The 142,987-nt window shown below is 51.9% G+C and overlaps 2 protein-coding genes and 1 pseudogene across 3 annotated transcripts; 1 reads left to right on the plus strand and 2 right to left on the minus strand.

Moving 5' to 3' along the window:
* Window positions 1–8,543: 8,543 nt before the first annotated feature.
* MINDY4 (MINDY lysine 48 deubiquitinase 4) lies at window positions 8,544–121,225 on the minus strand (the record flags this gene model as incomplete). Its single annotated transcript, XM_082661752.1, has 18 exons — window positions 8,544–8,637; window positions 18,770–18,842; window positions 19,420–19,600; window positions 25,882–26,043; window positions 29,078–29,141; window positions 40,416–40,483; window positions 45,887–45,952; window positions 47,104–47,167; window positions 48,883–48,984; window positions 58,122–58,210; window positions 59,441–59,557; window positions 62,277–62,383; window positions 67,439–67,497; window positions 101,064–101,497; window positions 107,014–107,260; window positions 111,324–111,559; window positions 114,703–114,822; window positions 121,070–121,225. The coding sequence occupies 18 exons, from the start codon at window positions 121,223–121,225 to the stop codon at window positions 8,589–8,591; spliced, it is 2,394 nt and encodes a 797-aa protein (XP_082517878.1). The 3' UTR covers window positions 8,544–8,588.
* On the minus strand, window positions 10,248–16,528 carry LOC309827675 (oxysterol-binding protein-related protein 9-like; annotated as a pseudogene). Its single transcript has 4 exons — window positions 16,487–16,528; window positions 16,291–16,391; window positions 16,069–16,171; window positions 10,248–11,490 (listed from the first exon to the last, which is right to left on the minus strand). The product of its transcript is annotated as an oxysterol-binding protein-related protein 9-like (transcript).
* Window positions 121,226–129,209: 7,984 nt separating the features above from the next.
* Window positions 129,210–133,547, plus strand: INMT (indolethylamine N-methyltransferase; the record flags this gene model as incomplete). Its single annotated transcript, XM_082662033.1, is given in 6 exon segments — window positions 129,210–129,244; window positions 129,246–129,361; window positions 130,895–131,076; window positions 131,080–131,102; window positions 133,120–133,168; window positions 133,170–133,547. Coding segments are annotated over 6 exon segments (783 nt in total).
* Window positions 133,548–142,987: the final 9,440 nt, after the last annotated feature.

A 142,987-nucleotide genomic window follows, 5' to 3' on the forward strand; every position in this document is an offset into this window, starting at 1 on the left:
TCCCCAGTGTTCCCCACTTGCTCTTCCCAGGGTGACACAGGACACACCCTCTCTTCCCAGCCTCCTTTGTGATGAAAGGGACGTGTAGGACCCTGATGACTTCCCAGAAAAGGAAATGGAAAACCTTTAGATAAATAAAGCCAGAGTCTGTCTGCGTTAGCAGGGGTTGGGGCAAGAGGAAGTGGGGTTTGCCGGAGACGCTGGAGCTGGACGGCTGCTCCTGCCTTGGCCAGCCGGGCTTCCTTCTGGTCTGGGCCAAAACGGGGGCTCTGAACCATCCTTCCCTCCAGTTTGCTCCAGGGGAGAAGTCTGGAGCCTGAATTGAAGGAAAGGCTGGGCTCCCACACAATCGCTTGCCGGTGTAGAAACCAGGACACTTGCAGATGTTTCCAGAGCCCCCAGAATTTCAGGCCTGGGCTGGCGACTGGGGAGGAAGTAAGGGAAGATAGGAGAGGAGGGGTTCCAGGAAGCCCCACCCTCTCTTCCTCCCTGCTTAACCTTCCAGGAAGCAGGAGAGCAAATAGGAAGGCTTGGCACCTGCCATCAGTCTGCCTGGGGCCCTGGCCAAGTGCGTTGGTGCCCTGAGACTCAGTTTTCTCACCTGGAAGCGGGAGGTTTGAGGGACATGATCAGGTGCTGCCCACGGTGCCTGCCACTGGAGCCCTCGACTCAGGAGTGGTCCCTGCTGAGAGTGTGGGCCCAGCTGCCTAGGGCCACATCACCCAGCTGCCTCATTTCACAAACAGGGGACCAAAGCCTAGAGTGGGGAGGGAGGGCCTTACGGGGGCAACCAGAGAGGAAGACATTTCTCCATCTAACTCAGGAGCAGCTATGGGGCCTGGTAAGAGCTGGGGAAAGGAGAGGAGGGACAGCCACTTGGGGGTGGGTTTGGAAAGGTAGGGGGAGAGGGACTGACCTCCAGCGGTCAGTGGACAGGCTAAGGTCCAGTGGGCCTCGAGTCAGACCCACCCCAATTCCCGTGGCCTCCCATCCAGCTCCCAGTCAAAGAGCCAGCATCTCCTGGGCCCAGACTGGGTGCTAGGCCCTGTTCCAAGCATTGTACACTTACTCCTCACACCAACCTTCAGAGGCACGGGGTATGATTATTACCATTTTACAGGTAGGGAATCTGGGGTTCAGACAAGTTTTAATTTTGTCTGCTCGTTTTGTAACTTAGGTGACGCAACTGAGACGTTGGAGCTAAGATCTAAACCCAAATAGTCAAGCTGTCCAGGCCCCTTTCTCACAGCTCACACCTCATGGTGGGTGCAGCAAGGATCCCCCAAACCTGGAGAGAGAACAGTAGGGGCATAGACTGGGGTCTTCTGACCTACAGGTCCAGGAGAGCCAGGGCCCCGACAGCAGCAGATGTGGAGGAAGCATGAACCTGGGACCAGGGACTGGGAGCTCTCTTTGCCTTCCTGTCTGAGAAATTCCTGGTCCTCAAGAGATGAGCAGTTTCCAGAAAATCCACCGACACCCCAGATGGCCAGAGCTGGGGCTTTCAGACTCTGAGAACACAAATGGGGCCCCGAGGCACCCCACGGCAGAAGCCCTCCCCAAGGCCACCGAGGGGCTGAGAACCATCTTGCCAGACTGGCTGTCTTCCATGTGCACTTGGAGGTGGCCAGGCCCAAGGGAGCCAGCTGGTCCCAAGGTCACCAACAGTTTTATAAACAATGGGCAGTGGGTCTAGCCGCGGCTGGGGCCAGAACAAAGGCTCGGGCACTTCCTCGCACTGAGGCCCCCTCCTTCACGGTTTGCCAAGGCAGGAGACTGAGGAAGCCTTCATCAGGAGCTAGGGATGTTTTGCAAAGACTGTTCCCGGGAGAGCTGCAGCCGCCACTGACGACGGGGGAGCACACAGAGGGAATGGTTACTCAGGGCCGAGATCTGCCTTCCAGGAAGCAGGGGAGAGAGGGGCCTTGACTCCAGGCCCACGGGGTCCCACCTTGCTCCCCAGGCTGAATCACTAAAACACAGGGCATCGCCCACCTACTCCTCCTCTCCATGGCCCTAGCTCGGAAGTTGGCATCTTTTCTCTGAGCCGCTCTCCACGCTGTTGCAGTCTGAGTCTTCTAAAACAGCCCTGCTCTGAAAGCCCCCATGGCTCCCCAGGGCTCACAGAGGCAGCTCAATCTCCTTTGCTTGACATGCAAAGCCCTTCGGGATCCAGCCCTAATATGCTCCATCTTCCTGGCACCCCACACTCCCCAGGCCCCTTCCCCTGGCAGCTCTGTCCCCGCCCATCCCGCCTGGAGTGCCTCTGCCCCTCCTGCTTCCCTACCCTCTTTCAGGGTCAGGGTTCAATCCTCCCTCTCCAAGAAGCCTGCCTAACTGCTCCCATCCATACAAGTTCCCTCCTCTGAGCCCTATGTCCCCAGTAAAATCCAAGAAGGATCTGAGCCCAGGAGTTCGGAGAACAGGGTGCCAGGAGGTCGATCAATAATGGAACAATCCTTCCTTAGACTAAGGTTCCCACACACAGCGCAGTCGGTTGACACAATTGTCCTCATGTAATTATTAATAGCACCCCCTCAGTTTCGGCCCCTGTGCTAGGGCAGGGGAGGGGTGGGGCAGAGGGGGCAGGGCCCAGTGTCCCCAGTGCTCTGAGAGTGCCTACCCTGGGTGGCCCAGCAGGGCACAAGGAGATGGGGGAGGGGAGGTTGGCGCTTATCCCCCAGGGCTCCACTCCACAGGGAGGTGGACTTTGCTGAGCCTCGCAGATGTCAGCAGGCCTTAAAACAGAACTTGCGAGATAAGCACCCAGGATCACCCTTATCAGAGGCCACAGGAAAGGCGCCAGGTTTAATCTCAAAACCACAGCCAACTCAACGGTTTAGAGACCTCAGGCAGCACCTCCCCAGTCAGACGCCCAGCGACTGGGGCTTTACGCCCGGAGGTGGGGCAGGGGGTGAAGGGAGGGGGCAGATGTAGGCCTGAAGGGGCTTCTTCAAAGAGGGGAATGAACCTTGAGTTTCATCTCCCCATGATGGGACTGGTACCGGTTGGTGGCGGGGACGAGGGAGAGAGGGAAGACCAGGTGGCCCCTGCCACACACACACACACACACACACACACACACACACACACACAGTAAAGGGGGAAACCGGTAGCTGTGTGACCGGCACCCACTCACTGGGAGCTGGGCTTGTGAGAGAGGAGCTGATCAAGGGCACTCAGCCAGGTAATCTAGGAGGGCTTCCTAGAGGAGGGCCCTTAGAGACAGACCTTGAGGGATAGGTAGTATTTGACAGATGGACACGAGGAGCTGGAGGGCAGGGACCCAGGTGCAGCAAAGAGCACCTGTGAAGGCCTCGGGCAGTGAGGGGCTCACCAGGGAAGCAGCTGCTATGGTCTGGAGTGGGGAGTGCATGGAGCTGGAGAAGGGAGAGGCGGAGACGGGATTAGAGGCGGATTAGAATCATCCCCCCACCGTACAGCCTCCCCATCAGCTGTGTTCCCTTCCATCCAAAGACCACGCTGGTGGTCTGGTCTCCAGGAGACCCCCGTGAAGGAGAAACGTCCTAGGAGGGCTCTTAACTACAGACTGCTGTCTGGTCAGTTTCCCCATCCGTAAAGAGAGGGCTTTCAGTGACTTCCTGGGGAACAGGATGTGGGAATGTGGGCCGGACAGTGGGACGAAGCAACACGACACTGAAGTGGCCTGGAAGGAGGGGCGGGAAGGCAGACCGAGCGCCCAGCCAGGGGGGTACTGCTGCCTGTGTCACGCAGAGCGGGCCTGCCGGAGCAGCCACGTGTGGACGCTGGAGGGGCACGCCACAAACCCAGGGCAGCCTGCCTGCCACCCGCCCCCCCACCGCCAGCCCACCCCTCGTCCTGCATTAAGCCATCCCCATTATCGCAAATGCCTGGCATTTTTGCCTGGTAATTCCAGCTCCCACAGCCCCGTGAGGATTAGGGTGTGACTAGGGAGTGAGGAGGACTCTGGCGGGTGGAGAGAAATACCTGCAAAAGGGCACAGCAGCCTCCTTGCCTCCTGCAAGGGTCAGGATCCCGAAAGGAATCAGCGGCCAGTGAGGATGGTCCATGGGGCCTCTGGTAGCAAAGGCCATCAGCATGCGTTGCCTCCATCCCCTCCTTGCCTCTCCACTAGTCCTGTCCTCCCTGGGAGCACCACAGTAGCCCCTCGATGTGCCCCCTGCCTCTGCTGCACACCCACTCCCCTGCCCAGGAGAGAGGTCTGAAGGAAAGCTCTGAGCAGTCCTTGTCTCCGGAGAAAATGTCCCAGCCTCAGGGCCCACCGTCAAAGTCCTTCACCGACTCTGCCTCCTGTCCTAACCCTCCCACTCTCGGGTCGCCCCCGATGAGACAAAAAGACATCCTGGACTCTGATAGTCTCTTGGCTCTCACCGTTCCTTTCAGCTGGAATGAACTTCCATCCAATTCTCCACTGTCGAAACCCTTCAAGGTCCAGGTTAGACGCTGCACCGTGGAGTCCCTTCCAGCCCACGCTGGAAATATTAAGAGCGAACACTTACCAAGACCTTGTGATGTGCAGGCCCTATTCCCCGTGCTCACACCCTATGGACTCACCTCATCCTCATTACGGACGTATTGCGGGGGAGGAAGTGGGGGATTTCATTTTGCCGATGAGGAAACTGAGGTCCAGAGAGCTTATGTCACGTGCTCACGGCTACACAGGCAGGAAGTGGTGAGTCGGGACTAAACTCAGGCCCTCTGGTCCCGATGCAGCTTCTTCCCTTGTGTCTACACGGCACTCCTCTTGCTTGTTCCTTCGGTACCTCTTCATCATGGGGAAGACTTCTGAGTTTCCAAACTGTCACCCCACAAAATCGCAAGCTCCAGGGCAGAGCTCCCAAGACTTGCCCCTCACCGCTCCCGGCCCTCCCAGAAGCCTGGGCCCACTGCTGCCCCCTCTTCCACCAGCAGTGCCTCTGATGGGTTAGGCCCCAGCCCCGGCCCCTGACTTCCCTGCCGGCTCAGACACAGAGACCCTGGGGAGCAGTCAGGTGGAATCTGGACGCAACCCTACCTTAGGATTTCCCCAAATGCCCCTCCGAGCCCTGTCCCAGCTCTGGCCCCCAGGGCATTCTCGCAGCTCTACTGGAAACTCTTCTTACCTGTGCTGCAACCATGAGGAACTTACAGAGAAGGGTGGAAATGGTCCTGCCGAGGTTGGCGCACCCATCACGCCCTCTAGCCACGCGAGAAGGTGAGGAAGCGCTGGGCTGGCAGTGGAAGAGGCCAGCAGCTGGTGAGGGCTTCCCTGGAGAGAGGCATCCGTGTGCTGGGATCCCCGTCCCCACTGCCTCCTAGAGGAGCATCTCCTCTCCTTAAGCCAAGCGAGGGAGGCTTCAAGAAAACTCCTCGAAAGCCTGCCATGTGTGCCCTGCAGTGTGGGCCGATCCCTGACGCCCACCTGGGGACGAGGACATGTCACTGCTCCCAGGTGGCTGGGCAGACAGGCGGCCTGAGCTGGGAAGGTCTGACTTCCAGAATTGGGGAGGCAAAGACGTGTCGGTGCTTTGCTTGGTTCAAATGTGGATCCTGTGGAAGGAAGACCCCCGTCTTTTTAAAAGGGGAAGAGAGAGGTTGACTCCACCGGAAGCTGGATGGGGGCAGGTGCTGGAAGCCCCCATGAGCACCAGCTTGAGGACGAGTCACCTGACTCAGGAGAGACCCCTATGGGTGGGAGGTCCCCCACAAGAACAGGGGGAGGAGGATCTTTCCAGTGACGAGAGTGGAGTTAGGTGTTTGCCATCAGCAACTTCCGTTCACACCGCCGGAAGGGCAGTGGAATTGGCTTCCTCTCTCATCCAGAGACAAAGAAATGAACCATCTAGAGAAAGAGAATCCACGGGGAAATACAGACGTCCTTGGTCTCCAAGGGGGATTGGTTCCAGGAGGCACCAAGGATACCAAATTCCGAGGATGCTCAAATCCCATCGTTAGGCCCTCAGTATCCGCCGATGCAGAACCCACGGATACAGCGAGCCAACGGCAATAAGAAAGAATAAAGCTGCTTCCTGCTCACATCCCACTGAGGTCTGCGTGTTCAAGAAACCGGCTCCCTCGTGCATGAGGCGGCCAGAGAGAGACAACAGTCAAGCCCAGGGTCAGCCTTTGAGAGGCCACTCGACCCTAGGATATGGTTCTTAACCTTCTGGGGGAAAAGAGAGGGGTGTTGTTCCAAGATCAAGGCCATGAGGTAGGCTGTAGACTCTCTCCCCAGAAAATTACACAACTGTACACGTACACAAAGATCTTAATTTAATTTGGTGGCCGGGTGGGGCGGGGCGGGGCGGGGCGGGCTATGGGCCCTCTGAAGACCACCCACAGTCTCCTTAGAAAACCACGCAGCCCAGGAGCACCACGTGTGGGCAAGCAGGGCCTGCATCTCATTCTGGCAGGTTTGGCAGCGGCACCGTGGGCTCATTCTGACTTGTGGACCTGGGAGAGGGCGGTGCTGGGCTTCGCTCATCTTCCTTTCTATGTCTTGGCTTCTAGAACAGTGCTTTGTAATTTGTTGCAACTGGTCTTCCCAAGCAACGCTGGGAATATTTTGATTTCTCCAGCTCCGCCCATGGCACCCTGGTCAGGAGGTTAAGTGTTTTATTGAAAAGACACACTTTTCCTTCCCAGGCTGATAAACAAGGCCACTGCAGGGAAACCGACTTCCTCCACCCGGTCGCTCAGCTGGAGAGGCCCGATCCTGGCCAAGGAAAACAAACGCATAAACATTTCAGGGACATATAGGAAGCGTTTCTGCTGGATGCCTGCTGTGAATGGCCACTGGAGTTCACGCAGCAAACTCCACGGGGGCCCGGACAAAGCGCTCTCTGCCAGCTCTTCCCTGCCGCTCCCCAAAGACCCACAGTCCGGCCACTGCTCTTCTCACCCAGCTCACGAGAGCACAAAACAGGCTCTTTAGTTGTCACCACCAAATACCAGCTTTGCCCCCTCCATGCCTGGCCCTTAAAGAGGAGGAGGTCTCCCTTTAGCCAGCACTGCTGGGGAGAACAGCCCCCGAGCTGCTTGTGTCCCGAGCCCAAGGGGGTGCACGGAGGCTGGGGACTGGCTGCCGTGCAGTGTCTACGATTCTCCCTGGGTCAGGGCACATGAGGGAGAGTGCGTGCCCAGGTCGCCACGTGTAAACACCCACCTCTGCGGGCCCCACTCAGCGTCCCAGCCAAGCACCCACGGGGCACAGCAGGGTGGGCCCTGGACGTGGCTCTGCCATGATGTGACTCCCATGTGGACAGACAGGTGACAGAGGTTCCTGGAGGCCGTGCCCTCCCACTGGGTGCCCTCGCTCAGTCCATCGCTGGGAGCCACTGCAGAGGGGCCCCAGCTTCTGTTTTTGACAAAACTCTCTCTCTGGTCTTTCTTCTTCACCAGCCTCCCATTGTGTTTCTACACTTGCTCATATTCCTTTTTGGAATCCGTTGGATATAAATTGTTGGAACGAAGGAGGCTCCGAGTACAATTTTCCCTTCACAAGTTATTATGGAGTTCTCCCCCTTCCCACCTATCCTACCCTCAGTCTGGAATGCGAGGGTCTCCACAGGCTCTGCCCCTGGGAGCAGCTCAGCCAGTTCTCTCCGCACACGCCCCGCTGCAGCCACACTCAGTGTGGGGGCCCACACTCAGTCCCTCTTGTCATCCTCACCTCGTTGCTCTCCCTGGCCAGGAGGTCCCTCCCTGACGGGAGCAGCTCAGCCAGTTCTCTCCGCACACGCCCCACTGCAGCCACACAGGGGCCCACACTCAGTCCCTCTTCTCATCCTCACCTCGTTGCTCTCCCTGGCCAGGAGGTCCCTCCCTGAAAGGTTCTTTTCCCTGTATCTGCTTGGCCAGGTGTAGCCTGCCCTCCAGGTCCAGGCGCCCGTCCTCGTGGGGCCTCGCAGAGATCCAGGTCGGCCCCGAGATGGGCTCCCAGGGAGCCTGAGTGTCTCCAGCTTGGCCCAGCTTTCGCAGCCTGGTGTCTTAGACCTGGGGCTGACCCACAGAAGCCAGGCCAAACCAGAAGCCCAGCCAGGGGCACCAGTGGGCCAGAGGGCATGGTTGGCCCGCAGAGACCCTCGTGAGGTGACGACTTAGCCCACAGGTCTCCGGGGCTCTGGGGCCCCTCCACCCATCACCATCCCCGCCCCAGACATGAGCCGGCCAGACCTCACGCTTCCTTTGCGGCAACAGAACAAATGAGGTTCGGCCCTCAGCATGGGTTTGACTCCTGTTTTATAGAAAGCCAACCATCAGAAATAACGAGTGCCCAGGGTCCCGGGCCGACCATATCAGAGGCTTGGCGAGGGGCCGGCCCCGCAGGGAGCGAGGGAGGGATGCAGAGAAAAGGCAGCAGAGGCCCCACCAGCCTCCTTCCAGGCCTTGGCAGTCACCGCTCAGCTGGGAGGGGCTGCACAGCAGCACTCAGGGTCCACAGCACAGTCCTGAACAGGCCCTTCATGGAAGAGGCAGGGAGGTTCTGGACGATTGTGCAGCAGTGCTGGCCCAGGTGCTGGCCCAGACTTGTCCCTGAGGCCCAGGGCTCAGCCGTCATCCCCAGTGATGTGCGCTGGAGCCATGGGGCTCACCCACATGGAGGGTCACAGGATGGGGTCTGAGCCGTTCCAGTTCACCGATGCCCCCTTCCACCTAAGAGCAGAGGAACAGAGAAAGAGTTAGAGCTGCAGGGGCCCACACAGGAGCCAGCTCTTGTCCTCACTCACCGGAATTCCTCTCTCTGGGCCTTCGAGGATTTCAGGTTCCAACATGCCCACCTCACCCCTCCACACTCACAGACAGGCCTACACACCAGGCCCCTACAAAACAAATGCACCTAAACCCCTCAAATGAGGTGCGCGGTCTACACGCATCTGAATCCAGCCACTTTCCAGGGGTGCCTGATGGTGGCGCTTTTAAAGGCACATGGGGAGACCTAGATATGGAGACATCCTGGAGGGTTCAAGGCACGGAAGGAGGTCCAGCTGCTGGAGCCCAGAAAGGTAGGCATAGGGCATAGGGAGCCAGCGGGAATGGTACCACACAGGACCCAGGAGGCCTTGCTAGGATTCTGGGCTTTGCTCTAAGAACCGCTAGTGAAGGGCTGTGAGCGGTTCAGTAAGGCACTTATGTGCCTTTTTTAAAAATTTATGAAGCCTTAAGAAGCACTGAGTATAATTAAACTGGAGTCCAGGGTTAGACACAATTTAATAATAGTCCAATTCCAAAATTAAAGTTATTACAGGTGAGACCAGCAGCACTTGATTTTAATACATGGAACTAGTTTTCTAAAAACAACTCAGAGGAATCATTTATAGCAGATGGAATATTTCTGAAAAATCTGGCATTAGGCGTATTATACATAGACGTACATCCTAAGATTATACAAACTAGGAAACAGCTGTTGCACGCCTCAACAGCAGTACTGGAGCACGGACTTTGAGACTGGGGTTTAGAAACGCTTCCCAGGGTGTGGGGTTTGGGGAGGGAGCAGACATTTTCAAAACCTGAAGTTTTTCTGCAGGACTGAAGTCAAACTTGTAACTGCCACAGCGGAGGAAAACAGGGATGCTTTCACTTTACTTGTACATCTGCGCTGGCAAGTCCAGTACAGGCAGACCTCATGTTATCGGGCTCCACTTTATCGCGCTTCACAGATACTGTGGTTTTGTTTTAATACAAATTGAAGGTTTGTGGCAACCCTGTGTCAAGCAAGTCTATGGGTGCCATTTTTCCAACAGCATTTGTTCTCTCTGTGTCTCTGTGTCCCATGTGAGTAATTCTCGAAGCAGTTCAACTTTTCCATTATTATTAAATTTGTTATGGTGATCTGTGATCAGTGATCTTTGATGTTATTATCGCAGACAGAATACAACTCACTGAAGGTTCAGATGACAGCATTTTTAGCAATAAAGTATTTTCTAATTAAGACGTGTACATTGCTTTTTAGACATAATGCTACTGCATGCTTGACAGACTACAGGATAGGGTAAACATAACTCTCACATGCATTGGGAAACCAAAAATTTGTACGACTCGCTTTACTGCACTGGTCTGGAACGAACCCACAATATCTCTGAGGTCTGCCTGTATCCCTGAGATTGGACCTGCTGCAAGAAGGGAGTGAACAGGTTCTCCCAAAGTAAGGCTGTTGCATCTCCCAATCTAATGCTTAGAAGCATCATGAAGTTTCAGTAGTGGTTCGCCAAAAAGCCAACGCTCTCCATCTTCGTGAATAACCTAGACCCCCACTGAACTTCTCTCTATTCCTTCCTCAGGCTTCTGCTCTTTGTCTTTCTTCTCGCCTTGTGCCTTGCTTCAATGGCCGCATCAACGTCTCTGATGTTTAGGTCGAGAGAGACAGCCTTGCAGAGGCAGTGGGATTCATGCTCTGTTCTGTTCTTCCAACCTACTTTCCTCCTGATTACCAGCATCTTCTTGGTCTCTGTAAAGACTGTATGACCCCCTGTCGAGTATTTTGCATATTTTACACCATTCCATTTCCCTTCAAGTGAGCAGAAAGATCTGTCATTTGGAGAAGAAAAAAATCTTAGTGGTAATTCTGTGCAGGAGTAGCATGGGAGACGATATTTGCATATAGCTCGTTTTGGAACAATTGATATGTGCATTCTCTTCCTAGCTCCACCCACGGCGCTGTAAGGACAAGCCTTCCATAACCACTGGGGAATGTGAGAATGTTAACAGTTGTCATAGTCTAGACACAAGGCACAGCCCTGCCCTATGTTGTGCACACCAATCAACGTCCCAAGAAACTTTCATCTGGTCCATGTATGAATGCTGGATTGCATCTTCTCGTTAAAACACTCAGCAAAAAAGGCTGAGATGGGTGGATGATGGAAAAGTTGCTCAGCCACGAATGTTATACTGTTTCAAGAAACTAGCGCCTCTAAAACTAGCTCTCTGTTCTCTCCAGTGTCCTTTGGCGGTGCCTCATGAGGCTGCAAGGTCTCACCCAAAATGCAGTCGTGTGGCTTTCTGGCAACGGATCCTTTGCTTCCTGCATGAAAGTCTGAGAGCTACCATTTGACCACCTGAACCATTTGGTCCCTGGGATCCTTCTGGTCACAGATACTCAGAGGCAGGTCTGGATGTGCAAAAAGTTTGCATATATTTCTAGAAGAGGGCTTCTCTCAAGAGTAATTGTTGGAAGAACTACCTTAGTACGATCCATTCCAAGCCTAACCTGTGATAAGAAATGTGTGGCCACCTCTCGTGCTCGTCCATGGACCTGCCTCTGCTTTATCGTCAGTCATATCACGTGCGTCGACGTGGGCAGCGTCACTTGTTCCACTGGATGTGGAAGAATTAAGTGGTTCTTTGGAACCTGGGTGCTTTAGACTGTTTCCTATGTGTCAGCACTGAGGCAGATCTAGAGGAATCGATTAGACGCTTTGGGGTTGAGCCACTTTGATGGAATCCATCAGCATCACGGCATTCCTCACTGCTCGAAGGAGAGACACTGGAATGGTAGGTATCTGGAGACAACTTGGCAACCCCGGGAGAAGTCAGGCTGCTCCTTGGTGAGTGCCCACTGCCTGCACCGCTGCTCCTTGGTGAGCGCCCACTGTCTGCACCGCTGCTCCTTGGTGAGCGCCCACTGCCTGCACCGCCGCTCCCTGGTGAGCGCCCACTGCCTGCACCGCTGCTCCTTGGTGAGCGCCCACTGCCTGCACCGCTGCTCCTTGGTGAGTGCCCACTGCCTGCACTTTTGGTGCTGGACCCTAATGATGTCTCAGGGTAGCCAATATAGGTTCGGCCGGTGGGGAAGACACATGCAGCTCTGACTTGCACAACTGAGCAGGTTCGGGAGGTCAGGCGAGCTGGGCAGGCACTGAGATAACCACAGGTTCCAAGGGAGTAGGTGGACCTACAGCATCTACTGGGTTAACAGCACTTTAGCAACCTGTAGCAACATAAGACAAAGCCTTAGTGATTCCACCGTGCAATCCGAGGTTTTCAGTTTTCTTGCTCTGTTCATCACTGTTGCAGTTTTGAAACACATCACTGAAAAGCTTTTACAGTAAGTCCCCTACATACGAACCTTCAAGTTGCGAACTTTCCAAGATGCAAATGTGCGTTCCATCCACGTCAGGCATGAATGCAGTTGCAGCTTGCCCTCCGTCTCCTGTTGCTGACGATCCTTCAGCTCTACCATCTCCCACCTCCTCTCCCTCCTCCAGTCAGTAACTCGTCTTGCCTGTTCACTCGACGCCAGCCCGTGTGCCAGCTGTTGTACTGTACTACTGTACTTTTCAAGGTACTGTACTATAAGATTTAAAATGTTTTATTTTTGTATTTTTTTATGTATTATTTGTATGAAAAGTATTATAAACCTATTACAGTACAGTACTATATAGTCGACTGCGTTAGTTGGGTACCTAGGCTAACTTTGTTGGACTTAACGAATGAGCTCTTGGAATGGAACTCGTTCGTATGTAGGGGACTCACTGTCCTGTTAAGATCTGTAGAGGAGTATCAGCCTCTGTAAGTTTCCTATCAAAATCTTAGACACTAGGGACACATCCTGAATCCAGACATCCAGGGGTGGCAGATGGAAGGAAGAGAGGGGAGTAACATTCCCACCCACAGCCTGGCTCCAGACAGGCACCAGGGACGCAGGTTTGCAAAGACCAAACTACTGCCCAGACCAGTTTGGATTCTTGCCCCCGGTCATGGAGAGAAGAAGGGGGAAGAGTCAGAAATAGACCAGACTTCCTGTATCCCTATAAGATCCGCCCTCAGCCTGGCCCCCAAGGCCCTTCCCTTATCGTTCTCCTCTGCCCATACTGACAGGCAGACAGAAGTTCCTCCTGTGAGCTCCCAATGTGACAAAATTGGGTTTGGCTTCAGTGCAGGGGTGAGTCATATTCATCTGCTGCTAGACGCCCCGGTCACACCAACAGTCACCGCGTCCTAAGGTCAGGCTGGGAGGTTTATGCCACCTGTGAGGCTTTTCACAGAGGTACCTAACCTACCCAATCCTGGACTACAGGTGCCGAGGCAGGGAGAGTATTAGAAACACAGAAAGAAGCAGTTCACAACTACAAGAGGAAACCAAAGCAGAGCCGTTCTGAAAGGGCTGAAATGCTGGGATACTGTGCTTATTTAGGGGATGAATGGTTCCCCCGTAGGAACGGTTCTGAAAGTCTATGCATCAGTTACAAGGATGAAAAAGAAGAACTCTGCATATGCAATTAGGGGCTGACAGAGAAAGGGGAGGGACGGAATGGACCGGTTTCTGAGTGCAGAGGCGCCGTCAAGGCTCACTCAGCTATGCTGATGTAGAGGAGGCTGAGGGTGTGAGAGTTTAGAGCAGCGCTCCTCAACCTGGGCACAGCGGGCATTGTGGTCGGGATAATTCTGTTGGGGGGGAGAGGAGGGTTGTCTTGTGCTTTGTAGGACATCTGGCACCCTCCCGCAAACTAGTGACAACTAAAAATGTCCCCAGACTTGGCCAGATATCCCCCGGGGTGCAAAAATGCCCCCGGTTGAGGACCACTGGCTTCGGGGTTGAGCTCAGCGAAGATGCCGTGGTCCCCAGAGCTGAGGTCAGCTCAGCGTCACGGGCGGGCCCATCTCTTGCCCACGACTGAATCCCTTGCTTCCCCAGCAGCCGTCACTGCATCAGAGCAGCAGTTACCTGACTTCACAGATTTTCAACACGACGTCTTGCTGTGTCAGCAAGGAGAAGAGGGCAGGCCTGGTTTTAAAGCCACCAGAGCTGACCAGCAGAAATACACCCAAGCACTTCTCTTACTCCCTTTGGATTTCCAGACAAGTACCCTGTGTGCAAGTGTCCTGTCCCGCGCGCCAGCTGCTGGCAGTCAGAGCAACTACAGAACGAGCCCCAAGGCCGTCTCTCACCTGCGAACCTGGCCGGTTGCTGCGCCCTCCACCTGGAAGGACCATCCTCCCTCTCCATCGCTCCTCCTTCAGGGTCAGATCCAGGAGCCCTCCTTCCGGAAGTATCCTCCCTCAGCACTGCTGTCAGGCTCTCGCCGGCCATGCTGTCATGGGGTCTCCCTCTCCTGCTAGACTGTGAGCCCCTAAAGGGCAGAGCTGGTCTCACTTGCCTCCGTCCCCTCAATGACCTCTAGCTCCGTGTTGGGCTCCCAGGGTTGCTGCTGAGGGAACACATCCCCTGTACACGCCCTGCCCCTCGTCAAGCCCAGGCACCAGAGGGAAAACCTGAGTCTTCATCACACTTCACTCTCCCTCCCCTTTGACCCCGGTGGTCACCGAGCCCTGTCCATGGCCCACCTCTGCTCTCTCATCCCTTCCCCTCTGCCTCCTCCCATTCTTCCTCCTCCCCCCACTTGCCTGTGAGCCCCCTGAGGTCTCCAAAGGCGAGGGAATGCTTCTACATCTCCTCTCGACCTCATAGCAGCTCAGGGAAGGCATCGTTTTACCCAATCGACAGATGGGGAAACTGAGGTCCAGACAGAGCCAGCCCTTCCAGAGGTCGTGCCATGGCAGCACAGCCAGGACGCAGCTGGGGTCTCCAGACTCCTGCTGGGTGCTCGGCTCCGCACAGCACCTGCTGGGTGCTCGGCCAGGAACAAGGCGCACCAGGGGCGGCTGTGCGTGTGGGCTGCAGGCAGGGGACTCACAAGAGGGGGCTGGGCAGTGGGAGCACCCAGGAGCCCTCCCTCAATGGATGAGAGGCACTGTGAAGAGGGCATCTAGGAAGAAGGGTGTCAGCAGAGGCGTGAAGGCTGCAGCAGACTCCTCAGGCGGGCGGGCGCACAGGTGTGGGAGGTAGGTGCTCAGCTCCAGCCCCTCGAAGGCACCGTTTCCAGCTGAAGTTACATTTTCAATTTTTTGTCTGAGCCTCCAAACAGAAACATCTGTCGCCCAGGCCCAGGCCCCGGTTATGAGTTCTTTCCTCTCTTCTCTGGCCTGTTGACAACCCTTTCATCTTCTCCCATTCTAGCGAGGCTGGAAGCTTGAGAGAGGTCACTGTGTGTGTCTTCTTTGGAAATGACCATAAATGAGTCTTTTTTTTTTTTTTTGCTGAGATGGTCAGAGAACAGAGGAGGGAGGAAGCTGGGGGACAGACACAAGCGAAAGTAACAGGAGCTTCTCTGAGGTCGAGGTGTGCGTCACACCAGAGAGTGGAGACAGCACGGGGCCCGGGGATGGTTCAAATTAGGATGCTCTTCTCCAAAGGCAAAACTGGCAGTCTGGTCTTGTGCACTGTCACCGTGGCAACAAAGCCAGGCGGCGGGAAGTCACACTGCCTGCTCAGTGACCTTCCACTGGGCTGGGACAGCACCGGCCTAAGCCCCAGGCCCTGAACTGCTCTTGACTCGAGGTGTGGCCTGGCGTCAGACCTCCACTCCGGCGACCCCATCTGTAGAAGGAAGGGCCGTATCGGGCGGTGTCCAAGGGCCTTTCTGTGGATCCCAAGCAGGTGGCCAGGGATGCGGCGTGCTCCAGGTGGGTTAGCGTGAATGTCAGGGTTCTTATGGGGCAACAGAGGTGGTTTTGAGGGCAGGCGGCGCATCTCTCCCTGGATTAGAACAGAGTTGATTCTGAACTTGACTTCTATTTGACTGTGAACTCTGAGAGCAAGAAGCGCGTCTCATCCAGCTGCTTCTTCCATGGAGTCCAGTCCGGGGGTTCCATGAGGTTGAGGCGATGAGAGGGAAGCCCCGCCAGCCCGCAGGTGAGCCTATCCTGCCGTGAGCACTCGGCTGCCTTTCAGCGGGTGCTTGGACTAACTGGCCTTGGAAATGACCTGAGCTCGGGCCATACGCCCTTCCTGTCAAGGCAGCAGGACTTATCCCCCAAGAGGCAGGGCCCCAGCTTTAGCGGGTCTCTCTGACCTTGAAGGCTACTTTCCCAAGTTTCTCCCTTTGAGCTGTTTGAGAATCTGGGATGAAACAATATGCAAAGCCTTTGTAATCCAAGCCCTCGGAATAGGATTCCAGGAGGCTGGGCCTGCTGTTTCCCATTACAGTGGGGTATGTTATCTGATGGGTACAGAGGGGGAAAAACCCTGCGTTCCCACTATTCACTCACCACTCAGCCTTCCGGGAATGAGGCTGGGAAAAGTCTCACCGTGTTAACTGCCCAGATGGACCGAGCCATCAGGGTGGAGCAAGTGACGGGGGGAGTAGAACTGGTTTCAGCAAAGTCCATGCAGGGGATGCAGCACTCAGACCTGGGGGGGGGGGGGCAGGGGGCAGCCAGCGGAGCCAGGAAGAAAGTACCCCGGGTCTGGTATGTTACAGCAGACCAGATGCTGGAGGGTCAGCACCTCACCTGACATCTGACTCTCACAGGCAGCCAGGGAGGGTGAGGCAGAGGTAGGCACTGCCCTCACCAGCCACCAGAACATCAGTTCTCACAGTGCCGTCCCAGGACAGCAGCACCAGGAGCACCTGGGAACTCTTGAGAAATGCAGGTTCTCAGGCCTCCGCCCAGACCTACTGAGCCAGAAGGCCCCAGGGGTGGGACCTAGCAATCTGTGTCTTACCACACCCTCCAGTGGGGACGCCCGCTGAACCCTGATGACCATGCTCTAGCGAATCTTCCCAGTGGGTGGCCGTAGACAAATACAGACGTGCTGGACCATTGATCCCCTCAGCCATCAGGGGACTGGGCAGAGTCTGGGTCAACCAGAGTCCCCAAGCCAGTCGTCCCTAACCCTGTGTGTTGCCCCAGTACGATGATTTGCTATCTGTGCCGAGGAGTAGGAAACACTGCTGGAGGAGATGCCAAGGCTCAACCTTGCCCGAGCTCCTCCCATGACAGTGAGCAGGGACAGACAAGGGCAGGGTAGGGACTCCGCCTGGACCGCCTGCCCCAGGCCGAGGGCTCGCTCCCTGATGCGTGCAGCCTCTCCAGATCGTTTCACATGCCGTCATTTTGCTGGTTCATTTCATGGCACATGGCCCCGGGGACAGGGGTAGGTTCTGGGAGAAGGGACAGCTGACAGAAGAAGAAGAGGTGCTCCGGGCCCACGTTCACACTCAGATGTCTCTGGACTGAGCCCCCTGACAGACCAGAGCCCCAAGTCATTCTCAAGCACTTGCCAATTAGGGCTGAGCCCCTGGGAGGTGCCTGGTGAGACGAGTCCTGCAGCAGAAGCATTCTTGGGGAAAGAGAAGTTACTCCAGACGGGGGCAGGTGGAGAGGTCCGGGGCGGTGGGCCACCCCAGGGAGGGGCACAGAGACAGATGTAGGCCTTCAGCGAGGGGTCCCAGGGGTCCGGAGAGGGGGTGGAGCCTGTGTCCAGGGTGCGGTCCAGAGCCCTGTTGGGCAGGTCCTCCTGCAGGAAGGATGCCCTGTGGCCTCCCACCCCGTCCTGCAGAAGGTGCCAAGGCTGGTGTCACCTCCTTCCCCCATGCAGCCCTTCTCTCATCACTCTGAATGAGTGGCCCTTTGTACATGAAAGGAAAGCGACCTGCATGTGCCTTTAATCCTCCCGATGAAAGAAACGCCGGCACGTGACCCCACAGGAATGCTCCGTCCCTGGCCCAGTGGGCGGGCAGGTGGACGGCTGAGCAGGTGGACGCGTGGGTGGGGCGTGATGAGGATGTCACGACGTCTCCTCCACGTCCCCTCCCTGGGGACACAGTCCCTGGGGACTGTGTATGTGGCGTCCTCTCTCTCTCTTTGGCTCCATTCAAGGGCTCACTTGCCCGTGGGTGGGCAGCGGCCCTAGACTCCAGGGGAGCCCCTTGGATCGCAGGCGGTCAGAGCCGCAGCGCCCCAGCCATGGCCTACGTCCTCCACCCCAAACCCCACCATTTCACAAACAGGAAAACAGGTTCCGCCCGAGGTCACAGCGAGTCAGGAGCGGCTGAGACAATGTCAACGAGAGCGGTTCTCCGTGCTTGGTAATGTCCTGGGCGCTCTTCACAACAGCCGTGTGAGCCAGGCACAGCCACTGCCCCCATTTTACAGATGACAAAGTGAGGTACAGACAGGAGAGGTCTGATGGCTCCCAGCCAGAAAGCAGCAAGGCCAGGATTCAAACGCCAGAATGCACGCTCACCACACTGGCAAGTTCTAATGCTGCCCCACTGGAATGCAGGTCTCCTCCCCGCCCCCAGGCCTGCCCAGTCCGCGGGGTGGGGTGGGGGGCGGTTGCTGCCCCAGCCCTGGGGCCTGGTCAGAGAACTCCTATTCACCCACCTCCCCTGGCCTGAGCCTCAGCTTCCCTTAAAGACTGAGGGCTGGGTGAGACGAGCCAAGAACCCCCGCCGGCAACCCCCACTGCCTCTGGGGCACCTCCACTCAGTGTTCAGAGGGCCGCACCCGCACCCGCAGAAGGACCGGGGCTGCTCCTCCCGCGTGAGGGCCGCTGCTCCAGGAAGCCACCTCCGAGCACACCCTGGCCGCGCCGCATCCTCCTGCCTTCCGACCCTGCCCGAGCTCCACCGCCACCGCCAGGTAACCTCCCTCGCTCTTCCTCCTGTGGACCTAACAGCTGCTGCCCGGAACGAGGGGGGCTCTCGAGGCACCAGCTCACCTCCACCCCCTGCCACGGGTCATCTTAGGGAGCTACCTGAAGACACGGCATCTCGCAAATCGCACACGTCTCCCTGGGCCATGGTGACCACAAAACGCCACATACAGACAAGCCCCAAGCACTGTGTCTTTGCAGTCTGCAGGGGTCCTACCGGCCCCTCACCACACCCTTCCTAGTTGGGACAATCCAGGAACCCATCCCCCTTCCTGCAGGCCACTCCCAACCACTGCTCCTCCCAGCCACTCAGGCAAGGCCCCAAAGCCACAGGTGGGCCCGACTCACTTGGTTCTGACGCACAGCTCCAGGGGAGGGACGAGGTCATTGTCTCTGTCCTCAGGAACGGTCTGGGTGGTGTCTGGGGAGCGGGGAGAGAGAGGCACACGCTCATCAGCCCAGGGCCCACGTTCACCCCGAGGTCAGCACCAACAGTCCTACTCCTGGGACCTGACTCTTCCGGTACCTACCTGCCCCTCTTCTCTTCTTATTTGGACCCTCCCTGGTTCCTGCCCATCGGTTCTTACCTGGACACCATAGGTGTCCCTGCTCACTGGCCTCCCATCTCCAGTCTCCACCCCACCCTCCTGCCCCCTTTCAGCTACCAGAATAGTTCTTTCTAATAACATGTCTTAGCCCACCACTCCCCTGCTCCAAAACCTTCCATGGCTCCCCACTGCCTGGAGAATAAAACCCAAACTTGTTGCCGTGATACTGTCTACTACGTAGTCTCAACCTCACCTTGTACCCTTAAGGACATCAGTTTCTCAAGGCCCAGCTCTGGCCCCCTCCCACAGGAGGACCTGCGCACACTCGCCCTCTGATCCCCCAGTGTGCATTGGTCTCTGACTGCCCTGACTGGGCGTGCTAAGGCCGGCGTCCCCGACCGGTCTGAAGGCTCCCCGGGGACGGACAGGGCAGGCGGGGAGGCAGCGCACCGATAGTCAGCCGGATCTGCTCCTGCTGGGTGGCCAGGCCGTCGTAGTAGTACAGGTCAAAGATCCTCTCGGCCCTCCAATCTTGCAGCAGCTCCAGCTGCAGGCTGAACAGGACGCTGAAGTGGCTCTCACTGCACACCACCCAGATGGGGAACCTCGGGGTCTTCAGGAAGCAGCCGACCTGGACGAGGGAGAGGGAGCAGACAGAGGTACCTAATACCATGTGCCATCCCCAGGGAAGCGGGCCAGAGCATCTTCTGTCCAACCCCAGGCCCGGGCTGACCTCAGCGAGGCCCCGTTGGGGATTCCAGACCCTGTGTGAGGCTGGGGCCCTGTCTGCGGCTCACTGACACAGAGCTGTCCCTGCCTGCTCAGCCCACTGCTCGCAGGGCCTTTGCCCCACAGTCACATGGAGATACCCTGGCCTGAAAGCCGGGCGTCGCCCCCCTCACTTCATCTCCCACATCCAGCTGGTATGTGGTGCTTGCCCACCCTGTTCTCCAGGCCCAGCCTCTCCTCCCGAAGCAATGACCTCCTAGCCGGCTCTTCCATACCCTTCCCTCCCCAGCCACAGCCACACAGAACCTCTCACCAGTCCTCAAACTACTCCAGCACGGCAAGCCTCATGCCTGTGCGTTCACTGTTCCCCCGTACACCTCTCCTCTCCTAGGGGTCCTGCATCGCCCAGATTACCCAATCAGAGAGCACGCATCATGTCCCGCTTCTAGTCCTAGGTACCAGGTGCTAGGTACCCACCCTCCTCTGCCGCAGTGCATCACTCTGCCTCACCATAAGCACATACGCCTGCCTCTGGCACGGACTACACCCTCAGAGCAGAGCAGGGGGTGTAAGTCAACATAAGCAAGTGACGACTGAAGGTCCTCGCGAATGAAGCGGAACTGGAGCTAGGACTTTAGCTTGAAGACAGGTGGGGCTGGAGCCACAGGGGGAAGGGAGGGGGGCCTCCGGGTGAGCAGTCTGTGGGTGATGCCAGAACAAGTGTCCAGAGACATTCAGGAAAAGCGCAGGGCATCAGGAGAGGGCACGGGAAGGGGAGGATGAAGAGCTGGAACTTCCTTCTGAGGAGGGAGTCCTTTGGAAAGTTCCCAGCAGAGGACTTGCATGGTAGAGGGGTGTTGGGAGAAGGCAGATGCATGGAATCAGCATCAGGGCCTTCCTGTGGTTCTGCCTGCAGAGGAGAGAGGCGTGGCGGGGCCCTCCGAAGGCCTGCTCAGACGCCTGGCTGGTCTGCCCCTCGGTGGCCAGACCTCGACGCGCTCTCTCGCTGTCACCTGTGACTCCCCACCCCGGGCCCTAGTTTATTCATTTCTGTACGTGCAGTGGGCCAGGCTGATTCGGCCTAATCCCCACCAGCCCCAAGGAGATGTTTGCATGCTCAGGTATTTACAGCCACAGCCTGTGGATTAAGGAAAGAATGGGAATTATTTTTCCAGTGGGGAGATGGGCATACTTTCTCCGGGGCCCGTCACAGACGAGTGGCCGGCCAGTCTTCCTCGGGCCTCTCAGAGCCCACCTGGAGCTGGGGTGTCCCGGACAAAGGGGCTGTGCTCCGGGGAAATGCTTGCTCGTGACCCTCCTACAGAGGGTAGCAGGGTGAACTTCACGAAGTGTTCACTGTCTCATTGTCCAAGTCCCCCACCCGCCCCCTCCACCTGGCCCCTTGGGCCCTCACCCCAGCTCCCTGTGAACATTAAAGTGTGACTCGCTCCTTGGTGGAAACGGGGGGGGGGAGGTGGAATTAGTTGTCTTAAACGATGTGGCTGGACGTGCCTAAACTCCACTACAAACTTGGCCTCCATTCCAGGTTAAAATTCCAGGCTTTTCTGGTGAGGGCATCACCTCGAACAGGGAGCCCTGAAGACTGGGAAGCCAGTGCCCATTCACTGCAGGAAAAAAGAGCCATGCAGCCCACCAGGAACAGGCGTCTGCAGAAACAGCCACCCTGAATTTTCCAGCAGAGGGACAAAAGGGCAGCTTGCCATTTAAGCAACAGTCAAAAGATTAAGGGCAAAAAAAGCTGCCCGGGGAGTTTATAAATGAGTTTTCTCATTCAGGAGCCCCTCCCCATTGGGTGGCATTTTCCAAAGATGAAATCCACTTCCTTTGGACTCTGGGGTAGCTGACCGAAGGCCCGGGGTGAGGAAGGAGGGTGGGTGGGCACATTTCCTCCAGCACAGCCTCTCTCCTGGTGGGTGAACGTGCAGCACAATCAGGGATTAAGGTGACCCTTGAACAACGTGGGCTTGAACCGTGTGGGTTCACTTATACACGGATAGTTTTCAACAGTAACGACTACAGTACTACGCGGTCCATGGTTGGTTGAATCATCGGATGCAGAAGAACGGCGGATACGGAGGACTGACTGTGACTTATACACAGATTAACGCCCGTGCTGCTCAAGGGTCAGCGCGTACTTTTACCTGGATTCTTAAGGTCTTTTGCGGGAGTGAGGTGTGTGAATGCCCCCCACCCAACCATGGCCTGCCAGCTCCGAAGCCCTAATTTAAAAGGACCGACATTTGATGGCTGGCAGAGCAGCAGTCTGTCATCTCCAAGGATAACATCCATTCAACATGAGTTATACTTTGGTCCCAGGGACCGTGTGAGACGATGGGTCGGTGGTGAAGTACCCTGGAACGGCCTGTCCTCATGGGGTTAGCCGCTGAAGGAGGAGGAGATAGTAAACAGAGAATCACACAGACACATTTGCACCACATTTCACTGAATCTAAGATGCCATCGGAGTCACCGTTCTTTTTTGTATCACTAAGAAAGGACGCAGGCTGGCAATTAAGGCCCGACACATCATCGACTGCGTGAAAAACTCAGAAATGTTCAAATGTGGGGCACGTTTGCATCTCAAAAGCAATGAAATGGGATGCGTAAAACCAGGAGGAGGCCTGTGAAGGAAAGAACTAACATTCTACGACGGAGGATGACAAGGTGGGCAGGGGACCACGAGAGCAGACCTCTATTGAGATAGAGTGATGAGGTCAGGAAAGCCTTCCCTGAGGAAGTGACAGTGAAGTCAAAACGTGAAGGGAGGGAAAAGCAGGGACAGGACGCAGGGCCTTAAAGGTCACGGGAAGGTCTGGACTGTAGTCTCTGTATTAGTTTGCTAGAGCTGAGTAACAAAGTTCCACAGATCGGGCAGCTCAAACGACAGAAATTTATTTCCTCACAGTTCTGGGGGCTGGACGTCCCAGATCAAGATGTCGGCAGGGTTGGTTCCTTCTGAGGCCCCTCTCCTTGGCTTGTAGACGTGGTCTTCCCTCTGTGTGTGCCTGTGTCCTAACCTCTTCTTCTAAGGATACCAGTCCGCTGGATTTGGGCCCAACCATATGACCTTCTTTTACCTTAATTACCTCTTGAATGGTCTTGTCTCCAAATACAGTCACACTCCAAGGTACTGGGGGCTAGGACTTTAGTAAATGAATGTTGGGTCGGGGGAGTGGGGGGAAACGGCGCAATTCAGCCCATAACAATCTCAGAGGACTGGGAATGCACAGAAGGTTGTTAAGCAAAGGAATGATGTGACTGCTCTACTCTTTTAAAGATCACACTGGCTTCAGTGAAGGAACAGGATTGGAGGGAGGTGGGGACAGGAGCCAGAGGCCAGCTGGGCCATCACAAGTGTCCCGAACAGCGATGCTGGTGGCTCGGATAAGGGTGAAAGTGGACAGACTTGAGAAACAGCTTCGGGAAGGAGCCCCACGACCTCTTGATGGATTGAATACGCTCCTGGTTTGAGCAACTGGGTAGATGGTGCTGTTTGCAGAGCTGGACAAATGGGAGGAGGAGGGTGGTGCTTACAGAGCTCTCCCTGCCAAGCTCAGCCTTTGCCCAGGTCCCTTCCTGAAGGCAGCAATGAATGGGGAAGCCCTGGAGTTAAACTCCCTGCGCCTTGCTGTCCTCCCCTGGCCTCTCCGTCCCCCATCACCACTGCCACCACGAGCCAGGAGGGGCTGGTCTCCCCACTGCAGCCTGCAGTGCAGCCCATCCTCACTTTGCGCTCTGGGGTGGAGGGAGTGAGGGGGAAGTCGGATGGGCAAGGTGAGGCCAACCCAGTGGGTCACCGATGGCAGACTGAGTCCCGTAGGACACAGCCATGCTGGGGCGGGGGGCTGCTTACTTACGGCAGGGGTGCATTTCTTGGCCCAGAGTTGCCTCTGCTTCCCCCGGGGCACAGCCGGAATGTGGGTCACCTGACAAGCTGGCTGATAGGCAGGACCTATCACCCTCCCACACACATACTCGTGAGGGCCCCAGAACCCTGGCTCCCAGCCAGAGGCCGCACTGAGAAGCCTGGAGATGGGCTGTGAGTGAAGGCGGGCCTGGTTCTGCCGTCTACATGAAAGAAAGCCTTCAGCCTTATCAGAACAGCCCCGCGGTGGATGCCATGCCCAGGCGGCCCCAAAGACCAGATCTTCCCCAGTGACCACGTCTGTACTGCCAGGTGGAAGACCAGGCCAGGCTGAGAGGGGGCCCCGGCTCTGGGTCCAGGTCTGGGCCTGGAGGCTAAACCTCCTTGGATTCCCTCTCTGTCTGACGTGGCTAATCACGAAAGCCCCAAGCAACTCAGTGACCAAAGGGATAGCGGGTTGGAGTTACAGGAAAGGAAAGTGCTTTGTCTAACTGCCCAGCCTCTGCCTTCTCCTTCAGAGGCCCAGCCTTCAGTGAGCTCTGGAGAGTAGGAGAGGAGGCCCTGGGGTCCTTCTTTAGCGAGGCTGCAGTCCCAAGGCAGAGGAGCAAACCATCCCTCGCTGCAGGGAGATACAACACCCAGTCTTCGACGAAGCAAACAATAGCAGAGCGGGGTGGTGGGGGAGTCTATGTGGATTCAAGGATCATTGTAGGACCTGAATTTGTGCAATCTGCATTTTGTTCCAAGGACAGGATGACGCCCAACTGCTGTTCCCGTCAATTACCCTCAACAAACCGAAGGAAAATAGTTGACATTTTGACCAATGCCCTCCACACGAGAGTGAAACCAGGGCTCATGGTAAACCTGGGGATTCCGCGAGCCCGGGCAAGGTCACCTCTCAGTCCGTGGAATTTCGGGCTGAAGGCCTTCACAGCCCACCCAGGATCTGATGCTCAGGGCTCCTGGTGCTCCTCACGGGCCACGTGGCTACACTCCTGGGCTCCCTCCTGACACCAGCACATCTGGGAAGGAGTCACTGTCACTCTTTTCTCCCCAAGTCTTTGGAACCCACAGGGCTGCTTCCTGTCCGTGGGGGTGGGGTGTCACCCAGAGGCGGAATCTGGGCACGGGGCCACCTGAACAACGGCGTTCAATGGGACAGCCCACCCGAACATGTGATCACGCAGGAAGGGCGTGATGAAACTGAACCGCCCTGCATATCCATCCACCTAGCATACTCTGAGTATCCCTTTGGGTCAGTCTCTGCATCCCTGGCTCTGGGGATGTAAGATGAATGGGGCCTCATCCTGACCCTCCAAGAATCTTTGCTGGGCCGGTCACCAGAGAAGAACCTCCTGCTACCCCTCAGGTCATGTAATCGACCACAGAACAATGTCTTCCCTGGAGACATGAAAACCGAGGCTCAGAGAAGGTTCAGCAGCAGGTTGGGACAAGGACACAGGGCCCGGTGGTCCCCTGCCCATGTTGCCCAGAGATACTGTCACCCTACCCCGTGCCCAGCTTCAGCTGGGGGTCCGGCCCTCTCTAAGACCCTGGCTGCAGTGAGAGAAAACGTAGAGGGACCAATACACTTGCAAACAGACTGAGTAAGGCCTATTATGGGTTGAATTGTGTCCCCCCAAAAGCTCTGTTGAAGTCCTAGCCCCCAGTACCTCAGACTGTGGTCTTATTTGGAAATAGCGCTGTTGCAGATGTAATTAGTCAAGGCGAGGTTAGCGGGGTAGGGTGGGTCCGCAATCCACGTGACTGAGGTCCTTATGAGAAAAGGAGACACAGAGGGAGAAGATGGCCATGTGACACCAGAGGCAGAGACTGGAGTCATGCAGCCACAAGCTAAGGCTCACCAAGGATTTTGCTGGAAAACGTCAAAGGCTAGAAGGGGCAAGGAAGGCTTATTCTCCCCGTGGGTTTCAGGAGGAGTGTTGCCCTGCCGACACCTTGATTTTGGACTTCTGTTAGGAGACCTTCTGCTCCAGAACTATGAAACGACACGTTTCTGTGGGTTGAAGCCACCCAGTTTGTGGTGCTTCGTTGAGACAGCCCTAGGAAACTAACACGAGGCCCAAGACCTCATGGCGTCACAGCTGGCTCTGGGAGTGAACTTCGGGCCTGTGCTGGATGGCGGTGAAGCTGTGTGTGTGTAGTTTTCCCATCCGCTCCGTGACTGAGACTGGACCCAGCTCCGGGAACTGGAGCCAACTCTCCTGCTCCTCCCTCCCTCCTGTTGGTCCCAGGGAGCCAGGCTCTTGGGTCTCTGGAGGCCCGAGGGCTCGGTACCTGGCACACGCTGTAGTGTTCAAAGAGGGACAGGAAGCCGATGTCGCTGCGCGCGGCGATGCCTTTGAGGAGCGTGATGTTCCCGTTCCCGGAATCGAGCTCAACCACGTCGTTGAAAACATTGGACACGGCTTTCCCGGTCAGGAGCAGATTGACAAGTTCCTGTTGATGAGAGAAAGGGGAAAGGCTTGTCAAGGGGAGATGGGGAACAAGAGAAAAAGGGCAGAAAAGGAAGGAAGAAAGCAGGGAGGGCGAGAGACTGAAATCAGAGGGGCTGTGGCTTCAGCGTTCCCACAGCCCTCAGGGAAGCTGCCAACTCTGCTCATCAACGTGACTCTGGGAACTCATCAGTCCTTATCCCACAAGCATTCACTGGGCGCCGACTGTGCCCAGGACCCTGTGTGTGCGTCGGCTGGGGGTGGGGTGCGGGTCCCGCTGGAGGGAAAGAGTGGCTCCTGACCTCGGGCGTCCGGGTCTAGAGGGGGGACGGGTGCGGGCCTGCACGCCTGAAGCACAGTGTAGGATGTGACTGCGGCTGTAACGATGTGTGCACAGAGCGCGCGTGGCCCACACAGACACAGGACCCCGTGACAGTCGGAGCCGCTTCGTGGAGAAGCGGCATTTGGGTGGGTCTTGAAGTCTTGGATACTTTTTTAATAAGCTTTTTGATTCTGAAATAACTTTAGAGACATAAGAAGTTGCAAAAATAGTACAGAGAGTTCCTGTGCACCCTTCACTCAGCTTCCCCCAACGGTAACATCTTACATAACCAGAGCGCATCATCATCACCACCAGGAAGCTGACAATGGGGTGACACCAGTAACTCAGCTCCAGGCCGTATTGGGATTCCACCAGTGAGGGCGGGGTCTCCAAGGCGGGGGAAGGAAAGGAGAGGACAGCAGGGGCAGGGAGGAGAAGGCAGGCGGGCCCCAGCCTGGGTTCCCGCTCTGTCTCTGCCTCTGTTGGCTGCATGGCTGCACGCCTCACGCCTTGCACCCGACAGGCCAGCAAGCCTGCCAACCCCAGAACCAGGAGACGGTGACTTGTGGGGCTCTGACTCTCGGCCATCTCCTTTAGCCAGTGCCTCCGGCACTGGGTTGGCTGCAAGGGCCCTTCCTCAAGCAGAGCATCTAGGGCTCCAACCTCCCGTCAGGAATGCGGAAACAGGCTCGCAGCTGGGACGGGATTTGCCCAGGCCACACAGCTGCTTAGTGACAGCGCCGCACTCCCACCCTCACTTTCCGGCTCCCTTTCTGGTGTCCCTTCCCTCTCCCCTCACTTGTTACCCTCAGGGTACCACCTGGCCAGCCAAAGATTCAAAACGGAGGGCAACCGCTAAGCACGCGCTGCCCTGCTAAGGAAGGATACACGGGAGCCCAGCCTTAGCGCTGGGGCAGGAGCTTCTAACTCCTTCTGCCAGGGCTGGCGCGTGCGTGAGGCCAGCCCGCAGGAATCTCCTCCATGGTACGTGGGAATGGCCATAACAGCCCTTGCCCACCATAAACTCTGGAGGGCAGAGTTCACAGAAGTGTTTTCCCCGGAACTGTGAGAGTGATGCGCAGGTTAATAAACCCCTCCGTCAACCCCAGGATCCCTGCCCCAGAGGCAGTAAAAGAGGCCCCTCTGATGGCCGCAGAGGGGCCCTCATTGGAGGGAGATACCGAGGGGGCCTCATTGTGTTCTTGCAGAGGAAGCGAGAAAGAATTTGGAGGAAATGTCTGCTCTGAGATACTGCACCTCAGGGCCAGCGGCTGCCTAAGAAAGGCATGGCCTTCTTCAGACACATTCAAGGGCTCCCAGCGGGTTTTCAAGGGGGAGAAAAGGTCCTGCTGCCCATCTGGGGTGTGTCTCAAAACCTTCCTCAGAGCAGGAAGCCTCCTCAAAATTGGGGGAGAAATAGTGACAGGACGCTCCCTGCCCCTAGACTCAAAATCACACAGTGGCAAAGCTTAGCGGTCATCTGGTTCCTCACTACTCAAAGTGTAGTCCAGGGACCAGCCGCATCACCCTTCCTGGAAGCCCGTTAGAAATCCAAAACCTCAGGCCCTAGCCCGGGCCCACGGAACCTCAGCCTGCTCTTCAGCAAGACTCTGCGGGACTCGCGTGCACAATCAAGGTTTAAGAAGCACCGATCTAGTCCAAATGCTTCATTCTACACATGAGGAGACCGAGGTTCGGGGAGGGGAAGAAAGTCGCTCCAGCTCATGCCGCAAGTGGAACTGCCAACACAGCTCAGAATCCAGCCCCAGACTGTGTTCTGCACTCTGTACGCTGCTTAACTGCCCACCCCTGGGTCACAGTGCTCTCCGACAGCGCGTCAGGAAGCTCCCACGGGGAGCGCAGGCACCCAGAGCAGGAGCTGGACCACCACTGGCCGTCGCTCAGCCTGAAACCTTTCTCTGGGGGGTAAGCAGCAGGCAACCTCACATCTCCTCGGGTGCCTTGGACAAACCACAGGCCCCAAGCGGGCCCTTGCACGGTGCCCAGGTATGTTTTCAGGACTGGCACAAGTGAGCCAGGACCCCTAGGACAACTGGGTCCTCAGCTGGGCCCAGCAACCAGAGAAGCTCCGCTCAGCCTGTCTGTGCTACACACGACGCCCCCAGATGCACTGAGGGTCAGATTTAACTGTGGCCCGCTGGCCGCTCAGGAGGCCTTGCCATGCAGAGAAGGGCTCAGACCGTAGTCATGTGTAGCATCTGGCTCCAGTCCCGACACTCGCTGATAGGATCTGAAACAGATCCCTTTCCTTGTGCCACCGGGTGACTGGGAGGATCGATGACAAGCAGTTGTGCTAAGGGACCCCCTGCCCTCCACGAAGCCACTTGAGGGCCCCTTTGTGAAGATGCAGAGGGGTGGGTGGTCATAAAGACCACGTGCTGTACAATCGTAGGGCGCCATGGCCGTCGTCCCCGCAGCTGGGCCTGGGGCTCCCAGCCTATGCCGGGGCTCCGGGCTGGGCAGCACCTGGCTCTGCCTCTCTTGAACCTCCTGCAGCTCCGGGCACACAGATCGGGTACAGCAAACTCCAGAAACAGAAGTTAACCTGAGTTCCCTCTCTAGGTCTCCGTGAGGAAGAAGCCCAGCAGAGGCGGAACACGAAAGCTGCTTGGGGAGTGCTGGCAGGGGCAAAGACAGAAGGCAAGAGGAAGGGAAAGAAGCGCCTGACCACCCCACGCCCCACTGCGGCCCTGACCTGCGTGCAGTATCCGTGTGCTCCAATCAGGTGGCTGGTGGGGACGTCGAAGTCCTGGCGGACACTGGAGAGCAAGAAAAAAGGGCTGTTAGCACACCTCTGCCTGATTCAGGATCCGGGCAAACCTCGAGGGTGGCCAGGGCCTCCCCTCGGGTTCCAGGCGGAGGCCCCAAATCCCGGATTTGGCGGGAACCTGAGCCTCTGTGCTCTGTGCCCTCCCTGGGGCTGGAGTCCGGAGCTCACTCTGCTCTGGGCAGTGGCCTCCACTCTGGCCTGCAGAGGGCCATGGCAGACCCTCGGCAGACACCAGAGGTTCGTGATGGAAGCATGCCACAGCAGAAAGGGCGCTGGGTTTGGAATCCACGTCCTGCATTCACACTCCTACTGTCGCTTACTAAGAGTGGGGACTGGGCCATCCCCTGCCACCTCCAGTCCTCGGTCTGCAAGTCGGTTAAATGGGAGGAACGGCCTCTAACGCCTCCTGGAGTCCTGAAACAACAGCTGCCGCCACCTGGGCACAGACCCTGTACCAGGCCGAGTACAACTATTATTCCCTAAACACTGAGAGAAAAACCAAGGCTCCGAGAAGAACTGACGTGCCCAGGGCATTCAGCTCGTGGGCGATGGAGCTGGCAGGGGATCTAGCTGCCAGTCTCCGAGGCCTGTGTTCCCCCCGACCCTAGATCACCTCTGTGGCTCCACCTTCAGAATGGGGTCCCCCTAAGGGCACAAGGTGAAAAGCCCCTTTGCCAAAAGAAACCCCACCAAACTGAAAGAAAGAGATTTCTAGGGCTGTATGCTACTGGGGGGCAGAACGGTGCAGTGTCAGGTCAGCAATGGCCCCGTCACATGTGAGGCCAGCACCAGGAGGCAAGCCCCCTGCCCCCAAATCTCAAAACCATCCTACCGTCTAGAAAGCCCACCATTAGGACATTATTATTCCTTTTACCCCAAAGGAAATCCCTCGGGAGACCAAGCATTATTGTTGAGCAGAGCCGTGGGACAGACGGGTAATAGGAAAGGAGCTCCCACCGCACTCAGAGGACAGCATTTCAAGGCTCCAGCCACCCAGTGAAGCAGGAATTACTTTATTTTACAGACATGGAAAGAAGCCCAGAGAGGTAACGCCAGGGGGGGTGATGTGAGGCCCGGGAGCCGGCTCACCCCACTGCTGCCCACCCAGCATGGGCTACATCTGCACCCCAAAGAGAGCACCCAGGGGTGGCCCAGAGGTAGGAAGAGGCAAGCGATCACGACGTTTGTTTTTCCTTTTAGTGGAAGAGAAGAAAAAACTGGCCTCACTTTTATGCTTTCAATCTCAATCTGCCATAAGTCCACAAACCTAAAACATGCACTCTGGTCCCAAACGAGCTTAGAAACTCAAGCTCCACGACTCCACAGCAGAAACGCTCTCTTGTGGATTTTACTAACTGTGGCCGAACAGGGACGGTTCGTGGTCCACACGAGAAGACGGGCTGGGTTGACAGTGCAGGGCCCAGCCGAGAACCACGGAGGCTGGGGGTCCTCAGGAAGGGCCTGAGGCTGGCCTTCCAGAAACGACCCAGCGGGCCTGGGAAGGGGCCAGCTGGGGGGATGGGGGACAAATGGGCGAGGCCGGCGTGTGGCTGGCACTGGCTTGGGCAGAAGAATTGATGGAAACGCTCCCTGCGGCATATATACAGGCATCTTCTGAAGGGAAGAAAATAGCCTCCGAGGGGCCCTGGGTGGACTGATAAGGATCGCTGGCCCCAAGCCACCCCGAAGCTTTCAGAAGCAGTCTGATCTTCTCACAGCCTCGTGTTCACCCAGCGGGTTTGAGCGCCTGCGTCAGCTGAGAGCAGAGGGACGGGCAGAAAGGACAATAGGAGGAAATGGTAATTGCATCCTTAGGTGCAAACACGATGGGAAATTCAGAAGTAGGCTCAGATCTTAAAAAGGAGGAACATCTGTATTTCATACTAGAGCATTCGGGAGACGCCAAGGAGCGGCTTATGGCTTAAGAGATTTACAACTTTGGCAAATCTAGATGCCCAGACCTCGATCTAGGGGAAATCCCTGGAGAGCTGAGTGTGAGGAATCCTAGAGCAAAGAAACAGCGGCTTCTGCTCTGCCCCAGAGAGGAGGCGATTCACACGGTGGGGCCATCACCAGACCAGAGTTCTAGCCCTGTCTTGCCGTGTGGCCACAGACCTCTCCTCGCTGGGGCTCAGTCTCCCCTTCTGCAACATGCGGGACTTGCACAAGGGCAGGCAGTGTCCTGGGAGCAGGGGCTGAATCCACGGAGGGGCTGCCTGAGCTCTGAGGTTCCTACTTTCTGGGCTTCTGAGCTACAAGCTGTGATGGGCCCTCCCCTGGGACTGACCATTCCAGTCTAAAGAGCAGCTTATTCCTTCCACAGTCCTCCTGGGAGCTGGACAACACTGGGCCCCGGAAGAGGTCTGCAGAGCCCGAGGACCCAGGCACCAGGCTGGGTGAGGGGGAGCCAGGGCCTGATGAAGTCTGCCCCTGAGACTGGCCCGCACTGGGGAACACTTTAGGGAACAGGGCCTTGCCTGGATCTTAGACTGCAGGAGGCACAGAGTGCGGGGAGCCTGAGTGGACATGCCCAGGGCGTGGAAACTTACGAGGAAGGGCTTGGCCCTGGCGGCCCTGCCGCCAGCCTCCTCAGCATTCTGGAAGCCAAGGGCCAGAACCTGGACCAATGGTCTCGGGCGACAGCCTGACCCTGACCCTGGGCGTGTCCAGTCCACCCACTGACAGAGGAAGGGGCTCTGCCCAGGATGCCAGCAAGGACGGCTTCTCCCAGCTCTGCCCGCGTCGGGAGGTCCCAGAGACACTGCGCTGCACCAAGAAACGGAACAAAGAGGACGTCAGGGCTGGCAGAGCCTCCGGGGCCCAGCATTTTGCAGACGGGAGAATGGATGGCCAGAGAAAGGACACAGCTGGCCCAGGGCTAGTGACAGGTGCCAGCCCACATTCAGGCTGAAGCCGGTCCTAGAACTCCACTGCCTCTGTCCCGCCTGCCCTCTGGCACAGGGCTCAGAGGGGCAGAGGTTCTGACCCTGAGCGGCTCACAGCGCCCGAGCCTCGATTCTGCAGAGTCTGCGGCCTCGACGCTTTCAGCGACACTGTCCTCCCTGAAGTCTTGTGCGGTCAGCGGGCAAGAGCGGCCATCTCTGTTCTACTGATGGGGAAACTGAGGCCCATAAAGGAGAAGGGACTTGTGGTCACACAGAGTCAGGGACTGTCCCTGGCACCAACATCACACTGTCTGGGGTGGCCTGAAACACGTGATAGCCAACCTGGCCGGCCAGCTCTAGGCAGGTCCCTGAGCCCTGAAGCCCCAGTCCTGGTCCCCACCCTCCCCGGCTGGGACACAGCTTGTCCCTTCCCTCTGAAGCTTCCCCAACACACGACTGAACATATGAATCTGGGCATTTTGTGCAGAAGTTTCTGAATAAGAAGGAAAATATGTCCAAGTGGCCTACACATATGGCTCTGGTCTACAGCCAAAATTCACCTAAAATCAGTGTCCACAAGAGGAGGGGTCAATGGTCAGCTCAGTCCTGGACTTGGCCGAGTGACCTCGGGCAAGTCAACACCTCGCTCTCAGCCTGTGTCTTCATTTATAAAACCAGAGTCTCCGGGGACCTTCCAGGACGTGCACAAGTGTGCCTGGTCCACGACTCTGATATCTAAAACATCATGCCTAAACTAACTGGTAATTAACCGGGGAGGACCCAACCAGCCACCTCCCCTCCACCTGACCTCTAGGGCACCAGGCCCGGGGCACCACCACATTCCACTGGGTCAGCTCCTGCCTGTCCCTCTCAGGACACCCTCCCCCAGAGACTGCACCTTCCACTGCACTCCCTGCCACCTGCAGCAGCCTCCAGGAACAATCACCCATTGTTCCGTGGGACTTCTACTGACTCTCGAGGACAATATCAACAGCGAAAGGACAGCTGTGGAACAACTAAGAGAACGTGGGCTCTGACGTCAGAGAGCCTGGGATTCAAATCCAGCTGCTGCCGCTTACCGGTTGCTCCCCTCTCTGAGCCTGTTTCCCCACCTGTAAAATGGGTATGAAGACGCCTCCTTCTATTACAGATTGCTGTGAGAACTGAATGAGATGAACTAGATAAAGCATTTGACATTTGGTAAATGTAACTTCCTTTTTCCTGCGATACCAGCAACAACAACAACAACAACAAAACAATGACTGAGAGGTCATGATTCCTGCAACCTCCACCATTCGTATCACGGCCAAAAACCCAGAATAAATGGAGTCTCCGCTCCCAGCGATTGAACTGTGGCCATGAATATCTGAAAAGGATTTGGATGTGGCCAGATATCGACTGTTTTCTCAGAAACGTCGACAGGGAACGGACAATGAGTCAGAATACCTGGGTGTCAGGCCCCCTCTGCCACCTGCGCTGTGTGACCTTTGGCAAATTTCTTTCTACCTCTGAGCCTTGGGTGTGTCATCCCCTGATAGAGGCAACAATAACCACCTCAAAGAGCCGTTGCAATAAGGGCTGAGGCCATAAAAAGGCCTTGCAAACTGCAGACAGCTCCACAGGTTAGAGGGCACGGGTATTATTTCCATTCTGCAGGCACGGGCCCTAAAGAGGAAGGGGACCCAGGAAGCAGGGCAAGGAGAGTGGATGGAGAGAGAGGGACCTGCCTGGAGGAAGGAAGAGGAAGCAGAGATGCCCAAGCCCTTCCCCCACTGCCTTCTACCTCACCTCCCCCAGTCCTCTTCCACGTGCCGGCACCTTCCTTCCAACCGCGCCTCGAGGAGCCCTTCCCCGCAAAAACCCCTCTGCTAGCCTTCGCCTGCTCTACGTTCTTGCTGCCTGCCGCAACCCTTCCCACATGACGCTCAGAGCCCTGCTGTCACCTCCTCCACAAAGGGACACCTCCCTTGCCCCAGAGAGATGTGCCCCATCTCCCTGCAGACATCCCCTTCCTAAGAGCGCCCATCCCCTGCTTTTCGGGTGCCAGCCTTGCCCCTCCAGGTAGCAAGGACTTGGAGGGCCTGGGTTATGTTGTGTCCGTCTGGCCCCATGGTGCCCAGAACTGGGCCCTAACCCTGCAGGTGCACAGCAAATGGGCCCTAAATGATGTGAGCCCGCCCAAACCCAGCCCTGCGGAACGGCTTCCGGAAGCTGGGTCCCAGGCCTTGTTTGGAGGCAGGCAGAAGCAAGATTCCCACCCAAACGGCTGAGGCTGGCCTGGAACAAAAGATTCTTTCAAAAGGTTAGTGGCTTGGGTGGGATGGGCAGGGTGGGAGGGAGGCGCGCGAGGGAGGAGATATGGGGATATATGTATACGTATAGCTGATTCACTTGTTATAGAGCAGAAACTAACACACCATTGTAAAGCAATTATACTCCAATAAAGATGTTAAAAAAAAAAAAAGGTTAACGACCTCTCCCACCTCCTGAGGCCTGTCCTCTCTACCTGGGCACCTGAGCAAGCCCTTCGTGGAACAAGGAGGTACGTACAGCTCTGGGGTGAGTGGACAGGGGTGCTAGATGCGCCGAGCATCAGGAGACCCTCCCGGCTCTGCCACTAACCCCGGCGTGGCCTGGGCTTGGTCGCCCTTCTCTGCATCCAGCCCTCCAGCTCTGTCTATGCGCAGACCCGCTGCCCTCAGCCACGCCCCACTGGCACTCACGGGCCGTGACTTGCCACCTCCACAGCCTGGGACCAGACTATGCCGGCTGAAATGAGGTGGACAAGCGCCAGTTTGGTCTGGGACTCCCTGGGGCCCTGTTTCCCATTCTCCCTCTAAGTGGGCAGACACAGCTGACCAGCGCCTGTCACTCCTCCCCTAGCCCGGGATGGGAGATGCAGGCACAGGAGACTCGGGTGATGGTGTCAGCCGTGCGCCAACCTGCCCTTAATTCTCAGAACCTTGGTCTCCACGGCTGCAGAATGGGATGATGGTCCCGGGCCTATGGGCCTGTCCCTTGGGTTGCTGGCAGCCCCCAAACCCTGGGGTGCGCTGTTCCAGGCCAGCCTCAGCTGCCTGGGCAGGACACTTGCTTCTGCCTGCCTTCAAACACAGCCTGGGACCCAGCTTCTGGAGGCCGTTCCACAGGCCTGGGTATGGGCAGGCTCACACCATTAGGGGCCCGTTTGCTGTGCACCCGCTGGGGCCCAGGGCCCCTCCCTCTCTCCTCCGCCTCCAGATGAGGCTGGGCCTCCAGCAACTGCCTTCCTCGGGTTGGGGGAGCCAGCTGGAGAGCTATAGGATGGAGCTCCGCTCACTGCACAGGAGCTGGGGGCCCCCAGAAAAGGAACCTGGGCGAGGAAGGAAGGTCAGTCGAAGGAAGTGGGGTCTGGGTGGAGCATCTGCTGCTTCCGATGACAAAGGTACCAGCAAGCCCTTTGGGTCTGCCTCCCACCCACCACCACGGCCTCCTCAGACAAGTCTGCTGAAAGCGCTCACTAGCACGGCCTCCACCAGAATCCAAGTCCAGGTTACAGGCGACTTGGAGTTCATTGAGAAAGTTCCTCTCCTCCTGTCTTCCGGCTATAGTCCAAAGAGCCTGGCATGTCGGAAGGGAGGGCCATTTACCATCCTGCCCGGTCTCCCGCATCCCACCTGGAAGACCCAGGGGAGAAAGGCCAGGCGCCGTTCAGGGCTACAAAGCAGTTGTTGTCCGTATCGAGCCAGGGTACCCGGCCTGGGCAGTTCCGTGTGCACCTCCTATCCTGGGCTGGGGGAGTTTAGGGGGTGCGACAGGAGGGTGGAGGAGAACGCTGACACGTCTCCTGTCTTCTCCTTCCCCCAGCACAGCACAGCTAGGGCCACCAAAAGCCTGGGCTTCTCAACCTGAACAGCCCCCTGCTCGCACCCTTACGCTGCCATCCACCGGCCTGCCCAGCCTCCCTGAGGTGCGCTGGGAGCTTCGTCACTGCTTCTCTCCGCTTCTGAGTGGCCTGCAGGGCCTCCGTCAGGCCCAGACCTGACTCACCCCCGAGTTCAGGCCTGCTCTCGGCTCCCTGATACGTCTCATACCTCCAGTTCCTGACTACGCAGCCCGGCCCTTCCCCAGCCAGTGTGGTAGGTCCCTGGGGGTTTTGACCACCTTCCGGGGGAGCCCCTGAGTCTCACCTGCCCCACAATGGCTGTGGCCTGGGCCTGGCCACCGTGAGGCATCAGGAACAGCGGCAGCCCGAGAAAAGGGTCCCTGGAGCCCGCCGTGCGGGAGGCCCCCCCGAGAACACGACAGAGACAGAGCAAAGAAGAGAGAAGAGACAGAATGGGGGACACCAAGTCCCAAAGACTGTCTGCGTTCCCGGACCCAGCCACTCCCAAAGCCCCGGGCTTTTGATATGAATCAATTAATTGCATTGTTTTCTGCTTACACCGGCTAAGAACTGTGCTTCCGTCACTTGCCTTCGCCTGACCGACACTCACGGCTGGCTTTCAGTTCAAGGCTGTTTCACTGTGTTGTTGTTTTTCCCCTGCTGGAGAAGGTTACAAAGAACACAGAGCCACGTGGTGCGGAGGCTTCTCCAAGCCCCCAGTACCTGGCCCGTGCTGCTCAAAAATCACTTCGGCAAATGACAAAGTACCGCCTATTTTGGACTTTCAAGATTGCCCTTGGGCATCCAGAGTCGCCACTGTAATGAATGCCAAAGGTCTACTGAACGAAAAGCTTTTCTTCCCGAGCGGTCTCCTCTCACCGCCCAGGCCTAAGTCACCCGGGGTGGCGGTGGGGGGCAGCGCCCGAGCCCTCCCCTGTGCCGAGGGGCTGGCCCACCCCTGCACTGCGCTGTGCAGGGCTGGCTCGGAGCTGGCCTTGACCCCAGATACTTGGGCATCCTTGGGGCTTGTGAGAATGCGCTGGGGAAAGTTCTGGGCCATGCGGTTTGGAAAGCAGGGGAACTAGGAGGACATGAAAGCCTGTATGAGATTTACCGTAAGCAATTCGAGATCTTAGGAAGGAAAATAGATGGCTTGCAACCAAGCAGAAAATAAGGAAACCTTCTCAAGCCTTTGCACCCAGCCTGGGGCGAGCAAAACTCGAAGGCCAGCTTCGCCACTGTTCTTTCAGCCTCTGAGGGTGAAGTGGCCAGGCTGCACCCTGCTGCATTTGTGTCTGCCCATGGCGCCCTCACCCTGGCTCCACCCAGGGCTGGGGGACAGCCCGTGGACAGGAGGCAAGGACTCTGTTGTGACAGCTGCCCCTGGGCCTCAGGCATGAGTCTCAGAGCCTTGCTAGGAGGGAGGGACGGCCATGCGCTCAGTCAGACTCACGCTCACGCACACACACAATCAAGTCACCCTTCGCACGATCTCAGACACAACCACCAAACCCCACGTCATCTCGCACCCAGCCCCTCAGACTCACCCATCTCCCGTCCACACACGCCTGCCACAAACGCACACATACTCACACCGTGTTCGGCTGCGTTTCCCAGCCCCTCCTCCCCCAGCTCCGCTTCTCCTGGCCGGACAGCATGTGATTTGAGAGACTTGCTCTCTTTTTTGGGCTACCAGGTCATGTGTTCGACTGCCCAAAGTAGCACAGGATCACCCTGAAATGGTATCAAAGGGTTCAGCAAAGCTAAAACTGGACCCCAGAGCAGGAAGGCCCTTGGGATCGCCTGGTCCTGTGGTTTTTAAGCTGTGTTTGCGGAACTGGGGCTTCCCCCTAAGAGCGGTCTCCTGGCACCAGGGAGGACCCATCACCCATTGCAGGACATCCCTGTGGCCATGTCTCCACCACGAGGCACCAAGCCAAGACTGAGGGCAAGACAGGACAGCACGGGGCACAAGAGGCTCCTGAGAACAGCTGGGAGAGGGTGGGACCAGCAGCGGCCAGCATCCGAGGCCTGCCACCCGCCCAGAGCCCTGCCAAGCACACGACATGTATTTCTTCATTTAATCTTGTGAGGCAGGAATTATCATCCTCATTTTACAGAGTAAGAAACTCAAGCTCAAAGGAGTTTGGAGTCAGGCCTGAAACCAAGTCTGTTTTACTCCCAAGTTCAGGTCCTTAAACAGCAAGCCCAGAGAACCCCGTCTGGGACCAGGCTGCCTGGGTTGAGCTGTGTGACTTTGGGGCAAGTCACTCGCCTCTCAGAGCCTCGCTTCCTCACCTGAAAGACAGAGATGGTGATGGTGATCGCACTAGTGACCCTTAACGGGGTTGCCGCGGGGATTATATGCGTCTCGGGTAAAATGCTACAGCAAAGGCTCTGGCACACAGGAAGCTTACTAGATGCTGGTTGCTCTCCTTCTTACTGCCGATGAGAATGTTCTCTATGCTGTCTTCTTAGAAGAAGGGAAAGGGAGGCCACAGGAGTAAGACAACTCCCACCAAAGCACTGCCGGGGCCAACGCTAAAGAAGGTCTCTGTGCAGGTCCTCCTGGGAGCAGGGGCCAGGCTGCCCATAGCTGCCCTGGGAGGCTTCGGAACCACTGGCCTCCAGGACCCAGGGAAGGTCCTCGGGGGCCCTAAGCAGGAGAGACTGTCTTTATATACTCTCTCTGGGGACAAGGGGAAGGAGGGGACACCCACAGTGTTGTGTGTGTCTGTGTGTGTATCCATGTGTCTCTGTGTATATCTGTGTATGTCTGTTTCTGTGTCTATGTATGTCTCTTTGTGCCCGTGTCCGTCTGTGTGTATCTGTGTGTCTCTGTGTGCGTGTGTGTCTGTGACTGGTGGAGGGGGAGGGGCACGGCAGCACTGTGCTGTGCCCAGGCCCATGGGCAAGAAGCTGTGCAGGTCCAGCGAGGTAGCCTCCCCGACACAGATGCCCCACAGGTGCCACGACCTAGGCAGGGACTGACCCCTGCGTGGCTTGGTTGGACAGGGCGGGGAGGCGGCAGAAACAGCCCCAGTGCTCCAGCTCTGGACAACGTGAAGCACAGCCTGGACGTGGGGCCCCGGAGGCCCCTCAGATGGGCAGGGCTGCCAGAGCAGCTCCCTAAGGAGTGTGCATGTGAACAGGGTGCCCGGCCCCTGACGAGCCCCGTGGCACCCAGAGCAGAGACACTGAGCACAGAGACCTTGACCCTCAGAGCCAAGAAGCCCCCATACAGATGGGGAAACTGAGGCCAAGAGGACTGCAAAAGGGCCTGGCCCTCCTGAGAGCTCAGCTTCCCCTCAGGGAGCTCAAGGGGCTCACCCACACGCCCGTCAGCCCAGGGATTAGCAAACCCAGGCCTGGGGAGAAGGCAGGGCGGCTTACGGTCGCCGTGCACGTGAGCCCGGCCAGGAATGAATCATATCATTATGGCAGGATTAGAAGGAAAATGCCATTAGAAAGTGCACACACATGCATTTAATAAGGTCAGGAACAGCGAGCAGCAGGCAGGCTAGCAGCACGAGGCTGCAGAGCCCCTGCCCTCCTCCTCCCAGCCGCACCAGAGGCCACGGGGAACTCGGACAGGGCCCGCCCAGGACCGGGAGTGGGGGGCGAGCGTCTCCTTCTGCCGCGCCTCCCCAGCCTGGGCTCCCCATGGCTACTCTTTCTGCCTCCCCAGTTCCCAGGGCCCGCCTGCTCAGAGCTGTTCCCAAATCTTCCCCAACACCACGCACCCCTGCAAAGTGCAAATTCATTCCCCCGGTCTCCATGCCCTCTGGGGTCCGCGCTCTGCTGGGAAGTGGATGGGGCAATCGATTGTACTTTACAAACCTGTTAATGTGCTGTTAATCTGCTACCCTCCCTAGTGACATAATGCCCAGGTGACAAGTACAGAAAAGAGGCCGAGAAAGCTCCCAGGGAATGAGGGTGATAGCGGAACTCCAGTTCTCGGGCAGCCCGGGAGGCCGCGTTTGATAAGGAAGCATGGAGTCCGAGCCGGGGACCCAGACTCCCTGCTCCGCCGGCCTCCAAAGCCCCACGGCACACTCAGCCCCTCAGGGTTGGCCCCACACACGGACCTGGAAGCCTTCGGGACTGCCTTGGCCTACAGCAAGTTCACGGGGCCCTCAGTCATCTCCCAGTTCTTATGTCCCCGCACACGTCTCAGGGGAGTCCACGTGTGTGCTCAAGTACGCGCCCACTGCAGTGCCGCTGGGACACCAGGGAGGCTGTAAGCTCTCTGGGGGGTCTTTTGGATCCAGACCCCATGCACTCCCCAGCACACGTGGGGAGACGGAGAAGAAGGTAGCACTGAACACACGTGTACAAAGAATGTAACTGTTCTCTCTCTCCTGTCCAGCCAGCTGCCCCTAGCCCACTGCTTCATTCAACCATGCTCACGACGCGCCCACCGCGTGCCCAGCTCTGCCCTGCGCTCTGGGGAGGCAGCAGTGAACCACACAGACAAGCCCGGCTCCTGGAAATGAACGAGGAAGATACTCACAGCTCTGTGGACCTGGACAGGATGGCCGACAGGGTGAGCAGGACACATCCATATGGGCCTGCTTCAAACTGGGAAGAGGAGAGAGGAATGAGAACCCAGCAAGTGTGTGCACCTCCCTCCTGTCACTTCCTTGGGGACCACGACCCAGGGAGCAGCCTGACCCCGAGCCAGCTGCTTCCAGCCAGGTCCCAGAGGTCGCCAGGTAGCCCCATGGCCGATCCCATGCAGGTCTCACTAACCAGACTCCCTAAGGGGTGAGGGGCACACCAGCCCGAGTGACAATGGAGCAGATGCAGTGCCCGCCGAGGAGCACCCCACGACCTCCGAGCCCCAGAAGCTCACGGACAGCAGTGGCCTGGGGCAGCCTCCACTACCGTGCAAGCGTCTGCTTCTCGTTATCACATTTAAAACTATCCCGGGCCTGTGCTATAAATACTGTTATTACTGCCCTCTGCCATGTGAGGAAACTGGGGCTCAGAAATTGAGTGACTGGCCCAAGGTCACACAACTTGCAAGCAGCCCAATGGGTATCCAGGGGACTCCATCTGATTCCAAATCCCTAACTCCTCAGGGATCCTAAGAACTGCACTGGGCAGAGAGTAGCAGAGAGCAGGTTGGAGGAGAATCGGGTGGGGCGGTGCCAGTGAGGTGAGCATGGCAAGTGCAAGAGCAGATCCCATCATTTCAAATTTTTTTGTTCATTGTGGATTGTTTGAGATTAATTTTAATAGTTTTAAACTACTGCACTAAAATATTATTTATGCTGATTACTGAGGTTTGGGGGACCCCTTTGAATTTGGGGAGCGCCTCACTCGTCTTCCCATCTTCCCCTAGTCTTGACCCTGGTTTGGAGCCCAGAACCTGGGGGCCTGGCTGCCTGGGTTTACATCCCGGCTTTGCCACTCCTAGCTATGTGACCACGGGGACATTTCTTAACTTCTCTGTCCCATCTCCTCATCTGTAAAACAAAGACAATAAAAATAGGACCCATCCTCATGAGGTTGTTGTGAAGATTAAGTGAGATCATCCTTGTAAAGCACTTCAAACAGGGCCTGACACCTGTGTTAGCTGTTAGTATGATGCTGGGTCCTCACTGCCCATGTGTCCAGTGAGCCCAGCAGGCCACGGATTAATGGGATGGACTATGTCATTTCTGCTTCCTGAAGGAACACCGTCTCCCGACTGCAAATGAGTGTGAAGGCCTTACTCATCCCACTATGGGACAACAATTCCACTTTTGGAATTGGTAATGAAGATGCTGCCTGTTACAATAGTCAGTGTTCCTTATGGGGTGATCAGTTTCTTTTTGAATTTAAAACTAAAAAAGAAAGCTTACTTTCCTGGAACAATGAGAATCATATAACTTATCATACTGCCATTTTGCCTTGGCTGCCAGGAAGCTCAGAGCCAAATATGATGTTCAAACTACTCAAACTATTTTAGCTCAAACTTCCGATAAAATTATCTTTTCTTTTCCTCAAAATATAGACTTTATCAAGGGAAGACAAATACTGTATGTTATCACTTATATGTGGAATCTAAAAAATAAAACAAATGAATTAATACAACAAAAGAGAAACAGACTCACAGATATAGAGAACAAATCAGTGGTTACCAGTGGGGAGAGGGAAAGGGGGAGGGGCAGGATAGGGGTAGGGATTAAGAGGCACAAACTATTATGTATAAAATAAATAAGCAACATGGACATATTATACAGCACAGGGAAATACAGTCATTATTTTATAATAACTTTAAATGGAGTATAATCTATAAAAATATTGAATCACTACGTTGTACACCTGCAACTAATATAATATTGCAAATGAACTATATATACTTCAATTTAAAATATAGATTTATATTTTCTAAGTATTATATATGTATATAGTCTTTATTTTCACCCAATAATTCAATTCGTCAGTCATTCAAGAAAAAACAATTACTGCCTGACCTTTTTGTGCCAAGAGGATGCTCCCTGCTAAAGCTATACCTGCGAACAAGGTGGACACGGATCTGCCCTCACGAGAAGTAACTCAGGAAAGAGAGAATAATAAGCAACTTGAAAAAAGTGGGGAAGGGGCTCTGCACCGATGGGAAAAACAAGGTTCCCTGGAAACACACAGGAAGGGCCTTCAATGCAGACTTAGGGCTTAGGGAAGGAGGGAGCGTCAAGGAAGGCTTTCCGGAGGAAGTGATGTCTAGACAGAAGCCCAAGGGACAAGGAGGAATCAGAAAAGGGAACGTTGTTCCAGGTGGGAGGAGAAGTACATGCAAAGGCCCAGAGGCAAGAGAGCAAAGGTTTACCATGGCTGGAGCACAGAAAAAACCCCAAGGACATCATTTTTTTTAATAATTACCTTTAAATCGTTTTTTGAAAGCAGAAATGGAATGAATGAATCAACAATAATCTTAAATCAATGTCACCTTAATTCTGTGATCTCAGGCCAGTCACTTCACTTCTGTTGTCCTCAGTTTCCCATTTGCAAAATGAGTATAACAAATACCTCCCTTGCATGTTTCCTTAGGTTACGCTGCACGTCCTATGAGGCCAGGTCGGTGGAAGTGCTCTGACAACTGCAAAGAGGAATGCTGATGTCCCTGCGCAGGGGGACAGAGGCCTGGGAGGACTCGAGCCACCAGTGCCCTTGTCACAGCTCTACTACAGTCTTGTCTGTTGCCTCAAGGAGTGACAAAGCTCTCTCAGTCGCAGTTTCCCCTTCTGAAATGCCTACCTACTTCTGCCCTGGACTTGCACATTGTCCTGGGGAGGCCACGGCGCTTCCTGGGTCTGTCTCCCCCACTGCCGTGCCTTCCTACTCGCGGGACTGCAACAAAGTAAGGAACACAGGCTCCCGCTGTAAGCCAGGAGTCTGTGTAAACGTGGAGAACTATTATTATACGCAGGCCAGCATTTTCCACAGTCCTTGGGACACATCCAAGGGGACCTCATCCTGAGCCGTGGATATGCCCCTGCGTGTGGACAGGTTAGGTGAGACTGCGGAGGGCAGGGACATGATCCCCGCCTGCGGCCTCTGGCCCTTGCCGGATGGAACACGACTGAATGGCACCAATATCCCATTTTGTTTTTAAAACATTTATTATTATAAAATGATCTCCTCAAATTCCAGCTGCCAAGCCATGGAAGGCCACAGGGCGGAGGAGAGCCCAGGCAGGCAACCGGGCCAGAACCCACCAGCAGGGTCTGGAAAAATGTCTGGTACCGCTTGGGAAGAAGGGGTCGTTCCACCGAGCTGCTCTGGCCCAGGAGAGACCTGAGTCCACCAGGAACCCCAGTGGGAGGCAGGGGCGGGCGCATCCCCCGGTTCGCAGGGCGCGGCAGCCAGACATCTCACCAGGAGGGTGAGCGGTAATGAAAACACAGCAAGGAGGCTGTTTATTTTGGGCAGACGTGGTGCAGTGTTCATTTCCAGGCCTGGCACGAGGAAGCCCTCCTCGGCCCAGACCGTGAAAAATGAATTTGGTGAGGGTAGTGCTGAGGCAGCTCAACGGCTTCCAGCACAAACAGAATTTCAACTGCAGGGGGAAAACAACACCTTCCAGAGCGAGGGCCAAATGGTGACCGCTCGTACCCAGGGATCAAGGCCAGGAGAGGGGGGGGAATTGCTCTGAGCCCAGAGGTGTGGCAGGAAGTAGGCGGCTCCCGCCCCTGGCAAGGGTCCCACTCTCAGAACCTCTTTCACACTCACTGTCTTGCTCGGGCTTCACCGAAAACCTGGGGGTACAGGCCAAGGGAGGAGGGAGACCCCATCTATAGACAAGGATGCAGACGATTTTGGTGCTGAAGGGCCACCCCAGGGCCTCAGGGGCAATGATGGGGCCTCAGATCCTGGGGTCACGTGAGCAATCACCCCAGGGCCCCTCCTTTGCCCCACAGGGCTTCCCTCCTCCAGCTCTGCGTCACCTGACAGTGTGAACACAGGTGCCCCTGGTCCTGGCCTCCCTGAATGCACACTGATGCTGCCAGGATTTGCTCGTCTCTCGGAGGCATTGCTGCATTCTCACACTGCTCTGGTATGTTTAATAAAAGGTGTCCTTTCTGCTTATTTAAATTGCCTGGTCCTTAATTTGGAAGACATTCTTTGCCATGCATTTAAGGTTCTTCTTTAAGAATCACAGTTGGGCAGTAAAGAGCTGGAAGTTGCCCGCTAACTAACTGCTCCATCTTCCACTTTCCAGATGAGGCCACTGAAGCCCAGTGACTATCCTGAGGCCACTTGTGACCAAGGAATAAGGCAAAGGAGGTCCCAGGGCCTCTGCTCCAGGCACCCCATGGCCCTGAGCCGGTGGTGAGCACGCTGCATCTATAGACTGCCCACCGGGTTATGCTCATGAAGAACCAGAGAAAGCCAGGGAACAAGTGACAGCCAGCCCAGGACTCCCAGCGCCAAGGCCAGGACCCCTCCTACATCAGAGCCCCTCCCATGCACCTGAGGGACAGGCTGGCGCAGAAAGGCTGCTTCTCTCTGCCATGCTTCCCTCCCATCTCTACCTGTCTACAACTAACCCATCTCAAGGTTACCTTACGTGATCATCACCATGGTGATGAAACATCCACAACGAAAGCTAACGACCCCCGAGAACACAGAGCAGGACACGGTGGCTCCAGGCAAGCGCTTTGCACAGCGCTCTGAGGCAGGCACCGTTGTGATCAGCCACATGGTACACAGGAGGAAACTGAGGCACAGGGGGTCCAGTAAGTTGCCCAAGGTCACAGAGCTACTAAGGGGTGTAACCTAGATGCAAACACCCGCTGATGCAGATGGCTCCAGAGACAATGCTCTTCACCCACCCCCGGAGCATTCAATGACCTCCTCCACAAAGCCCCGAGGCTACAGCCCAACTCTGAATTCCCTCAGCCCTCTGATGGGCTGCTCCCAGGCCCTGGCTGGGTTCCACCCCATCTCACAGCCTGGAGCAGGTGCACGGCTCTCCTCCAGTAGACAGGATGCTCCAGAGGCCCCTCCGGGCCCAGCCCTGCCTCCCGGGACACCAAGCAAGGTCCTCTACTATCAGGATCTCCATGAGCGGTGCTCAGACCTCCAGCCCAGCCCAGGAACCCATGTCCTGGTCACCTCCCCAGACGGTGCTGAGCCCCACTCGCTGACGAAGTGTTCTTTACCTGCAGAGGTAGCTGCTTGCCCTCGGACAGAAAGAAAGCTCTCATAACCACAGTCCGATAGCTGCTCCCCTTCAGCCTGACCCCGCTCCATCCCTGCTTCCGCAGCCCCCGCTGCAGCGGCTCCCTTTATCTGTAGCCATGGCCAGCCCTCCAGGAAATCATGGCAGAGGTCAGACCCTCTGCCCCCGAGCCCACTCTTCTCCAGCCAACATCGCCCCACTACCCCAGGGTGGGGATGAACGGAGAACAGCCCCAGGTCACCAGCATGTCTCCCACAGAGAAAGCAGAAGCTTAGCAATGCACAGCCCACCAACTAAACCACTGTTCATACCTGATGGACGCTCTGTTGAAGAAAAGTCACCAGCTCCTCGTAGCAGGTCAGACTGTGGAGTGTGAGCTGGGAAGCACAAACACACAGGGTGAGCTGCCCAAGCCCGGGGGACAGTCCCCCGTGCTGGATTCGTTTCTGTGGCCCTAACTTCAGCAGCTGCAAGACCCCACTGGGGAATGTCCCTGCACTCAGAGAGCGGCGACCTCGGGAGCGGGGGTGGAGAGGCACTCCTACACCTGTGTGTGATTCAAAGGCTGCAGGGCCCAGCTGGGGTCTCTGGGGCTCCCGCCCTGCAGCAACACTGGGCCTGCCTTTAGAGGCCCCAGGATTGGAGACATCATGGAACTAAAGCCACAGAGCCAGCATCATGCATGGATGGCCCTGACGGGCGGGGCTGCACCCTGCAGGCTAGTCACAGATATCTGAGGAGCACCTTGGGGGCAGGGAGGGTGGGGGGACAGGGGAGTACAGGGTGGGTGACCCACTCAGGTCGCCGTCACCAGGCCTGTTCTAAGCCCAGCAGGCAGTGCCCTGAGTTCAGTGCAAAGCAGTGGTTATGCGTCTCCTGTGCTTTCTCATGCAGGTCAGAAAAGAACACTTTCACAGATAACATCCAACAAAGTGAGATGCTTAATTAAGATCCCAGGGCCACACATGCCCAAAAGGTCAAAGGGAACAAGCTAAGTAAAACAAAAATCCTCAGTGAAGAGGAGGTTAATTTGTGGGAGAGTCTCAGAGTTTCCACGTTTTCACACGTCTCTCATTTCTCTGCTGTCCTTTGTCTTACTTGGGTCTGGCCTTCCAGCTGGTGCTCCGTCCATCAAAGCTCTTCTCTGCTAACTTCCTCTCCCTTGCACCCCCACTACCCTCTCATGGCAATCCCAGAGAGGATGCTATGACATAAAGGGGGACACGGGGAAGGCTGGGGTTTAGCCAAAAGGCATGGTGCATCGAACGCTGGAGGGACGTCATGTTCTGTACAAGCTCAACATGACAGGGCGCCCATCAGCCTTTTAGCCATAAAGCCAGTTCTGGCCAGAGCTCATCCCAAAGGCCCCCACCTCTGCCCGCACCCCAATCCCAGGTGGAGGGTTCTGCTGGCCTGGGCCACAGGGAAGGCTGGCCCATCCCCAACTGAGGAAGGATTTACTTATATGAAAGGAGACTGTCCCCAAACAAAGCCAAAGGTTGCGTGATAATTTTCCAGAAAGCCGTACTGTTTCTAAGACGCCATCTGCTTTGTATTTCCCGGTTGGACTGAACTGCTGTGTTCTCGAAGCCCTAAAAAGGAAAGGGAGATGCATGAGTCTCTGCGCGGAGGGAAGACATGCCCCAGAGCCAGGGCACAAACCACACGGGTTGCTCAATGAGGACAAACCAAAAGGTGGCCCAAAGGAAAGAAGGGAGCCAAGCGCACCTCGTTTCCCCGCTTTGAACTCACCCGCTAGGCCGGGTCCGGAGAACTCCACTAAACGGGAGGGGGTACAGTGCGGGTGCTAATATGGGATGGAAAAAGGACAGCTGAGGGAGAGCTCGGGATAATCAAACCCAAATTCTGGTAGCAGGAAGTCTGCCTCTCACCCACCGACGAGCATGCCGCCAGACTAAGGAATGCTCACTTGCCCTTCGCCTTTAGGGACTTGAAGTCCAGCCTCTGTTCCCTTGGAGGACATCTGTTTACACAGCACCTGCATGTGCGGCCCAGGAAGGCATGGACTAGAAGCTGCATTTGGGTTTGGGGCCACTGTGACATTAGCCTGCTGTGCAGCCTTGGACCAGCCACCGCCCCTCTCCGGGCTTCTGTTTCCTAATATGTAAAGTAAGGAGAGATTGAATTTTTGCCCCATATGCTCTCAAGGCTGCCATGCAGATCCTAAGGGCCAGGGTTTGTAAGTTACCTGGAACATGGGTGCCAAGGACAAGCACTCGATAAGAACAATAGTGATAATGATGATAATACCCAACACTGACACCATACTTAGTACGATCCAGACCTTATCCTAAGTGCTTCCTACTATTACTTATCACTTATTTATACGGATAAATGATTTAAACTGATCGATGATACTGTCATTCATTATAGACCATTTTATTTATGTTGACTCGTTCAATTCTCACATTCACCCCATTAAGTAATCATTACTATCACCCCTATTTTCCAAGTGAGTAAACAGGCTAGGCACAGAGAAGCTGAGTCAGTTACTCAAGGTCACAGAGCCAACAAGCAACAGCACTGGGGGTCAGCCTTTGGAGTCTCTTAAGTTCTGTGCTCTACTGACCACTGTGCTCCCTTCCAGGGTGTGGCCCTTGTATCCAAAGGGCACCCCCTTTGCTAAAGCTTAGCCACACAGCTGGAATGAAGTGATGCTTCCACTCTGAAGGGTCAGGCTGGAAAGCCGGCAGGCCATCCACATAGATTATGAGGATGGTATCCTCCACCAGTAGGACGGAGGTAGCAGGGAAGACTGCGCTGGCTCCACCGCTCATCTCTCACCTCCTCGAGTCTCCTCACTGGAACGGGGATCCAAGTGACAGAGCAAACAGGAGTGTGCTTTGGGGACTTGGGGGAGCAGTACAAATGACTGGGTCGACCTAGAGGCTGTTTTCTGAGGCCTCCGGATCAGAGAAATGTAGAGGGGAGCAAGCTGCCAGTGAGGGGGCAGGGAGGGGGGCATGGGTTTTCTCAGGCAGGTTACATCCGCCAGCACCCCCTGCAGAGAGGGATCCCCAGATCTGACCCCTCTCGACCGGAGCCATGTGGAGGGGTGGCCCTCCCCTGGTGTGGGGCTGCCCAGCACATCAGGCCAACTCTCCAGGCTCCTGCTGGCCTGGAGCACAGGGCAGGGGTCTGGGAGGACACAGACACGGTCCTCAGGCCCAGACGGCCTGTGTGAGACGATGATTTCCCCAAGGACAGGAAAGCGCACAGCCAGCTGGCCTGTAGCTGTGCCCGTCCGAGGTGGAGTGGTAGCAACACAGCCCAGGGAAGCACTTACAGTGTGACCACGGCTCTCTTGTGGCCTCCAGCCCGCCACACAATGTCCGCGATGGCCAGGGCCAGGCAGCGGGTCCTACGAGCGTTTGAAGGCTGCAGCTGCCTGAGGACGAAAAGGGAAGTGTGTTTATGCCTATGGGGACAGACATCAGAGACAGCGCAGCCCTGTGGAAGATGGCCTGTCCTCTCCTCTGCTGCCCAGCGGAGCCCTGCGGCCCAGGGGCTCGGGCAGAGCCTGGGAGGAGGGCCTCTGCAGATGAAGACCAAGGGAAGAGCTGTGAGAGAGGGGCCCTGGCAGGGCTGGAGGAGGAACAGGATGAGGAAATCACCCACGGGAGCGAAGGGGCCTCTGGAGACTCGGCAGGGCCTGGAGCGGTGGAAGAAAAGGCTGCGGGTTCTGACAAAGCCCAGGGGACTGAGCCCGGAACTGCTGCCATCCCAGGCAGGGGCACCGCCCTGCCCCGCCCAGCCTTGGCCAGCCCCGACGCCCAAGCCCCTGGAGACAGCGGCTCACGCAAGCAGGTGCCCCGCGCTCCCCCAGCTGACAGGAGACCAGACCACGAGTGCTGAGGGGAAAGTAGCCTGACTTGCCGGTTACTTGGACATAGGGCGTGGGGGCGCGGGGGCGCGGGGGCGCGGGGGCGCGGGGGCGCGGGGACGTGGGGGCGCGGGGGCGCGGGGGCGCGGGGGCGCGGGGGCGTGGGGGAGGGAGGATTCGGGATGACGCTGGGCTTCCGGTGAGTGCATGCTGGTGCCACCAACTGAAATGGGGAACACGGGAGGGGGACGGGGGGTGGCGGGGAGAGCTGGAGGTGCACGTGGGACGACGGGGCGGGGACGGCGGGGGTGGGGGGTGACGCAGCTGGAGGTGCACGTGGGACGACGGGGCGGGGACTGGGGGGGTGCAGCTGGAGGTGCACGTGAGATGACGGGGCAGGGACTGGGGGGGGGGGCGGTGCGCAGCTGGAGGTGCACATGGGATGCCCGGGTGAAGCTATCGCTCTAAAGCCCAGGAGAGCGGCTCGGGCTGAGTAGAGGCTTACGAACCAGCAGCGTGTGAGGGGTCCTCGGCACCCCGCGTGGCTAAGATCTCCCAGAGAGAGGATGAGGAGGGCAGAGGCGGCGGCCAAGGCTGGAGCCTCGTGGAACTCCAGCGCGTGGGAGAGGCAGGGGAGGCAGGCAGGAAGGGCAGAGCTCGGAGACGGGCCGTTACAGTCTTGGGAGCAAAAGGGCTGGAGAAGGACAGGCAGTCAGTGGTGTCAAAAATGGCAGAGAGGGGCTTCCCTGGTGGCGCAGTGGTTGAGAGTCCGCCTGCCGATGCAGGGGACGCGGGTTCGAGCCCCGGTCTGGGAAGATCCCACATGCCGCGGAGTGGCTGGGCCCGTGAGCCGTGGCCGCTGAGCCTGCGCGTCTGGAGCTTGTGCTCCGCAACGGGAGAGGCCACAGCAGTGAGAGGCCCGCGTATCGCAAAAAAAAGAAAAAGGCAGAGAGACCTCTTACCATAAAAACGGCAACGAAGAGGCCGTTAGTGCATGAAGTCCGTGAGAAAGACAGAAGAAGCAATAGCCACGTACAGACGCTCTTTCCGTCTCCAGGGCTCCACAGAGCCGTGCTTCTCGCCCACCCCTGGATTCTGGGAAGTTTTCTTAAATTCCTACGAAGGCAGGCTGAGTGTCTGAGTGTCTCACTAGCTAACAAACAAAAGGGGCTTGACGCCAGCGCTCCCAGCAACGTAGAGGGAGCTTCCATGTTTGCAGTCACCAAGTACCCTAAGCTCTAGGCTGAGCTGTCGGGTGGGGAGCAGGTGAAAACTGGTGTTTGTCCTTCCTCTCCAGGATAGGAGAGGAGAACCCGGAGACCAGGACACAGGTCACCATGGTGGGCAGCATGTGGTCACGGCCCAGTCCGTGGGCCACAGAGCCAGCCGTCTGCACCTAGGCCGTTGTGGTCCAGTGACTTTAAAGTGGTAGGCAACGTGACATAGGGTCCCTCAGTTTCCCCATCACTAGACTGGCTGGGGCAGTAGTACCTCCTTCATCGTGTTGGGAGCTTTAAATGAGATGATCTGTGTAAGGTCCGTGGCCCAGTGCCTGGCATGTGGAGAATGCTCAATAAAGGGTACCCATTGCTGTTGTTTTTATGGAAACGTCAAGTGCCCACTTTGGCTGTGGCCAGAGAGTTCACAGGATGGTGAACTCCCTGTATCTGATGTGAAAGTGACGACAAGCCGCTGACACCAGGCAATGCTTCTCACTCAGTGAGACGCAGCCTGCCTGGTACGTCTGCAGCCTCAGGAAGCCTGCCTGCTCCTCTGGAAACAGCTACCACACCACCAGCAAACCGGGCACCTGAGATTCGGGAAGCACTGGCCCTGCGCCACTGTCAACTATGAAAACAAAGGTGAGGAAACTGCTCTGGGATTCAGGAGAGGCTGCCAAGGACCAAGGAGGGCCTGGAAAGCAGGGCTCATCGGACAAAGGAGAAAGGATCCGGGTGCGGAGGCGAAGGCCAGCGAGGGCAAGGGGCTTCCCCAAGGCCTTGAGCCAGGAGTGGAACCCAGGCCCGACCACCACACTTCTCCCAGTGCTACTGTTTTCTGGAAAGCTGTGTCTGGAGCTGACGCAGGGAAGAGCATGCTGGAGAAGACACGGGGAAGGATGGAGAGACTAAATGGAAGCCAATGAAAAGAATGAGAACTTTTGTGTAGAAACACGGAAGTTCAGAGGATCTGTAAATTAGAGCCTGTGAGACCTGGAAGATAGGCTGGGCCCAGGAGCCAGATCTCTTGATAGCGTTGCAGGTGCAGGAAAGATGGGCTCAGAGGCAAAGGGATGCTGGCCCCCAACACCAGGAGCTCCAGATGCCTGGTTCCACCTCGCCACGCTCACCTTCTTCCCTCACTGCTGTTTCACTTTGTCCAGTTTTTACTAACTGTGTGACCTTGGGTGAATCATTTAGTCTCTGGGCCTCAGTTTCCCCCTTTTAAAAGGGGACAATAATAGTACCTCCTTCACAGGGCGGTTTTAATGATTAATGAAGTAATACGTGTGAAGTGCTTCTAACAGTGCCTGGCATGTGATAAGTACTTAATATATGTTGGTTTTTAAAATCTTATTTGTGGCTGCACTGAGCAGCTTTCAGGCAAGCGTTACCTGCTTCAGTAAGTTAGTGTGGACCATAGTGAACGTCTGCAAGGTGACCCGGTAGCTCCGTCTGGAGGTGTTCCAGCACGGACGTTCTAGACAGAGGATACAATCCAGGCATAACTTTGTCCCGCTCCTGCCCATGTCGAGGGATCTAGCTGGGGAGTGCCCTAGTCACACCTGTGCTGTAGGAGGAGCCTGTGATGAGTATGTCCAGTGAGGACAGGAGGGAGGGCAAGATGAAGCAGCAGTGCTGGTCGGGCCCTGGCCGTACAGCTCAGCTGAGGAGCAGGGCACCCCAGTCCTGGGCAGGGGCGGGAAGGGGATGGGCGTGGGTGCCCAGGAGGTGGGACTGACACGACTGGCGGTCACCTGGATGGGGGTGGGGCAGGAAACAAGCCCTGGGGATGACGGAGTCCAGTACCGTGGGTTGCGATTCCAAGGAGATGAATGTCCAGAATGCAGACCCTGGGCCAGATGCCCGCAAGCATCATTCCAGCCCGGCCCTTCTGCCGGGTAACCGGCCGCAGGGTATTCAGGGCTGGGGTGCGTGCGGATGACAAGAGGGAGGAGGGAGGCGCTGCAGTGAATCGCCGGGGAACTCAGGGTCTGCCTTCACCTCGGTGACCAGGGTGGTCCTGCACTTCCTTCATCAGTCACGCACGCGCCTATCCAACCCCTACCGCGAATCTAGCACCTGGCCGGGCTCTCGCACCAAGAGAAGTTTCTGTAAAAGAGTCTAATACCTCACAGAAGAAGTGCAGGATTTGTCTAAGGGTGGGCGATGGGCGTCAGGAAGTAATACATCCTATGCTTGGCTTAATTACCCAAGTCTTTCAGATTAAAAAGATGTTTCTACCATCATTAGCTCAAAACAGGCTCACCAGTCCACCCTGACGTGCCCGCTAGTCTGAGCCTATAGAAGAATCAGAAGCTGGTGAGTGACTGCAGACCTTTCTGCCCCCTTTCAGGGTCAGACGCTGCCAGAGCTGGCCTGGGGACCCCCAGACCTGGGTTCCAAGCCTGGCTCCGCTAATGGGTCCAGAGGGGCCTTGGGCAAGTACCCCTCCTTCTCTGGGCCTCGACTTCCCCAGTTGAAAAGGGAAGTAGAGGCGAGAGGGCAGTTCCCTTGCCTGTGGCGCTCCCTGAGCCCGCAGGGGAACGGGGCTCACCATCGCTTCCCACGAGCCCTCCTCAAGTGGAAAAACACCGAGCCCTGCCGCCCGGCTCTGCCGTCCCCAGTTGAGGAGAGGCCGGCTGCCGGCCTGATGGGATGAGTCTTAATGAAGCCAGACAGCCCTGCAGAAAAAACACCACCTCTGCCAAGAAGCCATTATTTCAGCATGATTTCCCTGGAGGCCGCAGTCACATCCTCATGCGGCTTCGTAAACTACAGAGCCCAAAGAGCTGCACCTTGGTCACTGGGAGTCCATCTGGGTGTCCTGCCCCCGGGTGTTTCAAGCTCATGACACTCAGCCTCGTGCGGGGAGATGGCAAGCAGGGGGCCACGCCCGCCCAGGCCTGCAGACCCAGTGCAGGAAGGCCCACCGGCCCTGGTCCCGGAGCTCCCAAAGCGCCCAGCAGCTGCAGGTGCCGCCTCTGTGTGGCATGAGGGCCAACGCAGTGCTCCTAAAGAGAACAGAGGAGCTTTCCTGCTTTTTTCTTCCTTTTTTTTTTTTTTAAACCAGATCATTTCTGAAATCTTAGAATTTCAGAGTCAAAGGGAGTACTGCAGGCTCCAACCCAGCTCAGCACACCAGCCTGTGCAGCGACACCAATGACCCAAACAATCAATATTAAGATCGTACAAATGCATCAAGGAAACCAGAGGAGCCGGGCTGCGAGAGGTTCCCGCAGGGATGTCGAATGTCATCCCTTACTCACACGAGGCAGCAGGTCCCCAGGGGGTTGCCATATTACTCTTCTGTACTCTTCTGATATTTTTTTTTCCCAAATTAGGAAAAATGGGGAGGTTCTGCCTAGAAGCCCTTCGTAAACTACAGAGCCTAAAGAGCTGCACCTTGGTCACTGAGAGTCCATCTGGGTGTCCAGCCCTCGGGTGTTTCAAGCCCATGACACTCAGCCTCCCGGCACCAGCCCCTCCTGGCCTCTCTGGCTCGCCTGGGGCTCAGGGTCTCTTCTAGGAAACAGTGTGGTGTGACAGACGTGCTTGGCTCTGCCCCGGAGGTCAGATGTGAACCTGGACAAGCATCTTTCCCTCTCTGGGACTCAGTTTCCCCATATGTACCACAGCAGGCGATCTCAAGGTCCCACCCACTTGCACAGCCCTTGATTTACAAAGGATTTGGTTTGCATTTCCTTACTGAGTCAGACTTGGGCAGGACAGAGATTCACAAATGGAGAAAGTGAGGCCTTGCTGGCCCACAACTGTAATCCAGGTCTCTGGCTGGTCCAGTGCTCTCTTCAGCAACCGCCATCCTGGGACAAGCTAAGGACCACAGAGCTGGGCACTCCCCGCAGCCTCAGCACGGGCACCTATAGGCTGCACCGACACCCACTTGGCAAAGACGACCTTCTGTGGCCTCCAACCTGTAGGGCCTCACCTCTGCAAACGGCGACCAGACTCCGCTCTCACCTCCCCCCTCGGCTGCCAGCCCCAGGCCACGGCCGCTCACTCCCCTGACCTTTGCTTGACCCAAGTCCTAGCCTGAACCCAGGAGGACTCTCTCCTCTCGCCCCCAGTCGGCCTCCAGCCCCGAGGCAGGCTCATGCCTCAGCACAGCTAGGTCCACAGCAGCGGAAGCCAGAGGAGGAGACATAGGATGGGGGGTGTGGAGGCAGCCGGTACTCCTTGCCCACAGCCCATCACCACTGGGACCTCCCCCAGCTGGTCCCTCGGAGCCCGGTCTCCCTGAGTCCCCTGAGGCACTTTCAGCGAGAGCAGCCGGGTCACTGGGCCAAGCTCTCCGCCCCTCCCTCTCGGATGGGTGGGACGAATGCCCACTATTGGGCCTGCTCGGCCAGCAGCACCAGCAGGAAGCCAGACCACTATGCTCGGTCTGCATGGACAGCAGCTCTGGGTGCAAGGCCTGGGGCCGCAGGCATGGAGGTGCCACAGGGGAGGGACTTATGAGGAGCACCCACGGCTGTGGGACTCCAAACAAAGGTGAGGTCACTCTTCTGCGGCATGAACCCTTCCGCGCTTCCCGTGGGCGGGACCCTGCCTGGCCAGCAGGCCGAGCTCTCCCAGCTGCTCGGCACAGGCCTCCTCTGGCCCACCCAGGCCGCCTTCCCCCAGAGTGGGGCTCCTTCCCACCAGGCACACCCCACACACAGCTCCCAGCAGCCAGCAGCCCCTTCCAGCCTCCTCCCCTCCTGCCCCACCAGCCCGGCCTCCGAGGGCCTTCAATCTAGGCTGGCCACAACTCTTCTTCCCACAGCTGGTACAGTTTTCTTTCTGCCCAGAGCCCGTCTTGCGCCCCCAGCCTGAATGGCTTTCTGCCTTCCAAGCCCTAGCTCCCCTCTCAGGTGTGGCGAGCAGAACTCTCTCCCGAGGACGTGCCTGGGGATCCAGAGGCTGTCACATCCCCTTAGTGGGAGGCTGCCTTGTGCCCTGGGCAGAAACGGCCCTTCCGGGAACCAACTTATACACCCCTCCCGGACTGTTGGGAAATGATCTACAACTTCCCCCAAGAAGTCCAAAGTCCAAGTTCAAAAGCAGCTCTGAACGGACGTGGGGGCTAAAATGAATTATCAAACACCTCCCACGAAGGCCAAGGCCAAGGCTTGACCTGAGCAAGCCGCTGGGCCCCAAGGGCCCTCTGGCAGCCTGGCCTGGGTCTCGCCCTGCCCCCTACACTCTGCCCTGGCCACTCCCTGCCCTCAGGCCTCTGCACATGTTGTTCTCCTTACTGGAATACTATCCCCTCCCCTCCCAGTCAGTCTGGATAACTCATATGTTTGTCCCGTTCATTCAACAAAAGTTCCGAGGGCCTCTTCTGTGCACTAGGCCTGGGGCTGGATGCCAGGGACTGGCTACGGCCCAGGCAGCTTAGGAAGGCCCCTGTTCTCAGGGGGCTTGTGTTCTGGCGCACAGACAATGGACAAGTAATGACTTGGATAAAGAGGGCATCCAATGGTGGGGGCCTTGCAGGCAGCATCTGGGGAGGTCGGGGAAGGCGGCCCTGAGGCCATGGCCTCTGCGCGTGAGGAGCCAGGGAAGGAGGCCGAGGGATTTGCTGGGAAAGGAGAAATCGAGGGAGGAACAAGCCTGTGCGAGGGTGTGTGCGAAGCCAGTCAGGAGCCCTGCTCACCCTCCGGATCTCAGTAAGATTAAAATGTCACTCCTCCAGCAAGCCTGCCTGACCCTCTTCACGTCCGGGTGGGCCCTGAGCTCCCTGCACGTCCCCCTGGGACCTCCTGTTCATCTGGCTCTCGTGTTCAGTCGCAGGTGCCATGAGGGCAAGGCCACAGCTGCCTTGTTGAGGCCCGCACGCCCTCCAGGCGCCTATTAAGTCCTCCCCGTGCGCCCCTCTCCAGTGCAAGGAGGGAAGGTAGGAGTGGAGGTGCATATATGCTCGGAGAGGGTCCCTGCGCCCTTAGCGGGCAGGCATCCAGAGGTCCCTCACTTAGCCAGTCCCAGCCAACCAGCCAGCCAGGAGCGTCCCTGACCATCGGACGCTCACTGTGTGGGCCGCGCTTTGCTGGACTGGACCCCAGAGCAGGCACTGGGGAGGAGAACAGCACAAGGTCAGACCTTGCTGTGCAAATGTTGTGTCGCTGGGCTTCCGGCTGCAGTTACGCTATGCTTATGGTTAGCGTCTTTCAGCTTGAAACCAAGCACCTTGATTGTTACTTTGTAAAGTAATGAGACAAATCATATTATCGGACAAATTCTGAAATGCCCAGCATGAAAAGCCACCTTCACTTGAATCCTGTCTAAGGCCACATCCTCTAAGCTGGTAAAATGTGTTTCGTTTTGTACAAGTTTGGCTGGATGTCTGGGGAACTAGTGTCTTTCCCAGGAATTTGAACGTGAATAAATGGGGGATGGGCCTTGTCTTTAAAAAAAAAAAAAAAAAAGGCAAGTCCCTTGAATTCAAGTTCAGGAATTGTCAAAACTAAGCTGTGATTTTCAAATCCGCTTAATCACAACTTTGGAGAAGAGAATGGAGGTATCTACCGGGCAGGAGGATGCTTCCAGGGAGCTGGAAATATTTTCTTCCTTGATCTGGGTGCTGTGTTCATGGGTGTGTGATTTTGCAATAATTCGTTAAGCAGAACATAGATGAGTTGAGCCCTTCTTTGAGTTGTGTACTCTTCTGTATGTACATTAGATTTGAACTAAAAAAGAAAGACAAGTGCCAGAAGCTCTGTAAATCTGAGGGTGACTCAGTACCACTGGGCACATAGTTACTGGTTAAGGTAAGAGGGCTGCCTCCTCCAACTAGCCGAGCTGGCCCCAGCCTTGGGTAGCCCCTCGATAATCCTTCTACTTGAGCACCAACTGCAAGGTAGGATTATGGATTTCTCTCCATCCCTCAACCTCACAGAGCACTCGGGAGAACAGAGAACGCGTCTATTCCTCTCTGAATCACCGGTATCCGCACAGAGAGAATGTTCCAGAAATGTCTGCGGAGGGAGTAAGGATGAGAATGAAGGGCTGTGTGCAAACACTCAGCGTGTGAGGTGGAGACAGAATGGCCAAGGGGAGGAAACTGTATCCTGCAGGTCTGGCTGGACCGTGTGGAGATGGCTGTTAGCAGAGGTGGGGGAACGAGGGGAGGGAGGGGAGACCTGGGCTCAGTGGAGGGGTCAGCAGGCTGGCCTGGCTGTAGATGGGATTTGGCGGTTGCTGTGCTCCACTCCTGAGGAGGGGGTGGCCTGAGTTTCAGTGCTGTTCCAACTGCCACTTCCCATGTGGCACAGGACTTAACAAGCCTCCCTGCTCTTAGAAACAAATGGCATGCAGGTCATTTAAACTGGTCAGCACTGGCCCTGTTAGCCAGCCACCGTTTCCCTTTCCAGAAGACGGGAAATATCAGGGAACAAACACACATTTCCTTGCTTATTTTTTCTGGACAGTGAGGAGAAGCCTTGGGAAGAGAAGCTATTGCCAGAATGAGCGCTGACTTACCGAGCACAGTCAGCTCCGCTATCTCCTTCAAACAGGAGTTTCTGTAGGACACAGCCTTGGACAGCGGCCAGAACCCCACACGGACCACCCTGCAGAGAAGGACGCGCGTCAGTGCCTGTGAGAACTGACCCAGGGTAGGGCCACCTGCTCCTCTAGAACCAGCCTCCTCCAACAGGTTACAGAGCCTCAAACAGGGGTCTCCTGCATGGTGACTACTTCTGTGAAGTGCTGACCCTGAGTCACAGAGAGTGGGTGACAGAGGCCCAGGTGCCCACCGCTAGAGGAAGGAGCAAAGTCTGTGGTGTGTGATGGGGGGAAAGTGACTCTTCACAACCCGTCAGCGGCTGTCACCATGGGTGTCCAGGCATCCAGAGACATGTTTCCGTGTCCACAGGCTGACGGTGTCAATTGTCTACCCAGCCTTCAAGGCCCATCCTAAAGGCCTCCTCCTCCAGGAAGGCTTCCCTGACCATCTCAGCCAGAAGCGAGCCCCTTGGGCAGCCTCCGCTTGTGTAAGCAATCTTGTTCCCCGGCCAGTGGCCTGCCTCAGCACCTAGTAGGTGTGACTTGGAGGGAGAGGGCTCCTTGAGGAGCTCACCCCTGTAGGCATCAGCAAGTACAAGGACTGTCAGAGCAGGGGCCGTGGGTGCCCTTGAACTCGGGGTGCAAGAAGATGTGCTGACTTGGCCAAGTTAGGGGCCGAAGTGGGTGGTCTTGGGGTTCTTCCTCAGGCAGTGTGGGGCAGGGGGAGGCTCCTGGGGCTTGAGAAACGGAACCTGGATAAGCTGCCGGATTTTACGGTTATCTTCTGGCCCTGGAAATGTGTATCTTGGCAACTGTGTATAAGCCATGTTCAAATCCTGCCACAATCTACCTCCATTTCCCTGTCTTATATCATATCCTCCCCGCACACTTCTGGTCCTCACGCTTGGTACTTTTGCCCCTTCCTGCAGTCCCTGTATTTTCACATGGCCTCCCTTTGTTCATGCTGCCCTCTGCCTCCAGTATCCTTTCTCCAGCTCTACCTGCAAAATCGTTTCTCAGTACTTAGCTTAAGGACCCTCTCTGGTACCCCTGAGCGGACACAGGCCCCCTCCTGCTCCCCGTCCCCTCCGGCATCATGCACCCCTCACGGCAGCGGTCATGTTGCCCCACTCTGCGCTGCCAGCCACACGTGAAGTTCCTGCCCTGGGTGACAACTCAGCAAATGAGGGGCTGGCGCAGGCAACACCCACAGGATTTACCAAACTGGGGGACGTGTGCCCCTGTCCGTGATGGGCCCACAGCAGGGTCCCTGGGGGCACTTAAAAACAACCTGCCTTGTTCTGCACGATGCCATATTTTAATGATGCTGAGTCATTAAAGGAAAAATTCTGAAGTTTCCATTCTTCGTTGAAACAGCAAAAGCTGGAACCAAACAGAATAGTCTTTATGTCCTGTCAAAAGAAGAGAGAATTGTATTGGTTGTTTTAAAAGCAAACAACAGTACACTGCTGGGTGTTTGCATTCCCACAGGAGCTGGTCTTGAGTTCTAGCAGGGTAGTCTGTTTTCCAGCAGGGTAATCTGTTTTCTTTTTATTTTGCAAACCCATTCTTCTCATATTTGAGGACAGAGAAAATGGACCCTCAGGGTCTTACCTCTGGAATATCTGTAAACCTTACCAGCCTGTGCTGACCCAGGCCAAAACCTTTTGAGCTTCCTTAGAAGTTCCTTGATACACAAAATTTTAGTTTTACAGAAGACCTTGGAGGTTCTCGACTGCACATTATAATTACCTACAGAGCCCTGAACAATCCTGACGCCCAGGCCCCGTGCCAGGCCAACTAAAGCAGAACCCCTGGGCGTCGGACGCTGGCATCTGTACTATTAAAAGCTCCCCAGGTGATTCCAACGTACAGCCAAGTTTGAGAACTGGTGCTCTAGCAAACTGTGACCCATACGCCAAATCCGACCCTCCACTTGCTTTGTAAATAAAGTTTTATTGAAACACAGCAATGCCCATTTGTTTATATGTTGCCTGTGTTTTCTTTTACATTACAATGGCAGAGATGTGTGGTTGCCACCGAGAGGCAAAAATACACTATGTAGCCCTTCACAGAAGAAGTTTGCCAACCCCACACTGGTACAACCCCTTCCTACATGTAAGGATCTCCTCTGCAACATCACTGGAGAGCGGTTCCCCCCATAAACTTGGCTTGAACACTCCAACCGCCAAGTGAAGAGGGTTCCCACCACTTCCCAAGGCAGCCCCTCCATTTCTTCACGGCTCTGTGTTCTCAAAACTTCTGGCTGATACGGATCTCCCATCAACCCAAGCCTCACCCTCCAGAGCCCCAGAAAGTGCCAACCCCTCCCCACTGACCAGCCCGTGGATGGGAAAGCAGAGCCTCATCTCCACTCACCCCTTCCCCATGCCGGCTGCCTCTTCTCTCTCCGCTATGATTTTACATCCGAGAGTATCTGAAGGGCCAGCATGTGGATTCTGTCACTACCCGCTCAGACCATCTCTTTGCAGGTCATATCTTTCCTACAGACTCACGTTTCCCTCTAGAATCGGTTCTTTTTTTTCTTTTCACTAAGTACAAGGAAAATCTCTGTGACAGAGCGTTTGTCTACACGTCATCACATGTGGGCTAGTGGCACTCAGGAGAGAGGGGTGGGTAAATTCATCTGTCAGGGCTTGGTTCCCCTTCTTGCACCAACTACGATCATCGATGTATTTGGACTGAGTTTCCCAAGAGCCTAGAAACTATAGGACCTTGAGTTTTCTGGCTGAAGCCCATGTCTATTCTCTCAATCACAGAAAGACAGCTCCCAGCTAGGCACAGTATGGTTGCCAGGTCCCAGGGTTATGAGCCTGGAAACCTGGGTCCTGCTTGCTGTGGCTGTGGACACCACGTGTGCTGGGTCCTCCTTTCTCTGTGTGGGCCTCGGTTTTTTCAGCTGCTTCTGGAGATGCTACTACTGGGTGGTCTTTAGAGGCCGCTGAGGACCCTTCACCAAATAGCGGTACCCACTGCAAAGAATCATAGCCCTGCGGCTACAGACAACCAGAGCACTCACTCCCAGGCTTGGGGCTACTTAACTGTGTCTGACCCTCTCCCTGTGGTTTCAAAAGAAGGAAGGGAAAAGGAGGAGAAGGATGGGGAGGGACAAAACCTCTAGAAAAACCTTTGACTTTCCATCTGCGTGCTGAGTAAATACCAGGTAAGCAGGAAGAGAACAGGGTCAGCTGTGTCCCCAGGAGTCTGATTTTTCCCTCCTGGATCCTGGCTGAAAAGCCAGTGGAGGACGGCAGGGGCAGCATTCCATCCCGCAGGAACCACTGGCCACGGAGAAGGGCGAGGCCCTATGGCAGCAGAGATGGTGAGGAATCCAGGACATCCCCACAGAGGAGGCTGCTGAGGCCAGGAACCGGCTCCCGAAGTCCTGTGACTCCAGGAGGTCACTGGTGTGAACCCAGGTGGCGCTGAGGAATTGGTAACACTTCCCTGTCCTTCCCTCACTGCAGCCCAGCCTGAGCCCAGCTCAGGGGACCAGTGCAGGAGCACAGTCAAGCTACTGAGGACAATTATCCCGTTCCCATCGCAACCCTGGAGTTACCGGTTGCGGACATGGTGAAGCAGAGCTCTGGACCAACAGAAAAGCTGGATTCCGGAATGTTTGAATGGGAGGAGGTTGTATCCTCACCTCTTGTCTCAGAGAAGGAGAGGGAGATGCCAGGACTAGGCCCTTGTTTTCCTGACTCTCCGTTCAGGTTTTCTTCCACATCACATGCAAATTTCCATTTTAACAGTGACTGAGAGATTATAACAGGATGAATGGAGCCAGAGAGATGAAAATCACCTCATCGGGCTTCCCTGGTGGCACAGTGGTTGAGAGTCCGCCTGCCGATGCAGGGGACACGGGTTCGTGCCCCAGTCCGGGAGGATCCCACATGCCGCGGAGCGGCTGGGCCTGTGAGCCATGGCCGCTGGCCCTGCGCGTCCGGAGCCTGTGCTCCGCAACGGGAGAGGCCATGGCAGTGAGAGGCCCGCATACCACAAAAAACAAAAGAAAATCACCTCATCCACACCAACTCAAACCCAGATGCCTTCAATTCACACCAACTCAAATCCAGACACATCACCTGGCACTTTTCAACTGACACCCACCTTTGCCACTGAGAGGTCGATGGGCTTTGACTCTACTTGCAGCTTGAGTATCGATGGCACTGGAGACAGGATGACTTCTTCCCTTAGCAGTTCATCCTCCACATCCTCTGAAAGACAACCGTGGCCACGTGAGCTCCTTGTTATGACTCACAGAGAACAGACTAAGAAGCCGTTTAACGCCCAGGACGCTGATGAGTCTTGAGGTGGCTGGAATGAGAGGAGGGCTCCTCCACCACCCACCCCCTGTCCCCGCTGAGCCTCCCAAGCCTTCATCAGAAGGAGAAAGGCAGAGTGAGAGCCCTTGCTCCGTGTCACCCCACGCTGGTCCCAGGATGCTGGCAGATGGGACTTGGCTATCAGTCCACTAGAAAGCTCTGCTCGTGGACGTGCAGAAACAAGGGCCTAGGCCTAAGCTGCAAGTCAGGCCCAGAAAAGCCTGGCTCAGACACAATTCTTACGAAAGGTGGGCGTGACCCACAGATCTGTCCCCCTGAGGACAAACATGAAGAGGGCGGAATTAGGAAAGAAAATGCCGCCCTTCCTGCGAGAATAATAATAGTTATAATAGATTATCACTATCGTGGCTTTCATTTACTTACCATCTGGGTTTTATCATCTGAGCCCCAGAACAGCTTCCACGAGAGAGTATCATCATCCCATTTAAAGATGAGGAAACTGAAGCTTAGAGAAGTTAAGGAACTGACCAAAAGTCACACAGATGGAAAATCGCAGAGATAGAACATAAACCCAGGCCAACTCCTAATTGCTCGGCCATCCTGCCAGTCAGACCTCCCTGGACCTCCAGCCGGAAGGGAAACTAAGTCACATTCTCATAGCTGGGGTGACTGAGGCCCAGAGGGGGTCCCAGCGTGGGTGTTGTCAGCGTCAGCCTGTGCTGTCCCAGCCGGTGAGGCTCCCTCTCGCCACCACACGCACTGCCGCAGCATCTACCAGAACCCTCAGAGGCAGGACCCAAGTGAAAACAGCCCAAGGCAAAGATGCTGGCAAAGCCGGGCAGGCCGGTCTCCAGAGAGCCTCTGGAGACTTCTTCCATCCCCCTTTCCCCAAGATTAAATGCTTATTTAAAAAGCACGCCACGCCGTATAGAAACCAACATTGCCTGCCATAATTCTGTGCATCTGGGACTACAGAAATGTCACAGTCCCTGCGCCGCATCTTCTGAGACGGTGTGCAAAGGCCAACATCCCCAGAACACGCGCCATAAGCCTTATTCTACAGCCTCCTTTTCTCCCCTGGAGGAGGACCAGGCACGGCACGAGGCTCGGTCCACTGAGATGGAGACAGATTTCACCTTCAGGGTGAAACAAAATTTTTAAACAAGTCTGGAATTTAAACGAGAACCTTTCTTAGTTAGGGTCTCTAAAAAAGCCACCCTGTGACCATGGCCTTACAAAAACACCTGAAATAAAGACCAGATGTTCACCCAGCAACACACACGGGTCTTGAAAACATGGCTCTGGGTAGAGAAAGTAAGAAAGCAAATGGGGTGTATAACACAACACGATTTACATCCATTATAAACACATGCACACAAAACAACACTAAGCATTTTTGCAAGAACGTACACAAGCAGAAAGAAATCACTAAACACGTGAGAGGGGTTGCTTACGGAGACAAGGGTCATGGGAGTGTAGCATGAGGCTAAAGGGAAATCAGGAAGGAAAGGCAAGAGGGAGGCCAATGAGCAGGCTCTGCAAAGGTCAATACTGAGAATATTAATTAAGCAACAGAGATGTGTGATTAATCCAATCCTAGGCATCTGAGGGCCAAAACAGAGGGGGAGAGTAACTGAGTGATTCTGCCAGACCCCGAAGGGTCCTTGTGATGCCTCAGCCAGACTGTTTCCTGGAGGCCCGGAGCGGGCAGGATTTGAGCCTATTCGGAGGCTTCTGTTTAGTCTAAGGCTGTCCTGAAGGGAACAGGGGCTGAAACATGCTCTGTCTGAGCCCCATGAACTAAGTCTGAGGCTGGAGGCTGGGGGCCCCAAGGGGGCTGACTGATGGAGCCCCCAGGAACAGGCAGCCTCCCTCGGCTTCTGCCAGGAGGCAGCTGGCGCCTGTGCAGGGAGCTGGTTCAGGACCATGAGGCAGGTCCAGATGTGGCGGGATGGCCATGCAAAGGAAAACAAAGCACTCCAGCATGACATGTTGGCCAAACAGATAAAACCAGCTGCAAACGCCAGTGGCTTGAAAATGCTATTTTTAAGGCCCTGGTGTAAATGGCTGGTTGAAAAGAAGCACGGGATTTTGTTTCCCACACCATTTTATTTACCCTTTGGAGGAAAACATATACGTACACGTGGTAGTACTTACTAGAGGCCTGTATATCTCTTTTTCCAGGTTCCCACCCAGTACTTCACACTAACTGCAAGATATCTTCTCCTGGAAGTGCCCCAATGCCCCGGACTCAGGGTTCTCAGCACAGAAGCCTTCCAGGCTTCCATTTTGGTAAGACTCCATCTCCCCAACCCTCCACCAGGGACCCAGGCCAAAACCTCAACCCTCTCCCACACGCCACGCTGCTGCGGCCTCCAGATTATACCGCCTCCAGAATCCTCATACGCTGCCCCCCGCCTTCTCTCCCCACTGTTACAGGAATGTGTTGTCATTTTTCTATTCGTTCATCAAGCACTTTACTGAGCACACATGATGGGCCACTGGTTATGTGGGACGGAGGAGGTCCAGAGATGGTGAAAACACCACCCCTGCCTTCAAGGAGCTCACTGCCTAGAGGGGGAGACAGAGCCCCAAACAAAGAACACGACGTTAGTGCTAAAATGGAGACGGGTGCAAAGGTTATAAGAGCAGAGGGGAAGGGGCAAATAATTCTGCCTTAAACGGTCAGGGAAGCTTCCCACAAGAGGTAAATATTTGATCAGGGTCTTGAAATACCCATAGGATTTCCCCAGATAGAACAGGGCCCCAGGCACCTCTTCTCTGGACTATTCCAAGAGACCCTCACCAGTCTCCCAAACTTGCAGACTCCAGCCCCTAAAATCCATCCTCCACGCACATCCAGAGATGGCCTCAAACATCATTCGCTTCACGTCTCTGCTTGACAAGACCTTGCCCATCCGTCAAGCCCAGTCTGAATGCCACCTCACTATGGAAACTTCTGGAACCCACCAGTCTTGGCCTACTCACCTCCTGAAGCAGTGAGGAGCTGCTGGTCATCCACTTTGTGTGTTGCTATCAGGGGTCACCTCTATTCCTTCGTCTCACCCAGCCCCACCCTCCAAGAAGGCAAGGCCACTTTTCATCACAGCGATGAAAAGTGCCTTTGACAGCCCTGTATGTGCCCAGGCGTGTAATGCTAACCAAAGTTTGCTGACTTGAACCAAAGAAAGATGAGTTGGGATGGGGAAGGGAATGCTATTCCTTGTTTCTGACCCCCCACCCCAAACTACTCTTCCCCTTTCTCTGGGTGACTGGGTTGCACGCCCTCTTATCTTTTATCTCCGTCGTCTTCTCTAAATCGTCAGTTGAGCCACCGGCAAAGAGGGGTCGGCCTCCCTCCGGAAAAGGCACACACACTTCAAACAGCTTGGTTCTGAGAGAATTGCTAAAAGCCTTCCTCCCAATAGAAGCCCTCCGGGGTCCCAAGGCCGGGAACTTTATGTCCAAACAGGAGTGGCTTTCATTAGAAAATCTTAAAGCGCTTCACAGAAAGGCTTCAGATGCCAGCCCTTCCCAGCTCCGGCCTTCATTCTGCACAGCCATGTGCCCAGTGAAATCTGCCCCTTCCTGGGTGGGCCAAATGATCCCACCAGCCATTTCTGATGATTAAAACTCTGAGGGGGCTTCCCTGGTGGTGCAGCCAATGCAGGGGACAAGGGTTCAAGCCCTGGTCCAGGAAGATCCCACATGCCGCAGAGCAACTAAGCCCGTGAGCCACAACTACTGAGCCTGCACTCTAGAACCTGTGAGCCATAACTACTGAGTCCGTGCGCCACAACTACTGAGCCCGCGTGCCACAGCTACTGAAGCCCGCGCGCCTAGAGCCCGTGGCTTCTCCGCAACAAGAGAAGCCACCGCAATGAGAAGCCCGCACAGTGCAACAAAGAGTAGCCCCCGCTCGCCACAACTAGAGAAAGCCTGTGCGCAGCAACGAAGACCCAACGCAGACAAAAATAAAAAAACAAAAAAAAACAAACCTCTGAGGAACTCCTCTTACCTCTGAGAAGAACTAAGCAGAATAAACAAACCCCTGCCTCCATCATTCGGAGGCCTGCCCCTGCCTTTCAACTTCATCAAAGCAAACTGCCAGCATGTCTCACGCAAGTCACTTCTAAAGGGCGAGCTGCTTTCCTCCTTCATATTGAAGGGAGTGCTTAAAAGGAGACGAAAAGGGTGTGAGCAGCTCTCAGCTCCTGTACGCCAAAATGGTCCAACAGGTAAATTGCTGGCTTCCAGGAGGAGAGCAAAGGTCAATGGCACTCAAGCCTTGTCCTTTCATGTCTGGTCCTTGGTTGTCCTCCTTTATTCTATTCCTGGCTTTTGCCAAGTCCTGCAAACACATCAGTCTTTGGAGAGTAGAGAATTCCAGAAAGAGAGAGAGAAAAAAAAAAAGATGGCTTCAAAACGAAAGAGTGGATGGACATGTTCTTATCTAGATCTTGCAGAGGAGGTACACAGATGTATACACATGTGAAAGGGCACTGAGCTGAACACTCAAGGTTTGTGCACTGATGTGCCTCACGATGTGTATTTTACACCTCAGTGATATGTGGGGGAAGATGCTTAAAGGATAGGCTTCTCCAGGCAGAGATATACTAATATTTTGACTGAGCACTGTCTTCTAGAGACTTCTATACGTTCTGAGTAACCCTAAAAGAACCTGCAAATGCAGAAAAGGCTTTTCTGCCCCCTCTCTCCCAGTGTGGATGTAGAAACGTCCAGACTTCTTATAAGGACTTCTTCGGGAGAGATAGGCAGTGGAAGACGGATTTGGACATCAACCAAAAAAGAGAGAAGCCTGCTCTACTCACCGGGCCAGCCCCTCCTGCCTGTGGTCAGGTGGGAAGAAAGGAGCCCGACCCCCAGGCCAGCAGAGAGCGCTACCACCCATTACCTCCCAGGCAGACCAAATGAAGACCCCCTGGGCCCTGATGGGCACAGCACCGAGGCCCCAGTGGTACCCACCAAGCTGCAGCACACCGAGCTCACCGTCGACCTTACTGGATGCTGGCAACTGATTACTCCTAGAAATAAAAAAAGGAAATGTCAATGCACCATAGGAGAATGACAGAGAGATGCAAACAGCAGAGAAGAGTGGGAGGAGTACCGGATGGGGCTTCAGGAGGTGGGCTCTCTCCAGCTCTGGCCCGGTTCTGTGTATGCCTTGCACCAGCACTCTCCCTCACTGAGCCACAGGTTCCGTATCGGATGGGACCAAATCACCTCTGGGGTGCTTTTCAATTCTGTACACACACACACCCCAACCAATATAGGTCGATGGACCCTGTAGTTTGACACTTGCCGAGAACCGAATGCAAGCTAATTTGCTGATGCCACTGTAATACTGCTGGGAAACACATTCACACGTGCACGTGCACACACACATCAAGTTCCTGCAATCACTGCACAGATTTTATCTCATTTTTTTGTTTGTCTCCTTTCTCCCAGCTTTCTTGTAAAGCTATCAGCAGCCATTTATCAGAAACCTCAAGAATGCACCAAAGAATACATACGGTGGTCCTGACTTGTAAATTCAGACATGTGCACACAGAGCTTTCTTTAAAGGGCCCACCTGTGTTTCAGCTCTCTTTGGATCTTTTTTCCCTCCAGCATGCATCGATCTGAACTGAAGTAAAATCATTTTTTAAAAAGAATGTATTAAAAATAACAACATTACATCACCCCCTTGAAAAATTCATTTACAATGTTAAAAATGACAGCTCTTTTGAACGTGGCATTGAAATATATTTTCCTCCAACATCCTTGCAGGCTAAGATATGATTGAAGTAACAATCATAATCTTGCCACGGTAGGTTCTATTGAATTGGCTTCCTCCTGAAGATGTATGAAGGGGCGTGAGTGGAAGACCATGGAGGACGCGCAGTACCGAATCCCTGAGCACGTCCTGCTCTGGACTCCGGGTTTCTTCCTCTGGCGCTGGAACACAGAGCTCCTCCACCCGCCTCCCAGGTGGCCCCTCATCCTCCCCCACGCAGTTGAGCCCATTTTCCTCAACTCAGAGCCACAAAATTCCTACGCCCCTAGGCTACCAGGATTCTGCAAGTGTTCTTGTGGGGAATGGTGAGAGAACAAGCTGGAAAGGGGAGCTAAGGCACGGAGGGGCAGCAGGAGGATGTAGAAGGGAGGGGGGGCACACAGACACTGTGCTCCCCTCCCCAGGGCCCAGCAATAAGGAGCTGCACTTTCATCAGAAGCCTCCACCAGCCAGCCACACCTCGCCCCACCCCCATCCTCACTGCCACTAAAGCCGAGGACCTGAGTCCCATCCCTTCCATCCCCTGTGTCACTATTTCACCTAGATACTAAGGCAAGGTGTCTGAGAAGCAAGGACTGAGGCGCAGGTGCTAGATGGTCTCTAAAAGCCACCTTGCACCATTCTGAGCTGGGAACATCAGCAGAAAAGACATCTCTGGAACACCCTGATGGCAACAACATCTCTCTTGGACCCATCTCTGCTCTCTGCCTCTTCGTCTCTCACCCAGATCATTCTCACAGCCCCCTAACTGGTTTCCTGACCCCCCGTGTGATGCCCCACCCGGTGCTGGTCCCCACATCTTCACACGAGTGTCAAAGGCATCTTTCTAGAAAGCAAACTTGACCATGCCACGGCCTGGCTGAAATTCTTCAAAGGTTCCCCAACATCGTCATCAACGAGAGACATGATATTTATAAACAATGATGGCAATTATAGCGGCGGCAAATACTTTCTGATTCCTTTGACTGTTGCAGGCACTGTGCTAAGTGCTTTGCAAGCATCAAAAGTCATCTGCTCCTCAAAAGAGCCTTAGGAAGTAGTCAGGGCACTGAGTCTCAGAGAGGTCCAGTAATTTCCCCAGAGTTACACAGCATGTAAGTGGCAGCACAGGGATCTGAACCTAAGCAATGACTCCGAAGATGATGGCAGCAACCATGACATACACTGCTTCCTCGTAAGACAAAGCCCAAGCCCATTAGTGTGCCCTCTGGGCTGCCTGTGACCTGGCTACCTACCGCCCCAGCATCACCTCCCTCTGCACTCTCCCACTCCACCTGCACGTCCTCCACGCTAACTTCTCAGCCCACGCCTCCACACCTTTTCACAAGCTGTTCACTCCACCTAGAATATCCCTTGGCAAGCTCACACTCATCCTCTACAGCCCCGTTGGAATGTTACCTTCCTCTCAAATGCAAAGCATGCATTCATTCATTTCTTCACTCACTTAGCAAACATGTGGCAGCTGTCCAGCAGGGCTGTCTCCCTGCCCCAGGGAGACCCAGTTGCATACAATAAACAGACATAAATTGCACTGTGACATGCTGTGGTAGGCTGGATAATGGTCCCCAAAGATATCTGCATCCTAATCCCTGGAAATGGAAAATGGTACCTTATATGGCAAAAAGAACTTTGCAAATGAGATTAAGTTAAAGATCTTGAAGTGGAAGAGAGTAGCCTGGATTATCCGGGTGGGGGCGACCTAATCACAAGTGTCCTTATAGGAGGGAGGCAGAAGGAGATCTGACACAGAAGAAGAGAGGTAGGATGACGATGGAAACGGAGGTTGAAGTGATGCACTTTGAGGACAGAAGAAGGGGCCTCAAGCCAAGAAATGCGGGTGGTCACTAGAAGCTGAAAAAGGCAAGGAAACAGATTCCAGTTGTTAAAGGACGAGCCCTGCCAACACCTTGACTGCAGCCCAGTGGAACTGATTTCAGACTTCAGTCTTCCACAACAGTGAGATAATACATTCATGTCGTTTTAAGTCACTAAACTGTGGTAATTTGTTGTAGCAGCCATGGGAAACATACACACAGTAAGAGAAACAATCACGGAGGAACAAAGGACTGTGAGGTCCCCTTGATTGCCTCTGTATCCTGCGTGCCCAGCACCTAGCCACTGCTCCATACATGGGTAATACCAGAGTGACCCTCACACAAGCTAGGTGACTCACACGGGTCACCTACCTTAGAGGTGCCGGAGCCAGGGCTCAAACCCAGGCCCCTGGCTCCAAATGCTCTGTGTTGCTCTGTTTTCTACTTTATGCTTCCCTTCCCTACCCAGAACCCTCCATGGCTTCCTGTGGACCAGGAGACAAAGTCCAAACCTCCCAAGTTGTCCCCTTGGCTCCCAAGGGCAAAGCCGCAGGGGCACGCGGATGGCCACGAGCCGTGAGGAGAGGGCGGGGATGATGTTCCTGCTGTGTAGGGTACAGCTGGGCCTCTTCCCGGTCATGAGACGTCCACCCTGAGGCCATCCATCAGCTGCGAGAGCCCAGCTCAGATGCTTTGTGCCGTTTCCCATAGATCTCTTCACCAGAGGAGACTTCAGGAATGCTCACACTTAGGGAATGCCCTATTGTTCCTTTTATGTGTCCCTTTGTGGCATAAGCATTACAAAGTTTAAAAGGTCACTTTAAAAGCATGTTCTTGCCTTTGAGTGAAAACTATTGTGAAAAACAATGACAAAAAGATAAATCAAGGATTCAAAACACTTTTTAAAAATGCGATTGTGCATATGACCTGGAGGCGTGTGTCCAAGTGCGCATCTAATAAATCCTCGGAGCCAGGCTGTAAACACGCGCTTGCCTGCGGGGTCTGAGGTCTCCACCTCCCAGCCAAACTCCTCTTCTGCCCCCAAGGGAGGGGCAAGGGCCAGGGCATCGCAGGTGCCGGGGGCTACGTAGGGCCAGGACTCAATCCCTGGATCACTGGGTCTTGGGTGGGTAGAAAGTGCCACTCAGAGACCAGAGTTCTTGTCTTTGATCCCCCCGACTCTGAGTGACCTTGGGCAAGTCACCTACCTCTGTGGGTATCAGGTGCCTCATCTGTACCTTGGGGAAAGCCTGAGCAAGACCACTCGCTGTGGAACATGACCAGGTGCACGGGCTCTGAGAGGACTGACGTGCCTGGGTCCCGTTATTCTTGGAGATGCTCAACTGCTTACACACCCAACACTCAGAATACTTCACCAGCTCTCAGCATTAAAATCAGACAAGGAGATGCGCCTTCCTCTGTGTTTGGTACTGGATACTTGGCTAAATGAGTTATGATTACAAAAGAAAGATATTCCATGAGAAGAAAGATATTGATCACTTTCTATATATTCTATTTGATGGAAATACTGAAGCCAGCGTGAATTGACCCCACGCATACAGCACAAGAATCCAGAACGTAAGAAAGTTACATAAAATTTTCCCGAGCCAGTGATATGCCAGCACACCTTAACTCAAGCCATGTAAAATCATCTGGAGGGGCACTTCTGCAGAGCAGGTCACACAAGATTCCCCGGGGGAGGGAGAGTTGTTGTTTTTTTTAAGTCCCACTGAAAATACGCTCAAAACAAAAAACTGTTAAATATGTGAGAAAACGATCCACCGTAAGTGAAAGCCAGCTGACACAGTAAGTAGGATTCCTAAGAACTTGAGATAATAGAACAGCAATCTAAAAGAGGCTGTAATTAGAGAGAGTAGGGGAACTTTTTAAAAAAGGAATGGAAATCATGCGAAAAGAAATAGACACTCTGAGAAAAGAATGGGCAACTCTGAAAAGCAAATACAGTCACGGAAATAAGAAAACTCTGGGGCACATAATGATGGTGATGGAAAATAGCATATCAAATACATATTTTTTAAATCCACGAGTCTGCTTCTAGAGGAGGAAGGAGGGCAGGGATAGATAACAGAAAGCTCTTCTCTGTAAAACACTGGCAACTAATAAATGGAAAAGGAATGATAAAACGACAAAAGTTAGAAAATCGCGATTTTATAAATTCCTAATATGGGAAAAGATCACCAATGGATGTTCAAACCATGGGCTAAAAGGTTTCTGAGGCACCGGATATTCATATGGTCTGAAAGTTACAGATTCCTTATTAATTCCAATAACAGAGAGATTGGCAAAACCCTAACGGACTGACCCAGCTTAGCATCACCAAAAATAAAACAAACTGATGTTACCATGCCCCTGATGTGATGTACTGGGAAGTACATCACATCACATATGTATTGTCCTTGCCAAAAACTGTTTGACATAAATCCAATAATGAAACAAATATATCTAGAATGTGGTCATTCTATGAGACACCAAGCCTACATCCATCATGAAAAACTGAAAAAGGAGGGAAATTGTTTGAGAGTAAAAGAGACTAGAGAGACACTGCAACCAAATATGAGTGAACCTTAAATGGATCCTGGGTTGGAAAACTAAAGTCTCAAAGAGCGCTTTGGAGCCATTTGGGAGAGATTTGATTATGGGCTTTATGTTAGCGGATGTCACTGAGTCAACGTGAAATTTCTTGGATGTGATAATGGTGCTGTGGTTATGTTCTTGTCCTTAGGAGATGCAAGCGGAAATATTTAGGGGTGAAATGCCATGATATCTGAATTTTACTTTCAATCAGTCATCAAAAATGTGAGGGAGGGAAGAAGAGGAGAGAGAAAGAAAGAGAGAAAACAAGTGCAAAAAAAATCTTAGAATTGCAGAAGGTAGGTTTCACGTACGATGCTTTCAACTTTTCTATGGGTTAGAACTTTGTTAAAGTTGGGGGAAACTTCTGGTAAACTTAAAAAAGGAGATTAGATACAGTGAAGAATGCAACTCCATCAGAAGAGAGACGAAATATATGAAAGAACAAATAAGAGACATGGAGGGAAAAAATTTTAAGTCCAATATACATCTAAAAGGAGTCCCAGAAGGAAAGAATAAAGAGAATGTGAGAAAGGAGATTATTGAAAAGATAATTGCTAAGAACCCACCAGACAAGCAGAGAAACATAATAAGTCTCAAATGATACACATGAAAGTAAATGCACACCTAGATATGTCATCTTAAAACTACCAGAATACCAAAGACAATGAGAAAAATCTTAGAGAAAAGGTAGATAGATTATCCATAAACAACAATTACTTTAGCAAAAGACATCTTTAGTATTCAAGATATTAAAGGTAAGGACAAAATGAAAACATTTTCAGACAAAGACTAAAAAAGTTTACCATCACAGACCTTCACTGAATGTATGACTAAGGGACTTACTTCAGGAGAAGAAAACTGAACCCAGAAAGAAAGAGCAGGATGCAGCAAGCAATGGCAGAAAAGCAATCTGTGAACATTTAGATAAACCTAAAGAAGAGCTGACAATAAAAATAATAACAATAGCAACTAATCTGGGGGGAGTTAAAAACAAAGGGATAGTACTAGACAACAATAAACAGGGAACCTGGGAAGGGGAAATGATCAGAATTAAAGCTTTCTAAAATCTTTGCATTTTTTGAGGGGGTAGAGATAGTGATTAACCTTAAAACTTTAAGTCAATTATGATCAAAACTTAAGAGTAACCATTAAAAGAGTAAAAAGATAGTATATAACTTCCAAATCAGAAAGCAGAAGAAAAAAGAACACGTATCAGTTAATTCACAAGAAAGTGCCACTGTGAAAAACAGCCTGGCGGTTCCTCAAAAAGTTAAACATAAAATTAACATATGACCCTGCAATTCCACTCCTAGGTATAAACCCAAAAGAACTGAAAACATGAAGGGACACACCTTCGTAACAGCACTATTCTCAATAGCCAAAAGATGGAAACAACACAAATGTCCACCAATGGATGAGTGGATAAACAAAATGTTACACATCACACACTGAAATACTAATGCACCATAAAAAAGACTGAAGTACTGATACATGCTACAACATGGATAAATCTCAAAAACATTATGTTAGGGCTTCCCTGGTGGCACACTGGTTAAGAATCTGCCTGCCAATGCAGGGGACACGGGTTCGAGCCCTAGTCCGGGAAGATCCCACATGCCGCAGAGCAACTAAGCCCATGCACCACAACTACTGAGCCCACGTGCCACAACTACTGAAGCCTGTGTGCCTACAGCCCGTGCTCTGCAACAATAGAAGCCACTGCAATGAGAAGCCCGCGCACCGCAACGAAGAGTAGCCCCTGCTCACCGCAACTAGAGAAAAGCCCACGTGCAGCAACGAAGACCCAATGCAGCCTTAAAAATAAAATAAAATAAATAAATTTATAAAAAACAAAACCAAAAAACACATTATGTTAAGTGAAAGAAGCCAGAGACAAAAGGTCACATATGATTCCATTTATGTGAAATATTATGGACTGGTGGTTTCCAGGGGTTGGGAGTGGGAGGAATGGGGAGAAACCGCTTAATAGGAAGAGATTTTACTTTGAAGAGAAGAAAATGTCTTAGAACTAGGTAGAGGTGGTGGTTACACAAATTTGTGAATGCACTAAATGCCACTGGATTGTTCACTTTAAAATGGTTAAGTTGAAAAAGAAAGGAAGGGACTTCCCTGGCGGTCCAGTGGTTAAAACTTTGCCTTCCAATGCAGGGGATACAAGCTCGATTCCCGGTCGGGGAGCCAAGATCCCACATGGCTCACAGCCAAGAAACCAAAAGACATAAAACAGAAGCAATATTGTAACAAATTCAATAAAGACTTTAAAAATGGTCCACATCAAAAAAAATCTTTAAAAAAAAAAAGGAAAAAAAGAAAGGAAAAGTATGGCAAGATCAACGTGTAAAATATAACAGGACAAATGAATTCAAGTATATCAGTAACTATAATAAAGGTGAATAAATTAAACTTGCCAGTTAAAAGACAGACACACTCAGATTGATTTTTTAAATTAGCAATATGCTGTTTCACGTGATACATGACACAAAGGAAAACAATAAAGCATGGGGAAAAAATATATCACTTGTATGCCAACCATTTAAATGCGAATGTAGCTAAATGCTATCGGATAAAAATAAACTCTCCGATAAAAAGCATTATTAGTGATAAACCTACTTGTTGCAGAATAACAAAAGGAGCGATTCAACATGAAAATTTAGCCATCGTGAACCTCTGTAAAATGGTTAATAATAGTCCTACCTCAAACGTTTGTGGTGAGAATTCAACAAGTTAATATATCAAATGCTGAGAATAGTATCCGACAGAGTAATTACCATGTGTTAGCTGAGATGATGATGATCAATGACGCAAGTATAACCTTGATTCCAAAAACCTAACACTTGTAAACGTAAGTGCAAAACTGTGAACTAAAATAAAAGGCCACAAAAAATAAATTAAATAAATAAATAAAAAAATAAAAGACCACTTCATCAGCCATGAGTTTAAAAAAATGTTGACCTAGTAGGTATGCAAGAATATTTTGACATTAGAAAATCTAGTAATTCCCTAGAAAACCTAGAAGTTCTCCAAAAGAGGGAAGATATGTAAAACAATCTCAACAGATAAAGAAAAAGTATTGGATAAAAATAAATACTCATATAAATTAAAAAAAATAAAAACTTAGCAAGCTCAAGGGAAGGGTTTTGCTCTACTTGATATGTACATATTTGAAGCCTACAGAGCATCCTAAAACTGAAGCTTTGGAAGCTTCCCCACTGGAGGCAGTAGCCTGATGAGGATGTCCATTATCCCACGAGATTCAGAACTATACCAGAGATATGCTAGAGGCAGTATAATGAGACAAGTGAAACTGACAACCCCAGGGCCAGAGTCCAGGTTTCCTGACCCAGGTTCCCCACTCTTTCTACTACCCTGCTTCAAAAAGAACATGCTTTTGGAATAAACATGAAGGTTCGATGGTAATGAAGCAGAGGGCTGTGCAGTTGTCAATGGACATACCGAAACTGGACAGATGAGCCGCAGGTCCAGCTCGTGCCAGAGAAGACTGGCATCATCTGGCAATAGACTGATTGCCTCACGTCTCAACTTCCCTTTGACCAGGATCATCTCTGTGAAGCTGCAACGGCCGTCACCTCCAGTGATTTTGGGTTTCAGCTCTTCGGGCCCACCGCATGCCTACCCGCAGGCGCTGTTTGGCCATCTGTGCGCTTGGCAGGCACCTAGGAGGCGCCCTAGGAGCAACGGCTGTGCTGTGTCGTGTTCCTTCCCTGCCTTCCCAACAGTGACTCTGCACAACCCTTGTGATTCAAGGCTCTTATCAAAGACTGAACTTCGGGAGGGGTAAGCCTCAGTGAGGTGGATCCCTGACGGCAAACTAATGTAAAAAGAACTTTTAAAAAAATTCTCCAGAGAAGAAAAGATTTCAACGTTCCTGCCCTTTGGCTTCCTGCAGAGGCTCACCCAAGCTCCCCCAGATGAGGACGAGGTACAGAATCACGGTGAGTTAGACCTGGAAGGCGCTCAGGAGTCACCTGCCATAACCTTCGGTTTTACAGATGAGGAAACTGCGCTCTGGAGGGAGCAAGGGGGCTCCTCCAGTGTCTCCACCGCCCAGTGCTCAGCCCGAGGCGATCCGAGTCCCAGCCGCAGGAAGCGCTCCACCTCCCTGGGCTGTCACATCCACAGGCATTTTTAAAACTAAGCCGTCAAAGAACATGAGGTCTCATTAAGGGCTGGGTTATCAAGAAGTCATCAAGTGCACAGATCTCAGTTTTATACCCGGCACTTGCCAGCTCTCCAGCTGTTGACCATCAACATATAAAAGGAATCTTTTTGTTTTCCTCTCTCCTTTCTCTTAAGGATGTGGAAAACCTGACTGGAACTGCCTAGTCTGAGACTTCCTGTGAGAAAGTGCTCTGCTTGGAATACTGTGAAAGCAATCTGCCTGAGCAATTCGGCCCAAATAAATTATCTTCCTGAAACTAATGAAAAACTTTCATTGGGAATTGGGCCGCATAGCCAAGACTCTCTCATCCGGGTTGGACAAAGGTTGGACGAAGATAGGGGTCACTCGGTGAGCACGGACTGGGAGGGGAGGGGTCCCTGATGGCCCTGCATCCTCCTGGAAAAGCACTCGGCTCAGCCTGTGGAGCGAGAGAGAACACACATTGTACTCTCGCCTCCTGAACCATTGTTCTTTGAGGGTGACGATTTATCAGCTTAACTCTCCTTCCGTATGCACCCCTCCCCACAGGCTTTGGAAAACATCCTCGGCCAGAAGTGTGCACAGCTAGAGCAAGATCCAAAACCAAGTCCAACATTTCTCCTTCCCTGAGTTGGGCTGGTTTCTGGCACATTTCAGGAACAGAAAAGACATTTACCCCGGTCACCAGGTTATCAGACTGGGAGGGTTCCTGCATGGGCACACAACTGGCAAAACAAAGCTGTACCAGCTGTGCCCTTCCTTCATGTTACTGAAGTTTGGCACGAGGCCTTGGCATACAGCTGGTGTTTAATGGATGCTCCCTCTGGAAGCTGAGGAGTACTCAGGGTTCACCTAGATAAGGCTCATCCCTCTGGAAGGGATGGAAGGGCTAACCCACACTGTCTAGTCTGGCAGGGGTGGGAATGGAAGGCAGAGCTTCTACCAAGAACCCCTGGGTCGTGGGCAAAGCAGAAATAGAATGTCAGGCTCCAGACTCCCACCTTAGCTCATTTTCATCTATCCCGTGCTGGACGCTGGAGCCACTGACTGTGTTTCCTTAAGACCCAGAATGCACTGGGACTGGCTGGTCGCTCCTCCCGTAAGGGATGCACACTGGCAGGACTGCAGGCTCCTCCAGCTCCTATCGCTCTGCCCTTCTCTCAGCCTGCAGTTTCCCGGGTGTGGCTGAGCTCAGCTCCACATGGCAACGGGTGCTGAGAGGCAGGCACTGCTCAACAGGGGGTGAAAAGGTGGCTCCAGGAAAAGAAAAATACCCTCTTGAAGGACAAGTGGCCTCTATGGAGTACACCTCTGGGACACGGACAGACCCACTGAGTAACCACTCATTCACCCGAACTGTGCAGTTCACCAAGCACAATGTTGCTAGCCACGACCTTCCTTCCTCTTGGTCTCGCCTCCTCTGCTCTGCCCACCAGCACTTGGCTGCGTAGCTCAGCCAAGCCCAGCCATTGTGAGATGCAGGATGAGCCCAGTGACCAGGGATGGAGTGAGAGACATGAGGTGGTAACGGGCCACGCCGTGAGCCCCGCCCCCTCCTGGTGTGCGCCCCAGACTGCACACCCAGCAGGTGGGATCGCTAAGGCTGCCTCTGATGAGGGTTCCCGGCAGGGGAGTGAGGGCCTAATAGGATGGTTCCCTCAGAGACAAAGATTCCCCCGGGCCCCGCCCTCTCTGAGGCTCATGTGACAGCGCGAGATGGAAAGGATTGCCTCTACAACCTTGGCCGGGTCCCAGGAAGTCTAAAGTCACACTTGGAGTTATAAAAGGGAAGGTTCTAACGTGCGCCTGAAAGACATTCCGTAAGAGTTGCCGCTGGTTTCCATCGTGGACTGGAAAGCTGTGCGAAGATGTTTTCTTAGCTGCTAGGAGAAACTGCTTTTTGGCACCATGACTGCTCTTCACTGCCTTAGTGAAGCCCAACGCATCCAGGGAAGGAGCTGTCCCAACAAGAGAGGCCGGCTTTTTCCAAGTCCCATTAAACATTAAACCCACTCAGGTTCTGTTTGGTAAAATATGCCAAAGGGTGGCGTAAAACAACTTCTGGGAAGAAATATTTTCATTTTAAACTCACAAAACGTTCCCCTGCATAAGCATTAATAGAAGAGCCATAAGCAGCAAGTCTGAAACAATATGTCTGGGTCCGAGGTTAACTTCATACCACTTTGAAGACAAAGCAACGGGGGTGCGTTTACTTTTAGAAAGCGTGCGGAGGCGTACACTTAACTTTTTTTCCGGAGCTCCTGTCTTTCCCCAAGCAGACGTGGATGAATCTTCACCTTCCTTCCCTGGGCTTCCACTGTCTTCTCTGTGACATTCTAAGGGTTCTAAGTTTTGTCCTTCCAATAGGAATTGTTTATCTGGGTGTTTATTTCTACTTTACCAAGCACTTTGAAAGCATAGTTTTTAATTTACTTCTCACAGAAAGCCTGTGTGTGGGGTAGCAAAGGGACTTTTTAGCCTTATTTTCAAAACTGAAGACGCTGAGGCTCAGAAAATCGAAAATGGTCCAACACAAACCAGTCCACGGCACACAGACCCGTGGCCAAACGGGGACCACACAATACTGTGACTCTTCCCTGAGGCTTAATTTATGTATTTCAAAGGCTGGACTTTTCTTTCAAGATTATATCTGTATTTAAATTTTACAAAATTGTTTTAATGTTCTTACTTAGCCAGAAAAATAATAACAACCTGAATAGTGTCTGATTTACCATGAAGTTAATGGGGCTTAGGCTTCAGGGACCCTCCCTTGCACAGGCCCTTCCAAGAGGCCCTAGCACATGTTGGCATGGTCTTCTATTTTTGTCAAATTTACAAAAATGAGGTAAGTTTATATTCTTTGTCTTCAAGAGGCACCCAAACTGTGTAAGTTTCAGGCTCACAACGTTTGGATCTGAACCTGGACCCAAGGAGTTTGTTCTTTTGTTTTCTTTTTTATTTGGCTGATCCAGGAGTTCCCAGTGACCCACCAAGAGATGTCCCGAAGTCTCCTCCACCCCAGACACCCTGTAATTGTCTTGTCTAAGTTCGTACAGAGAAAGGTCCAGCCGAGATTGGCTCACAGAGGTCCCCTTTCTTCCACCCCATGCTGCCCCATCACACACACAAAAAAGGAATCTCTAGGAAATTTTGACTTACACCAAAAACACAGAGGACTGATTGTTTTCTGGGCATTTCTTAGGAAAAGGAGAAAGAAATGTTGCTTTAAACCCAATTGAGCTTTGCAAACTCTGAGCATTACAGCACTCACACACATAAAACCGGAGAGCTGTGGGATTTCCATGGGTGAGCAGGCCCCCGTCAGGACACACACACCCTGGGCTAAAATTAGATGTGTCCCTGAGCCAGCTAGGTGGCCTCCCTGTGCCTCTCCAGGTAGTGTCTGCACTTGAAATGAGGTGCGAGGGTCCCCGGGTACCAACCAGAGTGTGGAAGCCTTTCCTCCCCACCCCTCTGGGGTTACCACCCCTGCCTCTAATGAGGGTTTCTCAGGTAGAGAGCCTAGCAGGGCGGGTATTCAGTGGGAGCTGGGATGTGGATAAGCACAGCTGCTCAAAGGTGGGGAATCTGTGCTGGAACTTTCCATGAGCCCTAAAGCAGGGGAGCGCAGGACCCACCTCACAAAGAAGTCAGGACCTGAGGACTGAGAATTTTAGCACAGGGCAAGTATTCCTTCCCAGATCCTTAAGAGGTAACAATATTCCATGTGAGTTTGCAAGGAGGAAAGAAAAAGAAAAATCAAAGCAGCACATTCTCTTTTCTCCTTAATAGTGGAACTTCTGCAGAAGTGGAATGAAGCCCTTTGGCAAGGCTCTGACTCCCTTGGTTTCTAGGGATCTAAATGCAAATAACACAGGCAGGAGACTGAAAGCACACGCCCTCCAACCCCCCCCCCCCCCCCCGGAGTCCTTGCTTCTCCAGGCCACTCCCTTCTGCCAAGGTTACCTATCCCCGGCAGGGTGGACGTGCAGGGACTTGCAGACTGCAGCCCCTGCTGGACCGTGTGGGCGAGCAATGGTCCCAAGGAGCACGGCCAACGGGAAGAGCTTTGACCAAAGGTATCTGGAGCTTTTTCCAGGACAAATAGAAAAACCATGTGTAGCAGCTGGACCCACGTCGGGCAGTCTCCTGTTGGAAATGTCACACTGAGCTGCGCGATGTGGGTGTAATCAAGGAACTGTGAGTTTCGAGAAAACATCCGGAAGGTATGGAGCGGGAAGATGCGGCCAGGCTGTGGGCGTGCGCATTCCAGGTGCAACAGCGTGGGTGGGGGAGGATGGATCTGGTGAGGGAGGGTAGGAATGGGCTTCGCAGTGCCCACCAGGATGACACCAAACGAAGCTGCTTTCTGTGCCACTGGAAAACATATATGAGCTCTTGTTTCTGTCACAGCCACTGGTTCCTTGGAGGTCAAAGGGCTCGAGGATGCCCATATACAACAAGGAAGGGGCTGTGTCGGGGTGATTCCTCGGTGTCTCCTGGGCTAGCCTGTGTCTGTACCGTCACCTCACCCGGATGCCACCATTCCATAGTGACCAACTATGACCCTATTACGTTCTTCATGATCTTTTCTGAGAGACAAAAAATAGATCCTATTGACTTCATTTTTCCTATTTGTTCCATACATACTTGCCCTTTCTATTTTGAAAAGTGTTAAATCTACAGGAAAATGGAAAGGACTGATACCATAACACTGACATACCCCTCACTTACAGTGACGAATTGTTAATATTTTGCCTTATTTGCTTTCCCTCTCTACTTCTCCTTCTCTCTCTCTCTCCAAATACACACAAACACACACATTTTTTTTTTTTTGCTGGAAAAAAAATATAATATCTGAAAGCAAGTTGCAGATATTACGTCAGCCTAACTCCTAAGAACAGTAACAGCCTCCCACAATCCATGGGGGGTTATTGGTCGGACAACACTTTTTAAAACCAGGATCCTTGTGTAAGCTCTCCCAGACTCCTGCGTCTGACAAGTGTACTATTTTGGAGTTATTTTCTTGAAAAAGAAGAATGATACGTCATTCATAATGCCTTTAATGGGCCAGGTCCGTTTTTGGTTTTTATCTAACATGGATACTTCCAACTCCTCTCTTCTTCTTTTAATACACCGTGTAGGGTGGGGGGTGAAGAGGCTCTGAGTTGTAGAGGCGTGTGGCTGGATTTCCTCGGCAGTTCCTGGCACTGGCTCCTAGACACTTGTTGAAATGCCCTTATAAGTTCATCTGCTCTCTGGATAGTAGCTTCTGGAACATGAACACTCAATGTGTCATTGCTCCCTGAGGAGGTGATTAAGAAAAACGAGGCAGCTCTAAGCCTTGCAAAAGAGCCTCCAGTCCCCAGACGGGTTCTTGGTTTGGTTTCTGTCAATGACTTTTTTAGTTTGCTCAATTTTTTTTTTTTTTCCTCATTCAAAAGAAGAAGGGAGAAGGCCAAACAAAGTGACACTGGGAGCAAAGGAAGCGTCATCATCAATTCTAGGAGCGCCATCCTCCATCATGGACTTCCCCTTTCCCTACACTCCACCAAGGAATCTAATGAAGCCCCAGGCCTGGAGTAGAAGCCGTGAGAGCGTGGACCACAGCGGTGCGGGCCCGGGCAAGGGCAGCCCACTGTGCCAGCCCGCCGTCCAGGCCTGGCCTCCGGAGAACTTCTGAAGAAAAAGAAAGGCGGGAGCGCACATCCAAGTGGCCCCCGCCTCACCTGGGCCCTCAGTGCACAGGGTGGACATGCCCTGCGGAGGAGGGCCTGCTCCGTGCCTGAGTCAGGGAACCCAGCCCACACTCCCCACTGCCCTCGGCTGCAGCCCACACAGTGGGGCTCAACTTTTCTCTTTAGCCATCACCATCTTGCATAATCTGCCTCTAATCTCACTTCCCACCCCTTTCTTACGCAATGTTCATTTATTCAGGAACACGTCCATCCATTCAAGAAACAGCGTGCTTGGGCTAACTACACAGCAGCAAAGAAAGCAAGTATTTATTAAAGCAGCTACTGTGGGCCAAATGCTTTACATACATTATTTCATTTACTCTTCATAACATAAAGATAACATAAACATAAAAGTAGGTATGTCATCCCATTTTTTAGATGAAGAAAGTAAGTTGTAAAGATTTTTTTGAAAACACACGCACACTGTGCCCAAGGTCACCCTGTTAGTAAGGGACAGATCTGTCCAATTCTAAATCTCGGGCCCTTTCAGCCTCACCATGCTGGGTTACTAAATATATTAAAGATGGAGCGCCACCTTGCAAAGTCTCAGAACACAATAAAATGCAATGTTTCCCAAACAGCAGTCCTCAGTCACTTAACAAAGATTTGCTTAATTGGAATACATTTCAAATACCTCAGAAACTCTGCTGAGCAGAACTGGCTCTTTCACTGAGGATTTAAAAGGTACTCTGGGAACTTGTAATGCCCCGGGCCGGTCATTACGGACATCAATTATCATTGTGGAGCTTGGCAGAAGATGAATCTGGCTACTGTGGCCGCTGCCCACTCCCGGGCCCGCCCAGGCCCACACTTCCTGTCCCCTCAGAGTCTCTACGAATGATCAGTTTCTCCCCTCTGCTCCTGCCGCCCAGCCCCTGGCTTACAAAGGTGCTCCTATCTCTCCCATCCTGGAAAGAAAGACCCTGTGCCCTAACCCTCTACCCTCTTGAGCGGCCATCCTGTCCCTATGCTTCTCATCCCCTCTAACTTCTTTTATTTTTTTCTTTTATAGATTTATTTATTTTTGGCTGCGTTGGGTCTTTGTTGCTGCACACGAGCTTCCTCTGGTTGCGGCGAGCGGGGGCTACTCTTCGTTGCGGTGAGCGTGATTCTCACTGCGGTGGCTTCCCTTGTTCCGGAGCATGGGCTCCAGGCGCGCAGGCTTCAGTAGTTGTGGCACAAGGGCTTAGCTGCTCCACGGCGTGTGGGATCTTCCCGGACCAGGGCTCGAACCCATGTCCCCTGCATTGGCAGGCGGATTCTTAACGACTGCGTCACCAGGGAAGCCCTCTAACTTCTTTTAAAAAGCTGCATGCTCTCGTGCGTGTCCTCACCCTGCTGCAGGTGACCTTCTGCCCCCAAGTCCCTACTGAAAGTGTTCTCTCCAAAGCCACTCTGTCACCAGACCTAGTGACCTTCCCAATCTCCCCACTAAGGTTCCGAAGCTGCCCACACCTCCTGCTTCCTGGAGACCCTCTCCTCCCTCACCTCCCAAGTCCTCCTCTGCTCTGACCACCCCTCTTCCTTACCACGTCAAACATGTGGCTCTCCCGTTGCAGGATTCTGACCTTGGCACCTTTATCCTGCACCTTTGGCCATGTCCACCCCTCCAAGTACTTCAACTCTCAGCCCCGTGCCAGCCCCTCCCAGATGTCCCCTCCCAACCTCTCATGCAACATTGCCCAGGATCTGCGTTTCTGCCCCACTCCTGACTGTGGAAACAACAGCTCCACTGGACATCTCCAGGAACAGCCTCTTCATCTGCTTCCTGACCCAGTGCCTCCCCCAGTCAGGTCCCCTCTCCCTGCCATCCGCATGCCCAGTCTCCCGGCCCTCCAGGCCCACAACCTCCCTGGACACCAAGTCCCAAGGATTCTCCTCCCAGATCTCCTGCTCCTCGGGTCAGGGCCCACCCCACCTTCTCGGTCAGATTCCTGCTACTGGTCACCCTTGTCATTTCTGCAGCGCTCCTGGACTAGTCTCCCTGAAGCACAGCTCTAACCAGTTAAAAACAACAACCACCACCTAACCAAAAATTCGAGAAACCTTTCTGTTCCTCTCTACTGCTCTTTAGCTTGGCTCTCAAGCACTGTCCAGTCCTCCAGTCTCCTCTCGTCCTGGTCCCCACACATGCCCTGGGTTCCAGCTACACCACCTCACCTGCCTCTTCACACTTGTTCACACTGGCCCTTCAGCTTGGCATGCGTCCACTCCCTGAATCACCAGACCAACCCTCTAAGTCCTCGCCCATGTCAGCTCCCCATGAGTCCTCCTTCCTCAGACAGGGGCTTGAGGATAGGGGTTAAGACTGAGGTCCCTAGAGCCAGACTGCCTGCATGAACTCAGGCTGGTTGGTAATTCTGTGCCTCAGTTTTCCCATCTGTAAAACGGAGCTGATAACCCTCCTAGTGTTGCTGTCAGAATTAAACGAGGTAATACATCGAATGCTCTTGCAACAGAATGACTATTCAGTAATATCAACAGCTTAATTATCCTTCAAACAATCTAGACTCCAGCTCCATGGCACCTGCCCTGTCTGCTTGTCACTTTCTCTTCTTTTTTTTTTTTTTAATCATGATTTTATGTGTACGGAGGTCTTGGCCTCTTTGGGGCAAGAGCCACATCTTCAGCATCTCTCCCCAGCACTATTCGAACAAGCAAGAGAAACTCCATAAATGCATTGTTGAACTGAATAAAATTAAATGACAGGTATTTACATAGAGATCAAAAACTGTTTACTCTATCGGGAAGAGGCTCTACTTCTGAGGGACCCATGGCCACGAAACCGGCCCCTACAGGAAATGGAAGGAATCCCATGGTTTTAGTAACTTCTTGTGCAATGAGCAGAGAAAACAAAGTAGAATTTTCTGGAATGAGGCACACACACAGGAGACGGCCCTGGCGGGTCATCTTTGTGATTTGAAGAATTCTGCCCCAAATGCCCCTGACAGAACTCAGCATCAAGGTAGAGGCACCAGCCCAAGTGAGTCATGGCCACTGTTTAGGAAAACCAGCTGAGGAGTCACGAGGGAAGGTCCACTCTAGGAGGACGCAACAGGATTTGGCCAGGGAAAGACTTCAGCTCGCTCCACCCAGGCCCCAAGGTAGCCAGCCTGTCAGGGTTATACTTGGGGTGAGAACAGGGATGCCCATCTTTTCCCTAAATCAGTGCCCTTTCCCAATCCTTAGGAAAGCTACGAGATTAGCCTCTTTCTCCATGAGCCACCATAAGTGCACATTATCCAAAAATGTCTGCAAATGCAGCAGAACCCAATGCAGGCCCCAGGGGGGGAAAAAAAAAAGGGCTGAGGAAGAGCAAGGGAGCTGCTTTAGTCTTTAGGAATGAGATCCCCAGGGACATGGGCAAACTTTCCCCCCACCCCCAAAAAATCTCAGGCTTGGAGGAAGGTGCAGAAGAGTGATGAGTATGTCAGGCACAGCAGTGAGGCCCTTGGCTGGCCCCCAACTGGTCTATTCCAACCCCGCTCAGACTTCAAGGCCCAGCCCAGGAACAGCAACGCCCCCTCCGAGATCCTACAGCGCCTCAATGGGCACCACCCATCTGGCTCTGGGACAGACGTCTCCTATTTTCAGGTGGCTTTCCTGTTTGCTAAATCACTAGTCCCGCTCTCCTGTGTGTCCCTCGAATGAAGGGGAAGACCACATTTCACCTCCCCCTCCCACAAGGCCATGCCAATAACTCAGCTCCATCCAATAAGCTTGGAACAATTCTGATCAAAACTGAGGGAGGCAGGGTCACAGACGACTCACCCCCATACTCAGGTGGCTGACAACCCAGGAGGAGAAACATGGCAGCCTGTCGGGTCTCCAGTGTGACGTATGCTGTGAGAGGTATGAGAAGGGGATCACGTCCAGGTATAGGAGCAGGGAAGAGATCAGAAAGGCTTCCTAAAGAAGGCAACGTTCAAGATGACTTCAATACTGGACATCACAGTTAAATGAATATATGAATAAAAAATAAATGAGTGAATGAATGAATGCTGACAAGTGAACTTGAAGATAAAGTTTGGACGGTTCCAATTCTATTAAAGATTATCAACCTAAGTTTCATGACACTGTCCCAAACAGATCAGCATGGTTTTCCCTTTCATTCTCCTTACTATGTACATTCTCTCATTTGCTCCATATAGATTGCCAGGTCCAGGGACATAGCTAGGAAAAACAAGAACAACGAAGAAGTAAGGCCCACTCCAATCCTCAAAGAGTTCATGGAAGTAGAGATGAATTATCAAATCATTATGCTCTATTGAGGATTACCCATGATACTGAGAAGCAGAAGAGAAGCAGCCAGACTTCGGACCAGGCTAGAATTAGGGTGAAACATAACAAGGTACCTAGGACGCAAAATTTAAGGAGGCACTCAGTCTCAAGGTTCATGGAGGTGCCTACACTGCAGCTGAAACACCGTAAGAGTGAGTGCCTCCTTAAATTTTGCCCCTGCGATACCTCACTTGCTTCACTCTCATCCTGACCCTGTTGCTAATCTCCAGATGGGCCTCTCTTTGGGGTTCTGGTAGCTAGGGTCTGCTGGAGCTAGCTCACAGACCAGCCAGTAAGCATCTTGGAGTGAGGGGAAAAAAGCACCCAGGAGATAAGAGTCTCCATACCCCTCCCCTGCTCTCTGACACTCACCTCCCAAAATTATCCCTGAGCCTTAACAGCTTCTTCCCATCTAGCAGCAGCGGCTTCCCCTGCACGGAACATCTTCCCAGCTTGCGTGCCATGGACTTGGGCCTAGGGCAGAGCTGGCAAGGCCCAGCTGTGTGCAGAGGAGGATCTCACAGCTGCCATCCTAATGTCCAAAATGAGATCATTCACCCTTCCAAGGAGAGGTGCCTCTCTAGCTACACTTTCTTGATCTCGAAGGAAATCTGACTCATGAGAAGTCTCTTTCCCCTGGGGGATGCATTGGATCAAAGACTCAGAAACCCTTGAACTGAAGGTAGGTAGCAGCTATAATTAAAGCACAGGGGTGAGAGCATCAACCCTGCTCCTGGAGGGCTCCGAGTGGCCTGTAATGTGCGCTGGAGCCGTTTCTCCTGTTTAAACTCCTGGACGTGCCAGGGAGAGGCCGGCTTTCGGAGGAGAGAGAAGGCATTCCACTGTGGACCGGGGACACACACGTAGGGTGAATGTGGGTAAGAGGTGGGAAGGAGAACCAGCTAGGCACAGGGCACTGATGGCAGGTGTGAAGGGGAAGCTGGACCAGCACAGGAGCCCCAGGCAGGCCACCTGTTCACGCGGGGTTTCTGGCACACGGGAAAGCAACTGTGTGTTGTGTATGTTTCAAGACTCAGCTAATTTCGAACCTCCCTAGTCTGACATAAAGTCCAAATAATGTGCAGAGACAAATTAAAATGGAAATTCTACCCATTACTCATCCCATGCAGCGCAGATGTTGTCAGACTCTCGATGCTCGGATATGGGGAACAGTCAATAAACCACAAATGCCACATCCTCTGCTCAGCCTCTGCCAGGCCCCAGGTGGCATCATTCACTCCCTCTCAGGATGCAAACAGGCCTGGCTAGTGATCTGGAGCCCGGGAGTGGGGAGGACTCGGGAGGGATTGGATCTCATTCATCTCTCTCCCACCTGAGTGTGTCGTCACGTCATCATCGTCATCATCGTGGGTAGGGGCCTGGTGAGTGTCTGCTGGCTGAAATCACACAACAGGGCCAACCAAAGTCTCTGGGGTCCTGAAGATTGATGAAGATCTGCTGCCACCTACTGTCCATTCTCCTGCAAAACCCGAAAACCTGATGCGGGCACACCCTACATCAGTTGCTGTGTCCCTGGAATTGACTACAGGCCTTGACACAGAGCTGTCACACATGGATGCCTTGGTGGGGCTGTGTCTGTGTCCAGGCTGCAGAGATCTGCGCAGAACAAGGCAGGCTAATCACAGCTATTCCTCGCCCAGTGTTACTAGTTCACCATCAAGTCTTGGCATCAAACACGGCCTCTCCAAGCCCAAGGCCCTCCTGCCCTGCCAACAGCACCTCCACCTGCTCCCGGCCCTCCTCTGAGGGCCACAGTTAAGCACTCAATTACATACAGCCTCAGCGGGCCTTTGGCTTCAGAGCAGGGAGACATCTCATCTTTCCACATCCCCAGTGCCAGATCTGGGCGCCAAGAAAGCTCAGGGACACCTCCTGTCTGACCGAGACAGCAGGGCACCATCCAGCTTGAAGCCAGCGATGGGTTAACATGGTGCTCTTGCAACGCGAGCTGTGGGGGTCGTGACGGGAGGGGCTGTCTGGGGGTTTATGTCGAACTTCTTTCCAGTCTCCCCCTCTGGGTCTGTCTCCTCACCTGTAAATGATCCCTGCTTGGCCTGCCTCACCAGGACATCCCGTGCACCGGAAGTGACGGCCATGAGCAGGCTTCGAGACGACTGTCTATTTTTATTATCCCACTGGGAGCTGGGCGAGTATAGAAGGAACCGTGAGAACTGATGTGGAAGATGCAGGTGTCCCCCACACATGACCTTGACTGGCGCACCCATCCCAGCTGCTATCCACGTTGGCTGCTAAAGGCTCACAGCTGCGCCCTTCTCCAGAGAGCTCTCCTTCGCAAAACTCAGCCAGGAGATGGTGCACTGCCCGCCCCACCCCAGGATGGGCCACCCATAGCCAATGACTGACACAAGAAAGGAAAGCCCTCTCCTAGCTTAAAGGAGGGAGCAACTCTGGGTCAGCTCCCACGCTCCTCTCCCTGTGGGAGCCGCCTGACCCTCCACATCCCTGCCGAGACCCTCCCCTGCTTCCTGTCCTGCTTCCCTCGCTGCCTTTCTCCTGAGAGCACACGCCCAACAGGTTACATGCACCTGACCCTCCAACTCAGGCTCAGCTTCCGGGGCACTGGTTCCCAAAACTTAGCCTGCAGCCCATCACCTGGAGGACTTGTTAAAACACCCTGCTGGGCTTCACCCCCAAAGTTCCAATTCAGCAAGTCAGACAAGTTGTGTTTCTAACAAGTTCCCAGGCAACGCAGGTGCTGCCGGTCCAGGGATCACAGTTTGAGAAGAGCTGTTCTTGGCACTTTGACCTAAGACAGAAATCATTCAACAACTAATAGGCAAAGGGGCTGGAGGTGGCACGATGCAGCACTCAGCCAGCCTCCCAGACAAAACCCTGCAGCCGGAACAGGAGACCATCAGGCCTCCAGCAACAGACCCTCCTGCTCGGGGCTGGGGGCGAATCTGCGTTGCTGAGTCCTGTATCATTTTACTATAGGAGCTCAGAGGAGCTCACCATCTAGGAGGGACTCCCAAGGCACAGGGCCCCGTTTACATGCTCATTCTTTATACAAGATGAACATTAGAGACCAGCTGAATAGACTATGATTCCTGGATCACAGAGAAGGTGGAACTTTGGCCTGGACACGCCCAAGGCCATGTGTACCGTGTAGGATGAGGGGCATGTCAGAGACGGAGGAGCCCCTGAAGAGCAGTCCATCCAACCCTTTCCTTACAGACGGGAGCACAGAGGCCCAGAGAGGGCTGGACATCTGACCAAGGCAGACATTCAACCTGCAAACACAGGAAAAATAAGCGCTCGATTTAAAGGCAAGACAATTGCTTTCACTGTCCTCAGAGAACAGCCGTGAGCAATCCTATTACGTGGGCTCTAGTAATAGTCCTGGTGTGAGAAACCACCTCTTCACAGCTTCAATAAGACCCTGAGGCCAGAAGAGAACTGTCCTGTCACAATAGCATCAACAGGGCCTGAAATGAGAACCACAAGACCGCTGACTGCTCACATCTGTGGATTCCAGACACATGGTCTCTGACTCAGGCCACAGGGAGGCCAGTCAACAAAGAAACACCACTGGCCTGGCAGGGAGGACAATGGACTGTGGCCTGGTGCCCATGATTACACCTGCTTCTCCCGCCACCTTCCTCATTTCAGGGAACGGCAACTCCATCTTCCGGTTGTTCAGCCAAAAACTTTGGAGTCATCCTGTCTCTTCTCGTTCTCTAATGAGGCAAATCTAATCCAGGGTCAAGTCCTGCTGACTCTACCATAGGCAGGCTTCCCCTTCTACCCAAAAGTAGACTGTTCCTAGGAAAGCTTTCCCAAGCTGAGATGGTGTAACGCGAAGAAGCAATTACCTTAGGACACATCTTGCTAACGGAGGCACAAAATACATCGAGATCAAGCACAGAGGCCTGATTCAAGCCACCATCAGCTCTCCTCCAGATGACTGCAGTCGCCCCCTGCCTGGTCCCCCTGCTGCCAGCCTTGTCTCCTGGAATCTATTCTCAACCTCAGCCCGGCAGCCAGAGGGACCCTGCTGAGCACACGTCGCAGAAGGCCATGCCTCTGCCCGACCTCCAAAGGCTCCTGCATCACCCAGAGGCAAAGCCAGCACGTTCAGCAGCCTCCAGGCCCCTGCTCGCTCTTCCCCTCCCTCTCCACCTCTCCCCCTCATCCATTCAGCCTGAACAAGCACCCTGTTCCCACCACAGGGCCTGTGCACGGCTGCTCTCTTTGCATTTGCTCCCAGGGATCAAAAGTTGGTTCCCTGTCTTCCTTCTGGTCTCCTCTCACATCACCTTCTCAGAAGGGTTTTCCCCAGCTCTCCCTTTGTAGAACAGCAGCCCCAAACCCAGGGCTCCCCATCACACTTCCCTGAATTACTTTTCCTCGTGGCACCCAGGTTTGTTATATGTTTACTCACTGGGCTGTTGTCATGGGCTGCCTCTCCCCATCAGAAGTATACACTCCAAGAGGGCAGAGACTTGGTCCTTCATCCATGTGGAATCCCTGGTGGCTAGAACTGCATCTGGCACATAGTAGGCCATCACGGGTGGCGTGCTGGTAGAAGTTAACAACTGGCTCTCCAGGGAAGGGGGATGCTAATTGGCAGCATTTGCCAATTCCCATGGTGTAAATATTCCTACCATGACCCATTTCAAGCTACCACATTGACGTCAGGAAGACATGGCAACAATCAGGTCCGTGAGCCAGTACAAGCTGGCTCTGACACACTACGGCACTCATTAAAAACTTGTTAATAAGTTAATTGAATAAAAGGATATTTCTGTGAATTGATGGGGGTTTTTTGAGGACAAACTCCATGAGCTCAGGGATTGAAATCAGGCCTCTCCAAAACCAAGGGATGACTGTGTGAGGAATAAGATGTCACATGCTGATGGATGACAACTGTGCTGCAGGTTTATACTGAGTACAGGAAAGACCACACATATTTCGAGAAAAAGCTCTCAACATAGCCAGACAGTGAAAACAGAGCTTATGAAAGGACCGTACGACACCTGCAAGAGCTCAGGTGAGCCACTTGCCCTCTGCTCCTGGGCCCTGTTCCCCACCTGCCAAGTGAAGGGCTTGGGTCCCAAGGATCTTTCTAGCGCTGACAAACTATACGCTTAAGAATCGAGACAGATTCTAAAGCAACATCTATTCCACTCCGCTTTCAAAACACCCAGTTTAAAACATGTTAAAAAACCCAACGAAATTAAACTTCAATTCCATGGATTCCATCACACTTTAAGCTTGTATTCTGGGAAAACATCCACCTTCCCCAGGGTGAAATCCATCGATGCTCATGAAATTCACAACTGCCCTGAGCTCACTGGATACACCATGACAGCCACATAGCCAGACATCTTCTACAGGCCTAATCCCGCAGCTCCCAGGGGCCGTGCAGCCGTGGGTCTTCCTGGTTCCCTTCCCACACATGACCCACATAAAAAAGAGAGAGACATGAAGACAGTCAGACAAGCAGGGGAGAATGGCTGGATAAGGTGAAAACAACAAAATTTCTCCTGGGAGTAGTAGAAAGGGAGAGGGTAAAAGTAAACAGTTTAAAAATCATGAGACCAAAAAGGATTTTAAACACTGCAAGAAAGAAACAGTTGCCCTCTGTGGCAGGCAGAATGACGCCCACCCCTAAAGATGCCCTTGTCTTAAGCCCTGGAACCTGTGAACATGTTGGGTTACATGGAAAGGGAATTCCTGGAGATCAGGTTGCTGGTCAGTGGAGATAAGGTTGCTGGTCAGCTGACCTTGAGATGGGGAGGCTACCCTGGATTATCCAGGTGAACACAATGGAACCACAGGGGTCCTTCAGAGGGGAAGAAGGAGGCGGAAAAGGGAGAAAGGGACAATCAGAGAGATGAGAGCCTGAGAAGGACCCGGCTCACGTCACTGGCTTTGAAGAGGGAAAACAGGGGCCACAAGCCAAGGCATGTGGGCAGTCTCTAAAGGCTAGAAAAGACAAGGAAACAGATTCTCCCTTAGAGCCTCCAGAAGGACCACAGCCCTGTCAACATGTTGATTTCAGCCCAACGAGACCCAATGCTGACCTCTGTCTTCCAGAAGCTAGACACTGCTGCTGGGCCACTGCCATGGGTTGAACTCCCAAGGGAGGCCAACAACTCTTCTCAACTTCACGACACTGAGTACACCCATGCTTCCAAAGGAGACCGGGCAAAATGTACGTGGCTGCAGCTTCTGCAGCCCACACACATCTGGAAAACATAAGTGGAAGCTAGTTCTTTTTTTTTTTGCGGTACACGGGCCTCTCACCGATGTGGCCTCACCCCCTGCAGAGCACAGGCTCCGGAGGCGCAGGCTCAGAGGCCATGGCTCACGGGCCCAGCCGCTCCGCGGCACGTGGGATCCTCCCAGACCGGGGCACCAACCCGTGTCCCCTGCATCAGCAGGCGGACTCTCAACCGCTGCGCCACCAGGGAAGCCCTGAAGCTAGTTCTTATTGTCAAATGCCCAGCATGATGTGTTTTGAACTAACATGCAGAAACTCAACCACAGCAGGGTCCATGTGGCCATGAGACGCCCCAAGGATTCACTCTGAAGGACTCAGACAAATGACAGGCCATCAGGCCCCAAGAGAGCATAAGCACCGCAAGTGAGACTGCCCCCAACCAGACCATCAACCTCCACTAAGTGCCGCCTGGGGAGCCCCAGGCTTGGCAGACTGGGTTCCGGGAAGAATCACTGCTCCGATGCTCTTAGTCCTGCGCCTGAGGTTTCTAGAGGGACTAGTCTGGGCCAGGTGTGTAGGTGATAGCAAGATACGCAAAGGTAGAGAGGAAGCAGAGTGAGGCAAGGGTTACAGGACCACCCAGGTCAGGGCCAGAGGCCCCGCGGATCTGACTGATTGTGAGAGGAATCCAACAAGGGCAGCCCTGACTAGCCAGTGACAAGGGACAAATGGCCCCAAACTGCCACAACAATGAGAAGGTGACATTTTCTAAGCATCTTCTAAGATCAAAGGACACAAGAAAGAAACAAAAATCAAAGCAAAAAACAGTTCCTTCAGCAACTAAGTCTGATCTAAGGAGTTAGTGTCAGAAGGGCCTGACTGCACGTATACTCACGTTCCCTGACATCTCAGCAGGTCACGTCCTCCACCTGCCCCCTCTCCCAGGACACATGCTCACTCCCCCGCCCCCAGGTGTGACTTCCATGGCCATCCCTAAACCTGATGCTGCAAGGCCCAGCAAAGGCTCCCAGGAGCCACCTTTCCTCCAGCTTCATTAGGGCTGAGTGATGGAGCATGTGCCATGCATGCGAGCCAGCTCTGCTGTCATCTCACTGTCCCTCGTCATGTTTTAAAAGAATTACATATGCACACGGCTCTCTCACCTGAAGGGTTCACAGGATCTTATACACACTAGGTCTCAGACCTATGTTTACTGTATTGAATGAAAAAAACAGTGATGGGCAGACAAGACTGTTGGAGGGGTACTGGGAAGGGCAGGAGGTAGGTAGTTTCAGCAAGTGGGATTACTTCGGCCCTGGTTTCAAACCAAGGGTGCCACATACAGTTGGGTAGTATGTGCACTGCACAAAGCTGCCTAACTGAGGAGATGAGAGACTGCTGAAATCCAACCCATATTCCATGTGCCAAACTGTGAGCCCTTAGGCCTGCATCGACCCAGAATCTTGACAGGTTCCTTTAATTCTCTGTGCCTCAGTTTCCTCATCTAAAATGGAATAATAATTGCTGGGGTGGGAGGATGCTTGTTCTCAACTCCCAGTGTCTCCTGGGAGTTTGGAAGTTCTACTGGTCTACCCTGCAGACCTTTACTCTCTTCCTTTTTATTCACTCCATCCTGAGGGAGGATGTGTGACCTGATTGGTTAATTTGGGAAAGAAAGGAAAGACGGGCATTAGGCTCAGCTGCACCCTTTCTCCTCTGGGAGTGAGCTGCTCTTCTGGGGGCTGGCCCCTCCCACCACATGGTTGGTCCTGGGCCTGAGATGAGGTGGAGAAGTCTGTCCAGCTCTGGGCCCACCAGGCCTCATGAGTTGCTGTGTCTCCTACCTTCCCTTTATCAATCACAGAGATGATATGTATTTTACCCCAATCTAGTTGATATCCTTTGTTTCCATTGGCAATTTGTTCAGAACTCAGGAGGAGAAGAATACCAGTTAATGAGAACCTCCCCCGCCCTGAGAAGAAAACCAATAATACCCACCTGAATGGATTATCGTAAAGAGCAAACGAGATAATACACACGTGTGCTTAGCACGGTGCTCAGCATAGAGGGAATAAGTAGTGGGTAAACAACAAAGCTCCCAAAACATTTACTGATATAAAGATCGACACTATTATCACATGTTAAGCACTCCTGGTCATACTTCGCCTGGTCCTGAGGGAGGGGGCTGTGGCAGCACACTTACCTGCTACCTTCCTCCTCCTCTAAGACAAAGTCCATACCATCCTTCAAGGGCCTAAGAACTGGCCTAAGGCCACAGTGGTTATAAAGGGCAGAGGTGGTTTGCCAGTCCAGGCCATCAGACTCCAGAGCCCAGTTCAGGTTATGATAGGTGCTGTGATAACAATAAAATAGTCTAGAGGTGAGTGGGTGGAGGTGAAGTTAGTCAAAGAAAACCACTATGAGTATAAAACACCTGATTGACAAGAAAGAGACACTCAGGAGATGGTTTGAGAGCAAGGCCTTTACAAAGGCCTTGGGACTTACAAAGGCAAAGGGACAAACCAGTTATCCCTCTTGTAGAAATAAGTTAGACATGTTGGGTGAACAGGCAAAAGGGCCTACATAAAGAATAAAGATCTGTAAATAGCTGTGTCAATCCTGAAAGAAAGGTGAAGTAGGGGACTGACCCTACCAAGATACCAGGTTATAACTACAAAGCCACAGTAATAAAAGCTATGGTCATGACCAATGAGACACAAGAGAGAGCTAGTATATTTTGTGCATGCCTGCAACCTTAAAATATTGTTAGATGGTCATGATTCTTTTAAAATATATATATTAAATATTTGTTTAGGGCTTCCCTGGTGGCGCAGCGGTTGAGAGTCCGCCTGCCGATGCAGGGGACACGGGTTCGTGCCCCAGTCCGGGAAGATCCCACATGCCGCGGAGCGGCTGGGCCTGTGAGCCATGGCCGCTGAGCCTGCGCGTCCGGAGCCTGTGCTCCGCAACGGGAGAGGCCACAACAGTGAGAGGCCCGCGTACCAAAAAACAAACAAACAACAACAACAACAACAACAAATATATATATATATATATATATTTGTTTAATGTAAAGCCAGTCCCACCATTTCTAGTTTAAAAACTAATAAGTAGATAAGGCTGTTCTCTAGAGTGTCTCTGTGGATACCCTAAAAGGCACCAGGATGGATTATGATTTCTGATGATTTCCTGTATAAGGTCTCTGCAATTTTGCAGCAATCATAGTTAGAAAAAGGAATGGGGAAGAAGTTCTGAATATACAGCACTGTTATTGCACTGGCTGGACAATCTATACAGGAAATTAGAAAAGAATCAAGACATGGGGTAAAGAACAAATTGTAGAGTAGGTGGTGCTAGGAAAACTGCCTTACTATATGGAGAAAAATAAAAGTGAGTCTTTCAACCTAACAAATACAAAAGATTAAATACCTAAATGTGAAAGCTAAAATTACAAAATTAATAGAAAAAATACAGGAGAATACCATGGAAACCTAAAGGAAAGAAAAGACTTAATAAAGAAAAAATGCAAAAATGCAAATCGTATGTCACACGAGAGATTGATTAATTATGCCAAAATTAAGAATTTCTGTCCAACAAAGAAAAAGATATTTTACAAAGTCTAAAACTAACAAAAGATTAATATCTACCAAAAGAAAATTAAATCCTCTTTGGAGGAAGGTAATGTTAACCAGAGCCTCTACAATTATTCACATGCAATGTCTCGAATTGAATCAAAATTATCAGAAATGCAAAGAAACAGGATGAAATTATCAAAACCCAAAAGAAAAAAGACAATATCAATAGACCTATAGGTGATCCAGATATGGACGTTACCAGACAGCAACTTTAAAATGACTATGAATAATGTGCTCAAGAAAATAAAAGATGAAGAATCTCACAAAAGACTGATATCTACTTTTTACAAAGAAACAGAAATTATAAAACTGAAAAATAACTGAAAGTAATATATTATTATATATATTTAATAGCACGGCAAAAGAGAAAAAACATGAACCAGAAGATAGAGCAAGAGAAAATATCTAGATTAAAGTACAGAGAGAGAAAAAGATGGAAAACATAGGAAAGAATATTTTTTTAAACCCTATAGAACAGTGAAAATATGTAGTAATATATGTATAACTGGAGTACCAGGAGAGAAAAGAAAGGATGGGATAAAAGCAATATTGGAAAAGACAATAGACAATAATTTTCAAAACTGATGAAAGGTATCAATCCCAAACTGAGGAAGCTCTACATATACTAACGGAAATGTCAAAGAAAACCACCTCTAGGCACATCATAGTAACACTGTTGAAAATTAAAGAATGAGAAGAAGCAAAAAAAAAATTAAAAAGCAGTCAGAGGTTAAAAAAAAGACACATTACCTTCAAAAGAGTAGTAATAAAAAATGTCAACTTATTTATCAATAGAGATAATGAAAGACTAAGGTAAGATAATGGAATTAAATACTTAAAGTGCTGAAAAGAAAATAAGCCACCAATCTAGAATTCTATACCCACTGAAAATATCCTTCAAAAATAAAGGCAAAATAAAGGCATTACCAAACAAAAACTGAAAAAAAAAAATTTATTGTAATATACCTGCTAAAGAAATACTAAAGAAAGTTCTTCAAGCAAAAGGAAAATATAAATGCAATAATTATTCCAACTAAAACAAAAAATTATCAGACTGGATTTTTAAAAATCCACATATATGCTGGTTATGAGAGATAAGCTTTAAATATATACTAGACCATAAAGAAATCTCAACAAATATCAAAGGATTGAAATCATACAGAATATATTATGACTAAAGTGGAAATAAGCTAGTAATCAAAAACAAACAGATAACCAGAAGAATAGCCCAAATGCTGTGAATTAGTCAATACATGTCTAAATAGCCCACAGGTCAAAAGAATAAATCACAATGGGAATTAGAAAACATTTAAGCTAAATTATATGATTATATAATTTATTAACTTCTGGGATACAAAGCATTACTTAGAGGGAAATTTGTAGCCTTAAAAGATATTACAAAAGAAGAAAGCTGAGGTGGGTAGAAGGTGGGAGAAATGGGTAAACTGGTTTTGTTTTCTTTTGCTTTATTTTAATTTAAATAAATTATAATAATTATTTTTTAAAAGGGTGAAGGATCCTGGTAAACCGCACAGACTTTTGGTTGGCACCTTTAAATGTACAGCTACAGAATGGATGAAAATAAAAAGATGGAAAAAAAGATATACCATGAAAACACTAATCAAAGGAAAGCTGAAGTAGCTATACCTAAATAGACATTAAGGCAATAAGCATTATTAGAGATGAAGAGAGATCTCATAATGATAGAAAAGTCTATCCGACAGGAAGCTATAAGAATTCTATGTGTATATGCATCAAATAACATAGTCACAAAACGTATAAGCAAAGTAGGCCCAGCTTATCTATGGTCACAAAGGGAGTTAATACACTGTATCTGTTTAGCTTGCCTTGCACTACCAGTGCCTAAGTGCCTGGCACATATTAGGCGCACAGTAAATGACTTAAAAAGCCAGTATTACAAACCAGGATGCCTAATACTTCTTATACCCACCCCTGCAGAAATTCTCCAAGCAAATTACTAGTGTTTAAAACATACACATCACACACAAACAAAAACACAATTACCTAACTAGTACAGGATGGTGCTTACAGGCATGATGGGCTTTGGACTCAGAAACACCTAGGTTCGTATCCCAGCTCCTTCACTTCCTGGCTAGGAAACCTTGGGAGTGATAACCTCTATGAGTCTGTATTCCCTCATCCGTAAATTGAGGAATAATAATACCTCCTTGCAGGTTTTTCCAAGTATGAAATAGAATAATATATGAAAAGTGCCTAGTATAGTATCAGGCACTAAGTAAACTCTCAATTAATGGTAGTACTCAATATTAATAATTATATGTAAGAAATATTGAAAATAGTCCTGAAATAGCAGTCATGAATCCCCTAAAAATTAGAATCAGAAATGCCCAAAGGGCTTCCCTGGTGGCGCAGTGGTTGAGAGTCCGCCTGCCGATGCAGGGGACACAGGTTCGTGCCCCGGTCTGGGAAGATCCCACATGCCACGAAGCGGCTAGGCCCGTGAGCCATGGCTGCTGAGCCTGCGCATCCGGAGCCAGTGCTCTGCAACAGGAGAGGCCACAACAGTGAGAGGCCCACGTACCGCAAAAAAAAAAAAAAAGAAAGAAAGAAATGCCCAAAGAAGAAGAGGAGGAAGAATAAGAGGAAGAGGAAAAAGAAGAAGAACAAGAAGGAGGAGGAGGCGGCTGAGAATCAATAATTTAAGACAAAATAGAAATAAATAATAAAATAAAATAGAAAATAATAGCAAATTAAACTCAAAGAAAGCAGAATGAAAGGAAGAATAAAAGTAAGAGTGGGAATCAATTAATTAGAAAACAAACCTACAAAGCCAAAAGTTAGCTCTTTGAAAAAAGCATATAATTCATAGAACACAAATTACCAGTATCGGGAATGGAAACAGAGACATCCCTGCAGATCTTACGGACTTTAAAGGGACAATAAGAGGATATTCACAATTCACAAGGACACATGTACCCCAATGTCCATTGCAGCACTATTTACAATAGCCAGGACATGGAAACAACCTAAATGCCCAAAGACAGATGAATGGATAAAGAAGATGTGGCACATATAAACAATGGAATATTACTCAGCCATAAAAAGGAATGAAATTGGGTCATTTGTAGAGATGTGGATGGACCTAGACTCTGTCATACAGACTGAAGTAAGTCAGAAAGAGAAAAACAAATATCATATATTAACACATATATGTGGCATCTAGAAAAATGGTACAGATGAACCTCTCTGCAGGGCAGGAACAGAGACGTAGACATAGAGAACGGACATTTGGACACAGGGTGGGAAGGAGAGGGTGGGACGAATTAGGAGATTAGGGTTGACATATATACACTACCATGCGTAAAATAGCTAGTGGGAACCTGCTATATAGCACAGGGAGCTCAGCTCGGTGCTCTGTGACAACATGGATGGGTGGGATGGGGGGGGAGTGTAAGGGAGGTCCAAGAGGGAGGGGAGATAGGTATACGTATAGTTGATTCACTTCATTGTATAGCAGAAACTAACACATTGTAAAGCAATTTTATTCCAATAAAAAAAATTGTGTATAACTACACAATTTTATATCAGTAAAGTTAAAATATAAATTAAGTGGTTACATTCCTTGGAAAAATACAACTTGCCAAAACTGACACAAGAAGAAATAGAAAATTTCAATTAAAAAAATTTTTTAATTGAATCCACAATTTAAAACCTTTTAACTCAATGCTCAGAAGCCTTCTCCAGAAAATTCTCCCAAATATTTAAGGAAGAAATAACAGCAATCTCACACTAACACTTCAAGACCATAAAGAAACAGAGGGACCACTTCTAGCATATCCTGGACACCAAAATCTCACAAGGCTGCTGTTACAAGAAAGGAAATTTGCCAGCCAACCTCCCTCATGAATTTATATACAAAACCCTACACAAAATATTAGTAAGTCAAATCAAACAATATATACAAAGATAATGCGTCAGAGCCAAGGGTGGTTCATTCCAGAAATGTAAGGTTGGTTTAACATTCAAAAACCAATCAGTGTAGGGATCACCAAGGTCTATTGTGAAAGAATAAAAGCGAAGGGCTTAGGATAGGGTTAAAAGAAATTGCCCCAGAGGAGCCTTGTGGGAACTGATTCACCACCATACCTCTGGCTTCGACGCATCTCTTGTACCATATCAGGCTGACCCTTGAGAAGAAGTAAGAAGGGCCAAAGAAACACCCCTCGCAAAGCCTCCTGGTGTGTGCACTCTGGGCTGCTTTCTCCCCGGTGGAGTGACCATCATCACCTCCCCTACTTCACAGTCTCGCTCGGAGAGCCCAAGGAGCCACTCGGGACTGGACGGTTCTCCGAAAACCATCACCTGGGCACAGCACACTCACCTGAGGGCCGGGGGCTGGCTCCCCTGCCGTTTGAACACTCTTTCCAGCCTCTCCTGGGTCGTCTGGGCATTCCCACTGGACAAGGAGAAATTCAAGGCGGTCCTGTCGGCCTCTAGGCCACTGTCCACGGCTGGGCTGTCCTCTGAAAGGTCTCTCCACCGGCCGCTCCCGCTCTGGGGAAGCCCTTTGCCTGGCAGGGGAGGAGGGCTGCTGGGCGAGGCTCTCCACTTTTCCAAGGTCAGGGGGCTGAGCAGGCCCAGGGTGCTCCTGGGGGTGGAGGAGGTGCTGGAAGCCGGGCCCTCCTGCGGGACAGGCGGGGGACAGGCTGGGGTGTGAGCAGACAGCTCGGGCGCTTGTAGGCTCCCCTCCTCGTGGGGTTGGGTCGTGCTGCTCAAGGCCAGGGACTGCCTCAGCGAGCGTTTGCGGAGGGAATCCTGAAAAGAGCAAGGACAAAAGCAGCGGTGAGGATCCCCTTGGAGGGAGGGGAGAAAATATCCCACGTCAAGCATTTACCCATGATCTTCCCTCCCCCAGGAAAGTCTTTCCCACCCTCAACTCCTTCTCCGAAAATCCTACCCACCCTTTGAGGAGACACGCAGGGGCTACCACTTCTGTAACGCTTTCACAGAACGCCACCCACATAAATGCCAGGAGCATGCCTTGGTCCCCCCCTCATACCCCTTACACAGAACTCCAGGGTCAGACCTGTGTTCCCGTGTCACCCCCTGCCAGCCGTGTGCTCTGTGACAAGTCATTGAACTTCTTTGTCCCTCACTGCCCCACCTGCAATATAACCTGTCCACAACCTGCTATCAATAATTCCTAAATCCCAAAACCCCTAAAAAATGACCATTTCTTTTGGAATCCCATGGCAAATTCTTTTTCATTCTTATGAGGTAGGTTGCTTGCATTCTTGGGTTTTTTTGTTGGTTTTTTTTGGGTTTTTTGGCCATGTGGCTTGCGGGATCTTAGTTCCCAGACCAGGGATTGAACCTGGGCCCTCGGCAGTGAAAGCACAGAGTCCTAACCATTGGACCGCCAGGGAATTCCATTGCGGTCCCTTTTTAAGTGTGAATACTCATATGTTTTGCTGCAGAAATGTTTTATTTATGGGGTGCTACTCCAAACCCTACTGCAGGCGTTCTGTGGTATGTGGTTTATGCATTGTATTTCCCTTCTGAAGTTTAAAAACAAAATCTACATTCCAAAACACATTTGCTCAAAGGTTTTGGATGAGGGATTGGGGACCTACAGTGCCGATCTCCCACAAGACCATGGTGAGGACCAAAGGAGAGACCCAGACCCACGTAAGGCACCATCACAGAGCCAAACCCTGCACAGCAGCCAGCAAATATTACTTACTGCTATGCATCTTTGCCCCCGTCCCCACTTACATATGGCCTTAACCCTTCCTGCCAGTAGACCAGGTGATGGAGGCCATTCTTCCTTCAACTCTGGTGTCCCCAGAGCTCCCAGCCCAGTGACCTATACATAGTAAGCAATGCTTACTTTTTGAAATGAAGGAATTTCAGAGGCGTCAACAGAAATGTCCTCTCTCACTATCAATCATTAACCAATGAAATGAGAACTCACGGTGTTACCAATCTGAGGTAGAGGAGTAGGGGTAGGGGACAAAAAGACACCTGCTGGGCTCTTCCTGGGTTTAAAATTCTGGACCTCTCAGCATTTCCAGAAATAATCCTGGGCCAAATAGTAAAGCCTGTGCCAGAAAAAGAACAGCTAATTCTGCCATATTCCCTCCTGGTGGAAATTACTAGGCACTATAAACCTCCTCCGAAAGCCACCCAGGGCATCCCTTGCCACAGAACAAGGAAAACATTAGTCAACATTCCCAAGGAGACCCAAACTTCCAGCCAAGGGCAGGGAACCCAGCCTCTTCCTCATTCTTCAAAAGTGCAGAGCTGATCTATATGCCATACCTAATGATGCACTACCTAGCAACCTTGCTCTTTTCTCTTGAGCAACCAATAAGCATGGCCAAGGTACTCAAAGGCCCACAGAACACCTTCCAGAATACCTGGGGAAATTCCACCTCTGCGTCCTTCACGGCATGCAGATACTCCAGGGGAAAAGAACACCTCCAAGAACAATCACTTCTCCTTTGGGGAGAAGTTTGCAGCAATCTCTCAGCAGTAAAGCCATCTTCCTTACCCCTCAGTTATGAAGGGGTCTGAACCGCACAGACTTGATGATTAGAAAGTCATGATAGGACAGGACCCTAGTGTTCATCTGGTCCACCAGTTCCCAAAGTGCAGTCCACCGACCTTACAGGTCTAACCCCAAACCCTTTCAGGGAGCTCAAAATTATTTTCATAATAATAATACAACATGATTTGCCTTTTTCACTGTGTCCACATTTGTACTGATGGTGCAAAGCACTGGTGCGAAAAACTGTTGGCTGGCCCTTAGCACGAATCAAGGCAGCAGCACCAAACTTTACCGGTACTCAAGGTATTAACATCACTTGCAATAAAAGTAGATAAGTGAAATGCTAATTTCACTTAAGAATGTCCATGCTGAAGCAGAACGAATATTAATTGTGTTCAATCTTGACCCTATGTTATACATCTCTTTAACAGTCTGTGTGACAAAATGGGAGGTATATATAAACATTCTGCGGGATGCAGAGGATGAGGCTGTCACCAGGAGAAGCACTTATGCAGCCATCTGAGTTGTGAGCTAAACTTGCTAGTTTTTTCATGGAACAACTGACAGATGAACTACGGTTATTCAGTATTTGAATATTGAGTCCTGAGTATCTGGCAGGCATTTTCTTGAAAATAAATTGAGCCTGTCACATCAAGGAACATAAATGATACACTGTTGCCAGTGATAAAATACAAGTCATCAGGTAAAAATTAGAATCTGGGGAAACTTGTGTTTGCCATTGTGAACTGGAGGGCTTCTCAAAAACTTTCTGATAAGTTGAGTAGTGACATCAACAAATGCAACTTTTTATGTGTTTTTTTTTTGTATATTGAAATGTGTCAACGTTCAGAAGATCCATATAACTTAGTAAACCAATAATTTCCACATGACCCAATGCATCATGTTACTAAACCATGCAGTGGTAACAGAGTCATTCAAAGTTCAAGACAAACCAGTGGAAACTGATATGTAGAAAAAGTTCATTGGGACGGTTTCAGGTTCCACATTAAGAAACAACTTGTCTAAACCCTCAGAATGGGAGAAAATATTTGCAAACGAATCAACAGACAAAGGATTAATCTCCAAAATATATAAACAGCTCAGGCAGCTCAATGTTAAAAAAACAAACAACCCAATCCAAAAATGGGCAGAAGACCTAAATAGACATTTCTCCAAAGAAGACATAGAGATGGCCAAGAGTCACATGAAAAGCCACTCAACCTCACTAATTATTAGAGAAATGCAAATCAGAACTACAATGAGGTATCACCTCACACCAGTTAGCATGGGCATCATCAGAAAATCTACAAACAACAAATGCTGGAGAGGGTGTGGAGAAAAGGGAGCCCTCTTGCACTGTTGGTGAGAATGTAAATTGATACAGTCACTATGGAGAACAGTAAGGAGGTTCCTTAAAAAATGAAAAATAGAATTACCATATGACCCAGCAATCCCACTACTGGGCATATACCCAGAGAAAACCATAATTCAAAATGACACATGCACCCCAATGTTCACTGCAGCACTATTTACAATAGCCACGTCATGGAAGTAACCTAAATGCCCATCAACAGACGAATGGATAAAGAAGATGTGATACATATATACAGTGGAATATTACTCAGCCATAAAAAGGAACGAAATTGGGTCATTTGTAGAGAGGTAGATGGACCTAGAGACTGTCATACAGAGTGAAGGAAGTCAGAAAGAGAAAAACAAATATCGTATGTTAACGCATATATGTGGAACCTAGAAAAATGGTACAGATGAACCGGTTTGCAGGGCAGAAATAGAGACACAGATGTAGAGAACAAACATATGGACACCAAGGGGGAAAAGTAGCGGGGGGGTGGGGGTGGGGGTGGGATGTATTGGGAGATTGGGATTGACATATATACACCAATATGTATAAAATAGATAACTAATAAGAACCTGCTGTATAAAAAAATTTTTAAAAAAAGAAAAAGAAAACCAGATATCTCAAGTTAAGGAATTTAGTACTTTTCTATATATGAGAAGATGCAAAAGTCAGGGCTCGCTGAAATCATTCCTTTGATGCGCACCTCAGCTCTCTGGGGTCAGCATCCTGTGCTTTCACATCCTGAGTCTCCTCAGGGTGCACTATGCGGGGGCTGGTGGCGGCTGCAGTGTCTGATGGTCGGCATCCTATTTCTACCCTGCGTTCCCTCAGGGCTCACCCTCAGGCCACTGCAGTGTGATGGCTGATGGCCGCCACATCCTTTGTTTACTGAAATGGCAGGCAACATTTTCTTCCATTGATAAGGTGCGTATTCAAGGAATAGTTTAAGTGAACTCAGACTCTGCATCTTCCTGTACAAAGAAAAGTGCTAACTTCATTAACTTGAGATGTCTGTTTTTCTCTTTTTTTCCTTTCTTTCTTTTTTTTTGGCCACGCCACACGGCATGTGGGATCTTAGTTCCCCAACCACGGATCGAACCCACACCCCCTGCAGTGGAAGCCTGGACTCTTGACCACTGGACCACGAGGGAAGTCCCTGTTTTTCTTTAATTAACAGTAATCTTTTGATGTTCCTACTAGCTGGTTTCTTGCAAAAACTCCTGTATATCCTGGCTCCTCCCTTACCTCTTCTGAGCAGTCCCTCAGTGTTATGTGAGAGGCTGTCTTCCAGGCTTAAGTCCTCAGCAAGTCCATCAAATAAAACGTAATTCTTAACTTTTAGGTTGTGCATGTTTTTAATCAACAGAACAATGACAGATAACTATACTTGATCTAGACCCAAAGCAGGTTGTTTCTGAGGGAACAGCCAGCCTTGTGAATTGGATTAAAAAAAAGAAACAACTTGTCTAGGTTCGGTGTAATATTAAAAAATACCCCTAGTTTTCTGAAAAGACTATTAAAATACTTTTCCCTTTCCCAACTGCATGACCATCACTAAGCCTTGAAATTCCAGATCTCGAAGGGATCTTAGACACCTGGTCTAACAAACGAGACTATGGCCAAGAGGAACAAAGACCTTGTCCGAAAATCTCACAGGACGTGGGCTGAGGCAGGGAGAAGGTCCACTGCTTGCTGCCCTGATTCCAGATGAACTGGGAGAGCAGTGCTGCCATCTGCAGCCACACCCACACGTGAGGGTGGAGGGACCAGCGTGGACACAGATGACCTATTTTTGGTTGGCTTAGGCTCCCTGATTTGACTGATATACTCTACTTTGAGTTCGGCATTTGACCTTCCTTTGTTTTTCTGTTTCTCTTCTGTTTTACAAACCCCTTTTACATTCATTCTCTCCTTTGGTTTAGTCTCCCACCTGATGGGACCCTACCACGGCCCCTCCTTAAGGGAGACTATAAAACATCAGTGTTAAGTTTTTAGAATTTTTTTAAAACAAAACAAAACTATAAGGATTGGGATTTCTTTTTCCCTTTTCACTATCATGTGTTAAAAAATTTTTTAAAAATATGTCCTCTAGACCGGGATGGGTCCCCCCATGCCTGAATGGCAAAGATAAAGCTGGGTAGATGTGTTCTCACCCTGCAAAAGAATCCACCTGGTAACCACCTGGTTGACCAGATAGTTAAACCAAAGGCAGGGGAGGTGATGAGGCCCACCCATGGCCCCAGAGCGCTGACAGTAGAGCCAGGCAGGAAAAAGAGGCCAGTGTTCTAGCCATCTACCATGCAGATCCTCCCTTCTTGAGCTGTCTCGTGGGGTACCCCCAGATAAACCCAGGCAGCCCCTTAAGCCCTGCCCGGTCCTCACTTTCCATGCTCATAATAATAGTAAGAGCACCAAGCCCACCTGTGGGGAGCTGGCGATGGGCCCGGCCATCATGCCTCGGACAATGAGGCCAGACTTCGGCCTGATCTTCTCTCCCATCCTCTTCGTGTCCAAGGAAGGCTCTGATGACTGAAGCTTGTCCGTCTTCTCCCAAGCAGGAGCCACAGGAGGGCTTTCACCTGGGACAGTCTGCAAGGGCTTACTTTTGTGGGAGGCCCTTTTGGATGATGCAAAATTACCAAGTACATCCCCGTTAAGATGGTCGTGTCTGCGAAAAAGGGATATTTCCATTAAAACAGCTTCCCCAAAAGGAATCACTGGCAATGATGATAAATTCCACATTCCACAGGTACCCATAGCAAGCCCATTCACAAATCTGTGATTTCTAACCAGACTGTGCTTTATCAATAAAGGCAAGGGAAAGAAAATACTTCTGTATCAGGGCAAGTCTGGCCAACAAAGTGAGACCTGAAACAAGAAACCAAATCAGAGTCGATGACCGATGATAGGATCCCTTGAATCCTCAGTATGAAGAGCATCTCTGTTTCTCCCAGACCCCAGTGATTAAGGAAAACTGTAGCCCTTCAATACAACAGTTCCCCCCTCCCGTCATGGTATATATAGGGTTTGGTACTATCCACGGTTCCAGGCATCCACTGGGGATCTTGGAATGTATCCCCCATGGATAAGGGGGGACGATGGTATAGTCCTAAGAGGGGTGGAGCCCAGTTACTGCACACCACTGAGGGTGGTGAATAGAGACCTTTGGAAAACCTGGCGTTCCCAGTTAAGGTTTAGTAAAGTTAGGCATGCCAACGGCTTCTTTTCTTGGGTTGCTTGGCGTTGAAGAAAGAGGGTGTGTGTGTGTGTTTGTGTGTGTGTGTGTGTGTGTGTGTGTGTGTGTGTGTGTGTGTGTGTGTGTGTGTGTGTGTGTGTGTGTAAGAGAGGGAGAGAGAACAAAAGAGGGTAAGAGACTGAGAGCAAAAGCAAGGAGTGAGGAAGAACAAGAATGAGAAAGAGGGCTTCCCTGGTGGCGCAGTGGTTGAGAGTCCGCCTGCCGATGCAGGGGACACGGGTTCGTGCCCCGGTCCAGGAAGATCCCACATGCCGTGGAGCCATGGCCGTGGAGCCTACGCGTCCGGAGCCTGCACGTCCGGAGCCTGTGCTCCACAACGGGAGAGGCCACGACAGTGAGAGGCCTGCGTACCGCAAAAAAAAAAAAAAAGAGAAAGAGACAGAGCAAGAGACCCAGGTAAAGAGGAATCCCACCTGTGGTCACTGAGAGCCCAGCACCCCTCCGACACAGGCTGGGCTATGCTCTACTATCAGACTCTGGCATAAAGAGGCGTCAACATCAACTCTGTGCCAAGCTGCTTACCAAGCACTGGGTCATGCATGACAGAAGTGGTCATGTGCACTATGACTGGGACATGCCAAGCAGAGGAAGGATCCGGAACCAACCCTCGGGAAATCTAGAAAGGCTTCCAGAGAAGGCAGAACCTGAGTCTCAAAGAATGAGTAGGCAGGAGGTAACCAGAAGGCCCCAGGCACTAGCACAGAGTCCTGTAAAAGCAGGACATGCTCAGGTGAGCTGGCAGGGGGGTGTGGGGGGTGCGGTGGGACACCTGCTGATGTGGAAAAGGCTTTGCAAGTTCTCCTAAGAAGTTTGGACTTTATCCTAAAAGTTACAGGGAGCATCTGAAGGCCTTTCAGCAGGGAAGAGCATGGCCAGACTTGTTTTGTGGAAATCTCACTCTATCTTAGGTCAAGGGTGGATCTGAGAAGATGACCGGGGGCCTGGAGATGAGAGAAAGAGACCCTGGGAGATAGCCAGGGGAAGAGGTGAGAGTGTGAATGGAGGCCGCTGTTGCGAGACAGAGAAACGGGGGAAAGAGTCTAGCATCATTAAGGACACAAAGGGATGCAAAAATGATAGACAAGGAGGAGTCAAGGATAACACCCAGGTTTGTAGCTTGGGTAACTGGGTGGAACTCTGAAGCTTCAACCTCTGCATTGCTGGCTTTTTATCGGTTCAAAAGTATTTCATTTCCCAGCCAGGCAGTAAGTGTATTTGAAGGAGGAATCATCTTTTTCATACCACCCTCATTTCCTTTCACATCTTAAGCCTTGAGTTAATTTTTTGGTGGTCCCCATCTTTTAGCAGCTTGACACCCAGACCTTAAGCTTTGGCTACCCTCAGGAAAGGAAATGTTTTTCAACAGAGCTGGAAGAAAACACCCTTTCCCAGGAAGTTAGACTCACTATTGGTGATGACATGCAGTGTGTTAAGGTTGTAACTTAACATAACTGCTCTCCAGTGCTGATCGTTTTGTTATGTATAAAATATCGAATCACTATGCTGTGTAACAGGAATTAACATAGTGCCGTAGGTCACTTATACTTCAAAAACAAACAAACAAACAAAATAGAAAAAGAGCTCAGACTTGTGGTTATAAGAAGCAGGGGGTAGGTGGAGGGGGAATTGGATGAAGGTGGTCAAAGGTGTAAACTTCCGCTTATAAGATAAATAAGCACTAGGGATGTAATGTACCACATGATCAATACAATGAACATTGCTGTATGTTATATATGAGAGCTGCTAAGAGAGTAAATCCTGGGGCTTCCCTGGTGGCGCAGTGGTTGAAAGTCCGCCGGCCGATGCAGGGGACACGGGTTCATGCCCCGGTCCGTGAAGATCCCACATGCTGCGGAGAGGCTGGGCCCATGAGCCGTGGCCGCTGAGCCTGCGCGTCCGGAACCTGTGCTCCGCAACAGGAGAGGCCACAGCAGTGAGAGGCCCGCGTACCGCAAAAAAAAAAAAAAAAAAGGGGGGGGAGAGAGGAAATCCTAAGGGTTCTCATCACAAGGGAAAATATTTTTTTCTTTTTCTTTTCTTTTGTATCTATAAGAGATGATAGATGTTCACTAAACTTACTGTAGTTATCATTTCATGGCATATATAAATCAAATCATTCTGTTCTACAACTTAAACTTATACAGTGCTGTATGTCAATTCTATACCAATAAAACTGGAAGAAAAAAAATAACTGTTTTCCAAATAATAGAGGTACAGTCAAGAATGCCAGTTCATTTTCTTCCCGAGTTCCAAAAGGGCTTATTTTCCAGATTTCTCCATCGCTCCAGTGTTTAGTGGCCTTTTAGAATTCTCTACTCCTGTTTTTAAGAAAATGCTAACAAAGGAAGCCCCCGAACCTTATGAATCATGGAATTTAAATTAAACATTTTGAATCATAAGTATCCTCCATCACAAAGTGGTCCGTTCCCATGGCTTCCAGAGGAAAAGAACAGTGCTCCATGACAGGGATTCTGAAAATGCAGAGGATGGGAGGCTGAGTGATGGCCTCCTGAAGATGTTCACAACCTAGTCCCTGGAACCTGTGAATATGTTACTTTACATGGCAAAAGAAAGGGACTTTGCACACATGATTACGTTAAGAATCTTGAGATGGGTACATTATCCTAGATTGACTGTGTGGGCCCAATGCAATCACAGGTGTCCTTATTAGAGGGAGACAGGAGGATGAGAGTCAGTAGTAGGAGATGTGACACAGAAGCAGGGGTTGTAGTGATGTGATCTGAAGGTGGAGGAAGCAGCCACAAGCCCAGGAATACAGGCAGCCTCTAGAACTTGAAGAATGAAAGGAAACAGGTTCTCCCTTCAAAGCCTCTGGAAAGAACCAGCCCTACTGACACCTTGCCATTAGCCCAGTGAGACCAATTTTGGACTTCTGACCTCAGAACTGTAAAATAAATAAATTGGTGTTGCTTTAGGACACCATGATGGTTAGATTTTGTATGTCAGCTTGGCTAGGCTATGGTGCCCAGTTGTTTGGTCAAACACTAGTCTAGATGTTGCCGTGAAGATATTTTTTATATTGTGATTAATTAACATATTGTGATTAATATCTACAATCAGTTGACTTTAAGTAAAGGACATCACCCTAGATAATACAGGTGGGCCTCATTCAATCAGTTGAAGATCTTAAGAGCAAAAACAAAGGTTTCCCAAAGAAGTAATTCTGCCTCAAGACTGTAACACAGAAATCCTGCCTGAGCTTCCAACATGCCAGTCTGCTCTACAGATCTCAGACTCGCCAGCCCTACAACCACATGGACCAATTCCTTAAAATAAATCTCTTTATTTAAATATATATTTATGCACATATATATTTATACATATACACATTTATACCCTATTGGTTCCTTTTGGTTTTGTTTCTCTGGAGAACCCTATTACAGCCACTGAGTTTACAGTAATTTGTTATAGCAGAAATAAGAAACTAATCCACAGTATAAATGAGAAGAGGTACCTGGCTTTGCTTGTTTCTGACAATGATGTTCTCCAACTCGCATCTTCACTTGCAAGGTCATATATATTTACCAGCGTGGTCTCTGAGCATCTCAATGGTAATTTGTTACTTTTCTTTGGTATTGAGAGTGCAGGGATTGGTGTTTCTTGAGTAAAATTGTTACCAGTATTTCCAAAGTGATCCAGAAAATATCTGGTGATGAGTTCAAGGTTTGTTTTTAGAGGATTTCCCTTTGCCTATCATCAGAAGAAAAAAAATCATTAATTCTATGTACAGCTTTGGGGAAAGGTGGGAAAGACAGCCATCACAATTCTTTGACATAGTTCATCAATTTCTTACTCATCCATACATTCTCTCAGCAAACATTCACTGACTGCTTATTATATGTCAGGTACTGTGTTAGGTAGCAACACAGATGAACTAGCATCCAATGCATGAGTCAGGAGTTCAATGAACAACTGTAACAAAATGTGATATGAACAGAGGAATACCCGAGCAAATTTCCTCTTGTTTTTTTCTCCTGGGAATAACTTTATAAAATATATATCCTTTTATTAAAAAAAAAAATTAAGTCTTTATGATCACTAACGCTACAACTTTATAAACATCTGGGACCTGAATGACTTCTTAGCTTATGTACTCTACATTTAACACTGGGCATAAGGAATTACAGAGACAACGCTGCAGAAAGTTAGCGCAAGAGCATACAGATGCAGTCAGGATTGACTCAGTTTACACCCCAATCTTTAAAAAAGATAAAATGAAACTTTTCTTTTTAATAAATTTATTTATTTATTTATTTTTGGCTGCATTGGGTCTTCATTGCTGCGCGCGGACTTTCTCTAGTCACGGTGAGCGGGGGCTACTCTTTGTTGTGGTGCGCGGGCTTCTCATTGCAGTGGCTTTTCTTGTTGCAGAGCACGGGCTCTAGGCACACGGGCTCAGTAGTTGTGGATCGCAGGCTCTAGAGCACAGACTCAGTAGTTGTGGTGCACGGGCTTACTTGCTCCGCAGCACGTGGAATCTTCCCGGACCAGGGCTCGAACCCGTGTCCCCTGCATTAGCAGGCGGATTCTTAACCACTATGTCACCAGGGAAGTCCAAAATGAAACTCTTTAGTAGTAGGTTTTGGAAATAAGTGGTATCAGTATTTCCCTACCCTGACGGCACTAAATATTATCTTTGGAGGTTTTTTTAAAAGACAGATTCTCAGGCCCCGCTGAGTCTCACTAAGCCAGAATCACCAAGATTAGAACCTTGATTTCTTTTAGAAAGTCTCCTAAGTAATTTGTACAGACACAGTTATCCAAGCAGCAATCCACAGGCTGGCCTCAGGGGCTAGACCATGTGTCAGTCCGCAATCCACCTGCCCAGTAACACCCAGGCCCTTTGGAACTGCGACCAGGCATGGGGCATGTGGTGAGTTTGCAGTCAGAGTGGTAAAGCGCCTGATAAAGAGCCTGGCACAGAGGGAACCCTCGGGTGTATCCAGTCTTTCCCCCTTTCTATTCCCTTGACCTACACAGCAGAACTCTGGGACCAAGACCCACAGGGTTATAATCAAACTCAACAGAATTATCAGGCAGTCAAAATCAGGGGACAGTTTTATTTTTTTTAGAATGGGACCCAAAAAGCTATTTTGCCTAAGTCTAGATGAAACTTACAAGGAAGAGAGTTGCGGGGCGGTGGGGGGGATGTTAAATAATTATTTCAACCTTCTTGTTCTTCTTTCGATACGAGAGATTTAGGGCCCTGACTACCTGAACTGTACTTTGTGGCCTTTCACATCACTTTGCTCATAATAGATACAGCCTTTATATGAATCTAGATACCATTTTTCAAAACCTCAATTTTACACAGGCGTTTTATCTACTGCACACTTAATAGGGAAAAACAAGTTACTGGAATTAACATTAAACTGGCAGGGCTTTCCCAGAATCACTCTAGCTTTGTGCTGAGTGAACGTCAAAATTATAATGCCATAGACAGATGAATGAGTATATTTTCCTGTAAAATATAAGCTCCAATTCATTGTATAACAGCTAATAACTACTGTATAAATCAAATTATCAGGGCACCTATCGAGATCTAATGAAAATATCTTAAGTATCTTAGATAATAGTTACCTTAGGGAGACTACACCACAGTGAAGAAATAAAAGTAACTTGAATGGCAAAGATCCTTCTGGGAAATTAGGTAAAGATGTATTTATATAAAAATTCCACTGTGCAGCAATGGTTAATTGAATTTTCTGCCTAGCTGTCTCACTCTCTGTGGAAAATCTTTCTAAAATGTACAGTCTATTCTCCTGCCTTCAAAGACAGCTAGAGGAGGATTGCTGAGTGTCTGCTGCCTGGGGCAACAGTCTTCTGTCTACAGGGGATGGAGGGGCCCGAGTGTCACCGCAGGACCCAGAGGATGAAGGTCTTTACCGGGCCTCTGGTAGGACTTCACCTGGCTGCCACTTGTGATAAATGCTGAACGACACGATCACGAAGTTCTTTCCACCTCTGACACTATGCCCTCCCACAAGAGCCCATTCTTGAATCAAATTATAACGTTCTCTCTTCTTACAGAAAGAGCAATTAATTCAGAATGGTAGCTTCATTCCTTCGTTCCTGTATATTCATTCACTCGCTCATTCATTCATAAATACACACTGACTATTTACTAGGTCATCAGTCCCACGTCAAGTATGGGGATACAACGCATCCTGCAGCGTCCAAGGTAGTGCGGAAGGCAGACTGTAATTAAACCACCACACAAATATTCTATTATAAACATAAGAAGCACAACGAAGGAAAAATAAGGGGTACCCTGAAGGCCTGTAACAGAAAGTGGGGGCATCGAGGCTGGGGGATCAGGGAAGCACCCCGAGGTGCCTGTTCCATTTGCTACCTCAACTCCAACGCACCCGGGTTAGCTGAACCCAAACCCTGCACCTGCCTGAATTAAACGTCACAGTGACCTTAAGAAAAAGGTGTTACTCAGAACTGCAGAAGGAAAACCATATGCAGGCAGAAAACGGAAATTTTTAGCATAACTGAATGCTATATTTTTAAGTACAGTCTTACTAAAAATAGCCTCATGGCAGGGAGGAGGGAGCACCGGGAATAACTGTTGCAGGCTCGGGTTCAAAATGCGCCCCAGAGCTGCGCACGCGCGGCGCGGTAGGCCAGTTGGGTGCTGCCGACTCAGGCTGGAAACCCCCCACACACAGTTGGGATTCGTCCGCGCTCAGCCTGGTCTGTTTCTCGCTGACCGCATGTACCGCAAGCCTCCGGCCACTGGTCTCGGATGACCTGGCAGGGCTCATGAGTGCTTTTGACATCGCCACATTCTGTTCCAGAACTCCGTACCACACGTTGAAAGCACGTACCCTGTTCTCCTTGTAGAGAACTTCAAGATGCAAAACCTTCCGGAGATGGCTTCTGCTGCTTATGCTGAGATCAGAGCGTGGGCGTTCCTGGTCCATGGTCACACACGTCTTCTTTAAGCCCTGAGGGAAGAACTCTGAGTCACCCTTTACCATTTTAAATCAAAACCTTCCGAGCTCTGACGCAGAGGATAAACAAGACTGTTAATGTTCTTTTCGATCATCTTCTCCTGCCTTCCTCTCAGGATACTGGGAGGACCAAAAACTGACTTAAGCATTTATTTTGATATAAACTTTACACTTGATATCATCTTCACAATTATTATTCCGAATCTTACAGCCACCCTGCGGGCTGGGCTCAGGCTGAAGTTGTCAACGCGTTTTATAGAAAAGGAAAGTGAAATCCGGGTAGCAACTGTCTGGCCCGAGGCTGGCTCTGGAGCCCTGGGTTTGGCCTAGATTGGGGGCCACAGGATATGAAGCATTAAAAATAAATAAAAGGAAAAGCATAAACAAAAGGCCAGTATTCATTTCCTTCTTCTTTCAGATGGGGCACCAGGGTCGATTTGTCCAACATAACACAGTGGACTCACAGAGCGGGAGTTCTGACCATCCCAGGCTGCGAGGCGGTGATGCGAGGACCCAGACTCACAGGAAGCACGTGGTAAGCGTCTGCAGTGCCCCAGCGCAGCCGCTTTCCATCATCCGGCCCTGAACTCCCAGAAGGCTGGCCTTGGGAAGCACAAATCCCCCTAAGAGCCTGGCTTCTTCATTTGAAAACGACAGCAGCTGTGGCCTGCCCACCTCCCCAGGATGCAGTGATAACCAAATGGCAGAAGAAGAGGAGACGCCTCACACACAGTTCAGCCTGGCATTAAGGGAGCCCTTGCTTCTGATGGATCCAGACCCCAGTGCTAGCCAGGCCTCAGTGGCTCCCCTAGGCTTTGTATTCAGAATTTTACAGAGGCTCTCAGTGCTGGGAAGACAAGACAAAACCTGCTACCTGCCATGAATTGGGACAAGAAGAATTTGTGAAACAAGACGTACGAACACAACCTTGAACCAAAAGGAATGAAAAGAAGTCTTGGGGGGGGGGGAACAGAAAGAAATGTTGGGGAAAAGGTGGGGACATGCCTGGGTCCATTAAGGAGAGTCAGCTGGAAGGAGAGGTGGGACTCAAGAGGCACCTGCATTTCATGGGGGCTTAACCATGGCCTTCCCACCCAAGTGATGTGGAAACCTGTATAACGAGGGTCCCTCTCTTCTGGGTAACTCTTGATGTTTGTCAGCAGTTCCGATCAGCAAGTCTTGGCACACTTAACAAATTCCCTGGGGTTGTGGTGCAAACTGGCATTTGAAAACCACTGGAGCAGTGGACAAGGATGCCCTCAGAAATCAGCCAGTCATCGGTCCCATCATTCATTCAACAAACACTTGTCGTGCACCTACTCTGTGCCAGGCTCTGTTCTAGATGCAGGAGATATAGATGGATTATGACCAAGTCCTGCCCTCATGGAAGTGACATTCTGTTAGGGAAGCAAACCACAAACAAAGGGGTAAATGTACGGTACACCAGCTGCTAATATGCTCTATTATGAAGACAGAGAAAACAGAGAGAGGGGAGACACTATTTTAGAGAGCCAGCTAGTTATTGAGCCTCATCCATGTGCCCACTCCTGTCTTCAAGTTTCCCCATCTGTGAAATGAAAGGAACAAACCATTAGTCCACTCGTTCATCTGCTAGAGGCAGAGGAGTGAACAGACCAAAGTCCTGGCCCTCACAGAGCTCACCTACTATCAGGAAAAAGACAACAAATAGAATACCCTATGGGAAAAAAAATACAGCAGAGTCAGGAAACACAGAGGGCCAGGAGGGGGTGCAGGGAAGGGTTGCTGCTTTATAAAAGGTGATCAGGAAAAGCTTCATGATTGACATTAGAGTCGAGACATGAGGGAACTAAGGGAGCAGATTGTGCAGACACTTATGGGTAGTGTTCGACAAGGGCAAAGGCCCTGTGGCAGCTACAAGGAGGCCAGTACAGCTAGAGCCATGTGACTAGGGAAAAGTGTCAGGAAATGAGGTCAGAGAGGTTGCCCAGAGCTTGCTAAGGAAAGGCCTTGTCAGCTTTTGTAAAATGGAAAGGCTCCTGGAGGATTTGAAAAAAGGAGCATCCTGGACTAACTTATATTTGCAAAGGATCACTTGGCTGCTAGGTTGAGAACAGACTGTATGAGATAGGGGATTACATATTCAGATTAGAAGGCTATTGAACAGCTCACATGAAAGATGGAGGTAACTTGGACCAAGGTGGTTGTAGCAGAAGTGGGAATAAGCAGCTACATTCTTTAAGTGCTCTGATGGGAAAGCCTACAGATTTACTGATGGACAGCATGCAGGGGGCACAAAAAGGAAAAAAAGCCAGCAATGGTTCCAAAGGTTTTGGTCCAAGCAACCAGACAGTTAGTGATGCTACTTACTGAAGTGGGAAAAATTGCAGGAGGTGAAGGGATCAGGAATTGAGTTTTGAACGTGTTAAGTTGAGATGTTTATTGGATACCCAAGTGGAAATGTAACATAGGCAGCTGGAAAGAATGTAAGAGTTCAAGGAGAGGTCTTGGATAGAGATAGACATTTGGAAACTGTCAGCATATCGATGGTATTGGAACCCCCAACAGTGGTGGAAGTGGCTGGGAAATGAATGGAGAAGAGAAGAGGGCCAGAGACTCAGTCTTTAAGCCCACCAGCATGCACAGCTCAGGAAGCCAGGGGGGACTTGCCAGGAACCTGAGAAGGTATAGAAGGAAAACCAGGAGGGGGTGATCTCCAGAAGCCAAGGGGAATGAGTTGCCAAGAAAGGCATAATCAACTGAGTCACACACAATTGTTAGATCAATAAGTGTAAGGACTGAAAATCAGAAGTCATTGGTGAACTTGACAAGAGTTGTTTCCATGGAGTGATGGGGACAAAAGCCTGATTAAAGTGGGTTTGAGAAAACAGGGAGAAGAATTAGAATCAACATACAGAGCCCTTTCATGGGTTTTGCTATAAAAGAGAAAGAGACTAGTAGCTGGAGGGTCTTGGGGGTCAAGATGGAATTGGTAGGAGCACGTATACATGTTGATAAGACTAACCCAGTAGAGAAAGCAAAATGCATGATACAATACAGAGAGATGATGATAACTGCACCAGTGTCCTGGAACACACAAGAGGGGACAGGCACACAGGGAGGGGTTGGCCTTACCCAGGAAGATGGAGAATTCATTCCTAAGAACAGGAGGCAGGGTGGGGCGAATAGTTCAGGCCCAGGAAGGTTAGTTACTGTGGTGGTAGGGCGTGCTGGAGTTTTCTCAAGGCTGCTTCTATTTTCTCAGTGAAATTAGAGGGGAAGGGGGCTTTGGAACTTGAGGAGATAGATGTGTGAAATGGTCGGCCAAGATTTGAGACAGTGAACGGGCTGGAGAGGTATAAGCAGATGGGCGGGCATCCCTGAGGCATCACAGGGGTGAGTGACCATGAATTTGGCATGAAACCATCAACACGGTGGTGTGTTTTCCCCCAGCCCCATTCAGCTCTGCAGTGCAGGCACAGAGTAGACCAAGCTGAATTTTTAACATCAGAGGAGTATAATGAAGGGAGAGACAGGCAAAGGAGTTGAGCGTGGTGTTGAGGGCGTGATTACAATGATGGGCGGGTAAGACGTGAGGAGAGGTCACAGAGGGCTGAGGAATGGTGAAAAGCTGGCAGGAACAGTGGAATGGAGATGGCAGTGAGGCCGAAGAATAGTTTATATCGGGCTGCTCATGGGGGTGAGCTGGAAGTGAGGGACGATGGGATGCTTGGAACTGAGATGATGGAAACAAGCCTAGGGCACGACCACCTGGAAGGAGTGTCAAAGGTCAGGTGGGACAGGTCCCTGCAGGAGACGGAGGCTGGGGCACGAGAGGAGGGAGGCCTGGAAGGCTAGGGCACCAGAAGAGTCACCTTGGTGAACCCTGCCATTGCCAGGAGACTGTCATGATTCTCCCTGCAGGGGGATCACGCTTGGAGGAGGCCAGTGTAGCTAGGTACAAAGTAGGTTGGAGGGTAGAGGAGGAGTAGTGGAAGGTGAGGTTCGAGCGGGAGCCGGCAGCCACGTCATGGGGAGCCTGGTAGGCCCTGGTGAGGCCTTCCCTGGGCTTTTATTCTAATTGCAAAAGGAAGCGCATGGAGGGTTTTGGACAGAGGAATGACATGATCTGACCTGCTCACCCCGGGCAAGTTTCTTCGCCTGCCAGTCTGATCATAGTCTTTCATGAAAGGGAATAATTATACCTCTTTCAGGACTGTTATGAGGATTTGAGAGAATAAACAGGCATCTAGAAAGTACCTTGCACCACGCTGGGCACGCTCTTGGTTAGAACTGCTCGGTACCTGCCTTGTGCCAAGCCCTGAGGGGAGCACACAGTCTCTGTCCTGGAGCAGAAGGTGATGAGCAAAGTAGCCGACCTGAGCTGCAGTTCCGGCTCTCCATGACTTTCTGAATGACTGCGGGCAGCTCCTTTCTCCTCTCGGGGCTTTAGTGTGCCCCGATGAAAAGTAGGAAGGAGAGGAGACCAAGTGAACCAGACGACTGCCAAGGTTCCGCCCAGTTCAGGCGTCAGCTCTGTGGACCTGTCTAGTGGGTGAGACAGGCAGATGTATAAACCATCACATGAGCGCCGATGAGCAAACTACAGACAAATGAATCAGTTATTTCAGCCGCAGCTGCCTGAGACATCTTGAAGGAAATGGAACTTGGGATGGGCCATGGGTGGAACAGGGAAAAGAAAGCATGTGAGAGAAGCTGGAAATGAGATTGGGCTGGTAAGGTGAGGTTAGGCTACAGGGGAGCCCTGGATATCAGGCGAGGTCTCTGGATTTCGTTTGTACTCGAGAAAGGATAGGCATGAGGAAAACTCTCAGAGAGTTTTGCTTAAAAGAAACGATGGCCGTGGTCAGCCTCACAAGGTGTGTCACTGATATCCCCTGTGTAGCCAGGACTAGGTGATGGCAGGTCAATTAGCCATAAAAACAGAGCAGGTACAGTGAGGCCACATTGCATTTTAAATAAAAGTACATTTTCAAAAAGCAAAGAAAGACACTTTCAAAACAGGTGCACATCAGAGATGGGGGAGGAGACAATGTTGAATGCCAACTGTGTGCCAGATACAGTGGCTGGGACCTGCCCGTACATTACTATTAATCCTCATTATAGATCTGCCACGAGTAGGTCTTATTATTCCTCTTTTACAGATAAGGAAATCAAGGCAGTGAGTAAGGTACTCCAGCTTGAGCTGCTAATTAATAGCAGATATTTGCACTGTTCCCTCCAAAGCCCTTCCCTTTCCCCCATTCAAAACACTGTTTATTTTGTGTGTGTCTTTTAATGCCAGACAAGAGCCCGTCGTCCCCACCCAACATGACACCAGGAGGACACCAAACACACAGCAGGTGGTCAGCCTGGGTCAGCAGTGGGTGCTTTCCCTACACACCCACACACAGTGACCCCCAGTGACCTCTTCCCCAGCCTGCCCTCATCTCCACTGTCAGGGCAGGTGGGAGCCAAGGACCTCCTCAACTTTTTTTTTTTTTTTTTTTTTTTGCGGTACGCGGGCCTCTCACTGTTGTGGCCTCTCCCGTTGCGGAGCACAGGCTCCGGATGCTCAGGCTCAGCGGCCATGGCTCACGGGCCCAGCCGCTCCGCGGCATGCGGGATCCTCCCGGACCGGGGCGCGAACCCGTGTCCCCTGCATCGGCAGGCGGACTCTCAACCACTGTGCCACCAGGGAAGCCCCTCCCCAACTTTTGAGTTCTCTGAAAACTCTCCTGGGACAAGACAATAGGAGAACTTAAAAACAAAACGACCTCAACGATTGAACTTCCCACCGATGAACAGGACTAAAGGGTTTGACTGGAAAGAACTTTTTTTTAGCCCTTTGGATTTCCTTTGGGGGAAAGTTCTTTCCTAGTGGGATGTAAGCCTTGGGACTGGTTATGGAGCCCGGCGGCAAGGCCGGCCTGCTGGGCTCCCAGAGCCTCGTGAACTTTAGGAAAATGGGGAGGGCCCAGGCCCCTGGTTCGCGCGCCCTGTAGGGAGACGCCCGGGAGGACGGCCGCGGTCCTGCCCCGTTTTGCGGGAAGTGCACCGTGACAGAAATGGCTCCTGGGAAAGGTAGTTCCCCAGGCCCGGGAAAGTGGCGCTTACATCGGGCATCTCTAGGGTAGGCTGCGGGCAGGGGAAGGGCTCCCTCCCCGAAGGTGCAGAGGTTGCAGGGGCGCCTCCACACTGTTCCCCCCGCCACCCCCCAAATTGAGCAACTTCCCAGGGCTGCGAGGGCGGCGCCACGTACCTTCCTGCTGAGGAACTCCCTGACCAGGGAGGCCGCCACCTCCTCCACGAAGAGGCTGTCCATGCTCCGGTCTGCCCACGAGGCCGCAGCGCCGCAGCCCCAGATCCCGGGTCCGTTGGGGCCAGTATGGCCGCGTTGCCGTGGCGACGGTGTCATCAGAGCCGGAGAACTCCGCCCCTTCCCTGGGAGCGCGCGGGCTGGGAAGGCGGAAGGGAAGGGGCGGAGCAATCTTCAAACTTGCTCTGAGAGCTGGAGGCGGAACGCAGAAGGTACAAGCCCCGTGCATCCTAGGGATGAGGCCGCGGGCTCCGGGCTTGGCTCCTGGCACTGGCCCTGTCCATCTGGGTGGCCTAGAACAAGTCGCTGCTCCAATCTGAGTCGCATCTCACAAGGTGTGACTTGGGGAGAGTGCCTGGCTCCTGGTTCCTAGAGGAGTAAACCCACAGTGAAGTGGCCCCTAGAGATCCACCCCCAGCACCTCAGCGTCTCCTGGGTTCCCCCAGGCTGACTCACCTTGGCTGGCCTCCGCCGCAGGGGTAAGGAGGCCCAGGACTCTGCTGACCTGGTGCTCAAATTAAAGGCTGGATCCCTGGCCCCCTTGGTGCCTGCTTTCCCATAAGGAGACTGCCAGCTATTGAGCACTAGGCATTGACACACATTAGCACATCTTTAATCCTACAACCTCCAGGCAAGGTGCTTACTATCGGCCCATTCTTTAAACCAAGACACTGGGATTCAGAGAGGTTAAGATTGTGCTAAAGATCACACAACTAGGAACTGACAAGGCTAGGATTCCAGCCAAACCCATGCCTTTGCCCAGTACCAGCTTCCCCAAACTCAGTCGCTTGGGGACCACCTTCACAATCTCCGCCCCATCCGCACATCACCCAGTGTATTGGTTTGCCAGCGCTGGTGTACAAAGTACCACACACTGGATGGCTTAAACAACAGAAATGTGTTCTCTCACGGTTCTGGAGGTTAGATGTCCAAGATCAAGGTGTCAGCAGAGTTGGTTCCTTCTGAGGTCTCTCTCCTTGGCATATAAATGGCCGCCTTCTCCCTGTGTCTTCGCATGGTCTTCCCTCTGCGTGTCTGTGTCCTAATCTTCTCTTCTTAAAAGGATACCAGTCAACTGGATTAGGTCTTCTACGCTAAATAGCTCATTTTAACTTAATTACCTCTTTAATGGCCCAGTCTCCAACTACACATACATTCTGAGATACTGGGGGTTAGAACTTCAACATACGGATTTTCAGGGACACAATTCAGTCCATAAAACCTATACTGTTACTTACATTATTATTGACTTTAAGCCAACATACGTGTTTCTAGATTTATTTCAAAAGGAAAGTATGGAAATCCAAGATCAAGGCACCAACAGATTCAGTGTCTGGTGAGGGCCTGCTTCCTGGTTCGTAGATGGCTATCCTCCTACTGCATCTTCACATGGCAGAAAGAAAGAGGGAGCTTGGTGGGGCCTCTTTCGTAATGGAACAAATCCCCTCCAAGAGGGCTCCACCGTCGTGACCTAAGCACCTCCAAAGGCCCTATCTCCTGATACCATCATACTAGCGGTTAGGATTTCAATATATGAATCTAGGGGAAACACAAACATTAGACCATAACGATTACTTAGATAGTAGTATTTCAGCAAAAACTTGAAGAAAGACAGGATAAAAGCCATGCAGATACTCAGAGAAAGAGCACTCCAGGTAGAAGAAACAAGTGCAAAGGTCCTGAGACAGCATCGAGCCTGAGTTCTTGTGAAACAGGGAGGCCAGGAGGGAATGAGGCAGCAAGACCCACTATGAAGGCCCGCGTGCCTGGAGCCCGTGCTCTGCAACCAGGGGGGCCACCGCAATGAGAAGCCCCCACACCACGGCGGGGAGTAGCCCCCGCTCGCCACAAGTGGAGAGGGTCCGTGCGCAGCCACAAAGACCCAACACAACCAAAAATAAATAAATAAATTTATAAAAAAAAAAAAGAAGTATATGTAATTCTCTTCCACATCTGTGACGGTTAATTTCATGTGCCAATTTGGCTAGGCCATGATAACCAGATAGTTGGTTGAACAGCAGTCTAGATGTTGCTCTGAAGGTATTTTTTTAGATAAGATTACCGTTTAAATCAGTCGACTTTGAGTAAAGCGTATTACCCTCCATAATGGGTTGGGATCAATCCGTGAAAGGCCTTAAGAGGAAAAGACAGAGGCCTCTCAGGGAAGATGGCATTCTGTCTCCAGACTGCCTTTGTCTCAAGCGGCAACATTAATTCTCTCTCTCTCTCTCTCTCTCCCCCCCCACATATATATATATATATATATATATATATATATATCCTACTACCTCCACACTCACCCTGAAATGGCCCTTAGCACTGCCCAGATAAAAAAAGATGCCTTGGGCTTCCCTGGTGGCGCAGTGGTTGAGAGTCCGCCTGCCGATGCAGGGGACGCAGGTTCGTGCCCCGGTCCGGGAAGATCCCACATACCGCGGAGCAGCTGGGCCCGTGAGCCATGGCCGCTGAGCCTGCGCGTCCGGAGCCTGTGCTCTGCAACGGGAGAGGCCACAACAGTGACAGGCCCGCGTACCGCAAAAAAAAAAAAAAAAAAAGATGCCTTCTTCTCTGGGGAAAACTGCCGTCTCTGACAGTTATTCCACATCCTGACGCTTTCACCATTAAGTGCAGACCCCAGACCCTCAGACACAGCTGTCAGTCCCAACTTGTGAGTAGCTCCTGATTGAAACAATATGATGTCACCCTGTGGAAATCACAATATAATATCCCCTAAGAAAGCATTGTACATAAAAATTCTGGTCCAAGTAAATCAATGGAAAATTCCCCCAAAACACTGTGGCAAAATCCACTGATTGCCCACAGAATCCATTCTTTCCTTCTTTCGTGAAAATATATCTGGAGCAGGGCAAGTGGCTTCCCAGCCATACTGTATTTCCCAGCTTTTCTTGAAGTTGGATGTGGCCATGGAACTAAGTGGTCACCAATGAGAGGGAATGAGAGGGGCAGCCCTTTAAGACTAGGCTCTACCTTTTCCATACTCTTCCCTCTCCAGCAAGCCACAGCACAGCTGCACCTATGGGTGTGTGCTGTGACCATAAACACAAGACAACACCCTAGGGCAGTGATTCTCAAACTGTGGCCCTCAAAACACCAGCACCACCTGAGAACTTGTTAGAAATGCAAACTCTCAGTCCTTTCATCAGATCTACTGAATCAGAAGCTCTGAGGGTGATGCCAGCAATCTGCATTAAACCAGACCCCTATGTAATTCTGATGCTCACCTACGTTTGCGCATGCTTCCCTAGGGGGTGGCAGAAATAAGACAGAAGGCATCTGGTTCCCTGAATGACTACAAGGCGCAGAGAGTCACCAGGGGGCCTGGAATTCAGATCCTTACAAGGAAGAGAAGTAAACTTCCATCTGGTTTGGGCTTTGTTTATTTATTTATTTGTTTTTATTTTTGGAAGTGGGGATGGGGGTGTCTTTTGTTACAGCAGCTTATCTTTTCAACCTAAATAACACAAACCTCCAGGAATGAGTAAAAACCCAACTGCAGGCAGTGGTCCCTCTCTCCAGGGTTAGCTAGACCAGAGCTTCCCCATGGGAGCGTTCCACAACAACCCGCTGCAAATTCGTTGTGGGTGTGCTCAGATCATGACCTCCTCGGGCCTCAGGGCAGCCGGCTGAAACCTATCTGGCCAGAGACCACAGGCTGTACAGCCATGAGCAGCCTTCTCCTTCTACCCCAATACACATGATCATTTTTGTGTGCGCCCTGACATGATAACTGCCCTGGGGAGGCCTCCTGCTCTTCAAAATGTTCCATCTTCTGCTTCTTGCTCTCCCTTCCCCTGCTTCTCTGACCTCTTAGTACACAGCAAGGTCTGGGTCTCTTGCTCTGATGGCCTGACTTGGGCACCCTGCTCCAGGTTGGCCATTTGAACATTCTCCTGAGCTGTGCCGTGCTTCTGAGCTGATGGTCACTGGGATTTTCCTTTCCACTCCAGTCTCCCTAAAGACAGAGGGATCCATTCTCAATTTTAAGGCAGTGCTTGGAGATGGTTGGAGGATTTCTTTTCTCCCGGGGTTTCTCTGCCTGAGTCCTTTACTCCAAAGGAGGCTGTTTGGAGCAGGTAGCTATCCGCACCTCCCCAGGTCAACTCAGGCTCAGGGGTGGTTGCTTCATGGACCACTTCGTGTGCTGGCAGGCAATGTGATGGGTCTCAGGGACTAGAGCAAAAGAAGGCAGCCCAGAGCCCTCCGTCCTTTGCTTTTACTCCCATGCCTGATTATATTGGTTAGCATTAGGTTCAGCTGAGAGTGACAGACAAGGACTTAATAAGGAAGTGCTCAAAGAATGACAGGGACATGTCAAAAGAACACACAAGCCAGCTGAAACGGACTCCTACTGGCCAAATCTGTGCATCAGAGTAAGTAATGATAAAAATATAGATCATAACCCATTGAATAGAAATAAGAATCCGTGAGTCCATATTTACTGTAGGAAAGAGAGAGAGAGAGAGAAAGGAAGGAAGGAAGGAAGGTCCTTACATTTGTATGTCAACTAATAAATGTAGAAAACCGACAGAAATAACAAATCACACAGGCACCTTATGTATTTGCACAAAGGCACCTTATGTATAGCAGCAGCCGTGATTCCTGGGCTCTGTCTCTTCCCATTCGGGGCTGGAGTAGGACTGCCAGATAGAATACAGGACACCCAGTTGAATCTGAATTTCAGATGAACAAATAAGACTTATTTCAGATAAGTATGTCCTGTGCAATTTTGGGAACACACTTACCCTAAAAAAAATCTATTTTGTTTCTCTGAAATTCAATTAACTGAGCATCCTATATTTTTATTTGCCAAATCTTCCAGCCCCAGTCTGGAGGCAGTGGTACACTCAAACTGACGTGTATCATTTCATGAGAGCCAACTGCTAAATTTTTAGGAATTTTCTGAGCTGACTGTTAAACCACTGGGAGCTTGAAATCAACCATGGTGGGAGTATTTACACCATGGAAACTGCAGTCATCACAAATCAGTGCTTTTCTGTTTTTAGAACTGGTTGTGAAACATTTACCAATTCTCCACTGTCTAGAAGCTTCCCTGTCTTTAACACACTGAGTCAAGACTCTGAAACCGTGTCCGTGGGTGCTCTACAGTTGCATGGGAGGCACACACCCAGGGCCACCAGGGAAGGCAGCCTCACGGGGACCGATGGTACCAGAAGTGCTTCCTGCCCAGGGACTACTTGGCCATCTACTATGGCTTCCAGCCGAGCGGCTGGGCCCGTGAGCCATGGCCGCTGAGCCTGCGCGTCCGGAGCCTGTGCTCCGCAATGGGAGAGGCCACAACAGTGAGAGGCCCGCGTACCGCAAAAAAAAAAAAAAAAAAAAAAAGAATGTCTGCATCATCTTAAACATCCTTCTATACTGTGACTTTTGAATAACTCAGGAAAATTTCCATTTAAGAAGACTTCTGCCCTAATTTCAAACACAGGAGCACATTTTCAAGCTATCAAGAAAATACACTGCTTAAGAGTCGACCAGCTGAGAAAAGAATCAATCTCATTCTCCAGATTAGGAAAACTATCATCTCAGCATCTCCCGCTCTGATACCCCTGTTATCTTTCTTCCCACATGAGCCTGTGGGGTGAAGAAATGAGTCCAGAACTTGCAGGGGTAAACAAGACTTTTCTCTAGTGAGGCGTAAGCAGGGACACAGAGCCTCATCTCATACCAAACACCAAAATAAAGGCTAAATATCTTTTTAAAACCATCACAGAAGCTATCACAATTGGATAACTAACAGATCTCTGGACATGGAAGGATTTTCAAAGCTTAGATAGAAACAAGCCCAAAGGAAAAATAATTTAACACATTTTATTAAAGAAAAATTAAATATTTGTCCTGAAACAATAAACAGCAGTTTTCCTTAGAAAAATAATTCGGCAAGTATTTACCTAAATTATTTGTACGAAAAGTTTTAACAAATTGCTCCATTAATCTTATGTCTAGGAATCCAGCCCAAAGCCAGAATCCAAAATACAGAAAACGCTTATTGCACGAGGATATTAATTATAAGATTATTTATAACAATGAACACCTGTAAGTCTCACCTGTCAACCACTTGGGGAACAGTTAAGTCAATTTACTTGGACCTCTGTGTACTGTTTATTAGGCAGCACTAAAAACTGACATTACCAGCTCCTTTAGAGTGATACAGAGAAGGGATGCTGACCCCGTGCTGGGACAACCAAGCAGGCATGGGGGGCGCACACGGTGACTCTGCGGCCCTGCAAAGCCACTGCAGGTTCACGTGTCTGGGGGCACACTGATAACAAGAAACCCTGCGACAAATACGATACACTCAGTGTCACCAATGATGTTAATCCTCCTAGAGTTTATGTTAATTGAGTCTGAATACAACATACTTTTTTAACAAATTGGAGAGACGTCTAACTTTATTTTCTTCCAACTGGACAGGCAGTTGTGTCATCACCATTTATTATATCATCGACTCTTTTCTCACTGAGTGGAAATACCACAAGTACAGGTTCTAGTAATATCAGAAGAGGGGGAGATTTGCACTGAAAACAATGAAATAGAGTTTCTATTCTGTTGAAACTCAAAAACCTGAAAAATAAATGTTGATTCTGGGTGGTAGGACTTGGGGATGTGCAGCTCACATCACAGCGGCCTCAGTATCACCTGGGAACCAGAATCTGCCTTTAGCCGGGTCCCCAGGCTATTCCCAGGCACACTAGTTTGAGCAGCACAGCTAAGGGACCTGGATAGACTGCGTAGTATGATGGGGAGAGAATAAGGTTTGGAACTGGTCTTTATTTTGGCTTTGGACATGGGCCTTGAATCTGTACCTAGACCTAGACTTGCTGCCAGGACCTCCTTGGGAAAAGGCCCGTCACCTTCATCCTCCTCGTCTCCAACAGGAGGCGGGAGGGTCTCAACATCCTCTCTACTGATTGTTGTGAAGACGGCAGCGAACGAGGGTGGGGGACACACCTGGCACATATTATAGGCCAGGGCCCCAGATTTGCCCATTTGCAAAACACACTAGAGTTTGCTACCTGAAATATCTGATCTTGGGTGAATTTTTGAAAGAGATCTGGCAACACTTTTTTATATAAAACGTTTATTTGAGATCATGTATATTCACATGCAGTTATAGAAATAATACAGAGAGATCACGTATGCTTTACCCAGTTTCCATAATCGTGGCGTCTTTCAAAACATAGTAAATATCACAACCAGGATATTGTCACTGATACAGCCCACTGCTCTTATTCATCTTTTCCTAGATTTACTGGTAGTCATATGGGTGTGTTTGCATGTGTGTGTGTGTGTGTGTGTGTGTGTGTGTGTGCAAATTCTATGCAATTTAATCACATGCTGTGTTTATGTATGCCAATAGTTTTTAAATGGTTTGTGCAAACAGAGGCTTCCCCACCTTTTCAGGGGCCCTGGTTAAGTTTACTTTTACCCTCAGCAAAATAAAGGATTGATTAAGCAAATAGAGTAAACAGGATTGAAGACAGGAGGAAATATTTAACCAAGGTCAGGACAAACTATTTTCAAGAGCAAGCTCACTGACCTCCGTCAGTGAAATCTTAGCCACCTCTGCATCCTGTTTTCCACCCTACGGGTTTCTCCTTTCTTCGTCTCATTTTTCCACCAATCCCAAAGAGGGAAGCATCCTTGACCTATTCCAGATGCTGGTCTCTCTGTGTCTTTGTCCATCTGTGTCTCTCTCTTAGTTCTGTGGCACTGTCCCTCTGTCTCATGCTCTCCCAACCTTAACCCTCACCCGCAGTACGGACACTCAAAACATCACCTCTCAGGAGCCAAATACTGAGAACCCCCAGGAGCACATGTTGGCCACCCTGTTGCATTTCTGTGTTGAGATAATTATCAAACAGATAAACTCCAGCCAGAAAAGCTAACATCCTGGCCTGACTCCAACTATGTGGAATTTGAGCTCCTCCCTGGGCAGGAGGGTCTGTCTAAGGAGATTATGAAACTCCTGATGGGAAGAGGCAGGGAGAGGAAAGTGGATATAACAGGACTGCAGCAATGGAAACACAGCCAGGTCCCAGCTAGAATGGAGGGCAAGCTGTACACAGGAGAGGACTACAAGAAAGTTCGACTCCGAGGACTACTTAAAGACGTACTACGCCTTCGAGTCAGGCACCGTAGCTGAAAATGAAATCTTGAAATTTAACCTGAAAAACCTCTTTGAAACCTTCTCTTCAGGTGAGTGTCTGGTCTCCATCTCAGGGAGAGACAGGGCTGCACCTGACAGGAAGGGCTGCCGGCGGCAGCAGACCTGTCCTCTGGGACACTGCTCACCAAGGATGTCGCAAAGGCAGCTCAGCCTGTGAACCCATGAGGACCTCTGCTGGGTGGCCACTGAGCGGGACCTAAGCACTGGCCTTAGAAGCCAAAGAGCCAGGCTTGAGTCTATGACAGTCAGTCTCAGTTTCTTCCCCCTGTGAAATGGGAAGGTAACTCCTGAGCTGTGGGGCTCACAGGCTCATGCTGGAGGGGATGTGAGACAACAGACATGAGCACACTGCCCGCATCTGACTCTCTCTGCCTGTCTTCCCTTAAAGCCAGGCTTGGTAGCCTTGGCTCATGAATCCCCTTGAAAATCTGAGGAAAGCTCTGGTGCACAGGCGTGCACGTGCGCGCACACACACACACACACACACACACACACACACACAGAGTCACACTCCTAATCTTTTACTCAGAATTAAGAGAGTTCATGGATTCACAAAGCCAAACCACAGCTCAGTTTACAAAACCCTGCTCTTGGGTGTCAGGCTGGGCGATCAGCAGGGATTATCGCCCAGGTTCCTCAGTGCACACAAGGAGAGGCTGAGGTGGGAAAGAGGCGGGTGGCCAGCCCAGGTCAGACTGCCAGTCAGTGGCAGCAGCGAACTTCAAGATCAGTTAACGCAGGGCTGCCATGCACAGTTGGGCAGGGAGTATACTGAACAATTAGGGGTTACTTAGTCACTCAGCAAACATTGCCTGACTATGTAATCAGTGCCAAGAATGGTATATTAAGCAATGTCCACAAAAATACAGAGGAAAGAAAGCTTAAGGCTCACAGAGACATCTGAGGAGACTTTCTAGAGGAGGGACTGGCACTAAGCCTTGAAAAATAGACAGGTGTATTTCAATGGAGAGCGGAGGAGGGAGGAAGCAGGGAGAAGAGGGCAGTGCACTTCGTGCTACTCTGAGGCAAAGATCCTTCCCCTCAACTCATCACCAGATCCCCTTGCCTCCCCTGATTGGCTGAGCCAGTTTTGAACCCACTGGCTCAGCTCTTATCCCTTATCAGAAGCTCTGTCTTCTGCAACGAGGAGGTGGGAGAGTGGGCCATGGGGGGTCACTCTCACCATTGTTTTAAACCCAGAGTCAGAAGACTGTTGGAAACAAACCAGTTCCAACCAAGAAGTCATTCTGAAACCTGCCCAGAAGTGCAGAACTTGTCCTATCAGGCCTCTGGTAGCAACCCTTGGGGCAGCAGGGGGATGTGGTGTGTGCCAGGCTGTGCCCCACCTGCCAGCCGCCACCCCCTGAGCCCCAGGCGTGGGGGTCTGGACTCCCCACACAGCCTGGCTGCTACCCAAGGCAGGGTCGGGTCCCCTGTGAGCCACCCTCCCCTGCTGGCAAGCCCTGGGGCAGGGCAGAGCCTGGCATCTCCATCCACCACAGCTGGGCCTGGAGTAGGGTGTCCCCCGCTCCCACGCACCTGGAAAACACTGTCTCCTGCAGCAGGAGTGAGAGGTGACGTCCTGATCAACACTGGCCCAGGCCCCACCATCTACCAGCTGCTCTCGGCCTGTGAAGCCTTCCGGGAGATCATCGCCTCAGACCACTTGCAGCAGAACCCCCAGGAGGTGAAGAAGTGGCTGAAGAAGGAGCCAGGGGCCTACGACTTGTCCCCAGCCATGCAGTAGGTGTGTGAGCTGGAGGGAGACAGGTACCCACGGCCACCATCTCTCTCAGATGAGGTCTCCCCATCACCTGCAGGCCAGAGCCTGAACCTGCCACCCTGCTTCACCTGCCACTTCCCTACAGGTTCTTCCTGACCTGGGTCTCTGACCCACAGCACCTTCCTCTCTTTGAGTGAGTCCTGCCTCCAGCCTCAGAGCTGCCTGTGCTCTTAGCTTTGGTTGCCCTACTGGGCTCTCCATACTTTGTATCCCACTCATCCTGCAGAACCAGCTTCAGTCCCCGCGTCCTCCTGGAAGCCTCCCCTGATTGCTCTGGCCCACACAGATCTCACTTTCCTCTGGTGCAGCTTCTCCTTAACCCTAATGTTGGAGGGGGACTTGTTATGGGAAGACACAGGCTTCAAGGAATCCCCCTGAAGCACTCTTACGAAATCCCACAGACCAACAGCACTGACCCTTCCAGGCACCTTCCCCATCCAATTCACAGAGAGGGGACCCATCTACCAGAGCCCCAGGGGGCACAGGCAGGATGCTGGCCCTGATTTTGCAACTGAGGAAACTGAGGCCCAGACATGGAGAGTGGCCTCTAGGCCACCTTAGAGCCAGGACAAAGATCAGAGTTTAAATTCCTGACCCATCATTGGGCCATGGGGCTCTGACCTAGTTATAGGTAGGGGCAGCCTGAAGTGGACAGAGCTGGAAGGTCTCTAAGCACAGGGTCTCCACATCAACCCAGCCTGGGCTTCATTCATTCCTGTCATCATTCATGGAGAGCATTCTGATGGTCACGCCTGCTTCTAGGTACTGGGACTATTACAGTGAACAGACAAAGTCTCAGCCCCAAGGAGCTCACATTCTAGTAGGGAAGACAACACAACCAAGCTAGATAGAGGTAGATATTCAGGGAAAAACAAGTGTTCTAGAGAACAATCTTCAGCTGAGTAGAGGCCTACAAGAGGTAGGGGTGCTGTGTTAGGTGGAATGGTGTCTTAATCACCTCGGGCTGCCATAGAAATGCCATAGACTCAGTTGCTTAAACAAAGACATTCATTTCTCACGGTTCTGGAGACTGGAAGCTCAAGATCAGGTCTGGTGAGGGCCCTTTTCCTGGCTGGTAGACAGCCGTCTTCTTGTTGTGTCCTCACAAGAAGGAAAAGGAAAGTCAGCAAGCTCTCTAGTGTGTCTTCTTTTAAAAGGCACAAATCCCACCATGAGAGGCCCCACCCTCATGATCTCATCTACCTCTAATTACCTGCCAAAGGCTCCATCTCCAAATACCATCACATTCATGTTAGGTTTTCAGCATATGATTGTGAGGGGGGCACAATTCTGTCCACAGCAGGTGGTAAGAGGAGGCCTCTCCAGGGAGGAGCCCTCGGAGCAGCTTCCTGGGTGAGGCGAAGGAGAAAGGATGTGAAGATCTGGGGAAAGAGAGTGTCAGGCAGAGGGGACAGCAAGGGCCAAGGCCCAGCAATGGGAAAAAGCATGTTTAACAAAGCATATTTAAAGGGTCAAGGGCTGCAGGGAGGAGGCATGTGGACATGTTGCTTAATGGGTACAGTTTCAGTATGGGGTGATAAAAAATTTCGGAAGCAGACAGTAGTGATAGTTGCACACATTGTGAATGCAATTAATGCCCCTGAATTGTACATTTAAAGTGATTTAAATGGCAAGTTTTTGTTATATATATTTTACAACTTGAAAAATCAATAAGGCAATGTATCAAAAATCGAATTATTTTGAATTATCAAGAAGAAAGATGAATAGAAGGGGAGGAAGGAGGAAGTGGACAAAGAGGAAGAAGGAAGAATTAACTGTCAAATCCCCCATCCCCTACCAGCTGTGTAGCCTTGAGCAAATCACTCAACCTCTCTGTGCCTCAGTTTCCTCATCTGGATAATGGTGGAAATACGATCTCCCTCAAAGAGTTGCTCAACAGGTTAAATCATGGGCCTTGCCCATAGGGAGCCCCTGCATAGGGGGCGAGGGGTGGAGGGATGTTGTCATAATTTTCTTCATCACCTCCATGACCCTCCCCCACAGGAGCAAGTGGCAGGAGAAGGAGGCCCGTCTCCAAAGGACAGTCACGCGGGTTACTGAAGTGGGATGTGAACCAGCCACACCCACTGGGGCTCACCCAGGTGCCACCAGTTGACTGTGTGCTGACCCTGCTGGCCCTGGAGTGCGCCTGCCATGACGTGGACGCCTACCGGGCGGCCGGGCGAGGCCTGGTCAGCCTGCTGAAGCCGGGCGGGCACCTGGTCACCGCGCTAGCCCTGCGCACCCAGCACTACATGGTGGGCGCCAAGTTCTTTGGGCTCCACCGGGAGAAGGAGACAGTGGAGAAGGCCTTGCAGGAGGCCGGCTGCCAGGTGCCGAGGTGCCAGTACTCCCATGTCATCTACTCAGAGGCCCACTGCATCAATGAGGGCATCTGCTCTGTGGTCGCCCGCAAGAGTCCCAGGGCCTGAGGCCAGCCTGGCAGAGAGGGTCTGCCCCAGAAGGGAAGTCAGGGCCAGCGTTCCTTAGAGTCTCACTCCACAGCCCCCTAATGCAGGGCCAGCCTGAACTCTACCCCTTCATTCTTATTACTATGTCCCAAGATCACAGGTGAAAAGCAGGGTCTCCCTGCCCCCAGCCCAGGGATCTGTCCCCCACACCCTTTCCTGGCTCATACTGCACCAAAACGTCAGGAAAATAAAGTGGCTCAGCTAGATATTGCCTTAATTTTGTTCCTCCCCCACCCCCCGGAAGCAGACCCGCAGACAAGGATTTGAGACAGGATCCCAGGAAGCACCAGTAGGAGCGTGGGAAGGAAAGCAGGGAAGGCAGACAGACAGGCAGGTAATAAAGCGTGTGTCACCAAGCCCGTCACCACTGCGGGCAACTGGAGATCACCCGTCGAGGGGCTTCAGAGTCGCCCCACGCCAGGAAGTTGCGGCATTTGTCCACCAACTCCCAGGGTCGTGGTTGAGGGCTGCCCAGGGTGCATTAATTGGCCAGGATTGTTGAGCCTGCCTATCGTGCAACAGGGAGAGACACTCGGACAGAGACTGGCAGGGCTGGTCCCTGGAAGTGGGAGGGTGGGGCTGGTCTGGGCAGCCTGGCCCTTCTGCTGGAGGAACAGGACCTCAGGTTCTCAAAGCCCAAAGGCATCTGCAAGAACTAGATGATTTCTGGGCCAAACTCCTATTCCCCCTTGGGTGGGAAAACCAAGATCTGGGAGGAGAGGTGACTGGTTCCTGATGGCTCAGTGAGTCCACTGCAGAGCCAGAGCTGGAGCCGCGGGCCAGGTTAGGATGGACGTGGATGCGGGGTGGAGCTGCCGGGAGAGGGTACAAAGGGAGACCTGGAGAACCCAGGGGAGGCAGGGGCCTGTACCCAGCCCATGGACTCTGTGCCCCTCATTCTTTCTTCCTCAGGTCACCCCATGGGCCCAGTACCCTGGGCTTAGGAGGGCAACCAGAGGCCCAAGGCAGCTCCCCCAGAATACTTGTGAAGTGAGGCGACTATGGACCTGGCAGGTGCTGGAGCCCCAGGGAGTGGTCAGCTGAACTAGGCCAGGCAGGGCAGGGAGTCAGGCTGCTCCAACCACATGACCAAGAAAACAAGCTCTCAGAGCTTTGGGAAGACCTGGGTTACATCCCTAGAAGAAACTTCACGAAGTCCTGTGTCTCTCGAGACACTCCTTGCCCACACAGCCGGCCAACTCACATGCCAGCCAGCTCCTGACTCTGGGCTGACATGTTCTCTCTGGGATGTGGGAGAGTGTTGGCCTTTCTCCACCAAAGCCTGGCTCATACAAAGCCCTTCATGCTCTCTGACCTTTGGCATGGGCCCCTCACAGCTCCCAGTGCCTACATTAGTCCATGCTCCATCAAGCAGTCTCCCACAGCAAATGCAGTCCAGCCTCTGCCCTATTGGAACCGTGGGCCTCGGGAAAAGGTCCCAACAGGTAACGGCCCACGAGGCTCTCCACAACCTGGCTGCTGCCTCGTGTCCTGCAGCCACCACGCAGGGCTCCCTGAACGTCCAGCCACCTCCCACCTGCGCATCCTCGCTACAGAAACTCGTTCTCTCTCCTCCAGCCCATGCCCCAGCTCTGAACGGCTTCCAACAAGGTGTCCAGGCCACAGCAGTGACAGGGAGAAGGGCTGAGCCAGGACTCTTCACCCATTTGCTAACCTGTTGCTAAAGTCCAGCCTCCATTTGCTAATCTGCTGCTAAAGTCCAGTGTTTTCCAAACTGTTTCTATTGTGTTCTTGGGGGGTCCCTGAGCCTTAAGGCAGAGGGCAGCAGCAGGACAGTCCTCCTTCCAGTGTCAGCTGGGACATGGGCTGCTGACAGGAGAGAGGGGGCCATGTGAGGCGGCAATGGCTCCCCGTGACCACCAGAGGGCAGTGCAGGGCAGAAAGCTGCCGGCAGACGTGCAAGGAGAGCAGATTTCAGAGGCTTGCTTGGAAAGAAAATTCCATGCTTGGGCCCCTTTTTGGCTCAGTTGGGTCCTGCCAGGCCTCACCGAGCCCAGAGCCATAACCAGACCCCTCAGAGGAGCCTGGAAACCACTGGACAGGAAGAGCCTCCATGATACCGGGACTTGCTGTCTCCGTGGGTCCTGGACACTGCATGTCAGCTGGGGCGCAGGAGACTAGGGCTTTGCAAACTAACGTGCCTGTGAGTCACCTGGGGAGCTTGTTCAACTATGGATTCCGATCCAATAGGGCCGGTGCAGTAGGGCCTGAGATTCTGCACTCTCAACAAGCCTCAAAGTATCCTGATGCTTCTGGTCCAAAGGCCATACCTTGAAGATGAAGGCATTAAGGAATGCATCTTGATTTCTGCCTTCCCCCTGAGTAACAGGGTTCCCGGGCACACCTTGGAGTCGGCACACCTAACTTCCTGGCCCCTAGCTCCAGGTGAGAGAGGGAGGAGGCCCAGCACTCCACCCAGAAAACATCCCCGGTTCCCCTTCCCTTAACCCAGGCCTGGTGGGCTCTCCTCCCTCTGCGCTTTGACAGTCTTCTCCTCCAGATGGAAGTCCTCAGGGAATGGACTGAGGGAGCCCCCAGACTCCTCACTCAGCAGGATTTGCTGCTGCTGAGGTCGGCATGTGTTTCAAACAACTAGATGCCTGCCAGCCGGCACTTCACAGCTAAGACACCCCTCAACCCTCCACATCACCTGCCCTCCTCTGAGCTCCTAAGAGGCAGAGGGGACAGGGTGGATTAACATGAGGACCAAAGATGCAAAGTGGCTTCCACAAAGGTGCTGCCCTTCAACATTCCCAGCACAAGTCCCTCAAAAAAGGCTGGGGGCTTGGACTGGGGTACTCACCCTGGATAGGCATGATGTCACCCAGGGAGCTGGAACCTTCCTGCAGCCTGGGAACTCCTCCAGACCGACTACATCAAAAGCTCTGGGCTGAGGGACCCAGGGAGCAGTATTTCATAACACTCTCCTGGGGATTCGAGTGTGGAACCCAGATGGAGAACTACTCACCTGGGCCACTGCTCATGGACCACCTGGGGCTCTAATAAAATGCATATTCTGAGTCGATAGGTCTGAGATGGGCTGAGAATTTGCATTTCTAACGTGTCCCCAGGGGATGCCTCTGCTGCGGATCCCAGAACCAGTCTGGGAAACAAGACTACAGACAGGGGGACCTCCTCTCGTCCCCCCAGCCTGGGCCCATGCTAGCTGGGGGAGGGGGACTGAGGAACACAATAAAGTGGTCCAAGTGCAAAGCAAAGCAATGACCCCCCCATGGACCACATCCTTCAGACCTGGGGTACTGACTGATTCACAAAAGCCTTCTGAATCATCAAAGCCAGAGCGCTGCCTCTACTAATACGTCATTGGGAGCATCCAAGAGGCACTCATTCCTTCTAGAAGGTCATCCACAGAGCAACTGTCTGTATTTTAGCCCCACTTGCTCTCCTGCCCTCCCGACTACAGTGTCCAGCCACCTCCACCTGCCAGACCTCAGCCCCTCTAACTCAGCAGGTGCAAAGGCAAAGTCCTCATCCCCCATCCCTCTCCTGCTCCCCCGTCCCCACCCCAGTGAGGACACTTCCGTCCATGCCCTCACCTATCCCAACCTCCTTCCTCTCTCACCATCAGTTGTCACCCTGGCTCACCCAGGCCTCTTCATGTTACCTCCTAAACAACTCTTCAAATCCACCCAACTGCTCTCAACCCCATCGCTGCCTGAACCCAGCCATATTATCCTCACTTCAATTCTGCCATGCATTCCTGACCGGTCCCAGCCTCCATATCTGCTGTTTTGTGCCTGACTTTTATCTTCTCCACCAGCCAATGAACTCCTTGGAGCGCACAGGGCCTGCCACACAGGAGGGGTTTGATAAATGCCACCTGCATGAAGGAAAGAGTCAGGGGCCCTGGTGTCCAGTCCTGGCTCTGTTCACTCACTTGCTGACCTTTGGCAAGAACTTTCTTTCCCCTGGCATCACTCTCCTCATCTGAAATGGTACCCAAAGATGCTTAAACATCAGTTCTGAGATCCCTGTGAGGGGATGTGATATTCTGTAGCTTACTCCCCCCGAGAAGCCAGGAGGGTCAGCTGAGTGTCCCAGAACAGTCATGGGGCCCCCTGATCCCAGGGGTGACCCCTTTTTCTCTCCCTCTCTCCTCACCACCAGCCAAGCCCTTCCCTGAACCTGGACGTCCCAGCCTGAGAAGTGTCAGGGCTCCCCCACCCGCAGCCTCTGGGCTGCAGGATGGGCAGCAGAGGGCGCTTGTTAGAAATGCAGACTCTCAGATCCCAGCCCCGACCTGCTGAAGCAGACCTGCACTTTAACAAGATCCCCAGGGGCTTCTCCTGCATTACAACCTGAAAAGCCCTGATGTAGAAATGCAGAGATGAAGATAGGATGCTGAGGGGGAGGAAGGGCAGAGGAGAGGGAGCAGGGCTCCTTCCCAGCAGCCTCCTCTCTGGCCTTCCTCACCCTCCTGTCTCAGCTCAGTGGTTGGGGATCCCCACCTCCCCACACAGAGCACATTCTCCCTCCTCACCCCCTCCATTCCCACCACATCACCCATTTCTCCCTTCACGGCACATGTTATTCTGTTTCCTGTCTCTATCCCCTTCCCTCCCCGGAAAGGACGTTCTCTCCTTCCCTGATGTACCCCCCCACCCCGTGCCCATGACGTGGTACCAGCGGCACAAGTATTGCTAAATAAAGAAGTTGACTGTGTGAAACTTACAATTATGGACTTCACCCTCTGAACTTCAAAGCTGCCAAAACCACCTAATCCAGCAGCTTTGTCCCATTCTTTACATTTCAAACAGGCCAGAAGCCAACAACTTTGTACTTCAGGCAGAACATGGAGATTTCAAAGCATGTACCAGGGTGGGGTAGATTGCAAAACTGACCAAGATTCTTCCCTTGCCAGCAGGCAACTTGTCTTTGCAAATGTCTTTGCAAATTCTTCCCTTGCCAGCAGGCAACTTGTCTTTGCAAATGACTTGGCTGCCCCTCCCACTGGGAGGTCACATCTATTCCTCTTCATCACGTCCCCACTCCTAATCTGGGCGTGGCCACGTGTCTTGCTTTGGTCAGTACAGCGTCAGCAAAAGCGATGCTGGCAGGGGCTTGAAAAGCGCTTGCACATGGGCTTGTTCCATCTCTCGCTCCTTGGTATTTACCCAAGAGAGTTGAAAATGTATGTCCACACAAACACTTGTACACAGATGTCGATACCAGCTTTGTTCATAATTGCCCAAACTCGGAAGCAACCGAGATGTCATTCAATAGGTGAATGGATGAATATACTGTGGTCCATCCAGATAATGGAATATTATTTGGTGCTAAAAAATAATGATCTCTCAAGCCCTGAAAGTCATGGAGGAACCTTAAATCATATTACTAAGTGAAAGAAGCCCATCGGAAAAGGCTACAGCCAACTCACAGAATAATGAAATAAAAATAAATGCTTCTCGGGCTTCCCTGGTGGCGCAGTGGTTGAGAGTCCGCCTGCCGATGCAGGGGACGTGGGTTCGTGCCCCGGTCCGGGAAGATCCCACATGTCGCGGAGCAGCTGGGCCCGTGAGCCCTGGCCGCTGAGCCTGCGCGTCCGGAGCCTGTGCTCCGCAACGGGAGAGGCCACAGCAGTGAGAGGCCTGCGTATCGCAAAAAAAAAGCTTCTCGTTTTCAGTCTCTAATTTTGGGGGTAAGTGGCTACCACACAAAAAATAACTGAAACAGATTTTTCAATTAAAGTGGCAGAGCAAACACACATTTGAGCTCTATCTGTTCTGAAACCCCACTAAAATGACAGTAAACATTATTTGACACCATAAACCCACAAGGGCAAACTGGAAAGGAGATGACAGCACCACGATTTTGAAAGCTGGGGGTCAGCCTGATTAGTGATCCCTAATTTAACTGCATCATAAGCCCGCAGTGGGGGATGCTGGTAAGCAAGATGATTTGCTTTAGGAGACTGGACTGGCTGCTTCTGGAAAAGGCAGATCAAGTGGGCTGACTGTGGGCGCACAACAGGAGGATTATTGAACACTGTGTGGGATAAGGCCAGGTGCTCATCAACCCAGTGCAGCTGGCACTCCTCACCCACACACACAGGACCAAGGTGGGTTCTCAGAGAGGGCGAAACAGAGGGCGGCTGGACCACGGACTACGAGTGGATGGGAGAAGCACCATCCTGAAAATAAAAGGATTATGAAGACTTACAGGCTGAATATCAAGGCCATCCCCTGCCCCGGGCTTCTTCCCTCTTACTCAGCTTCCAGAATGCCTGCTGCTAGGTGTTTTTTCCTCTAGCAGGAGGCCGGGTGGAGGGGGTGTTCTCTGGAGAATCTGACCAAGGCAAGAGAAATTGACTTAAGGTGTCCTATTGACCTAAGAAATCGACATCAGTTGTCCCCCAACAAATAACTCAGGCAGATCACCTCCCCACCATGAGTATAGAGCTTCTAACCTCTGCAGTGCCCCCCTCCAAGTATGAGCAGACAGCTAAGGATTGCCACATGCCTGAGGAGAACCTAATCACTAGAGAACAAAACAACAGGAAAAAAAAGCAACATGGGAGAAACAGATTGTGTAGGAAGAAGAAATTTACACCATAATTACTGGCATCTACAAGGAACAGGTTCTGTCCTGCTGGGGCCAAATCAGGGCTTAAAATAGTAGGAAATCCAGAAATCCAGGAAAGGCAAATGTAAGCTTCAGCAGAGGAGCCTGGAATTCTGGAAGGGAGGGGCCCTCCACCCCAGCCCCTCACACCCCACCCCCTCACACTCCACCTGGGAAGATAATAAAAATTCCTCCGAACTTCCTTAGGGGTCACCTGATGTGACCTAACACTCCAGCCACATTGGCCTAACTGTTCCCAAACCTCAGCCCTCCCTGCCTCAGAATCTTTGCATGTGCTGTTTACTCTGCTTTGCATGCCTTTGGCCTTGGCTGTGGCCATACTTGGTAGATCCTCCCCTTAGCTCTAAACCCAGGTAGTTTATCTGCTCCACCTAGAGCATCTTTCCTTCCCCCTTCACCACCAGCACGGTGCCACATGGTTTTGCAAGGCTCTGTGGACCGACCCGTCATCTTGTTTGCCACAAGTCTGTGAGCTCCATCAGGTTGGGGACAGATCTTAACTACTTCTGTACACCCAGGGCTGGAACATGGCATGTTACCATGGGAATCAGCACAAATGAGCACATGTCTCAGTTAGCCATTGTCTGCTGGGCTAATTGTCACTGGACACAGCCCTCAATTGTCCTCCCCATCGCTGTATCACAGAGGGCAGTAGAGAGTGGAGGTCAAAGGCATCACTACCTGGGTTTCAATCCTGATGCCGACACTCAGGTTTATGAACCTGGGTAAGTTAGTTAAGCTCTCTCCAATGCTGTTTCATCATATACAAAATGCGGTGATAGTGGAGATGAAATGAGTGCACATATAATAGTAAGCACTCAGCATCTCGTCTGGTGCAAGGTAAGCGCTATGAAGTGTTGGCTGTTGTCAGGACTCCTTCCCTTTTAATTCCACTCATGTCCAGTGAGCACAGAGGAGGAACCTCCCACCCTGCTGGGCATCCAGGGATCAATCAGTGACTGAGTCAGAGGTGGCTGGAGGGTGGGTTCCAGCACGCAAAGCCGGGGGGCTCCCAAGGAGGTCCGTAGGGATTTAGGGAACCCCAAGGAAGTCAGTGGGCCCTGAGGGAGCTCCCCTGAAGGCACAGAGCTTGACCCTGAAGAAGGAAGATGAGGAGGACATCACCTTTCCAGGATGACACAATCAGGAAGGAGGGGAAAATACCTGGCGTGTGCAGGTGAGGTAGCGTTATGAGGAGACTATGATAGGAGAGGAAGCTGAGGCGTGAGTGGGGACAGAGCCCAGCTGGGTTGGATGGATGGGATGGGCGACTGGCTGGATTGGGATGTCGCTGTGGGGGTCGGCACCGTGCAGGCAGCCCTGGGCTCCTGCTTCAGCGGCTGCCCTGGTCACGGACAGCCCTGCAATGGCCATCGAGCTCTCTGAGGACCAGAACAGGAAGTGGAGCCCAGCACCCTGACAAACACCAAAGAATAAACGAGCACACCTTGGGAATTCTCGAACTTGGAATCCAGACTGGGAGTGGCAAATATTCATGGAATACTTGAGTCTTAGAATCCAGCTTACAGGGACACAGAAGCTGAGCATTCTGGAAGCCTCTAGAAGACAGGCATGTTCAAGGCTGGCCCAATTCTCTCCCAGATTTGGCCTGTGTGGTAGGACCCTGGTCTGGTTTTCGGATTCTTCTGAGGAAAATGGGAACCTGGGTGAGGCTGGGCTCTGAGGCCCTGCCCTCCCCACACACCTGGATGACAGTGGGTGGGCTCCTCCTAACATGCTGAGTGAATCTTCATCTGCTGGTGGGTCCTGAGCTCCATGTCGGAGGCACAGCATAAGGGCCTTCGGGACAGCCCGGATCATACTGCCCTATTGGCGGTCCGAGCAAAAGACGGGGGTGAAGATTTGTTCAGACCCACCCCCCACCCCTGGCATGGACGTGAAGGCAACAACGTCTTGCCCATCTTGCTCCCCATGGGTGCTGGGATGTCTGGGGAAGCAGGAAGGGCTCAGGGGGCAGGAGTCATCCCTGGGGGAAGGGTGATGGGGCCTTAACACAAGGAAGGACACACATTCATCCACTGAGGAGGCTGGGGGGCGAGTGTGTGTATGGGTGTAGGGGGAAGGGAGTGAGCTCCCCGTCACTGTGGGCTATGCAAGCAGAAGCTGAGAGCTCCTGCAGGATGGAGGAGAGGGGCTCCTGCAGCCCAGCACCCAGTGGGAAGTTGGTCTAGAGGAGGTACCTTGTGGCCTTCCCTTTAGTCCTCAGGCTGAGGGTGGGTGTGTGACATGGGTGTGGCTGGCTGCCCCTGAGAGGGGGCACAGCCAGGGTGAGCACCAGGAAAGAGGGAAGGAGCCTGGGAGAGTCATCAAGGGCTCCTGCAGGGGCTGGCGTGGGCTTAGAGGGGTTTCCCCAGGCAGAGGGGCCGGTCTAGGGCTGATCATCCTGCAAAGAGACTGGTGTGATGCAAGGCAGTGGGAAGGTGGGCAGGCGTGGGGCACCCAGGTCAGGAAGGCTGGGTGGCTGGTAGGTGCCGGACCAGAGGCTACGAGGCTGGAGAAGCAAGAAGGGTCTGAATAAACAGGGTCTGGCATGTCAGGACTCCCGATGCCTGTTCCTTGGGAAGCGGAGGGCCAGGAGCGAAGGAGGGTGACACGCTTCTCTGTGGCCATGGTGGAGGGAGGGTCGGAGGCTTTCCCAGAGGGAACATGGCCGGGAAATCCTTACTTTGCAGATGCAGCGGCTCCTGCTGGAGAGGCTGGCCCAGCTGAGACCCGACGGGGGCCAAATGGCTACAGACAGTGGGAGTGCACATCCG

This window comes from Grampus griseus (assembly GCF_964374135.1).
Source record: "Grampus griseus genome assembly, chromosome: 9".
In the NCBI taxonomy this organism is placed as follows: Eukaryota; Metazoa; Chordata; class Mammalia; order Artiodactyla; family Delphinidae; genus Grampus; species Grampus griseus.